Below are 144,179 nucleotides of genomic sequence, written 5' to 3'. Positions count from 1 at the left end.
ATTACGTTCAAAATGACAAGATTCCTAGTTTTCTTTTTTATGTGTATTATTTATAATTTTTCAAAATGCAGAGAGACATTAGAAATACTGCAGATAAAGGGCATCTCAAACCGCTGCAAGCTTGATGGAACCAGGTTCCATGTAGTAATACAGCCCCTGAACCAGGCTGTGTACAGAAATACAGCACCAGAATTAGCCTCTGTACATAAATATAGAAGCAGAACAGAGCTCTGTAAAGAAATATAGAAGCAGAACCACGTTCTGTACAGAAATACAGGAGCAGAAACAGGGGCTGTGCAAAAATACAGAAACCAGGATTTATACCAAAAAAATATTGAAGCAGAACAACAATACAGACAATACAATACAGTACAACAATACAGAAGCAGAAGCACGCTCTTTACATAAATACAGAAGCAGAACCCGGCTCTGTACAGAAATACAGAAGCAGAACCTGGCTCTGTACAGAAATACAGAAGCAGAACCCGGCTCTGTACAGAAATACAGAAGCAGAACCCGGCTCTGTACAGAAATACAGAAGCAGACAAAGGCTCTATACAAAAATACAGACGCAGAACCAGTCTCCTTATACAGAAGCAGAACCAGGCTCTGTACAAAATAAAGAAGCAGAACAAGGCTCTGTACAGAAATACAGAAGCAGAACTAGGCTCTGTACAGAAATAAAGAAGCAGAACCAGGCTCTATACTGAAATACAGAAGCAGACAAAGGCTCTGTACAAAAATAAAGACGCAGAACCAGGCTCCGTACAGAAAAGTAGAATCAGACCGAGGCTCTGTACAGACATACAGCACCAGAATCAGGCTATGTACAGAAATACAGAAACAGTACCAGGCTCTGCACAGATATAGATAAGCAAAACCAGGCTCTGTACAGAAATACAGAAGCAGACAAAGGCTCTGTACAAAAATAAAGAAGCAGAACCAGGCTCCATACAGAAAAGTAGAATTAGACGTAGGCTCTCTACAGAAATACAGCACCAGAATCAGGCTATGTACATAAATACAGAAGCAGAACCAGGCTCTGTACAGAAATACACAAGCAGACAAAGGCTCTGTACAAAAATACAGGAGAACCAGGCTCTGTACATAAATACAGAAGCAGAACCAGCTCCTTATAGAAAAGTAGAAGCAGACCTAGGCTCTGTACAGAGATATAGCACCAGAACCAATATTTTTACAGAAATACATTAACAGAACCAGGGTCCGTAATACAGGCTAGTAATACAGCCACTACACAGTGGTTTCCTCTTAATTTCCCACCCCCTCATATGTTTAGTGCCACATTTAAAAGGTGTAGTAACACTTTATATTTCATGGTGTCTACCCATTGTGCCTTTCTATTATCTCTTCACTCCACCCACTCATCACCTTACTGCCCCCTTACAATTTTATGCCTTGTTACACCGGTGGCTCTCTTACCTACTTGTAGAGTAGAAAATTAACAGTTGGACTTCATCCCTGGTATTAAAAGGGTTGTAGCAAGTCATAGGATATAACAATCTGATCAGTAAAGGTCTGACTGCTGGAACCCCACCAATCTAGAGAATGGACTCCCAGTAATCCTGAGAACTAATTGGTGGAGCTGCAGGTTGAACATTTGTCTTGGTGAGTTTCGGTGATGGCCAAATCTGGGTTGAGTGTTCTGCCTCCTGTGAGATGGACCATGCTTGCATCATGTGACCGTGATTGGAGTCCATTCTCAGGATTGGTGGCGTCTCCAAAAGTTGGACCCTCACAGATCGGCTTGTTATAACCCCTTTAAATAACTTTCTGCACCAGGTTACTAATGCACTAAAATGAGATATAACAGCGAACAATGCAAAAATACCACAGGCTTCATATATGTGTACACAACCGAAAAAGTCTGGAGTATCCTCTTAAAGTTTCCCTTCAGCCACTTCTAGTGGTATTGATTTCCTCTCTCACGGAAGAGGCAACTATCCATCAATAATGAGAGGGATACAGCGGGAGGAGAGGATCCACTATTTCTTTTCTGCTGAGCTGAAGTCTGTGAAAGTTGCTGGTGTCAGTGTCCGCTCCGAGAGACAGGAAACGGCAGCCGGCGAGAAGTGCACAGAGGTATCGATCGATAAGGAGTAAGTACTGATGCATCAGCAGCGGGGATCACCCAGCACAAACTGATGTGCCAAAATAATAAAAAATGTTTGAAACATTTCATTGAGTAAATCTCATAACGTAACATTTTATAGGGGCAATTTAATGAACTTAAAATGTCTGGGTCAGTTGTAAAAGGAAAAAAGGTGTTGTCTGGGATCTTAAATTCATTAATTAATGGCTGGGGGTGGCTATAAAACAATAAACACCTGGGGGGTCATTTGCATTGCCCAGGTTAGGGGTGGGCCCACCGCTATGCCGGGTCCACCAGGCACCGTCAAGGTGTCACCATGTGTTGCTGCTCTCCGGAAGGGAGGGTAAGGCGTGGTGCACCCCAATGGGAAATAAGTCCAGAGAATCGGGGTCTGTAGTGTACAGTTTCCTTCTCTACTGAAGAAATTCAGGTGCAAAACAATACAAGCAAATCAAAGGGCTGACTTCTCCACTCTCCTCCCTGGCAGAAGAAGGGTTAATGCGGAGGAAAGGCCTGGGGTCTCTGTCCCTCTTCTCAGAAGGCTGGTTACAGGCTAGGAGCCCAGGGTGTATGGTAAAGTTACTTGGTCTTTTCTGGTTGCTCAGTTAGACTGGTAGCCTTCTTCTTCAATCTCTGTTCCCTAACTGTAGACATATACACTTTCTACCAGGGGATGAGTGGTTACATTTTAGCACAAAAACTATGACAAGGCATTTTCCCATAGATTTACATTGAGTGCCTCATAATATTCTAGGGCAGCAGGGTTCTAATGTGTAAACAACTTTCCAGACAGCACCTGTCATTCTACTTGTCTGGTAAACAAGTCTGTAAAACAACTTCTGCTATAGCTGAAAAATTACTGACTTCTCTGGGAGATAGAGATACATAGTCAGAAATGCCTCTCAGTGTTCATTAACCCTTTTTACTAGTCTGTACAGATACAATAATAATAAACAGAATGTACATACATTTGTGAAAATACCCCAATACACCCAAAAAGTCACTAGAATACAATAAAAAAACATACACTAAGATAGATCTGCCCCCTTATAATCACATCCTCCAGTGCTCCAGTTCTCCCACAGCACTGGCCAATCACTACCAGCCTCTATTTGTATACAGAAGCCGGCGCTCCTTTCTCGACAAGGCATTTTCCCATAGATTTACATTGAGTGCCTCATAATATTCTAGGGCAGCAGGGTTCTAATGGGTAAACAACTTTCCAGACAGCACCTGTCATTCTAAAGGTCAGGCTATTTGCTTGTCTGGTAAACAAGTCTGTAAAACAACTTCTACTATAGCTGATAAATTATTGACTTCTCTGGGAGATAGAGATACATAGTCAGAAATGCCTCTCAGTGTTCATTAACCCTTTGTCTATACAGATACAATAATAATAAACAGAATGTACATACATTTGTGAAAATACCCCCAATACACCCAAAAAGTCACTAAAATGCAATAAAAAAACATACACTAAGATAGATCTGCCCCCTTATACTCACCCCCTCCTGCGCTCCAGTTCTCCCACAGCACTGGCCAATCACAGCCTCTTTTTGTATACAGAAGCCGGCGCTCCTTTCCTGACTACTTCCGTACACATTGAAACCGATGCAGTAGGAGGTACGCGGCCATGGTCAGGACAAGATCGCAGACATCCCCTTTAGTAAACTTTCAACAGTAACAGGATTTAGTTTAATGTTCACATTTTTATTTCTTGTTTTTTCTTATTTCGATGGGGGGGGGGCTTGTAGGCTCAAAATGAATGAGTTGACAGTGACGCAAATCCTAAGACAATAACACAAAGCAAGTACATAAGGTGTAATGTAACCAGTGTCAGACTGGGTTTCCTTAGGCCCACCAGAGAAAATCAATCTGGGGGCCCACTCTTCATTATCCCCCAGGAAATATACTCTAGCAGCCTACAAATTGTGTTATTTTCTGATGGACCTCTGGGGTTCAGTATTGGGTTGAGCCAGGGCCCACCGGAGGATCCTCTGGTACTCTGGTGGGCCAGTCCGACACTGAATGTAACAGAGAAACTCGGTAACATAGTATATAGAGACCATGGGAGCTGTTTCCTGACGTGTTTCACGTGGATCATCAGGGGTGTATTTATTAGAATAAAATTCAACACCTCTGATGTCCCGCATTGAACAACCCATCCTTTGTGCCCAGTAATATATTCAGTTTCATTGTATAATGTATCATCAACTAAACCAAAACCAGTGTATACATCACATTCCCAAGCTGACCTCCATCTCCAGGCCGCACATACTGTACATATATCCGATATATACACTGCACAATGTACAAACCACAAGAGGGAGGGGGAACATTTGAAGACAAGTCATTAGGAATTTAGGTTCCACGAGAAGGAAACTGATCCTGCAGATGACAGAAGGTGTTTTACATAGAGAAAAACATATGAGAGTTAAACCTGGGGCAGCGATCTTGCATAGGAGAGAAGTGGTGATGTATGTGATATATACGGAAAAAAAAAATTGCGGATGGATAAGTGATACAATCTTTACCATAAGTATCAAATTATGTCGTATAAACAATCACATTCTATAAATTAGAATTCACATTGTATCCAGTTTTGCATATCAGACTATAGTCGTAATGATGCGTGGGAGCAGGGGCGGATAAGACTGCCATGGGCCATGGGCTGTATGACTATTATAGCCCCTACCAGTCACTTCCTACATCTGGTACTAGAATCAGCTTCTTGGGGAATGGAGAATGTGTCCTTTCTGCTGCTTTCAATCTGAGGTTTAATAATAATAATTCCTTTATTTGTATAGCACACACAGATTACGCAGCGCTGCACAGAGCTTGTCACATCAGTCCCTGTCCCCATGGGGCTCACAATCTAATCCACCTACCAGTATGTTTTGGAGTGTGGGAGGAAACCGGAGGACCTGGAGGAAACCCACACAAACACAGAGAGAACATACAAACCCTTTACAGATTGGGAGTAAAAGAATAACTGGTAGTGGGGAATAATACTCGGCACAATCCAACTTCAATGGTCACAATTCAAACCAATAGCAGGGCGATGTTAGTCACCGTGACAGACTCCGGCAATGGAATCCTCTAGTCATAACACAGTTGGTGGTGCTCTGCTAGTACAGCATACAGTCCATTCAATATCCAGATAGAAAGAAAAGATAAGCGGCACTCACCATTTGCTGTGAAGTATCTTGGCTTGATGATGCGCCAGTAGGCGCGAAACGGCTCGTCGCCAGGTCCCGCTCCTCCCTGTACTATGCACTGGAAATAAAGATACTTCAAAGCAAATGGTGAGTGCCGCTTATCTTTTCTTTCTATCTGGAGATTGGGAGTAAACCTAGGTCCCCAGCGCTGCAAGGCTGTAATGCTAACCACTAAGCCACCATGCTGCCCATTTTAAAAGGTTTTAAAACCTTTTGACCCTTCAAAGGTCCTGAAATGGCTCTTGTGTACATGTGTATTGGGAGCAGGAACAGATTATTATTTGTACACTTTTGGGGTTCATGAAGCGATTGCAATGAATATATATTTTTTGTGTGATGAATGAAATGTATGTGTTCTTACTTTTTTTTTTTAGAGGGACATGTGTTTTTTGTGTGTTTGGTCATTTTATTTTTTTTATTAAATTTTTTATTGCTTTTTCTTTTACTTCACCCCGACTTAAGGGTGCCGCAGTCCATGTTTGACTGCAGTGTCTAAGGGGTTAAACACCAGGAATCAGAGCTTTTTTACAGCAGTGTTAATGTATAGTGCAGCAGTGTGTGTGCGCTTTATGGCAATTCTAAGGATTGGGAATCAATTAACAGAAATACCGGTATTTTTATGTTCTTAATTAATTTATTTGTATTATTACATCTCGCATAAATCAGATTATACAAAATAAAATGAAATTTGCCAGTTGGAGACAGATATATTGGGCACCGACTCCCTCTTCGTCTCCGATTCTTTCTCGAGGACTTTCAATATGACTAAAACTACGTTTGACTCAACTTGGCAATCGATCTGGAACCGGCTTTGCTTTTCTAATGACTAATTTGAGTTTTTGTGTTTGTTTTGGGCTGGAAATCATTTAAGACACAATCCAAAGAGATTTAATAAAGGGCAAGAACCAAAGGGACTTAAAATATCAAAGACTTTGACCAAGTTTTACTTGGAACCTTAATGACCGCAAAGTCTATCATTTATATTTCCACTATAAATATTGTTTATCGTTCATTAAATATCAGGAGAGTAGCAATGTATACATCCGCCGAGATTTTATATAATTCTTACCGGAATAAAAAGAATACACAATATTCTCCTGGAATAATGAATATTAGACTCAATTTCGACCAACTGGTTTGGACGTTTGATGACAATTATTTTTTCATATTATTTTTTGATGTCATTAGTTTTTATCATGTTTTGGATTTTAATTTTCATAAATTAAATATGAAATGTACATAACAATTTTTTGTGCCATCAACGTTAATAAGAATAAAGAGATTCATCCTGAATTCAATTTTCCATATAAAAGTCAATGATAATAGATTAAAGGATTTAAACATTTTCAGCTGCCTCAACTCCTTAAAGGAATTTTTTTAAAGTCACACTTTTAATGGCCCATTTTAAGCTTAGCAAACAAAATCAGGGCCACCTCTTGCCCCCCATGCTAATCTGGGGTTTGAACGGTCTGCAGTGGTCTTACATGAGCAGAAGTCTGTCTATGGCTACAATGGGACAATGATACATGAATGGCTGCTCATACTTGTAACCCTTGAAATATAAGTTATTATAAAGCATCTAGGATCTAGACCGCTTCTAGTGTTATCGTAGTCTAATGGTCTTTGGCAATAATGGCCCAGACGTAAGTGCTAGGCTAACACAGGACCCACTTCAGCCAATAAGTGGCCTCAAAGGTGCTGGTATGTCATTTCCTTTATGTCACAAGTAGACCAGGAGACCTTGAGACCATGGCAATGCTGGAACTTAGAGCCGGCGCAGGGTAGGTTCACTTTTTTTGTGTTACCTTCAGTCCTGACCCCGAAGGGGTTTTTCCCTTTAACTGGTAAAAAATCTTTCCTGTCTTGAGGTCTAGATCAGCTTTCCTCCACACTTGATAGACCCCCTTAAATGATGACATATCCAGATATATTTAACCACCATTGGGACAGCTTAAGGTTAGGATAACTCATAGGTCATCAATATCTGATTGATGAGTGCCCAACACCTTGCAAACCCACAGTTCAACTGTGGAAATGGCTAAAACACATAGGTATTTAAATCTAATGACCTGTCCATAGGATAAGAATAATGGATCCTGGAAAACCCCTTTAACTGTAGGTCTATGAGGAGCTTCTTATTTAAAGCTAAAATAAAGATGAATACAAAATATTTTTAAAAAATTAATATGCACAGGATGTTGACCTTCAAGGGGGATAGTTTAAAATGCATATTTCGCGACCTATTAGGGCAGTGATGGCGAACCTTTTAGGGACTGAGTGCCGAAACTACAAGCAAAAGCCACATATTTTTCACAAAGGGCCAAATGCCAATTTAAAGTAACAGTTTCCAACGTATTGGCACCCTGAGGACACCAATACAGGTGAAAGAAGCAGAAATTTGGAGTATTATTGAAGTTTCCCTCTAAAGTCCCCTTAACAGGATGAATCACAGGTCCAGAAAAAGGGCTACAATGATAATCAAGCTCTGTTCACACCTCCTTGATTCAGGACTTGAGTTCTGAATGGTGACTTTAGTGCTGGGTGATGGCCTGGGTGCCCAAAGAGAGGGCTCTGAGTGCCACCTCTGGCACCCGTGCCATAGGTTTGCCACCACTGGTATAGGGAATGTCTAGTTCTGGGGGGGGGGGGGCTACCTCTGCGACCCCCACTATTAGTAGAAGTGTGGATCCTCGTAATCTGCCTATAGGAATGAGGACTTCTAGGATCAGCTTGTCTTGTAAGCCATTCACTACGAAACTCAAAAATGGGGCTCCAGCCGAAAGCCACCGAGGTGACAGTAGACAACCTATATATTAAATTGTGTGCACTAAATTGTTGGAAATAATGTGGGTTAGAGAAAAATTTTTAATTGTGATGGAAACAACAACTGTTAAAGGAAACATTTGCCGTTGGTGAATGCGGTGAAGGTTCATCAGGGTTAAAAGGAGAACATTCATCTTAAACCACAAGAAATATTTAAATAAAAACAAGAGAAGGATGTATTCCTTAAAACGTTCCTATCTGTCAAATATCCTCTGCTGAATAAGTGTGAAATGTATGTGCCGAACAACCTCTATCCCTCTGTGTCCCCGTGACCCTTCTACAATGTTGTAACAAACATCCTACATTTCATTCCGGTTCTGTTCCGTCCCTGAAGAGTCTTTCTAGAAATGTCTCCCGTTTCACTCGGCCTCTAAACTGTAGAGGCCAAAAAGGTTGTGGCATTTGTTACCGATACATGAAACTTTAAAACGAGCTTTGCACAACATATTTACACAAAAATAATTGATGGCGTTTTTTGAGCCGCCTCGGAGAGACTCAGGAGTCATCAGGCGGTAATTAATCCCTGTACAACAGAGGGAATGAATCTCAGTAATTGCCCCTTAGATTACTATATAGACTTCATATAGCTATGAGCACGGGGTGAACAAATTCTCCAGGAATCCAAATTAATTAACATGCCAACAAGTCATGAACTGGCCAAAGAGTCTTTCATAGTTCATTCATCATGTCTCTGGCATAGAAAGAAAGACTTGGCTCAGTGATTAAGAGCACTGACTATAAAGTAGGAAGGGGAATTTCAAGCAACTATAGTTTTACCGCCAAAAATATTTTGACCTCCGACAACCTTGTAAAAAGCCAATTATAGCTTATATTAGTCAGTTGAATGTGACTGAAAGAATTGTTTACGTCTGATCACTACATGTTAAATATTCTCAAGAATTATTGAAAAAAAACAATGTTTATTAGACTAGCAATTATTAAGAATAATTTGGACTCTAATTTGATAAAAATAGTAAGAAAAATATAATAAAATATTTTAATCGTTTTAAAGAATGTAATAAAAAAGGAAAACTTTTTGAATTTTACTAAGGAAGTGTTCAAAATGGAACCCATAAAATAGATTCTGAACCTGTGAGCATGGATTCCTTCTCTACCCCTTGAGCTGATGGTAGGCACTACCAGGGGCCGTTAGGGTACCAGATGGATAAAGTCAGTACCAAAGCCAATAATGAGTACAAGAATGCCACACAGGGTTATGTTCACACTTGCAGTTTTTGCATGCAAGAAGTAGGTTGCACAAGTTATCATTCTTTTCCTAATGTTTTTAGCCCCTGGCTGCCAATGGACTTTATACATTTTAAGTTGCAATTTTTTGGTCCCCACCTTCAAAAATCCATGGGGGACATTAATTATAGTGGGACTCAGGTTCGCCTATTTTTGTGCCCGTTTTTTTTTATTTTTGGCTTGTGATTTATGATGGATCTAGTTCTGCCTTAGTAAATGCGTTATGGAATTGTCTCATGTCCGATTCATTTGCGCCTAAATTTGTGCCAAATTTGTCTCTAATTGTTAGATCTCATTTGTGACCAATAATGAAAGGAGACTGAGAAAAGGTGACAGAACGTTCAGGGCTTCATCTTTGCACATAAAGTCTCAGCTTGTACAATGTCCGGACCACATTGTGATGTAACTGCAGGGACTAAAAGTTACAGATGTGTAAAAAAAAATAAATAAATAAAAAACCTTGCTCCAATGAGTCTTTTCCTTTTTTATTATAATGTACAGTAAATGGAGTCTGATAATATTCTCAGATCTGTACAATAAGACAATAATCACTCACAGAGATGATCCCATAGACAATGGTGAAGTCGTTACTGGAGAAATTTTACATTTTAAAACTACTCCGAAGGATTTTCCATGTTGCATGCAGGGAATTTTTCATTTGAGAAGCGAAAATCTATGTTTTTAGTAATGAAAAGTGAAGTTTTTTGGAAGTGCACCTGCTCAGAATAGGTGCGTTTTTGCGCCTTTTTAGGCTCAAATTAGTGATAGATGCCGTGCAAACATCTGTATAGGAGGCTCTCATTATGTCAGATAAGGCGCAGGGACTCAGAACCACTACGTGCCGGACTTTGCTTTGCGCCAGAAAATGCGCTAAATTAACGAGATGCGCCAAAGTTTTGTGCAAAAAAACGCTCAAAACAGTCTATGATTAATAACTTTTTTAGTTTTCCGTGTACAGAGCTGAATAAAGGCTTGTTTACTATTAGAGATGAGCGAGCACTAAAATGCTCGGGTACTCGTTATTCGAGACAAACTTTTCCCGATGCTCGAGTGCTCGTCTCGAATAACGAACCCCATTGAAGTCAATGGGAGACTCGAGCATTTTTCAAGGGGACCAAGGGTCTGCACAGGGAAGCTTGGCCAAACACCTGGGAACCTCAGAAAAGGATGGAAACACCACGGAAATGGACAGGAAACAGCAGGGGCAGCATGCATGGATGCCTCTGAGGCTGCTTAATCGCACCATTATGCCAAAATTATAGGCAACAGCATGGCCATGACAGAGTGACAGAATGAAGCTAGATAGCATCTAAAACATCCAATAATTGACCCTGACACTATAGGGGACGGCATGCAGAGGCAGCGGCAGCAGTGGCAGGCTAGAGAGTCTCATGGCGACATACCCTAAATGGACTCAGGTTTCACCAAAGGAGGTGAGCAAGAAGCGCTGAAATGATTTCCTATGTGAACAAAAGGTTGACGGTATATTTAGTTGATAACACAGCATGGTGGCGACATAGTGACCAAGTTCCATAACGTATCTGGTGAAACACCCGAAAAATTAGCCTGACACAGCTCTTTTGATAAAGGGACGACATGGGGAGGCAGCCATGGAGACGACTTCCATGATTAAGAGCGACAGTATGGGGCATCCATATTGCTTCTATGATTGAAACTTCAGGTCTCCAGCATGGTGACAGATGGGCCAAGTTCCACTATATATCTGGTGAAACACCTGAAAATTCTGCCTGACACAGCTCGTTTGATAAGGGGATGATGTGCTGCATATCCTCTCGTGCTCCAGCGTCTGGGGTATAGACAGTTGAAAGTTGCACATGGAGACATTGGTGGACGCTGTGGAGGATCGTGGAGGCGAAATGGACAGGAAACAGCAGGGGCAGCATGCATGGATGCCTCTGAGGCTGCCTAATCTTGGGATGGAGCTGGCGGTCCGCTGCCAGGCGAGCTTTTGCCTGTCCAAGCCCCTGTCTCTCGGCTCCTCCCCACCCAGAAGCGTTTACTTTGAAAAAATTATAATTTTCAAAGCAGGCCGGGTCGTTTGAATATTTCACCTAGGAATAATGGAATAGCATAGTGGTTCTATTTTTAATTGTTTTTACGGAAATGGTTCCACGATTAAGAGCGACAGTATGGGGCATCCATATTGCGCTGCTATGATTGCAACTTCAGGTCTCCAGCATGGCGGCGACAGATGGGCCGCGTTCCACTATGTATCTGGTGAAACACCTGAAAATTCTGCCTGACACAGCTCGTTTGATAAGGGGACCATGTATGGAGGCAGTGAACTAGTAGTAGTTTAAAGGTGCTGCAGTTAAAACTATGTTAGTTGGATCTTGGGATGGAGCTGGCGCTCCGCTGCCAGGCGAGCTTTCACCAATCCAAGCCCCTGTCTCTAGGCTACTCCCCAAACAGCACTTCTAAGAACCTTTTGTATAAGATCAAGTGTAGTAGCGTTCTTATAAGTTTGGGATATGGCGGGTGAGGGGAATGTAAACAGATGCGCAAGAAGCGCTGAAATAATATCGGTAAATGATAAAAGTTTGCCAGTGTATTTTGTGGATTACACAGCAGGGTGGCGACAAAGTTAACAAGTTTGATGTGGAATCCATGAAAACAACCCAAAATTCTGCCTGACACAGTTCGTTTGATAAGGAAACAATGTATGGAGGCAGCCATATGGACGACTTTTGGAGGCAACTATGGCGATGACGTGGGGAGGTAGCAATGGAGACAACGTGTGGAGCCATCTGAAAAGACGACATGTGGAGGCTGCTAGGGAGACAATTTAATTTGGATAGTGCCTGTATGTGGCAGTCCAAAAAAGTTTTCAAACCAGAGGAGCAGGTAGGTGGTCCTCCAGAAAAATGAAATAGATTGAGTGCCTGTATGTGGCACTCCCAAAAATTGCTTAAAACAGAGGACCGGGTAGGTGGCCCTCCAGAAAAATTAAATACATAGAGTACTATAGCTAGAGCCAGTTGGCACTGGCAAAAAATAGCCAGTTTCCTATGCTTTAGTGTACAAAGAGGAGGAGAAGGAGGACAATGAGGAGGAGGAGTGCATACATTATTCAGGTTGAGCTTCTTTCACCTGGTGGAGAATGAAAATCCAGAGAAATCCAGGCTTTATTTATCTTGATAAGCGTCAGCCAGTCAGCGCTGTCAGTCGACAGGCGTGTACGCTTATCGGTGATGATGCCACCAGCTGCACTGAAAACCCGCTCGGACAACACGCTAGTGGCAGGGCAGGCAAGAACCTCCAAGGCGTACAGCGCCAGTTCGTGCCACATGTCCAGCTTTGAAACCCAGTAGTTGTAGGGAGCTGTGTGATCATTTAGGACGATGGTATGGTCAGCTACGTACTCCCTCACCATCTTTCTGTAAAGATCAGTCCTACTCTGCCGAGACTGGGGACAGGTGACAGTGTCTTGCTGGGGTGACATAAAACTGGCAAAGGCCTTGTAAAGCGTACCCCTGCCAGTGCTGGAAAAGCTGCCTGTTCGCCTACTCTCCCTCGCTACTTGTCCCGCAGAAGTACGCCCTCTGCCGTTAGCGCTGTCAGAAGGGAAATACTGTTTCAGCTTGTGCACCAGGGCCTGCTGGTATTCATGCATTCTCACACTCCTTTCCTCTCCAGGGATGAGAGTGGAAAGATTTTGCTTGTACCGTGGGTCCAGGAGAGTGAATACCCAGTAATCGGTGCTGGAATAAATTCTTTGAACGCGAGGGTCACGGGATAGGCAGCCTAGCATGAAATCTGCCATATGCGCCAGAGTCCCAACGCGCAAGAATTCACTCCCCTCACTGGCCTGACTGCCCATTTCCTCCTCCTCCAACTCCTCCAACTCCTCTTCTTCTGCCCATACACGCTGAACAGTGAAGGACTGAACAATGGTCCCCTCTTCTGTCTCGCCAACATTCTCCTCCTCTTCCTCCTCATCCTCCTCCACCTCCTCCGATATGCGCTGAGAAACAGACCTAAGGGTGCTTTGGCTATCAACAAGGGAATCTTCTTCCCCCCTCTTGTGACGAGCGCAAAGCTTCCGACTTCATGCTGACCAGAGAGTTTTTCAACAGGCCAAGCAGCGGGATGGTGAGGCTGATGATGGCGGCATTGCCACTGACCATCTGTGTTGACTCCTCGAAGTTACTCAGCACCTGACAGATATCAGACATCCACGTCCACTCCTCATTGTAGACTTGAGGAAGCTGACTGACCTGACTACCAGTTCTGGTGGAAGTTGACATCTGGCAGTCTACAATCGCTCTGCGCTGCTGGTAAACTCTGGATAACATGGTTAATGTTGAATTCCACCTCGTGGGCACGTCGCACAACAGTCGGTGAGCGGGCAGTTGGAGGCGGCGCTGCGCTGCCCAGAGAGTGGCAGCATCTGTGGTGGACTTCCTGAAATGCGCACAGATGCGGCGCACCTTCGTGAGCAAATCAGACAGATTGGGGTATGTCTTGAGGAAACGCTGAACTATGAGATTTAACACATGGGCCAGGCATGGCACATGTGTCAGTCTGCCGAGTTGCAGAGCCGCCACCAGGTTACGGCCGTTGTCACACACAACCATGCCTGGCTTCAGGTTCAGCGGTGCCAGCCACAGATCAGTCTGCGCCATGATGCCCTGTAATAGCTCTTGGGCGGTGTGCCTTTTATCGCCTAGGCTCAGCAGTTTGAGCACCGCCTGCTGTCGCTTAGCGATGGCACTGCTGCTGTGCCTAGAGCTACCGACCGATGGCGCCATGCCCACGGATGGTAATTCGGAGGAGGAGGAGGTGGAGGAGGGGTGGGAGGAGGAGGAGGCATAGTAGGCCTTTGAGACCTGGACCGAGGTAGGCCCCGCAATCCTCGGCGTCGGCAGTATGTGAGCAGCCCCAGGGTCAGACTCGGTCCCAGCCTCCACTAAGTTAACCCAATGTGCCGTCAGCGATATATAGTGGCCCTGCCCGGCAGCACTCGTCCACGTGTCCGTGGTCAGGTGGACCTTGTCAGAAACGGCGTTGGTCAGGGCACGGATGATGTTGTCTGACACGTGCTTGTGCAGGGCTGGGACGGCACATCGGGAAAAGTAGTGGCGGCTGGGGACCGAATACCGAGGGGCGGCCGCCGCGATGAGGTTTCGAAAGGCCTCGGTCTCTACCAGCCTATAGGGCAGCATCTCCAGGCTAAGCAACTTGGAGATGTGGACGTTGAGGGCTTGGGCGTGTGGGTGGGTTGCGCTATACTTCCTTTTGCGTTCCAGCGTCTGGGGTATGGAGAGCTGAACGCTGGTGGATGCTGTGGAGGATCGTGGAGGCGAAGATGGGGTTTTCGCACGGGAGGTGTTTGGGCCGTGGTCCTGGGCAGGGGGCTGACTAGCAGATGACACAGGGGAAGGAGCAGTGGTGTGCCCGGCCGGAGGTGAACGGGCTTGGCCCCATTGAGTGGGGTGTTTAGCATTCATATGCCTGCGCATACTGGTGGTAGTTAAGCTAGTAGTGGTGGAACCCCTGCTGATCTTGGTGTGGCACAGGTTGCACACCACAGTCCGTCGGTCATCTGGTGTTTCTTTAAAGAACCTCCAGACTTCTGAAAATCTAGCCCTCGCCACGGGAGCTTGACTACGGGCAACATTTGGCGCTGATGCACCAGCTCTGGCCCTGCCTCTCCGTCTGGCCCCACCACTGCCTCTTCCAACCTGTTCTGCTATAGGACTCGCCTCCGTCTCAGAAGCACTGTGTTCACCCGGCCTATGAAGCCAGCCTGGGTCTGTCACCTCATCATCCTCCGATCCCTCAGTCTGCTCCCCCCTCGGACTTCCTGCCCTGACAACAACTTCACCACTGTCTGACAACCGTGTCTCCTCATCGTCCGACACCTCTTTACACACTTCTTCCACTACGTCAATAATGTCATCATCACCCACAGACTGCGACTGGTGGAAAACCTGGGCATCGGAAAATTGCTCAGCAGCAACAGGACAAGTGGTTTGTGACTGTGGGAAGGGTCCAGAAAACAGTTCCTCAGAGTATGCCGGTTCAAATGCCAAATTTTGCTGGGAGGGGGAAGACTGGGGGGAAGGAGGCTGAGGTGGAGGAGCTGGAGGAGTGCTGATTTCGGTGACATGGGTGGACTGCGTGGAAGACTGACTGGTGGACAAATGGCTAGAAGCATTGTCCGCAATCCACGACATCACCTCTTCGCACTGTTCTGGCCTCAACAGTGCTCTACCACGAGTCCCAGTAACTTGAGACATGATGAACCTAGGGAGTGTAGCTCTGCGGCGTTCCCCTGCTCCCTCATCAGCAGGTGGTGTCTCACCCCGCCCAGGACCACGGCCTCTGACCCCTGCAGTAGTTGGACGCCCACATCCACGCCCTCGTCCTCTACCCCTAGCCCTCGGGTTAAACATTGTCCAAATTAAAGTGTAAACTTTTAATTTTTTTTTTTTGTGTTTATTTATTTATTTATTTTTTTTTTAACAAAACGATGCTATCCTATTGCTATGGCTAGTTTCTAACCTACACTGACAGCACACAACTGGATTTTGTGCTGTGCCTGATGACTTTGAGCTATAAAATGAAATAAAGGTAAAAAAAAAAATAAATCAGCAGACTCTGCCTAATTCTAATCAAACCCCTAATAAATTGTCCCACTTCGGTGTTTAAGGTGGATATGCATGTCACTAAGAGCTAAACACAATGGTCGCAGGTCTCCCAGCAAATTCCTAACAATATGGTACTAGCTGCACTACTAGTGCCAGCAAGCCCAGCCACAAGCAAACAAAAAAAAGGAAAATATAACGCTATTGTAGGCCTAAGTAAGCCGTTGGGGTTCTCCTATGGCTATTTTGTAGCCTACAATGAAAGCACACTGCTTTGCAAGATGAGTTTGAGCTATAAAATGAAATACAGCTAAAAAAAAAAAAAAAATCAGCAGACTCTGCCTAATTCTACTCAAACCCCTAATAAATTGTCACACTTCGGTGTTTGAGGTGGATATGCGTGTCACTAAGAGCTAAACACAACGGTAGCAAGTCCCCCTGCAAATTCCTCACAATATGGTACTAGCTGCACTACTAGTGCCAGCAAGCCCAGCCACAAGCAAATAAAAAAAAAAAAAGTATAACGTTATTGTAGCCCTAAGAAGGGCTGTTGGGGTCTTGTAGAATCACTCCTGCCTAACACTATTCTAATAGAACAGCCTAACGCTTTCCCTTACCAGCAGCAGCTCTCTCCCTAGCGGCATCCAGACAGAGAATGATCCGAGCAGCGCGGGCAGGGGCTAGTCTGTTCCAGGGTCACCTGATCAGGCCAGCCAACCACTGCTATCGACGTGTAAGGGTACCACGTCATGCTGGGTGGAGTGCAGAGTCTCCTGGCTTGTGATTGGCTCTGTTTCTGGCCGCCAAAAAGCAAAACGGCGGGAGATGCCATTTTCTCGAGCGGGCGAAGTATTCGTCCGAGCAACGAGCAGTTTCGAGTACTCTAATGCTCGAACGAGCATCGAGCTCGGACGAGTATGTTCGCTCATCTTTATTTACTATGTTTCCTGTGTACTGGTTAGTGGGAGAAAATTCCAAATCCGGTGAAATGTGCATGTGCGTCATATTCATGTAGGCTTCGGTTTTTTAGCTTTCACTGTGCACTCCAAATTATACATCTTACTTATTCTTTGGTTCGGTAGGATAACAAGAATACCAAATTTATATAGCTTCTATTCTGTTTAGATACATTTTAAAAAAAATTTAAAACCTTTTGGACAAAAAAAAAAATCCTTTAAAAATGTCTTCAAAATTCTCCATATATTAGCACTTACATAGGCTGACAGGCAGACTGCTCAAACTTGCCAGGGGCTAGATCGAGCAGGCAATGCCAAGGACAGTCACGGGGACCTTCATTAGGTCTTCGGCTTTCCATCAAAGAGGAGACTAAGACCCCCTTAGTGACTGACTTATGGGTGGTCGATGGGATTAATTATTTAAGGTTATGGCCACAAACTTAAGGGCCAAACTTTGTAGGGCCTGAAGGGAGGAGCTTGTCATAAACCTGAGGGCCAGTGTAGTTATACTGGATCTCTTGTATCATAGCTCATTTATTCAGGACCAGAGATGATTTCCATAATCTTGCAATTTTAATTCGCACAGTCGTGAATATATGGAATGTAAGAGCCCCATCAGCTTTTGGTAAGATCTCTAGTCCAAGAGCTAAGATGTCTACATAAGGCCCTCAGGGTGGTGGATATTTTAATACCTCTTTAAGCAGTGAATTAATTTTGCTCCAGAAAGGAGATATGACCACCACACATCAAGAAGTGAGCAAACTTCAGGGTGGCATCTCCAGCATAGCAGCGTAGATTAGAGGCTGTGGGGTACATTTCCGAAATTCGGTATGGAGTGCAGTAAATAAAATCTATGTTACAGCTTTCTCCTTGTTTCTAAGTGATTAATGCTCTGGTTAGAAGGGCTATTGCCATCGGTGATCCATAAAAGTTCTTCTTCCCATTTCTCCTTTACATCAGTGAGAATTGGGGAAGAGTTGTTAGTTAACGCAGAGTAGGCTACTGATATTCCCTTTTACATCTGCGAGGAGAGTAGAAGTGAGTTTTATGTGTGGACGTTTTAGGAGATGGTAGAGACTTATACTTGGACATGAGCTGTGGTAAAATTTCTTTGTTAAATCGGAGAATGTCAAGAGTTTAGGGAAGTTGGACCAGTGGTGACCCATTGTGAGAGGTCTACGTAGGGGATAATTAGGGAAACAGTTGAGAGAGGGAGATGTTTAATCATGGCCATGATTAAGAGTGTCGGATGACACTGGAAACGCGTTGGCCGGAGTAGGCTAACTTTTACACCTTGCAATTTTGCTGTGCTGTGACTACGACGGTGGTCATCATTTTACCCATAAAATAGCTGAGAGATAGAAGCCCAGTCAAGTTTTTCTTTATAGATAGCCAGAGTTTGTCTGGGTCTTCAAAAAACCATGACGGAATTTAGTCTGCAATTGCCGCATGGTAATAGGAGGTGACAATCGTGTGGCCCAAGCCTCCTTCAAGTTTGGGAGGGGTGAGGGTTTTAAGACTCTTGCTCTTTGCCCCTTCCACAGGAAGGATACTAGTAGAGCATGTAGGTTACTTAAAACATGTTTGGGAAGCAAAATAGGTAGGATGCGAAAATAATATAATATTTTTAGTAATGTTACCATTTTCAGGGTGGACAATCAACCTAGGCAAGATTTAGGGACTGGATAGTATTATTGTACTTCTTGAGATAGGGACTGCATTAGAGCGGAGTAGTTTTCTGAAACTAGACCACTAGATTGATAGGCAAGGGCCATACCCAGGTAAGGGTACCAAGGCCCATTTGAAGGGATAAGTGGCTTCCAAAGACTTGTGTATATCCTGTAGCACACCTGTGTCCAAAATAAAAGACTTGAGTTTAGAATAGCTGAGGCTGCAAAATTTCTTGATAATGTTTGTCACTTCTTCTAGGAATTGTGCTGGGTTTGTTAAAGGGCATCTACCACAAGGATGAAGGACTGTATGCAAATGAGTCTGAGGGGCTCCAGGCTCCATACGTGTTAATGGAGCATACAGTCTGCAAATAAGGACCACATCTGCAAATAAGGACCACGTCAAACATGCATGGGGTTAAATCATAAAGGCAATGATCATTGGGCAGAGGAGACAACCCTATTCCCATTTGTTATTTGTAATGAGAAAAAGAGTGTACCTGAGTTATAAACAGCAAGGAGTATAAAGCAAGCATTGGATCAAGGAAGGGGCTCTCTGATCCAAAGGCTTTTAGGGTAAATTAAACGCTTTCTCTGAATGCAGGGTGAGGAGCAGATAAGGCATTCGACGAGCTTCTACACACACACACATATATACATACAGTGCCTACAAGTAGTATTCAACCCCCTGCAGATTTAGCAGGTTTGATAAGAAGCAAATAAGTTAGAGCCTTCAAACTTCAAATAAGAGCAGGATTTATTAACAGATGCATAAATCTTACAAACCAAAAAGTTATATTGCTCAGTTATATTTTAAACATAAAAGTATGGGTCAACTATTATTCAACCCCTCAAACCACCAGAATTCTGTTTGGTTACCCTAAAGTATTAAGAAGTAGTTCAGGCACAAAGAACAATGAGTTTCACATGTTTGGATTAATTATCTGTTTTTCCAGTCTTTTCTGACTATTTAAGACCCTCCCCAAACTTGTGAACAGCACTCATACATGGTCAACATGGGAAAGACAAAGGAGCATTCCAAGGCCATTAGAGACAAGATGGTGGAGGGTCTCAAGGCTGGCAAGGGGTACTAAATACTTTCCAAGGAGTTGGGCCTACCTGCCTCCACTGTTGGGAGCATCATCCGGAAGTGGAAGGCTTATGGAACTGCTGTTAGCCTTCCACGGCCTGGACAGCCTTTGAAAGTTTTCTCCCGTGCCGAGGCCAGGCTTGTCCGAAAAGTCTAACCCAAGGACAACAAGGAAGGAGCTCCGGGAATATCTCATGGCAGTGGGGACATTGGTTTCAATCAATACCATAAGTAACGTACTCCACCGCAATGGTCTTCGCTCCTGACGAGCACGTAAGGTACCTTTTATTTTCAAAGCGTCATGTCAAGGCTCGTTTACAGTTTGCTCATGATCACTTGGAGGACTCTGAGACAGACTGGTTCAAGGTTCTCTGGTATGATGAGACCAAGATCGAGATCTTTGGTGCCAACACACACGTGACGTTTGGAGACTGGATGGCACTGCATACGACCCCAAGAATACCATCCCTACAGTCAAGCATGGTGGTGGCAACATCATGCTGTGGGGCTGCTTGTCTGGCAAGGGGCCTGGCCATCTGGTCCACATCCATGGGAAGATGGATAACACGGCCTACTTGGAGATTGTAGCCAAGAACCTCCGCTCCTCCATCAAGGATCTTAAGATGCGTCATCATTTCATCTTCCAACAAGACAACGACTCAAAGCACACAGCCAAGAAAACCAAGGCCTTGTTCAAGAGGGAAAAAATCAAGGTGTTGCAGTGGCCTAGTAAGTCTCCTGACCTTAACCCAATTGAAAACCTGTGGAAGGAGCTCAAGATTAAAGTCCACATGAGACACCCAAAGAACCTAGATAACTTGGAGAAGATCTGCATGGAGGAGTGGGCCAAGATAACTCCAGAGACCTGTGCCGGCCTGATCAGGTCTTATAAAAAACTATTATTAGCTGTAATTGCAAACAAGGGTTATTCAAACAAAATATTAAACCTAGGGGTTGAATAATAATTGACCCACACTTTTATGTTTAAAATTTATTAAAATATAACTAAGCAACATAACTTTTTGGTTTGTAAGATTTATGCATCTGTTAATAAATCCTGCTCTTGTTTGAAGTTTGAAGGCTCTAACTTATTTGCTTCTTATCAAACCTGCTAAATCTGCAGGGGGTTGAATACTACTTGTAGGCACATATATACACTCACCGGCCACTTTATTAGGTACACCTGTCCAACTGCTCGTTAACACTAAATTTCTAATCAGCCAATCACATGGCAGCAACTCAGTGCATTTAGGCATGTAGACATGGTCAAGACAATCTCCTGCAGTTCAAACCGAGCATCAGTATGGGGAAGAAAGGTGATTTGAGCGCCTTTGAACGTGGCATGGTTGTTGGTGCCAGAAGGGCTGGTCTGAGTATTTCAGAAACTGCTGATCTACTGGGATTTTCACGCACAACCATCTCTAGGGTTTACAGAGAATGGTCCGAAAAAGAAAAAACATCCAGTGAGCAGCAGTTCTGTGGGCGGAAATGCCTTGTTGATGCCAGAGGTCAGAGGAGAATGGGCGGACTGGTTCAATCTGATAGAAAGGCAACAGTGACTCAAATCGCCACCCGTTACAACCAAGGTAGGCAGAAGAGCATCTCTGAACGCGCAGTACGTCGAACTTTGAGGCAGATGGGCTACAGCAGCAGAAGACCACACTGGGTGCCACTCCTTTCAGCTGAGAACAGGAAACTGAGGCTACAATTTGCACAAGCTCATCGAAATTGGACAGTAGAAGATTGGAAAAACGTTGCCTGGTCTGATGAGTCTCGATTTCTGCTGTGACATTCGGATGGTAGGGTCAGAATTTGGCGTCAACAACATGAAAGCATGGATCCATCCTGCCTTGTATCAACGGTTCAGGCTGGTGGTGGTGGTGTCATGGTGTGGGGAATATTTTCTTGGCACTCTTTGGGCCCCTTGGTACCAATTGAGCATCGTTGCAACGCCACAGCCTACCTGAGTATTGTTGCTGACCATATCCATCCCTTTATGACCACAATGTACCCAACATCTGATGGCTACTTTCAGCAGTATAATGCGCCATGTCATAAAGCTGGAATCATCTCAGACTGGTTTCTTGAACATGACAATGAGGTCACTGTACTCAAATGGCCTCCACAGTCACCAGATCTCAATCCAATAGAGCATCTTTGGGATGTGGTGGAACGGAAGATTCGCATCATGGATGTGCAGCCGACAAATCTGCGGCAACTGTGTGATGCCATCATGTCAATATGGACCAAAATCTCTGAGGAATGCTTCCAGCACCTTGTTGAATCTATGCCACGAAGAATTGAGGGGGTCCAACCCGTTAGTAGCATGGTGTACCTAATAAAGTGGCCGGTGAGTGTATATATACATAATGTTGATGAATCTATTCGTACCATCCCTTATATAAAGCCCTCTTGGTCCAGGGCCACAACCTGTGGTGGTAAGTCTGGCAATCTCAAAGCTTATATTTTAGCATACAACTTTAGATGAGCTTTTAAAGGGATTTTCCCATGAAAGTTCTCTGGTGATGTTTACACAATAAAGATCTACCAGTTCTACCATCACCATAGACAGGGGCATCCTCTACACCTAGAGTAGAGGTGGTTCTACCATCACCATAGACAGGGGGCATCCTCTACACCTAGAGGAGAGGAGGTTCTACCATCACCATAGACAGGGGCTTCCTCTACACCTAGAGGAGAGGCGGTTCTACCATCACCATAGACAGGGGCATCCTCTACACCGAGAGGAGAGGAGGTTCTACCATCACCATAGACAGGGGGCATCCTCTATACCTAACCTAGAGGAGAGGCAGTTTTACCATCAGCATAGACAAGGGGCATCCTCAACACCTAGAGGAGAGGTGGGGCTACTATCAAAATATATAGGGGGCATCCTCTACACCTAGAGGAGAGGTGGTTCTACCATCACCATAGACAGGGGGCATCCTCTACATCTAGAGGAGAGGAGGTTCTACCATCACTATAGACAGGGGGCATCCTCTACACCTAGAGGAGAGGAGGTTCTACCATCACCATAGACAGAGGACATCCTCTACACCTAGAGGAGAGGAGGTTCTACCATCACCATAGACAGGGGGCATCCTCTAAACCTAGAGGAGAAGCGATTCGACTATCAACATAGACAGGGGGTATCCTCTAAACCTAGAGGAGAGGTGGGGCTACTATCACCATATATAGGGGGCATCCTCTACACCTAGAGGAGAGGCGGTTCCACCATCACTATATACAGGGGGCATCCTCTACACCTAGAGGAGAGGTGGTTCTACCATCCCCATAGACAGGGAGCATCCTCTACACCTAGAGGAGAGGAGGTTCTACCATCACCATAGACAGGGGGCATCCTCTACACCTAGAGGAGAGGAGGGTCTACCATCACCATAGACAGGGGGCATCCTCTACACCTAGAGGAGAGGAGGGTCTACCATCACCATAGACAGGGGGCATCCTCTACACCTAGAGGAGAGGTTGTTCTACCATCCCCATAGACATGGGACATCATCTACAATTCTTTACCCTAATGACCATGAGACTATGGAACTCTCTACCACAGGATGATCTTGTGGCTGACACTTAGTACATGATCAAGAGAGGTCTAGATGTCTTTCACAAAAGCAAAAATATCACCTTGTATCTTTTTCATATATGAAATTATAAATTAGTCAAGGTTGTCTAGTTTTTGCACCTATCACTGGCCTCATTGGTCCGCCAATAACTGCAAAACAGTTAAGAATCATTTTTTTATTTCTGGGTTTGCTTATATAATATGAAATATTTTTATTTTCTTATATACTCAGTTTAAACTATTCCACTAAGAGTTGGTACTCCCTGTTAGTACTGCCCAATGGTGTGGTCCATGGAGCAGACAGTCCTAGGTGACACATCCATGATATATCTGAATAGGACTAAACAGACTAGCGGCCACCATCTGATTTTTTTTGCTTCATTTTATTATTTTTTATCATTATTATTTTCATATTATATTCTTTATGTAATTACTTTCAACATTTTCCATAGAGTCTTCACTGTGCAGAAAACACTAACCAACGTACAGTATCAAACAAGTGGAGTGGGGGCCCTAATCACCACAGCTTCTAACCTCATAAAATCTGGGGGTGACAAAAGAGGTAATAGATGCTTCTGCAAAAAGGTAAAGACAAAGTAGTAAATATTACCGTACCTTCCATGAGAATTTCACAAGGCTATGGGGATACAAATGTAATGGTCACACTCACTTTCATAAAAGGTTCAAGATGTGTTTAATTCAAACTGAATAATTTTGCATGGCAGTGAAGGAATGTCTAGTGACGGGATGGAAAGAACAAGACACAAGCCTACATCCCCTTCCCACCTGTCCCTACCTAATTGCCCAGCCAATCCTAAGTAAAGTGGTGGTCAACAACTGGTAGATGTTCCCTTCCTGTGTCAAAGTACAAACATTGAGACAAAGACTGGACAGTACAATGTAGTCGACAAGAGGACAATGCAGTATAGAATTGATAGTCAAAACATTGGTCAGAAAACAGGCGAAGGGTCAACAAATCAAAATTAAAGAAATCAAGATAAACGCCAGCAAACTGCCAATAAGACTGCAAGATCAGGTGAAATGGCAGGGGAAACTTGTATGAGATGTCAGAGATTTGGTGCAGGAGTTGACCAAGATACAGTATGAAGCAAGTGGAGTAGGGCCATAGCAGAGAGCTTACATTCTCTGAAAATCTGGGGGTAACAACAGAGTTAATCCAGACAAGTAGGAGAGAAGTGTGAGTGGAGTAAGACTCTATCCTTCTCAGCTAAATCCAGGGAAGAATCCACAGGAGACAGACCGGTGTGGTTCAATTCAATGAAGTCAGCCAGGAATGTAATAAAGCAGTGTTCCGACTAGTAAGGACCTAATGTAACCTAAAAACAAATTTACACTCATGAGCAGATGCTCAGTTGTAATTTACAGACAGAGGAAGGCGCTTGAGTCCAAACTGACACAGATGTAACTTTGTATGACTTTTCTGATTGTAATACTGCTCATAAATTTCCTTCTTTGGTTCTTTTAGTTGTTTTCATGTAATAATATTAATGCTGTTATATAAAGTTAATTAATTATATATACAGTCCCCTACTTAAGAACACTCGACTTACATACGACCCCTAGTTACAAATGGACCACTGGATATTGGTAATTTATTGTACTTTAGTCCCAGGCTACAATAATCAGCTGTAACAGTTATCACAGGTGTCTGTAATGAAGCTTTAGTGTTAATCCTGGTTCTTATGACAACCCAACATTTTTAAAATCCAATTGTCACAGAGACCAAAAAAGTTCTGGCTGGGATTACAATGGTAAAGTATGCAGTTCCGACTTACATACAAATTCAACTTAAGAACAAACCTACAGACCCTATCTTGTATGTAACCCGAGGACTGCCTGTAATTGTTTTTTGTATAATTTTTGGTGGGGGCACGCACAGATTTGTATTTTGTCCCAAGAGCGTCAAGTTTTACTCAACTTCTACAAAAACATTCTAGTCTTTGAGATGACATCTAAGGTACTGTTTGGTAAAAAAAATTATATTTAAGTGGATTTTCTCTGTATTTGACAAAGCTCTAAGAAAATAATCCATAACCAGTGAAATACATGTTTTTCTGACCAAATGTAGTTCTGTAAAATCAAAATATTTTTTCTTTGTTCAGAAATGCAGAAATAAAAACCAAAGGAGGATTATGAAATAAAAGAGTATAACCGTGTCCTTTAACTTTCATTTTGGAAGGACAAGTCTTGTTGTGGGACTAAATTATACATTTTTTTGAAAAAAAATAAAAATTTCATAGCCATGTTGAATCCTGAAGACTAATTTGGAGCCATGTTTTGGTATTGTTGACTGCAAGAATTTTCCTTCAAAAGTAACAAAGATGTTACTGTGAACAGAGCTGGGAATGACCCGAAATGCGTTAACCTGAGATGTGAGTAATGCTGCTCTGTTTACGAGTGAAATATATTCAGCAATACTGTAATATCGGGAGACCCATGCAATTCAAGAAGAAGAATGCATAAGCTGCTTCTCCATGGACACTGATGACGGAGAAATGATTTAGTAACAATAATAGATATATTCTGCGCCTCTATAATGTATTCTGTGAGATCCATAGACAGTGTTACCCAGATGTTTACAGATCTGTGGTTGATCACATGACCGATACCATTGGAAGATGATTCCATAGGATGCATTCCTCTGGAGTAATATGCGAGTTATACTGCAGCGGTGTGATGAATATGACATGCAAGCTACATTTTAAATGCATATTACAATCTATTCTTTGATGTTATGCACCCGAGGCCCTTTAGGCTTGATTAACACCTATGGAGCCTAGAGCCCCTCAGATTTATATCCACACAGTCTTTCATCCTGGTGGTAGATGTCGTTTACGGGCACATGGGTTCCCTTTAAGAAAAAAAAAAGGGTCACCAGGAATGTAATTTTTAGCTGGTGTCCGGTTCTAATATCTGACACTATGCAGATTTTGAAAAATGCCTTTGTCATCATTCTGAATAATTTTAGTACTTTATAATAGTTTATTTTACATTACCTGGTTTCATGCCAGTAGCAAGTGGCGAGTCCCTGTGGAGGGGGTTGCTGCATCCTGTGTGTGCCTGTGTCTCAGTCTCCTGCTTGGAACAGGCTGTAGCTGCCCTTCCCATGGGAATCACCACATGCTGCTGACAGGGAGCCAGGTAATGTAAAATAATCTTTTATGAAGTACTGTCCTGATTCAGAATGCTGACAAAGGCATTTTTAAAATCAGCAAAGAATAGGCTATTGGAACCTGTCACCAGCTAAAAACGACATTCCGGGTGACAGGTTCACTTTAATTCACAAAATCTCAATTATTCAAGATTCTCTTCTCTGCAGATTCACCAAATTTTCATAACATTCTACTGGGGTCCGAACAGATTTTGTTTTAATTGTCATGGGTTTTCTTTAACTATAAAGATCCCATTGTGTTTAGATTTTCTATAAATCTTTTATCATGATACTAACAGATAAGAAAATAACAGAAACCAAAAAAAAAAAAACATTGAAATTACTGGACATTTTAACAGATCCATTATTATCCTATGCATAAGATTCAGATAATTACCTATAAATCAACTAATAGATTTGCTGGTTTTCACCTTTTAGCTGCTACATATGAATTGGATTCTGCAGTCACTTTTCACATTTACCGGGATTTAAACTCCATATGAAATCTGCAGATCTGTAACAAATCAGCGAGGTGTGAATTTGCCCTGAGGCTGCACAGCATAGAATATGGGATTAATTTTAAAATAACTTTTAATATTTGTCTCAGTGGTAACAACGGGGTTAATTTTCTAAAAGTAGAAAAAAAAAAAAGCAAAAAGAGTTTATTTTTATCCGGGGTTTTGGCCAGAGAAGGTGGTGTAATCCTCGCTCGCCACTTTTCTCCTCCGAATTATTAGCATTGGGGAGAAAACTGAACAGACTTGTCTGATATCCGGGGTCTCACTGCTGAACAAGCCCCTTTAATGTACAATCTGAATGTAAATCCTCACCGGATTTTCATCTTAAAAGAAATAAATTCTTAAGAAAAACCAGGACAAACTCGGAATAGGAGCATAATGTGACATAATGCAGCATGAGAAAAAGCCGGCGATCCTCCTGGGGCTTTCATCATCTTTACGGAATTACCATAACTTTTATATATTTTATGTAAGATGGGAGATGAAAAGCGGGGAAACTCTCAGCTTCTCTTATTCTTCTAAAGAAGAATTTAACAAAGTGCCTCCTCCAATAATCAGCTGCAAAAATCTACAACGGGGTGAACCAAAAATCGTGATATTGGAAGGGCATAGGCTCCACCTGCTGGCGATATGTAGGAATTGCAAATCAAGGCAAAATAACGTCAAACAAAAGAAAATCTACCACTAACTAGAAGATAAATTAAAGTGAACATACATGCAGTCCCCGGGTTACATAGGTAGGTTCTGTAGGTTTGTTCTTAAGTTGAATTTGTATGTAAGTCGGAACTGTATATTTTATAATTGTGACCCAAGTCAAAAATGTTTTAGTTTCTGTGACCATTCGATTTTTAAAATGTTGGGTTGTCATAAGAACCAAGATTAACATTAAAGCTTCATTGTAGACACCTCTGATAACTGTTATAACATTTTATAGTAGTCCAAGGCTAAAGGTAAGTAAATTACCGAAATTTGTAACTAGGAGTTGTCTGTAAGTCGGGTGTTCTTAAGTAGGGGACAGCCTGTACTCATCTGTAATCCTTCAAAGGCGCTTATCTTCTTTCAGCTTGAGATGGGAATTGCCTGAAAATACGACTTATAAAAAGCAGCCTGGAGAGCAGGGATGAGATGTCCGGCGCTCCAGGCTGTTAATTATTCATGCCTCTATTTTTCAGCGTGTCAAGAAAACCGCCGGGATCAAGATAAAGAGGACTATAGGGGAGTATGCTCACTTTAATTTTGCTTATAGTTAGTGGTAGATTTCCTTTAAGACCATCATAGTTTTAATTTTGAGTTTTAAAAGTTTTATTAGGACATGAGCTACTGAGGGCCTGGGTGCGAATTGATGAAGTGCATCCATTTAATCGAAAAGACCATTGATTGGAAAGCAATATGCAGAGCCCAGTAAGGGAAATCTACCATCAAAATCCATTATGATAAACCGGGGACACTTACTCATAGATCCCGGCACCATGACTGTGGTGGACATGGCCTCCTTCCTCCTAAAATCAACTTTTAAAATTATCCTAATGAGCCAGAAGGGGTCCAGAAGGGACCAGTTCCCGATCTTAGATCAGACCACAGGGCTGTCATAGCAATTATCGGCCCTCTCCGAAAATGCTTCTGGGGGCGCAGACCATGGCAATTAGCAGGTTAACACCCATGATCGTTGTTTACTCTGACCGCGGATGCCAGTGGTAAGCTACAGCCGACACCCCGATTGATTGTTCCAATGCCGATGATAAGCTGCATCTTCTCCATAATTACGTACTATTATGGTATGGAGCGCATAGTTACAGCGTTCTGTGCATTAATAGGACGCCAAATAGTGTGAAGAGGTTAAAGTATTGTTTATTGCTACCTTCCTATAGCAAGACACCCCCTAAAGCTCCTGGGCACCTCCTTGCAGAGTCTTTTCTGTTAATCATGTTAATCTCCTGCCAAAAAGTATCTTGGGCTCCAGAAGAACAAAGATCAGATAATGAGATGACTCTGCACATCCCATCCACATCTTTACAGTAAAGCACAAGTGTCAGCTGCTTGTGACCACTTTAGTGACCAATATGAAAGCTCCAATATTTCAAGTTTGTAAAAAAAAAAATAAAGTTGATCAAACTTTTTCTTTTTTTACATTATTTAAAGCAGTTTTCCATAGATATTTACCCAGCTGCAGCTCCAGGTTTGCTCCAGTACCTATACTGTTGGGCCCTAGAGGGGTTAAGGGATCATCTTCATCCAATGAGTGGCCTCCTCAGACCCGGAGTCAACACAGGAAAGTGAAGTCTAATGGAAAACAGAAGTGACATCCGGGGCCAAAGTCATTGGATGCCCCCAAAAACTTCCAGTTGGACACAGGGTCCGAAACCATATGTGCAATATGACACAGAAACGGAAGCAAGTATTTGTTGTGCTTTTTCTAAACCCTTTAAGCAGTGTATATACTTGAGTATAAACCGACCAAATATAAGCCGAGGTACCTAATCTTACCACAAAAAAAGGGAAAACGTATAGACTCGAGTATAAGCCTAGGGTGGGAAATGCAGTAACTACTCTTTAATGAAAAGTCCAGCAGCAGAGCCCCCCTTATATAATAAACTTAGTACTCACCTCCAGCATCCTCTTCCCAATGGTGCGCACACTATGAAGTAACCAGGCAGCAACACACGGCATCATAATGTGTGCAGGCAGAGAGCATAGATGTGCCCACACTGGAAGCTGGAGAGGACGAAGCCGGGGGGTAAGTACACAAGTTTATTTTTTTTCCGAGTTGGTTTTTTTCTGCACTTTTTTTTGTGCTGAAAAACTGGGCTTATACTTGAGTTTTTTAAAAATGTTTTAAATACATTAACTTTACTCATTAAAACAACGTCTATTCTACATAAATCTAGACCGTAATAATTTCATCTTTCCGGAAGGTTTCATTCTTCAAAAACTGTTCAGGAATAAACGCCATGTTTAACAGCAGCAAACACTCATAAAAAGGCAATATTTCACCCCATTGCAGCGGGTATGTGGTCTGTACACTGCCACCCATGGAACCGGCCTCTCCCCAGTAACAGCCACGTCTTTGTGTTTCCATCACATGAATTTCTGCCGCTGCCAATCTCTTCCGAGAAAATATTCCTGCAGTGCTCCTATTTCCCAGAAAATGGCGTTTACCAACTATAAAAATGTAAACGGTTAAACTTAAAAATAGTCAAGTATTTCCGTCCATGGAGGAGGAGATTTCATAAATTTTATTTTCGTCTAAAGGAAACTTGGGTACAAACCACCTGCTGTCATGTGTGAATAAAAAAAAAATATTCTCATACTGGTAATTGATACAAAATCCATCCTGATAAACCAGGGACATTACTCATAGATCCAGGCACCGTGACTGTCCTAATCTTTTTATATTTGTTATCCATGGCCTCCGTCCTTCTTAAATCAACTTGTATAATTATGCTAATGAGCCAGAAGGGCTCTGGGGACAGTTCACAGCCTGCTGTAATCTCACACATTTGAAAGGAGGAAATGGTCCTGCAAAGTATTGCAGCCTGTGAAGCAAGAGCACTGATGAGCCATTCCGGATCATTAGCATAATTTTTAAAGTAGATTTTAGAAGGAAGGAGGCCATGGATGCCAAATATAAGACTATTATCAGAGTCACGGTGCCTGGATCCATGAGTAATGTCCCTGGTTTATCATGATGGGTTTTGATGGTAGATTTCCTTTAAATCCTGAATCAACTCCAACACAATAAGGAATGCAAATGTTTAGGCAATTGTGGAAGAAGCCTGAAATGGGTGGAATTGCAGCAGCACATCCACTGTGGAAACTCTACATTGATCCTACACATTCTGTCCATGGCCATGAAGAGCTTTCCCACATCTTTTGGCAATGCCATATATTGCATTAAAGAGTTTTTTTTTTTAATAACAGATTATTCTCAAATGTTATTCCCTTTGTGATGTTTACACAATAAAGATAATTTTTAACCCCATTACTTTACAATTTTACTCAGTTTTATTGCCATCTTAGCTCCTATAACTCGGTGATGGTCAGTGTAATATTCCAGAGTGAAGGAGACACATTCCTTTGTGCTATGAGATGCTGTGTGCTGACAATGTGCTTATATTATCAAGGTACAGGTTTATACACACTTTCAAATAGCTTCTGAACATTCACTAGTACCTGCCACACATAAAAAGAGAGATTAGATGAGAGATCCGTGAGATGGATATAACACACACTGACATTCCAGCTCTGATAACTCACCTATAACACACATGGTCAGCTCTACTATGCCTCCTTCCCATGATGTTCCCCCGATGACTCAAATCTACACTTGGGAGTTGAGGCGAAATGGAAAACCTGTGAGGTTGCTTGAGGTTCTAGGTTTCATGTTGTGGGTAAAGCTACAAAAGGGAAAAAAAATTGCTCAAGGGCTTTGTCCCCACCATTTGTAAATGTTCCTGACCCCGTAGCAGATCACCTAAAATCAAAGGCTTTGCAAAACGTGTATCCTATATAGAACATGTTTTGCCAGTCCTGGTCCAAATAATCATAAGATCTGCAATTGTGCATGTTTTGGTGCCCCAGTGTATGAGCATAGGGTTGCCATGGGTCAAGGAGTTGAGTGGACCATGTGTAGGGTTGTCATTGACTATGAGGTCTAACTGAATCACAGAAGACTTTTTACCTCCTGGTCCTGAAGTTGATACCCTAAAAACACAGGCTTCACAAAAATGTGGATTGTGAACAGAAGAGGTTTTGCCAGTCCTGGTCTTGGGAATTTGAAGGCCTTCCTTAGAGAGAGTGCATCTGTTTTTGAGCTTCTGTGTATGAGGCGTAGAGGTTATTTGCGTCAATAACTTCGTAGGATGTGAATTGAGCTATGTTGCATTGTGGGTCATGGCCAACTTACTAGCTGAATGAAAGTGTAATTTCAAGCGGACATAGATAAACCCAGGGTTGGCCCCAGGCCTCAGTAGGCCCCTTAGCAGTGAACTCATATGGCGGCATTAAAAATACAGAAACTAAAACAGTCTCCTGTTACCTAAAATACTCCCTAGTTTATCATACCAAACAGTCCCCCCCCCCCAGCAGCTCCGGGTCCCGTCACTTGCCTTAGTTTGCCAAGTGCTGGCACCGGCCCTGGATGAAACCATTATAGTCCCACATAACATGCTATTTTTTCTTTTAAAAAGAGTAAATTTATTCGAGAAATAATGTGCTGATTTTCTAAAGTTAAAAAAAAAAAATCCTTCAATGAATCAAGAAACAGAATCGAACCCCACAAACCCGTCCATTAAGTACTGCTCAGCTCATCAAAAATAATCATCTATTCATACAGAAATGTACAATATCTTATTATTTTTGTGTGTTTTTTTTTTTGCAAACTGAGTAGCCATAAATAAAACTTTATTCTTTAATTTCATTTACAAGCTACCGGGCGCCTTATCCTGTAACGCGGCGCCAGATAATTAAAATGGCTGCTCTCAGATCGGAAACCCAGACTTAAGGGACAAAAAAAATAAAATAAAAATAAAGTCGGATGATAAAATTGTTTTTGTAGATAAAAGCAATGTAATACTGTCACAGGAAACGTGGCCAATGAAGCGGTCTTGTCATAAATATTTGGGGATAATTTGGTAGCGCCTTGCTTGGGTTATTTTAAATGGATGCTGAAGGCCATGCGTAACTCAGGTGTGTGGTTGCGTTCTGGCTAAAAGTCTATACACAGTCATTTTGTCTTGAGCGGTTTGTAACGTAAAAAATACAAGTTAAAAACTATAGCAGCAACAAAGCAAACCTTGTCACGAGAAGGCATGAGGTTAAAAACTAAAAGAACAAAAAAAAAAAAAAGGGGGGGGGGGGGGTCTATACAATGTGCGTAAGAAGGTGCATCGTTCATCTCCCGTCAGCCGGCGTACGACTAAGCGACAGCATAATTCGAGCAAACCGCTCGCACAGCTCGTGCGTGGAGAAAGTAGGAAGCTTTGGCGGGTCGTTGAAACCTTTGATTTCTGTCGAGCAATCCAGCAGTTTTGGCAGGAAGTCAGTCAGTTTTTCTTGCAGACAGGCTGGAGAGATGGAAACAGAGATAAGCATCTCAACGAGGACATGAAACAAACCCATCCATTATCCGGCTGGCGGCAAGGCATCACAGCCATGCCGCCTGCCAGATCACCCCTGATATCTGCCATGACAGGAAGATTGGATTGCAACCCGGTAGATGACGTGGCTACAGGCTGCTTGTCCTCATCTAGAAAATACTTTAAAGGTATATACTGTTTCTGGGTTAGACAGTTTCTGAGAAAACTATGGGTGCCTAGTGAGTAAAATATCCACTAACTACACTCATTGTCTATTCACAGGAAAAGGATAGGTGGCCGATGGTTGGTGGTCTGATCACTGGGAACCCAATTCACCAGCATTTCTCATTCAGCTCTGAGTGCTGTACTTGGTGCCAAGTTTGGCAAGAAGCTGGATCAGCTGTGGGCTAGACCTCCACTGATCACTAGAATGGGGGTCCAATTGATGGGAGTTGCAGATCAAGCATGCTCTACGTCCGCATGCTCTACGTCCACCACTCTCAGTTGGCTGTACTCGCCAAATTCCAGCACTCTCATAGTATTGAAGGGAGTGGAAAGATGCATGCTTGACCCGTCACTCTACCAATTATGAGAACAGAACACTTGTTTTTGAGATCGGAGGGAGGGGGGGCTAGGGGGTCTTATCTGGTGGTGGATATAGGATAGCAATCAAACCTGACATGAAATGTTTACTTCATGTTGCCCCAGTCAGGTTTCTAGTTAGACCATCAACTAATGTAAAAGAGGATGTACTGAGGAAACATCCTCTAACTTATAAAGCTGACCTAATCAATGCCAATGCCTGCAAGGTATGATAAAGTAATACACTACAAGGACTCACGTTCCATCTCTTGACCAAGGTATGAACACCAGCGATTCCTCATGTCTTCTACAGCAATAATGTCCTTTTCCTCCATTTCATCTGCCAATAACATGGGCAGACATGGCACAATGAGTTCATTCATTAGAGTCAGGCCGTTGTTGACCTCTTCTACCTCTCCGGACTCGAACATGATAGCCGCTTTCTCATTTAATTTCTTAAGGACAGAAGAAATAAGGGTTAATACAGCCCGACAGTCTACAAGCCCGACAGTCTACAAGCCCGACAGTCTACAAGCCCGACAGTCTACAAGCCCGACAGTCTACAAGCCCGACAGTCTACAAGCCCGACAGTCTACAAGCCCGACAGTCTACAAGCCCGACAGTCTACAAGCCCGACAGTCAGCCATTTACTTACTAGAAAACACTCTCTTCGGTAATGAGATATCAGCTCGTCATCGTGTCCTCTGTACGGGCCTCTTGATATTAGATCCTTGTTGTACTGGTGGCCATAAATGAGGTACAGCAATGCTTCAACGTAGCTAAAAGGCAGATACAAAATACAGATAAAGAGGCTTGAAAGACTAGGAACATCTCAATAAATAATCAAATGCTTAAGCACTGACATTCTGAATAACACAGCCCCATACCTCTTATTCTGAAACAATTCCAATCCAATGAGGATTAACATTGTTGTCTCCCGAAAGCTTCTGTATTCCTTGTGCCACCTCTATACAAGAACGAGTCACCAAAAACCAATATTAGACAAACACAATCTGTTAACGTAAGCCACTATTCATAGAGAATAACATATGTATAACCCATAGAAGCTCTGTGAAGGTTTATTCAATCACTTGAAGGATGCCTAGACTTGCCTTCTCCCCATGAAAAGTCCCATAACCATCTCTAGGAGATGACACCAGTGGAGGATTGGTAGGCTCCGACTGTTTAGACCTCATAAAGAGGTTTTCAACAAATTGTTTCTCTAGACACAGGGCCATTCCACTCCCATGTCTGGTTATGTGGCTCATACCCTGTACTAGAAATTTTACTTTTTCTCTAAATTATAATCTCATGCCTGATGGCCATCACAGAGAAGGTGATACTGCTGGGGAATGTCACCAGAATAGAGTGCTGTATGTGAGAATCCCATTCTACTGGACTTCTACCACATGGAACTCCACTTAACTTGTAGCTGAGATCACTGGGTGGCCACACCTTGTCTGGAAAAATCGGATGTTCTGGGGGTGCTGGGAGTAGGGGGAGACAATTTCTATGTATTATATGTAGTAAGCGGATGACAAATAGGTCTAAAAATTCTTATTTCTGCTGAAATTTTACTTTGAGTAGCAGTTTTATTCTCTACTATAACTGGGAGTGGGCACTATTATCGGCCGTTTTTCAATGTTTAGGGAACAGCCTTTTCTGTCCCTACTCGACCGCCTAATGTAGACGAGTTGACTATAGAAAGACTATAAAATGTACATAAAATACAATAAGAACTAGATAAAAAAAAAAAACTGAAAGAGAGCACAAAGGTTCCCTGAGTAAAGATCTAGATCCTCTTTTTTGAATATACAAGTTACTAAAACTCATTCACCAACCTTGTACTCCTCCATGTTAACTTCATCCGGCTTTATCAGTTCCAGCTTCGCTTGTGCCACTTTCATGATGTTCCGACAACTTAAAAAAATTAAAATGAAGAAAATCTGTTAAAAGAATTCTATAAAATTCTCCTATTGATTGAGGTCTTCAGAGATCATAGATATTTCAAAAAGTGCCTATATGCATCTCTATGCTCTCCTGATGATCGGCCCAAGTTATTTCCCTCCATGTTCCCAGGGTTTTACATTTGGAAAATAAGACAAATCTCACCAACATTTAGCTCCTTGGACATTGGAGCTGGAAGCTAAGCCCTCCAGCTCCTGGAAACTTATAGTTTTTGTTAACAGAGATAGGTGGGGCAACATGGAGGAGCATAAACAACTTCGTAAGAGGCAACAGTTGGGAGTATAGATAACATTTAGTAAACAGCTACGTGGCTTCAGCTCCGATACGTGTGGGATCACCCTTTTCCCGAATGACAGAGTTTGGGAAAAACACAATCAATTGTGTTATTCTTTTAAACAGAACATGTTTGGGACATTGACCAAATTATAGGTCCTTATAGACAATTTTTGCTGAAATTTTGGATAAACAAATACTTTACCCTCCTACCATTCGTTGTGAAACCATCCGGTAGGACCCCAGCCTAAAATAGTAGATCATTGTGGAACATTTTCTGTGTCTATATACACGCCCCCAGGAAGAAAAAAAATACACAAAAAGTTTGTTTACCGCTCGTCAAAACTCAGGTTCCGATCGGCAAATTGTTCCAGGAGGGTTCTCTCGATTATCTTCTTTGGTGCCTGGCTCTGGATGAAGAAGACTATGGCATGTTGTAAGCGGTAATCCGTCTCCGGAGGTGGATCCTCTTGCGCTAATTTTAATAGCCGTGCATATTCCGTTTTGATAGCCTTAGGACAGGAAACAGAAAGCCGCCAGTTATAGGGCAAAACAAAAAAGGACACAAACCTGGAAAGAAGAATTCATTGAAAACTCTGCCTACAAAATAACGGCTTCCACTATAACACCACAACCTACACATACGGATATTACATGTTATACAGCCATATTACATTATACATACTAAAACAGGGGACCCTAAACCCTGCACCCCATTTATCAGCAGTTTTTTTTCCAATGTTAGAATGAGCACTGTGGTTGCTATACCATTCATCAAGCACAGCGCCCTCCATTGCATAATGGTTGTGCTTGGTATTGCAACTGAGCCCCGTTCACTTGAATGGAATAGAACTCCAAACAGGTCATGTAACCAAAGGATGGGACTTCAATGGCAGCCTTAACTAGAGCACTAGGGTCGCTTAAACTTAGTTGGACCCCTGCTGCCATGATACCGATCACCTATCCGAACATTAAAATCCAGGAAAACCCCTTTAATCTAGTAGCCTTTGACCAGGTAAGTCCCATACATTCTATTCTTGTTGCATAATAACATATCTTTTAACATCTGTCACCTCTCCCAATATCTTTTTAAGAAATTTTTTGCCAATGCCCTTTACAACTTTTATATCTCTCTCGAAGGAAAGCATTGTTCTTTTGTGGTGGATTAAAAAATATTAAGGAGGATGACTGATCCGGTGTAAAACAAGAGTGCCGGTACTTGTGACCTATGTCCAGTGACTTTTGCAACTAGGTTGTTAGACAAAGCTATTGTAGGAGATTTATCAAAATGGGTGCAAAGGAAAAGTCATGTAGCTGCCCATAGGAACCAATGGTTCTCATACAGGACACTGTTACAACTGGAACTTATAGAAAAAATAGGAGTCCCATGTCCCCACCTTGTGTATTCCCAACTCTTACACTACAGTAGTCAAGAATGGAAATGGTCACTGAAGCTTTTATGGGAATGGTAGCAACCGATCGACAAAAGTGAATGGAGTGGCAGGGGTGAACCTAAACCATCTTTTTGGAACGCCATAGAAAATGTTCCTCTGCCCGATCCTGGAGTTATATATCAGGTTATTTTTTTAAGCAAGTGGGTTTTCTATGAAGTGTCTCACACCCATGATGATACAAGGTGCACAGAGATACTAATTTTAAGAGTCAGGTCTTGCTTTGTAGTAGGCAATTGCACCACTGATGCCTCCCCCATTTTGCTACAGGTGGTGCGGTTTGAGGTAAGAGGTTCCTAAAAATCAAATACTTTACCACTAAAGAGGATGTTTTTTTAAATGGCAAAAGCTCTAAAAAAAAAATAAATAAAAAATTTTTTTAAATATTGGAATGTGTGGCAATACATATCACAGACCATTGAAGGATGTAGTGCAGTTTTCCAGGGGGAGGGATTAGACTGATTAATTCACAAGTTTCATTTTTCATAAAAGTGGAGGTCAGGAAAATATTAGGCTACAAATTTTCTCACTACATATTCCTACGATGTGACATATCACTCTTTTTCCTCTTTTCAAGATTTTAGGCAGCCATCAATGTGGGAAGGAGCCATGTCCAGTAGTGGATTATAATATCAGTGATTTGGGCGGTAACCCGAGGCGCACGCCTTCTAGGGGGCCCATGGCCACCAATGGAGACCTCAACACACATGTGCACAAGAGACATTTCAGGACCTTTTGAATGTCCTCTAAAAGTCCTGAAACTGTAGATGATAAGCAGACAGAAGTGGTACATTCTCCATTCGCCAAGAAGCTGATTCTAGTCCCAGATGTAGGAAGTGATTCCAGACTTGTAGGAACTGTAATATTCATACAGCCCAGGCCCATGTGTTACGTTCATAAACTTTGCTTCCCCACAAGTTATGGTCAACTATCCCAAACATCCGGCCCACCCTAGGCATTATGTGTTTGAAGCATGGAGGGGGGGACTTTTGGGGTCTCAACCTCCAGACCCCAAGCGATCAAACCCTTATGGGGCGATTACAGAATAGGAGTCTGTAGTTGAACAATCCATTGTAGTCATAATTTAGTCTATAATAAAACCTATATACAGAGTCTGTCTGTCTCTATGGTTACAGACTACAAATAGACTTTTTGTAGACAGATTCTGTAGCCATTTTATATCAAAGTAAATTATTTCAAGGTTATTACAGGACGATCCTGGGGAGTGTCATCAATAACTCTAGGCTCTCTTCAAGGCTTATTAACACCGTGTTGTACACCAATGGTGGTTGTACTTGGTACTGGAGCACAAATTGCCCGAGATGGAGAATGACATGCTGTCATCATAGCCAAAACCAGTACAAATCCAGCTGATCAGTCTAATTCATAGCGACCAGGCTGCTTGCTGGGGACATGCTGCTAAAGTTGTCCGGCAGGACATCTGTAGCAAACAAAGTGTCCCACTCTATTGATATGATCAGCTGTAGGCTGAAGTACTGCATTTTGTTGACCCTCCAGTAGTTTGGATAATGTGATGGTGTTGCCAAAAAATTCACACTTGACTATGACTGTAAAAGCAGAAAATAGCAACATGAATATTCAAGACAGGAAAAAAACTGAAAGCCGACTGCAAATGAGAACAATAGGTTATAGTCTGTACCTTAAAGAACCCGGCTTCGGGTCCACACCTGTCATACACATTCCTGGATTTACCTATGGCCATGATAATGCCTTGCATGTTTGGGGTCATCATGACCTGCCACAGAGGATTCAAGTTTTATTGATCATCATATATTAGTGAAATAGATCAGAAGCATGCAAAAATAATAAAAAAAGTTGTAAGGTGTTCAAAGCAGGCGGCCGCATGCATCTATGGTGGATGGCTTGCTTGTAATACACCGAATTGTGTTAATGGGTGAGATGAATGGGAAGAGTGACCCAGGAAAACTCAGTGGTAACTGCAGCAGATGGACACATGCGGCACAGCGTCCTCAGAGCATTAACCTGTAAAACACAGGACATTACAATACAAGGTCTAAGCTACACGTGACACTATAGATGTGTTCTAGAAGTTGTCTACTTATACCTGACGCCCCCAGCCTCCCCTGCCTACTCTGCTGGAGCACACAGCGCCATAGCCATCGCTCCATTCTCTGTGTAATTGTGACATATTGGCATCCGGCTAAATTCAAGCACAGTAATTGAGATACTATATTGTGACCTGCTGATAAAGCCCCCGAAAGATTGCACAACAGTTAGTCATAGTACCTTAGTATATAAGGTTGGAAAAAGACGCAGGTCCATCAAGCATTACTTACAGGATTAAACAAAAATTATTTTTTTTTGCCGAACCCGTGAAATTTTTGTTCGCAAGAAAGCCAGACCTCTTCTGAACATGTACAAAGTATCCGCCATAACAACCTCCTGCTGCAGAGAGTTCCATAGTCTCACTGCTCTTACAGTAAAGAATCCCCCATCTATGGCGATAGAAAAACTGCTTTTCTCTAGGTGTAGAGGATGCCCCCTGTCTATGGTGATGGTAGAACCTCCTCTCCTCTAGGTGTAGAGGATGCCCCCTGTCTATGGTGATGGTAGAACCATCTCTCCTCTAGGTGTAGAGGATGCCCCCTGTCTATGGTGATGGTAGAACCTCCTCTCCTCTAGGTGTAGAGGATGCCCCTGTCTATGGTGATGGTAGAATCTCCTCTCCTCTAGGACTAGAGGATGCCCCCTGTCTATGGTAATGGTAGAACCTCCTCTCCTCTAGGTGTAGAGGATGCCCCCTGTCTATGGTAATGGTAGAACCTCCTCTCCTCTAGGTGTAGAGGATGCCCCCTGTCTATGGTGATGGTAGAACCACCTCTCCTCTAGGTGTAGAGGATGCCCCCTGTCTATGGTGATGGTAGAACCTCCTCTCCTCTAGGTGTAGAGGATGCCCCCTGTCTATGGTGATGGTAGAACCTCCTCTCCTCTAGGTGTAGAGGATGCCCCCTGTCTATGGTGATGGTAGAATCTCCTCTCCTCTAGGACTAGAGGATGCCCCATGTCTATGGTGATGGTAGAACCGTCTCTCCTCTAGGTGTAGAGGATGCCCCCTGTCTATGGTGATGGTAGAACCACCTCTCCTCTAGGTGTAGAGGATGCCCCCTGTCTATGGTGATGGTAGAACCTCCTCTCCTCTAGGTGTAGAGGATGCCCCCTGTCTATGGTGATGGTAGAATCTCCTCTCCTCTAGGACTAGAGGATGCCCCCTGTCTATGGTGATGGTAGACCCTCCTCTCCTCTAGGTGTAGAGGATGCCCCCTGTCTATGGTGATGGTAGACCCTCCTCTCCTCTAGGTGTAGAGGAAGCCGCTGTCTATGGTGATGGTAGAACCTCCTCTCCTCTAGGACTAGAGGATGCCCCATGTCTATGGTGATGGTAGAACCGTCTCTCCTCTAGGTGTAGAGGATGCCCCCTGTCTATAGTGATGGTAGAACCACCTCTCCTCTAGGTGTAGAGGATGCCCCCTGTCTATGGTGATGGTAGAACCGTCTCTCCTCTAGGTGTAGAGGATGCCCCCTGTCTATGGTGATGGTAGACCCTCCTCTCCTCTAGGTGTAGAGGATGCCCCCTGTCTATGGTGATGGTAGACCCTCCTCTCCTCTAGGTGTAGAGGATGCCCCCTGTCTATGGTGATGGTAGACCCTCCTCTCCTCTAGGTGTAGAGGATGCCCCCTGTCTATGGTGATGGTAGACCCTCCTCTCCTCTAGGTGTAGAGGATGCCCCCTGTCTATGGTAATGGTAGAACCTCCTCTCCTCTAGGTGTAGTGGATGCCCCCTGTCTATGGTGATGGTAGAACCTCCTCTCCTCTAGGTGTAGTGGATGCCCCCTGTCTATGATGGTAGAACTGCCTCTCCTGTAGGTGTAGAGGATGTCCCCTGTCTATGGTGATGGCAGAACCGCCTCTCCTGTAGGTGTAGAGGATGTCCCCTGTCTATGGTGATGGTAGAACTACCTCTCCTCTAGGTGTAGAGGATGTCCCCTGTCTATGGCGATGGTAGAACCACCTCTCCTCTAGGTGTAGAGGATTTCCCCTGTCTATGGTGATGGTAGAACTACCTCTCCTCTAGGTGTAGAGGAAGCCCCCTGTCTATGGTGATGGTAGACCCTCCTCTCCTCTAGGTGTAGAGGATGCCCCCTGTCTATGGTGATGGTAGACCCTCCTCTCCTCTAGCTGTAGAGGATGCCCCTGTCTATGGTGATGGTAGAACCTCCTCTCCTCTAGGACTAGAGGATGCCCCATGTCTATGGTGATGGTAGAACCGTCTCTCCTCTAGGTGTAGAGGATGCCCCCTGTCTATGGTGATGGTAGAACCACCTCTCCTCTCGGTGTAGAGGATGCCCCCTGTCTATGGTGATGGTAGAACCGTCTCTCCTCTAGGTGTAGAGGATGCCCCCTGTCTATGGTGATGGTAGACCCTCCTCTCCTCTAGGTGTAGAGGATGCCCCCTGTCTATGGTGATGGTAGACCCTCCTCTCCTCTAGGTGTAGAGGATGCCCCCTGTCTATGGTGATGGTAGACCCTCCTCTCCTCTAGGTGTAGAGGATGCCCCCTGTCTATGGTGATGGTAGACCCTCCTCTCCTCTAGGTGTAGAGGATGCCCCCTGTCTATGGTAATGGTAGAACCTCCTCTCCTCTAGGTGTAGTGGATGCCCCCTGTCTATGGTGATGGTAGAACCTCCTCTCCTCTAGGTGTAGTGGATGCCCCCTGTCTATGATGGTAGAACTGCCTCTCCTGTAGGTGTAGAGGATGTCCCCTGTCTATGGTGATGGCAGAACCGCCTCTCCTGTAGGTGTAGAGGATGTCCCCTGTCTATGGTGATGGTAGAACTACTTCTCCTCTAGGTGTAGAGGATGTCCCCTGTCTATGGCGATGGTAGAACCACCTCTCCTCTAGGTGTAGAGGATTTCCCCTGTCTATGGTGATGGTAGAACTACCTCTCCTCTAGGTGTAGAGGAAGCCCCCTGTCTATGGTGATGGTAGACCCTCCTCTCCTCTAGGTGTAGAGGATGCCCCCTGTCTATGGTGATGGTAGACCCTCCTCTCCTCTAGCTGTAGAGGATGCCCCTGTCTATGGTGATGGTAGAACCTCCTCTCCTCTAGGACTAGAGGATGCCCCATGTCTATGGTGATGGTAGAACCGTCTCTCCTCTAGGTGTAGAGGATGCCCCCTGTCTATGGTGATGGTAGACCCTCCTCTCCTCTAGGTGTAGAGGATGCCCCCTGTCTATGGTGATGGTAGACCCTCCTCTCCTCTAGGTGTAGAGGATGCCCCCTGTCTATGGTGATGGTAGACCCTCCTCTCCTCTAGGTGTAGAGGATGCCCCCTGTCTATGGTGATGGTAGACCCTCCTCTCCTCTAGGTGTAGAGGATGCCCCCTGTCTATGGTAATGGTAGAACCTCCTCTCCTCTAGGTGTAGTGGATGCCCCCTGTCTATGGTGATGGTAGAACCTCCTCTCCTCTAGGTGTAGTGGATGCCCCCTGTCTATGATGGTAGAACTGCCTCTCCTGTAGGTGTAGAGGATGTCCCCTGTCTATGGTGATGGCAGAACCGCCTCTCCTGTAGGTGTAGAGGATGTCCCCTGTCTATGGTGATGGTAGAACCTCCTCTCCTCTAGGTGTAGTGGATGCCCCCTGTCTATGGTGATGGTAGAACCTCCTCTCCTCTAGGTGTAGTGGATGCCCCCTGTCTATGATGGTAGAACTGCCTCTCCTGTAGGTGTAGAGGATGTCCCCTGTCTATGGTGATGGCAGAACCGCCTCTCCTGTAGGTGTAGAGGATGTCCCCTGTCTATGGTGATGGTAGAACTACCTCTCCTCTAGGTGTAGAGGATGTCCCCTGTCTATGGCGATGGTAGAACCACCTCTCCTCTAGGTGTAGAGGATTTCCCCTGTCTATGGTGATGGTAGAACTACCTCTCCTCTAGGTGTAGAGGATGTCCCCTGTCTATGGCGATGGTAGAACCACCTCTCCTCTAGGTGTAGAGGATTTCCCCTGTCTATGGTGATGGTAGAACTACCTCTCCTCTAGGTGTAGAGGATGCCCCCTGTCTATGGTGATGGTAGAACCACCTCTCCTCTAGGTGTAGAGGATGCCCCCTGTCTATGGCGATGGTAGAACCACCTCTCCTCTAGGTGCAGAGGATGTCCCCTGTCTATGGTGATGGTAGAACTGCCTCTCCTCTAGGTGTAGAAGATGACCCCTGTCTATGGTGATGGTAGAACCTCCTCTCCTCTAGGTGTAGAGGATACCCCATGTCTATGGTGATGGTAGAACCTCCTCTCCTCTAGGTGTAGAGGATACCCCATGTCTATGGTGATGGTAGAACCGCCTCTCCTCTAGGTGTAGAGGATTCCCCCTGTCTATGGTGATGGTAGAACCTCCTCTCCTCTAGGTGTAGAGGATGTCCCCTGTCTATGGTGATGGTAGAACCTCCTCTCCTCTAGGTGTAGAAAATGCCCCCTGTCTATGGTGATGGTAGAACCTCCTCTCCTGTAGGTGTAGAGGATGCCCCCTGTCTATGGTGATGGTAGAACCTCCTCTCCTCTAGGTGTAGAGGATACCCCCTGTCTATGGTGATGGTAGAACCGCCTCTCCTCTACGTGTAGAGGATGCCCCCTCGTCCTAGTCACAGGCCTAGGTATAAAAAGATCTTTGGGCAGTACAGACATTTTTCCATTGAGGTGTTTATGCATTGTAACGAGGTCTCGCTTTAGACGTCTTTTATCTAGTCATAGACACATGTAGCATATCACTATGTGACACAAGACTGCAAACTTGTGGCTCATTTCACAAATATACGGAGATGGCCTCCTAAGAGGAACGGTAAGGAAAGACGTTAAAGGCCCCATTTGACACTCGCCTCAAACTATACAAAATTAGTTTACAAATATTATAAAGTAATAATAGGGGGATTGTGCCATTATATTGCCCTTTCCAATAGCTACAAAATTGCCATGAGGTTCAGGTGTAAGGAAGGTACTCTTCTAATGGCAAACATCCCAAAATAGTAGCTAAATAATATCAAGCTATGTCTTTTCAAGAGCAGAATCCGGATAGGGTGTATTTAACCTTATTTCACCCCATCCCAATTGCTGCTTTCTAGCTGATAAACACAGCCAAAAAAACCTGCCTCGTTATGGCATGTACCATGCATGCGACACTGTTCCCAAAGTATTTATTGCAACATTGTGTCTCTTTTTATAATAGGTCACAATGTTAATTAACCCTTTCTCGATTTCACACAAAACAAACGAGTCGCCTTTGGGTGCACACCTCCAAAACACCAACAAAAATCTGTCAGATACTGTAGTTGCAAGCAGTTTTGGGGGAAAAAAATAAACACGTGAAATTAATATTTTTTTTCATGATGGATACAAGAAACATGGTAAATGCAGAAGAAGTGAAAGCTCCTCTATGAAGAGTTGTATTTGAACTTTTATACAAATTTCCTCCTAAGGAACCAGAGCCGATATTTATACACTATAAATGAAATGGTATGGAACAACTACGTCCATTTTTTAATTCCCCACTCCCATCCATAGTGGCAAAAGCTTTGCATGGTGCGAAGTATTCCTATGTCAGCAGCGGTCATCCTTACCATCCATACAATTCCCAAGTATCATTTATAGTACATATACACAAGTTCCCCTCCACACCTATCCAGATGGCAGCACCGCCCCAACCCCCAACAACCAACCCCACAGCTTTACTACATACACAGCACCCAGTCATGTATCCGAACTGGAGCATCAGATCGATCCCTCATAATAATGGACTACAGAATTCCTAGACGGACACTTGGATTTTTGCCATATGTAATGGGTTGTGTGGCCCATCCACATTGTCATTCACTGACATCCATCTGCTGTGTGATTATGGGAACCCCATGCACACAGAGGAATGCCATTGGATTTTCCAAGGATTTGGTGAATAATCCATGTTGCAGTTAGAACAAGTTAATGGAGCGGTATGGGGTTATTATTCTCTCTGGGGAACGCAAGGTAAAGAAAAAGAGAAATTTACAAATAAAAAGTGTAAATTCCAAACCATACAACACTTGATTTTCCTTAGCCTGGACGATAATTTAGTTTTCTTTGACAATTACATTTTTGAAAGCACAGGCCCACATACCAAATACATAACTGCACGATTTTCCATCCTACATGTGGAAATACAAGGAAAATACAAAGTTTCTTCGATAATGGGTGATAATGGCTGCAAATGGATATGTTAGTGGCCATCAGTTCTGCTCATCCCAGCTTCTGGTGGTCCAACACTGCCCCAGGGGCTCTACCTCGGTCTGTGTGCTCCTGGTGATGCACAGGCAATACTCTTGCCAATGAGGCATCGCCGGCAAGGGTTCTCTGCGACTCTACATACTGACCATTTCCTGTTCCTGTTGATCCCCCATATTGACCTTGCCTTTAATTTTGGATGGGGCTGCCTCCAGGACCTACGGTCCGAATATCGAGCTTTGGCTTGGCTCTTTAGTACCTTGTACCGGGCCCTAAGCTTACCACCACCACCTGAAGAGAGATGATGATCTCCAAGGACTCAAAAGTTAAAAACAAACAAGGTCACGGATACCAGGGCCCAAACGACAAACTAGTTACAACACAGTGGCCCCACAACCTGTGACTTATAGAAGCCCCCTTTAAAGATTTAGTGGGCGTCCCAGCAGCTACGATAAAGATCTTTTACAATGAGACGTTGCATAGAAAATCATGGGTTTCCTACATAGCATGTATAGCAACGTGATAGAATCAATCAATCATATAAACTGTATGTCAAAGTTTTAAAAGTGAACCTGTGAGGTTATTTTCACTGCCCTATCTAAGACAGGGACATGATAGAGGGAGATAAGCTGAACTCTGTGATATATAGTTTTATATGATTTGGAGAAGTCAGCAGGACTCCTGGGAAAACACTGGGAGTCCTCAGTACTCCTCCCACCTGCACTGATTGACAGGGTTGACTTGATTTGCCCCGCCCACACAGATTGACCGCTCTCCTAGTCCTGCTCCATATCATCCGATATCTGGCCTAACCTTGTGCACACACAAACTGGCTATTGCACTGTTGTTCTATTGCATAGATAGTAATGCAAAGAATATTAGAGAGTCACAGTCCCAAGCAGATTAAGGAGTCACTTTTTGGCATGAAGCATGCACACAAACCGATCCCTAGCACCCAGATGAGCAATGCCTGATGATTTGCTTATGGCAGAGCTATATTAGTTGAGATTTGGGTTGGCATGCCACAGAGGAACAGTGAGTCAGGCAGCAAAACAAAAAGCGCCAGGGGGAGGGAAGAAATGGCACAAAGGGGCGCTCAGCAGCCAAAATAAAAAAAAATGGTACCTCATCGTCATAACCCCCCTCCTCTGACTCAATAACAAAAGTCCCTATGTGAGGGATCGCCACCTCCACAACTCGCTGGCTGGGAGCTGTTGGCACTGGGGTGTTATCAGTGGGCTGCAGAGAGAGAGATTATGGGAATACAAGGTTAGCTACGTTCACATGTTAGAGTAACACCCATCCCGTACTAAACATACATGAACTATGCACGGCTATAATATTGGATACAAATGACAACGTTATGGTATATTTTACTATACACCTGAAACATTAAATATGTTGGAAAAGTCTTTTTCTAGTAACAGCGCCTCCCTTATCCATAGGCTGTGTCTGGCATTACACCTCTGCCAGAGCTGTGCTGCAATACCAAAGACATCCAATGGACAACGGTCATTCCAATCCCATCCTAAAATTATAACAGACCATCCAAAATAACATTGTTCTTTGATTAACCCTGTTATAACAAAGGGGTTCAGAGCTCCTTGCGATTCTACGACACAGTGACACTTCCAACCACTATGTACAGTACTGCAACGATACAACACATCGGCCAAAAGTGGCAATGGGCAAGAGTAAGGAAGGGGGCGTCTAAGTGCGCAGCACAAAAAATAAGGTTAAACCCCCTCTCTCATGAGCTAATTTTCACTTCTGGCAGCCATACAGGATCTCTTCATTTATGTGATTTGGTATTTTTTGCTTGGCAAATGGTCTTAGGGTCAGCTTATGTCTTGATAACATCTAAGCTTGCCCTCCTCCTCGGTGCAAATTGTAATGAGCCAATCAGCACGCACCCTTCGATGGTAGCCAATAGTATCCTCTCTCACCCTGATACAATGTATAACAATTTGAAGGTTCTGGGTGAACAGATCACTAGATGCCCGAACGTCATGGATACAGGATAGAAGTCCACTTGACGGCATTAAGAAACTCCACCGGTATAGAAGGTCAATAAACCTGCCACACCGTGACCATCAAAGGATCAAGTTTATTTCAAGGGGTATATCCATACATCAAAAAAAATCTAGAAAATTCCAGAAACACAGAACTGAAAAGGAATCGATGAGTGTTGTCTAACCATTTGCAGGACGGCCTCCGGACCTTTGTCTTCGGACTGGGTGACGGCCTGAGTGATTGCACTAGTGGTATCTTCTTTTATCTCTGTGGACAGCTCGGCTCTGGTGGGTTGCTCCATGTACTCTGGGTCTTTCAGTGGTGCTGGGTAGAGACACAAATTACAGAAATGGTAAATGATTATAGACAAAGAATGGAGGAGATTCTACATACATGCAGCGAGCCGGCCGAGGCAATACAGAAGCACTCTCCGTTGGGTCATCTGATATTATGGTGACCGCCTGCAATTTATGTGCCTTTCTGCTGATTCAAGGGGATCAATAGGTTTGGACAACAAGATGGGATACTATACTGTACAAAGGTATAAAGCAAACCACTATCACAACAACTGCTGTCACACAGTTATAATGTACTTTCATCATCTCTTAGATTTTAGGAAGTTAGAAATAGAAGGATAATCACCCTCTCCACCAAAGCAGGCAGATATTGTACTACCTCTATCTTCTCAGGAGATGCTGTGCTGAGGCATCATGGGGATTGACAACAGATACCACAGAGAAAGACAAGACTATAACAGTCAACATGGTGCTGGGTCATAAAATAGGCTGCAATGCTACATTCCCACCAAGTTATAGCCCACCGTTGTAAGAATATGTCGGGTGGATTCCGGACATGGTCCTTAAAACTGGGGGATAGGACTTATCCAACTTTAGGTAAATATAGTGGGATACGCAGTCCTGTTCCTCCCTTTACCCCCTGAAAGCGGGAGGAGGAGAAAACATCGGCACCAGACAATAATGGGCTTATATGAACTCTCCTCATGCAACGGAGAATGAATATAGATGCTACACTTTGCATCCGCCCCCCATAGGCTCTTATGGCCTCCACTGATCATATATCTCACTCAGCAGGATGGAAAGGCATGGTAATCTCTGGTGACTTTAGCCTAATATGTACATTCCAACTATGGGAGCCCAAAAACCATAATGGGTTTACTATACCGGGAACTGACGACGGAGCCGGCTTCAGGGTTTTCTGGGCGAGCAGCATCTTCTCCTGTTCAGCTTTCCGGAGCTGCTCCTTGTCCCACTCTTCCAGTTCCTTCTCAAACCTCCTGTTGTCCTCCTTAACAAATTCCTTTAAATCTGGTGGTAAGGTGTCCATCCCAGCAAGGACCTGACCCGTCTCCTTGTCGTACTCCTCTGGAATGACATAAAAAATTGAATCCATTTGCCATTTGGACATCGGTTTGGATCAAGTATTTTACATACAAGGCAAGTCCCATATATCACATGTGTATGTAAAAGGCACAGGGACAGCACGTGCCATCCTGCCCTAAAGATATGGCACCTTGACTGGCATCTGCCCGTCTCTGGCATTGGATCGCCCAGGACATGCTCTGTATCAATATAATTCTACTTGATATCTGCCCAAAGGAGGACATCCATCTCCCAGCGTCACACACAGAGGATCGCTGGCCTGTCAATTTGTGTTACGCTCTTATATTGTTACCCCCCTGGAGGGTCTCCGTCTGCGACAACATGAGAAATAGATTTACACTGGTCAGGGCTGAGCGAACAAACAACGGAGAGAGTTCTACATCGTTTGGAATATTCCTTAACCCCTCGCTCCCTGCCTCATGTAAAATCTATTCATTGCACCTTTATCTGAATGGACCTGGGTTTTGTTCCAAACTCATCTACTTTGATACCAAAGTTGCTTCTTCCGCATTCTGGCGCTTGCTTGGGATGCACATAATGATGATAGGATCAGGATTCAATATAGCAGAGAGGTGCTATCTGTGCCTGCGTGTAAGTGGAGCAGGCAAGGAAAGGCAGAATATTAAAGGCGATGTAGAAAATTCAATACTGATGACCAATCCCCAGTTGGAGAAGGTCAAACACCAACTAATATTTCCGGGAATCCTTAAATGCTGAATATCCTAGTGATGATCCATGCCCTATAGTTACCTTGTATCAGATGCTGCTCCCCATCATTGATGTACATCAAACAATAGGCACTGGCGTTCCGGTAACCTCCGAAAGAATCCCGCTCCAGCTCTTCCCATGATGATTTAGTCACGGAGATGTCATTATACTTCATCCATCGCTTTTCATTATGATCAAATATATAGGCCCAATAGTGACCTGCGTTTGCTTGACCTTCATGAACCAACACAGCATGTAACCGGTATGGGACCTGAACGAAAATGGATTGAATTTGCATCATTTGAGAAAGTTCTCATATTATAATCCCATATTAATGGTTACACAAAGTTTCTAACCCCCTTTTTATTGCCGTTTTAGTGTGGGCGGGGACTCTCTAAGCAGACATTTCATGATTCCTCTGTGCTATGAGATGTGTGCTGACAATGTGCTTGGATTATCAGGGTACAGGTTTATATACACTTTCATTTAGCTTCTGAACATTTTACCAGCATCCGACACAGAAAAATAGAGATGAGACAGATCAAAGATGAGAGATCCAAGAGATGGATATAAAACACAATGACACTCTCAGCTCTGCTACATCTCAGCTATAACGCACAGAGTCAGCTCTGCAAGATGCCTTCCACCCATGTAAAGACCTTCTCTGTCTGTAGCTTGTAGAGCAAATCTCTGATGAGAGGGAAAGCTGCCTAAAAATGGTTTAAAATCCTCACTATATGTGGCGCACACCATTCTAGGGAAAAATGGCAGATTCTGGTATAGACTGATATATACATCTCTCACATTTACTGTACAATTCTGCTCATAAAAGGATATAACAACTTACCTGTGTCATCAGCTTGTCCGAATACATCAGTTCTATTGTCCGATGTATTCTACCTATACTGTCCTGCAAGTCTGGAAGAACAAAAAGTGTTATTTATCAATCAACAAAGCCAGAATCATTTAAGAGGGGTTGTCCCAAGTTTTCATGTTATCCCAGGCCAGCTCCAGGTTTTAGTGGGCCCCTGGGCAATAGAGCCTCAGTGGGCCCCTTCATGGGCCGCCCCTCCAGTATCCACACTCGACCCCCTACCCCGCTCTGAAGCCAGCAAATGTGATCCGATGAAATCATCATGTGCGCTGGCTTCAGAGCCGAGGAAAGGTGAGATTCGGATTCTGCTTCTATGCTGTGCTCCTGACAAGTGCAGCATAGAGGCAGAAAACACCACCAGCCAGAAGGGAATCATTTGTACCAATGTCTTAAAGCAACACTGGTACAATTGATCCGGGGGCCCACGTGGACCCCTCCAGCACCCCAGGGCCCCGGCACTTGCACGGGTAAGCCGGGTGCTAGCACAGGCCTGACCTGGAGTCATGAGAATAGGACCCAATCCCAATATTGGGTGGAGCAGTAGGAGGTGCATGCACCTGACGCTCCATTCAGTATTAAGGGAGTGTCAGAATTGCTGCCCAATTGAAAGGTGAAAGGTTAACCATTAAAAAGGTATCACAATCTCCAGCAGGTTACTTTATTTGACCTATCAAAAGCAACAGAAATTGCTGAGCACAGCACTTAGCTATCTCTGGGACTCCCATTCACTGACTATGCATGGAAAAGGGATAACTTGAAAACTTGAGACAACCCTTATATAATGTATAATGAAAAGGAAATAAAAGAGCACATTAAGTGATGTTTGGTTGTTATTTTGTTATTTGTTTCAAATAGAGAAAAGTTTGAGAAAGTAAGTAGTTGCCGAGACAGGTTCTGTCCAATATGATCCCTGGCTATGGATCTGCATTTTTACTGTATTTGAACTCATGCATATCTGACATACAGTATAGACTGATAAGACTATAAACCCCTTCATGATTGAGGGTCATTGCTGTCTGGATGTAAAGGTCAATTTTTGCAGTTGCTGCTATGCGCTTCTTTGTATAAACACACAAACAATATCAAATATTTGCTGAAAGTGGACAACCCCTTTAAGTCTTTCCTGCAGCGCTTTCTGTAATCTGACTTCAGCTGACAGTCTGTAGGCTTGTATCTCCTGAACCCTGGCACCTAAAAACACAATTCTGGTGTCATATTAAACAGAAGAATCTGTTCTTTAATTTTAATTTGGATGTTTTATAAAAAATAACATTATCCCCTGTTAAAGTGACAGTTGGAAACATAAAGCTATATATAAAAAACTGTTTTTTTTTCTGCAACTATAAGAGTTGATATCTCCAGTTCTATGCAGCATCCATACACAGGCCTGATATTATATTGAATGATTAATATGAAACCACCTACATGTGGTTATAGGTGCCACGGCTCAGGAGATATAGCCATTTGAATTTGGCCACTGTCAAGACAATTATAAACTTGCTACATGCTCGTGGTATGTGAAAAAATATGACTTCTATAGATGTACGGCAGCCGTGAAGGGGTTAATGTAGAGGCCTCCGTACCTCTTGTATCAGTTTCCACTTCTGTCCTCCACCGATGCAAACAACCTTCTAATACTGTCAGTTCCTCGTCAGTTATGTTCCGCGGCGCCGGGTGCATAGGTAGGTCCGGAGGTATTCTGGACTGTGTGAATGGTTTGTGAATGACGCTACGCTGGCCGGCCTGTGTCTCACCGGTTGACGACGATCCCTGATGTTCCATTGTGCTGCAAGAAACCAAATGGTACATAACAGGTAATCACACGGTCTATTAGAGTTTACACCATCAAATACTCCCTTTCCATATGGCCTAAGACCTATCCATAGAAAAGGGGAGTGGTTCTCTATGTAGACTAGTCAGTACAATGTCAAGAAATGTGAAAAAGTACATGAAATTCCTGCATGAAATCCATCATTTCTGAAATTACCCTAGCAAATATCTCTAAAAAGTTGGTAAAAATGCAAAAAAGATAAGCAACACAAAACCTAATACAATGATATCCCTAAAAATTTGAAATGGATGTATTATATATACATATTTAAAAAAAAAAAAAAAAAAAAAAAAAAAAAAATGTTGATGCATAAGACTTACCTTTGCATGGGCTGTGTGACCACAGAACCACTAGGTGGGGCACTTGTATCAATATCCTCCACAGGGGAAGTGCAGACCGGTTTGCTGGATGCAAACTCTAGGGCGTACTGTAACACGTCGGCCAGAGGGAACCGTTTTGGCCCAGACCCATAGCTTAGATACCTGGAAATTGTATATTATACAGAAAACATCAAAGGGTGAACATAATACAAATACTATGCCCAGATTATAGGGTTCTGCCAAAAAAAAGAGATAAATTAAAAGCTTCCTATATATCTTGGTTACTTCTCTTTGGCAGGATCATCATGTGGACACCACGTGTGTTACAGATTTGTAAGCATAAGTACATGAAGAGTAGGATGTCCAATTCATGAAAAAAATGTAGCTACACAGCATCTGTCCATACAGGCAGTCCCCAGGTTACATACAAGATAGGGTCTGTAGGTTTGTTCTTAAGTTGACTTTGTATGCAAGTCAGAACTGTATATTTTATCATTGTAGCCCCAGCAAGAACTTTTTTGGTCTCTGTGACAACTGGATTTTAAAAATGTTGGATTCTCATAAGAACCAGGATTAACACTAAAGCTTCATTACAGACACATTTCATAACTGTTATAGCTGATTATTGTAACCTAGGACTAAAGTACAGTAATTACCAACATCCAGAGGTCCGTTTGTAACTAGGGGTCGTATGTTAGTTGAGTATTCAAGTAGAGGTGGTCCCCAAACTTAAGGACACCTGACCCCTAGTTACAGACTGTGACCTCTGGTGAAGCTCTCTGGATGTTACTATAGTCCCAGGCGGCAATGTCCACCTGTAAGGTATCTGTAATGAAGTTTTATTGATAATCCTTGTCCCCATGACAGCACAAAATCTATAAAAGAGAGGCAAAAAAAAAAAAATTATATCTGGAGTTACAAATATAAAATATATCAGTTCTGACTTCCAAAAAAAAATTCCAACCCAAAGAACCAATCTTGCACATAACTCCGGGACTGCCTGTACTTTGTCCAAAGAGAAGTTGTTGCCTCCTTCCTTTATGTTCTGCATTCTGAAACCAGCGGTATATAAAAGTTTTCGGTTTGCCAAGACGGTTTGCTACATTGTACCATTAAAGTAATTTATCCATCAACACAACTTATACTTTATATGGAGATCGGTGGTGGGCTGAGCACTGGGATCCCCACTCCTCTCAAAACTGAAGATCCTCTAAAAGGGTTGGTAAAGATGTAACCATAACCATGGCATAAATTTACCTCCGATGTGAGTCTCATCTTGAGTTGTAGTAAAAATGCTGATCCAATTGATCAAGAGAATGGGGGTCCTTTTGTTACTAATGGCTGTATAGGCAGGACAATGGATAGGGGATAACTCATTAAAGAGAACCTGTCAGCCAGAAATTCGGCACTAGGAGCACTTACTATAGTAAGCAGCTCCTAGTGCAAAAACAAATGCAGCAGTGTTACACCACTGCGGAGTACAATAGAAACGCTGGACCGCTCTCAAAGCGTTTGCCTCTTCCCCGGATTGCCCCACTTGCGCCATGGCTCAGCGGTGACTGCGCCCCTAATCCCGCCCACAATCCACCCCCTCATGAATATGCTGGACTGCTTTGAGAGCGGTCTGGCGTTTCTATTGTACTCCGCAGGGGTGTTGGATAGCGTTATCGGAGGTTTCCTATAACGCTATCATTGTAACACTGCTGCATTTGTTTTAGCACTAGGAGCTGCTTACTTTAGTGCCGAATTTCTGGGTGACAGGCCCTCTAACTTTAAGTCTCAATGAGTAAAGCTCAAGCTCTCCCTTAGGATGCTATGTGTACATTTATTGACTCCCGGTAACCGATTCCACAAGCGTGCACCTAGCGCCATGCAGCAGTACAGACCTACTACACCAGTCGCTGCCTTACTTCTCCAACCACTGATCCACTATCTACAGTTTTGTGCTTGATAAAGCCCAGGCTGGCCAAAACATCATGCAGTGGTGGACTTTGTTACCATGATTCAATAAATGTACACCTGGCATCCATAGGAGTGCTCAAGCTTTACTTTACCTACAATTTTCGGGGTGGGTACCCTAGCTCAACAGCACCCGCTGATAGATAAGTACACACTCTGAATGAAGCCACAATTGATCAGACGCATTGTACCCTATTCAGGAGACTCCATTCAACTCCATGGTGGGGGCCAAGCCTTCTACTGAGCCATTTCTGCCAGTCCTATAAAACTGAATGGCAGGGAATTTTCTCCATTCATATAGGGGAATGGAAACTAAAGAAAGAAGTAGGCCCGGTGCTCACATCACCACAGATCTAGAACTGATCCTGTGGATAGCGAACAAAGTACATGGATACCTTTCCAGCCGCTGCTGTAAAACTGTAAGGTGCTCTTTAAGCCGCTTGATTTCATCCCGTTTTAGCCTGGTAATTTCCCGGTTTTTGTGCATATACCTAACAAAAGACAAATTAAATATCTTTTTTTAAAATGTATCCAATATTGCAATATGTACCACATAGCAAACATTTATGTTGCATGATGCCGCTGTATAGAGTAGCAAAGCAGACTGCAGTATAACATAGAGCAAATGCAGGTGTACCATGCTTACCTGTCCATGTATAAACACGGAGGGAACTCCAGTTTGTTATGGATCTTCTCTGGTCTTCCTAAAGCTTGATTAAACTCAAACCTGGACAGTTCAAAGGTTAATACGGGCGGGAGCTCGGTAAACCAGTGCTGGAAGAAAGACAAAAACATTATAGGGAATGCAGGGGGAAGTTTATATTTCCTCAAAAAGTAACACCATTAAAAGTCCTCGTACGGAATTTTGATATAATGCAAGAACTCCCAAGGATTGGGCCGACATATGGCCCACGGACTGGATGCACTGGATGCACACGGTTGTCCGCAGGAGGCCTTAAACTGCAACATTGTCACAACTTTCTTCCAACATTCTACAGTTACTGTTACTTTAAAGGACATCTGTCATCAGGTCTCTTTCACTAGTCCTGTGACCACTACTTGTTGGAGCAGCTCACAAGGATCCCATCCCAGCCTTTATCTAGTCAATTTATACATTAATCATTATAAAATATTTTCTTTATTATGTAAATGAGGCTGGTCACATGGTCAGAGGCTGTCAATAATGTGTATAGGAGTATCTGATATATACACACACAGGCTGCAAGGGGCGCCAGCACCAGGAAGAACATGGAGGAGCCATTACACCTCACACGATTATACAGGCTGTCAGTCACGTGTAGGAGTATCTCGTACACAGGCTGCAGGAGGCGCCAGCACCAGGAAGCACATCATTATACAGCCTCACATCATTATACAGGCTGTCAGTCATGCACTGGGGGGTGTGGCTGTACCCCTACTCATGAATAAGCTGGACAATGTAGAGGGACAATGAAGGGATAGAGGCAATGCTTTCTAATGGCAGTTTATGAAAATATATTTAGTTTAGGGGGTTAATTTGCCCGACGGGTTCTCTTTAAGAAGAACTGAATGTCATTCCACACCAATCCTCTTGCCCTCTGCTATTCCAGGACACACAGTGATTTAATCACTGGTGACAGTCCAGGCTATAAATGATATGTCCTCTTGATACAACGGAGCAGACTGGATATGGCTGTAATGTACTTCTGTAGAAAATTGTCCAGCACAGAGGAATTAGTGTGAACAGAACACATTGGGGGTCATTTACTAAGGGCCCGATTCGCGTTTTCCCGACGTGTTACCCGAATATTTCCGATTTGCGCCGCTTGTACATGAATTGCCCCGGGTTTTTGGCGCACGCGATCGGATTGTGGCGCATCGGGGCCGGCATGCGCGCGACAGAAATCGGGGGGGCGTGGCCGAACGAAAACCCAACGTATTCGGAAAAACCGCCGCATTTAAAAACCGAAACTGTGTCGCTTGGGGAGCGCTCACCTTCACCTTCTATGGGATGGTGCATTCCGGGGCGTTAAGATTATTTTCGGCGCTGCAGCGCCACCTGGTGGACGGCGGAGGAACTACCATCTTAAATCCCAGCCGGACCCGAATCCTGTGCAGAGAACGCGCCGCTGGATCGCGAATGGGCCGGGTAAGTAAATGTGCCCCATTGTGTACCCCACAAGTGCAGATGTACTGAATGGTTACTACTAAGCCTTGCTGTGCAAACTGAAATGAAGACCATGTTCACATGTGCTTCAAAGCTACAGTACGTTAGGAAAATCTGTCAGTCTACAAAAAAAAAAAAAGTGTAAAAGAATAAACTTTGTTATTGTATTCAGTTATGCAAAACTCCATGGTAGTGTGTGTGATTTTAATCTCCCTGCGGTGCCTCTGCAGGAGAAGTGAGGCATTACAATGTGAATATGCCAGGTCCTCCACAGCAAGGATTAATGGCCATGATCTTTAGGATCTGAATATATTTTACACATGCACAATTTTTAACACCATATTCATCATGCGAATGATTCACATATTCCCCACCTCAGCAGACATGAGCGTGTCATGCTGCGGTGACGTTATCGTGCGCCCTCACCTCCTGACCAGACTTGCTGCAGTTCTCTGAATGTAATGACTCAATTTCTCCTTCGATCATCGCAGCCTCCAGGCACTCGTGTAAGTCTTTAAAGCCATTCACCTGGAGAGGGTACTGCCCAAACATCTCCGTGTTTTCAAATTTCTTTCCTTGGTGAGAAAAAGAGAAAGTTAACGCGGATAATAAACTTTTTTTTTAATTAAAGAGGGATTTTCCAGGAATTTTGAAAGGTCCCAAAGGGAATGGGGCAGGTGTGAGGAAAAAAAATAAAAAAGGATTCTTACACAGCTCTGGCTCACAGTTTAGCATCACTCCTCGTGCCTATTCACCGACACACATATGGGTCCCAAGGGTCGGTAGCCTTGGGACCCACTGTGACCAATCAATGGCCTCACCAGACCCCCGTTAATGTTAAATAAGTGACACAATCCCATGACCAATTACACAACCCAACCAGGAGTGTTGGTGTACAGATGGGAACTGAAGCAACCATGCGCCAAATACACTTCTGAGTGCCAAAGATATAGTTGGGAGGCATTACTATTACACCATTTCCATTAGTTCCAAACTTGAAGTTCAATCCACTCCATAATGACCGTTCCAGGGTACCGCAGTTTACTTAAAGGAACACTCTAGCCACAATGGATTCATTGAATTATACCTTATGCAGAGCCTGAAAAGGAGTTGTGCTCCTCCATGCCAGCACCGTACCATGATTTATTCAACAAATTGCCTCTGACTGGAGTGTTCCTTTAAACTGGAACAGAGGATCAGTTCCCTGTTATGGCCACTAAGCAGAGGATGGAGTCAAGTGCTTCAAGCTCCGTCCACTAAATAGTGGCTAAGATGCTGAGCGCCGAAACGCGGTGATCATAGCTGCACCATGTTATGCTTTGGAATAAAGAAATCTTAGTTTTAATGATCTGAAGATGTCCAGTGCTGTGTTATTTCTACTTTGTGCACTATATAGTTCTGCACCCGAGGCAGCAGAAAACACAAAGTGCTGGATCACCCCTGACAAGAACCCCCATAATTCACAAATAGACTTCAATCCAGTGAACTCTTACAACAATGTCCTGGTTACTGTTTTTTAAATTTTATTGTGCAAAGGAAATGTTGAGTTAACAGTGGTTGTTCTATGAAACACCATATTATTCCGAACAACTCTGAATTTCTGCTGAACCCCACAAAGTTATTAGAATGGATGAAAGAAAGACACGGATGCATAGAAGCAGAATTCTGCCCGAGAAACATTGAAAAACCAACCTTCGTGCACCCCCACTGCCAGGAAGCGTCCGTAGAACAGCTCCACCATTGGATTCTTTGGCTTTTCTCCATCTCTGACAAACAAAAAAGAAAAATATTTTGTAAATTGTCCAATTGTTATTTTTATTTTTTGTAGAAGGTTCACTAAAAAGTAAGGATCTGCCCTGTGTAATTGGGAGAGGCCAGCAATCTGTTCTCTAAGACCACCATGGTTTTATCATAAAGGACCGATTTGCCGTGGGACCTGTACATGGTACCATGCACACGACCATACTGGGGGCCCCCATAGCGGTCTATTACACCCGATCATGGTGCGGTAAATGACTGAGCGACTACACTGCAAAAGATATTGCCGGTCTTATTCCTCCACTGATTTCGGTGCATCTGCCTTGCTTTTTATGAGGAGGGGTAAGGAGCACTCCACCCCTTTCTTCTCTACTCGGCCATGTGCATTTCTAGGGTTTTGGCCCGGGTGAGAAACATGGTTGTGTGCACAAGGTCCAAGAGTCATCATAACCAAGGGCTTGTATTAGTATTGATTTGTTGGAGGGGTTACACAATTTGTGAGGAACGTGCCATAGTGTAGTATATTGTCGGACAGGGAATATGGAAATGGATTTCCTCTACACAAGATGTTTGTATTGTTTCCCTAATACAGAGGACAGTTCTGCCTTGAGTCCTATTCCAGTAATAGCTACGAGAAGGAATCTGCCATGTCAGTGGCTTCCGCCGTCCTGGAGGAATATGGAAGAGAATCTGCTCAGCAATTCTTCAGCAGTCAAGGCCCCGGCCTCAAGTCATCACATGGATACAAATTATTGACAATTATATGGACGCACATAATGAATATTTATGTAGACTTGATCTGTTTATAGGCCCTAATGGTTTAGGACAGTGGATCCCTTTAAAAAATAAGATCTGCCAATATTCTTAAATAAAGCCCTGAGACCATAAGCGTAGAGACTCGGAAGAAAGATACAAGATGAAATCATTCTGAAAAATCCCGATTCCTGGAGTTCTTGAATAACCTTCTCCGTGAGGAGCAGATGAAGGCTTTGACATGTCATGGCTGCTCTAGTCTGCCTCCAGTCTAATGTACATGTCGCTTAGCTCTTCAATTGTCAGGAAATCTTCGTAGCCCAAGGGCAGCACTGGGGAACTTGACTGAACAACTAAATGGCAAAAAAAGGCCAATTACAGGAACCAAAACCCATAGCTGGCTCCAGATACTCCCCACATCCACCATAAGAGGGGCACATACAAGTCACAGTACCGCGGCTAGGAATACGTGTTTTACATCGGTAATGATGCATAGCGTGATATTTCTGGGGAATGAGTATAGAGCACAGGGAGCAGTAACCAGCACATGGAAAGCAGCCTGCTGCTGATGTGTGAGCAACCTATATACCCAAGGACATATTCACATGAACTTCCATCCAGCAAAAATAAGACTATTAAATTATAAATTTGTGGCCGACTCTTAGATTTCTGTTATGGTTGTGAATTATAACACAGGGTGGATCTGCACGAGGATTAGTCATAGTCAATGGAGCTTATCCACAACGCTGGTGTTAAAACAATATATTTGGGACCCGGAAGCAGTGGCTTTACACAACAGTCCGTCCTTCGGTGACATGATCATGCGAGCAACGTACTGCATTGATGCTGCTGTACTGTAGAAATCTAGTTCCCTCAGTCACAGCTGGGGGTACAAAAGTGCCAAATCAGATGAATGGACATAAATGGCCTCAGAAATCTTCAGATGAGGTCAGTAGATCTTCAGTAGGCAGAGACTAGAGATTGACCGTGACGGGAGAGACTGAACGCGAGCAAAGGGGAGGTGAGAGGAAAGTCTAGGCATGAGTTATATTACATCAGCCCCCAATGTCTCCCAAAGAAAGGATAATCCCGGACAACCCCTTTAATCACCTTTCTTCCTCTGCTTTCATCTGGAAAGCGTCTTCCAACCAGTCCAACAGTTTGTGTGTGAATTCACTGACATCTTGCTGCAAGAAAAATGTTACACATCGATTAGAGGAATTGTCATAATTTTTTGCTTTACTTTATACATTGTAGAGAATTTATCATACAAATCTCTGGTTTCCAATAAACGTTGAGGGTGAACTAGATCACACACAAGCACATTAGCAACAGCAGCAGATAGAAACTGCTTTGCCCATAGCAACCAATCACATCACAGCTTTCATTTTCTAAGAGCAGGATAGAAACAGAAAGCTGTACACTGATTGGCTGTAGTGTTGTTGTGATGCAATGGTGCTAGGGACACCATATTAGCAAGAATTATTATTATTATTAATCAATGGGGTCCACCTGTTGTGAATAGGTGATGTGTCTGAATACTCTTTAAAGCGATTACCCATAAATAACATTAACACACTCCATAGGATAGGGGATGCAGGCCTGATCACATGCCACACTTAAAAGGTTCCTACACTTACCTGCTGGGAGTCATTCGATTTAAAGGCATCCTTTAAAATCTCCACTGCCCGGGAAGGATCCACATATTTCCTTTTAGAACTGACCAGTAGTGAGAAGAGATAGCGCAGCTCCCGCATGAAGGGCAGGTTCCTATATTCCTACGGCAAAGACGTAAAAGGCAATTACTTTTAGGCCTCATTAACAAGCTCATATTTTTATTCCCGTAGTATCTTTTAATAACTGACTGAAGCACCTTGAAAGCTTTAAAAATACCTGATCGGTGGGGTGCAAGGAGTCACCATTCGGAGTCGCACCATTACGATATTGGAAGCCCTATCCCAAGAATAGGTCACCAAAGGAAATATCCCCTTAAGTTTTATTGTTTGTAAATCTACACCATAGAATTTATAATACATTATATAGAGTCACCCTCTACCTTCAGGAACATAAAATGTAGTAAATATCTGTATTCCACCCAAAATAAGTCCAATAGATAAATGGGTGTGATCTGTAAGGGTACACTGTCCAAAAAGCACACCTCCAAGCCAAGCAAATGGTAGCTCCGGGTTGTCAATGTATTCATAAATGAAAAAAAGGATAAGCAACAATGGAAGACCCACAAAAAAAAAAATGTATAGAACATGTGATATAAGCGATAGACTGCTGCATTCTGCCCTTTTTCTAGAAATCTATGAATAAATTAACAATGGATACTGTCCAATCAGTGCTAGATTGTATAGGGACACACCCCTTTGGCAAAGAGAGTACGGTTACCACCCAGTTGTCTATTTATTAATAAACATACGAGAAAGATAACAGGAATGAAAAAGTTAAAAAGGTTAGAAAAATTAATATTTGCTAAACCACACACATCAGGGAAGTGGAAAGTTCGTCTTACATATGTGAATACTTTTACATTTTTAACATATGACATTTCCAGATGCTATTTTTTTGCTGGGGGCGTTTAAGTAGATCTGACGAAACCGCTTGATTCGCACCGGAAGAAAAGCCCACACACAGAATGAATGCATGCGCCCACCTTTTGGTTTCGTGGAACATCCTGAGCGCTGGCAGGGGGGCTGTAGTTTAAAACTAGCCTCCGAAATTCTAGCAGATTGAAGAGAGACTGAAAGAGAAAGAGGCAAGGGGATTAGCTAACAATTAACTTTCTTCTTATATATATTTTGGTTCTATCACAATGTATTAGAATGTATACAAACATGTAACAATTACATATAATAGGAAGTCCAAACAAATACAAAACAGAGAACCCGCGGGACCACCAGATAACTGCTGCTCATGACCTATAGTACAAGGGCAGGACAAATCTTAGTGCTCTGAGACCCGGCGCTCACTCCCATGTATTTATCATGCAGGTTTGCAACCTTTAGGTCTGATTTTGATGATATTTACAAAGGATACGCGGCCATACTTTTGTCGGACCTTCCGACGTTTTCGGGGATTGCACGGCTGTAACAGGTATTCAACAGGAGATTGTGTCATATGCGATCGGATTGTGGCAGTGCTGCGCCGGCTTTCATTTGACAGAAAATTGGGGGGGGGGGGGGCGTGCCATCGGATGATCCGACTCATTCGGACTGAGCGCAGGATTTAACATTCAAATTTTAGCAAGTGTAGCAAGTTTAAGCACTTACACTTTAGTTCTTGGGTTAACCCAAATATTTCCGTTTTGCGCCAAAATGCCCCGTGATTTCAGCGCACACAGTCGGATTTTGGCGCAGCGGCGCCGGCTTGCACGTGGGGAGTGGCCGTCTGACAACCCGACGAATTTGGACAAACCGCAGAATTTAAAAAAGGTTTTTGTGTCCCAAGATCAAGCACTCACATGCATCAGGAGGAAGCAGGTGAACTCCGGCGGACCTTGGCGCCGCAGCGACACAGGAAGCAACTCGGACGCACGATCTTAGCGAATCGCGCCGGATCCACGTTGCACACTGCGGGATCGCGACGGGACCGGGTAAGTAAATGTGCACCAATGTGTTTCAATATCAGACAATCTTGAATAGCTCTGCTTGCAGTCAGTGAATAAGGATGAATTATCTTCTCACAGAGGAGACTTGGTCAACAATGTTATATGGCAACTAATGTAGCAACATAAACTATACTTTTTATTTTTTTTTTTAAAATGTGTACAGGAGATGTCGTCACAACATTGAAAACTTCACACATCATGTCCCGACAAGTATTAAATAAGCTTTATTTTAGATATAGCATCACTAAATACTCATCTATCACCGGCTAATTTTCACACTTGTCAAAATAAAAGAAGTCGTCAGCCTTTGGCCACTTATCGGCTCATCTCTCCTCGCAGGAGGGTAGGGGTTGGCAGCGGGGCTGCGCCTCCATGGTCAGAGCCAGCGCTTTTAATAAACTTATTTACAAGGTGTATTCAGCGCCAAATGTGAGAAAGAACCAGCTGGTGTCTGTCCAGAAGATTCTAGGAAGCAGCACATGGCCCACGTCAATGGCAGACGTGTAGGTTATGCTTCAGGCTTGCCCAATCCCCTGTACAAGTTACATAGGTGCCAGTGATGTGCTCACATGTACAGTATTATATGGCTAGCAATGTAAAAATGAAACTAGGTCTGCGTATAAAAAAAAAAAAAGTTATAAAAGTTATACCAACTCAGTTATACTTAACCCAATGGAGGCCCCCTCAATCCAGCTATGGATATATTTAAAGGGATCTCTTCCATTAAACATATCTACCTGTGTCTGTCTCCTATGAGAGCTTCATCTTCTCCCTGTTCTCACCATGGTGCTCTCTGCATATATATCTCCACCTCTCTCTCACTGCTCCAGATCTCCAAATGTATCATGCTTTTCACTGACAGAAACAGGAAGAGGGGAATGGGAGGGAGTAGAGTAAGCTAACTCTCCTGCTTCAGCTCCTCCTATTCATCAGAGCTCAGATATGTAAACAAAGAATTACGAAGAGTCTGTACACGGCACAAATAATATGTAGCAGGAATGCTGAATCACTTGATTAACATTAAGGAATTATTATTAAGGCTGTAAAGGCCAGCCCCTTTAGTTTAATATGTGATATATATTTAACCTTGCTCTCTCGTTCCAGCTCCTGACTCTCCCCAGTGGCGTACCGATCGCAGTCGCAAGTGCATCCGGGCCCATCCAATGGGGGGCCTTAAAGGGGTATTCTCATCTGGGCACTCACATTCAGTTTCATTAATCTGCCATATGTAAACATTTCTTCAATTAGATGTTATTAAAAAAAAATGTTCCTGTGTGAAGATAATTTCTCATAAATGTAGTCATATGGTCCCTTGTGCTGGAGGGATTGCACAAAGAAAAAAAAAGGTTATTGTATATGTAATGTCCGGGAGTTACTGCATGCCCCATAGTCTTCCTGTGGTAATGATTGCTGAATCCTGGTGATCCGGCAGGACTCTATAGCGCAAGTCTGGCCACCGCTGCCAGAGAGTGACGTGGTCGTATCCAAGGAAGCTATCTGGTATCTAAGGGACAACATGACTACATTTATGAGAAATTATCTTCACACAGGAACATTTTTTTAATTAACATCCAATTGAAGAAATGTTTATATATGGCAAATGAATTAAATTAAATGTAAATGCCCAGATGGTAATACCCCTTTAACTCCGGCCGCCCGAACTCAGTGCGCCCCTTTTTTTCAGGGGAAGGGGAGCCCCATGCAGAAGTTTGTCATGGGGTCCAGCCTCTCCTAGTTACGCCACTGACTCTCGCATTTGGGTTTTTTGCTATGACATACAGTACAAGGCAATCATTGTCTTTAATGGAGGCCTCTAAACCTTGGAGAGGTCTCTGAACAACCACAGGATTTCTATAGGTCACTGCTGAGACCTGTGACACCTATGTCATAGCAGAACATCCCAAGAAGAGAGGTAACGGAAAGGAGGGCACACCACCAACTCCAACTCTTTAGACCCCACATTGCCAGAGCAAACATTACTGGCAAAGCACACGGCCAGGTGGAGAAGGGAGGGTGGTGGGCGCTCCTCATCCAAATCAGGTCAAAAATAGAACCTATATTTGATGGCAGAGCCACAATGTGGCAAGACACTGTGGGCTCACAGAACCGTGACCAGGTCTGATAGACCTCTATGGTTGCAGCAATTAGTGTGGCCAGATCATGGACCCCAATACAGTTGTGCCCATGTACCCTTATTTTTAGCATCAAATACGCCGATTAGGACCTCTACTGTCAGGCTGGCTGGAGCAGCAAGGGTTCAACTGCATAGGAATCAGTGAAGTGACAATATGAAAGGATGCAGAGAGTAGGATTGGCGTGAGTGGTAGAAGATCTTCACTAAGCTGCTTCACCTATGACCTTTGCAGAAGAAATTTTAAATATCAAATAAAATAAATAAGTTGAAGGATTTTGATCTCTTGGAAGGAATAGATAATACTTCCCCTTAGATGACAGCAAGCAGAGATCTAGTTACCAGAGATGACTTTATACACAATGTATATGTATACTTTGTCACTACTCCACAAATGACCTTTAATTTGTTGAACTCCAAAATATCCATCTACATATGTCAGATCTATCAGTAGAGGACATGGATTGAATTATGTTTATACAGTCCTATCCTATTTTTATAGATACATAGTTACTCTGGACACATGACTCCCAATCAGCAGATAACCTCTGCCCTTTGAACCTGACATTTAGACAGGGTTCCCCATATACTCTCTCTATTAGTTCATTCAGACTCCTTCATTCTCCAGTATGGAGGTAATGATCCGGCACACACAATATACAGGAATCCTTCAGCTGTGGTCTCCCGCGTACACATCAGTGACTGGAGGTAAACAAGCCGGGCTCCGCAGCTGACGGCTCGCCATCTGTTACAATCTGTCACGGGACCTGTGGCCACTGTTATTTCAGTGGAGTCCAATCATTTATTGTAAACAAAAAAAAAAAAAGTTGCAGATCAACAGAACGGAATAGACGCGAGCAGCGGTCCGTCGGGATGTCAGTCGCTGCCTTATCCGAATCTCAGACTCCACTTCAATTAGCGGTGACAGCGATGGTGAAGAAAGACGAGATAAATGGAGACAGTGACTTAATTGCTTCCGAGCTGACAATGAGCGGCTGCTGACAGATCCGTTTTAGCAGGATCCAACGACAGTAGTAGGCACTTTCTGGAACCATGGACAGACATCTGGGTCTGTCTTGGCCAATCAATAGGCTGTCTAGCAAAACAACTTATTAATCATCAAAAGTATCATTACTAAAAACAGTCCCTTTAAGTGTCTGCGGGGTCGTGCAGCCCCCCAGAGCCGGGGTCGTGCAGCCCCCCAGAGCTCAGACCTGGAGTTATTCACACATGCGCATGTATTGGTTTTAACATTACCTCCAGGTCAAAAGGTGGGATGATGTCTCTCTCTCACTTTATACATTGAACCGGTATACTCTCATTTTGGGGATTAGATCCAGGAATCATTAGGGAGCCCCACAGTTGATTCTTTGTACTTTGTAATCCCATGATACCTAACAGGGATATATTGGGAGTTATTGTGACCTTTTCCCACAATTGATTGTATTGGTGTCTTCATTAAATATTATCTATTCTGTTTGGGGAGACAGTCCCTAATCTGGGTTGTTTATGGACCTCTGTGACTGGCTCAGGACCATATGAATTATGATTAGTTTTTGACACGTTTTAAATGTTTTTATTACATCTGTTGTATGTCATCAATTTGTCTTTTTTTAAAATAACATTGTATATTTTTCTAGCCCATACACAGTGGCCTGGTCAAAAGCATCAATAAGACGGCGAGTAAACGGAGTTATAATATATTTAGCACATGCATTCAGAGAGAAGAACTGTGTGACAGTCCAAAAGACACTTCAGAATATGTTGATAGGTAACATATTATATAGATAGATTTCACCTATGTTCTGGCATTTACCTTCACCCGATGCACATGTACCAGCCATTGGGAACCACAGTACTGCCCAATACTGATGGGTCTCACCTGCTGGTACCTGAACTCCTGGAGATATGCATATTCCAGAGGTTGAGATCCAAATGCTTGGACATACTGAATGGGACTGGCTTGAAAGGGGTGATTTCTGATGCCCTCAATATGACAAAAACTATAGGTTTCATGAACATAAATGAACTTTAGGCCTGAAATGTATACGTTTACGAACCCCTCTTGCATTGACCCTTCAACATCCAAGAGATGGAGGTCTACAACTATACAATACAGGTAAGTTCCATTATATTGTGCAATGTCCATATGTGATCCCATAACTGTGCCCGCCAGCCACAAGCGCCCACCCATGACTGTGCCCGCCAGCCACAAGCGCCCACCCATGACTGTGCCCGCCAGCCACAAGCGCCCACCCATGACTGTGCCCGCCAGCCACAAGCGCCCACCCATGACTGTGCCCGCCAGCCACAAGCGCCCACCCATGACTGTGCCCGCCAGCCACAAGCGCCCACCCATGACTGTGCCCGCCAGCCACAAGCGCCCACCCATGACTGTGCCCGCCAGCCACAAGCGCCCACCCATGACTGTGCCCGCCAGCCACAAGCGCCCACCCATGACTGTGCCCGCCAGCCACAAGCGCCCACCCATGACTGTGCCCGCCAGCCACAAGCGCCCACCCATGACTGTGCCCGCCAGCCACAAGCGCCCACCCATGACTGTGCCCGCCAGCCATAAGCACCCACCCATAACTGTGCCCGCCAGCCACAAGCTCACTAGCTACAATTGCTCCCATAACAATGTCTGCAAGATACGAGTCCCCCCATAACAGCACCCCCAAGCCACAAATCAACCTATAATGGGGTGCACAGGTGTCTCTATTAATTAGTGTGCCAACCACATATTACTGTAGGATATTGCATGCCAGACACCGGCGAACCACATCAAGTGTTCCTTTTTCCAGAAGCCTCTGTAAGGAAAATATGACTAAGCAAATGTTTGGCTTAAAAGAGTAGAGAAACCCTGAATTACACGTGCCATCTGCAAGTGCCAGCCCATACCTGTCCATTCATTGCTCCATTGTGCCGCAGCCTACACACATACAATAGTAATATCACTACTACGTTGTGCCTATGACTACGAGGCATGGTCCAATAGTCCCGTACAATTGCTATACACAGTAATAGTTTTGCCAGTACAATGTGACCTGCACGTCTATGACACGCCGGGCATGACCATCATGCCGGATCTTACTTTTCTCACTTTTGATCAGATGAGCAAAAGTTAGTTGAAATGACAACAACAAATGTAAAGCTCAACAAAAAAAATAATCTGGCTGCAGACAGATTGCCAAGTACTGAAGATAACATGGCATGAAATATAAGCCGCAGTTTATGACCACGTACACACCGGACAGTTGGTAAACAAGAAATATGAAAGCTCTTCTCCTCCTCCCGGGAGTCCTGGCATCGGGTTACCACCCTGGCCGAGGATACATGAGATCAGCGACTTACAGAATATCTCTGAGGTCTCTATGACTCATCTTATTATTGGAGAACGCCATTCCTGACTCACATAGTATAACAAGGAGGACAGGGGAGCATAGAGCTACCTTCACATACAATCCAATCTACTCCAATGCCATGTGGCAGATGATCCAATGATTTTTGCAGTCAAAACAGCAAAAAAAATCTAAAAAGAGTAAGTTTTCCAAAATAAATGAAATTGGAAGAGGGATCAACTTAGAGATACATGTTCATTTACTGTTGCTCAAAGTTGGATGAATCTGTCCCCTCTCCATTCAGAATAGATGTTTGTTATCCTTAAAGGGGTTATCCAGGTGTTAAAAATTACTGAGGGCAGGGCTTGGGTGGGCTATTTAAAAATAATAAACATGTACTTACCTGCTCCGGCGCCGCCGATGTCCTGCACCGCGGTCCGTCTGATCCGTGCCCCTGTTTGTTTACAGGGGCACAGAACTTCTGGTCAGCAATAGGGACGGATGGCAGGAGCCGGCCACATCTATCAGCGTTGGAAGCGCTGGGAGATGGTGTCGGATGGGAGCTTCCGGGCGGCCCTGTGCACCCTTGTAATCAAACCGGTGCACAGATCAGATGGACCGCACGACATCAGCAGCGCCGGACGAGGTAAGTAGATGTTTATCATGTTTAAATAGTACACCCCAGCCCGGCCCTGAGTAAATTTTAACACCCGGATAACCCCTTTAAAGGGGTTTTCCAGGACAGGAAAGATGGTACTATGCACTGGCGTTTCGAGACATCACTTCGTTGCCACCAAGGCACGTCCTCCTGTTGAGTTGCTTCTGCCAAGTCGGGTAACTTGAAGCTGGTGGGCCCGAGTGCAAAGTCTGTGCCAGGCTATAGGAAAGTGACACATGATGGGCCCCCTCAGCCTCTTGAGCCCGGTGGTAATCGCAATCTCTGCACCCCTTCAAGTTACGCCCTGACTTCTACCAAAGACCAAGATGTCCCTACAATACAAGTCCTGAGCTGGACAAGGGGCTTCTTCCCAGCACTGACGGAAAACCCCTTTAACTGACAATGTAAGAGTATAAGAAAGTGGCCATCTGGAAGAGTTTTTAGTCATTGGGCCGCCCCCAATTGAAGTTGTCAAAAATTGCTGCATTCTGTGTCCTACTTCAGATTCTTGGTAACACGACCTTGCTCTGGACGATTATACCAAGTGACCAGGACCTTACTACCAACAACAAATAAAACACTCCTTACCTGGATGACCGCACTGAACCAGCAGGTGTTCCCCACGTTCTTCAATCCTACGGGACAATTGTCCTGGCGCTTCCTATCATACGGATTAGGTGAGTCGCTCCAAACTTCTGTGTGCGTCCTTTTCAAGCTAGCCTTGTTCTCCGCTATGCTGGCCTCCAACACCCTGTACATAGAAGAAACAAAGAGGGAAGGTCACTATTTGGTGCTCCTCAAAGGGCTTATTCAAGCCATTAAGGAGTTTTGATTTTTCATATTGGCATATCTGATTTATTATACGAATGATGCTGTACCTCATTTCAGCCTCCAGATGTCACAGTCTATATAAGGCATTGGTCGCAGTCTTTCCTTGCAGGAAAGTAAAAACAGCAGCACCTGTAGGTTATACACCCAAACGTTGCCTAAGCGAAACCTGTCAGCAAGATTGTCAGTTTTAGCTGGTGACAGGTTCAATTTTAAATATACCTTTGTCAGCATTCTGAATCCTTTCAGTACTTTATAGTATTTTATTTTACATTACCTGGCTTTCTGTCAGCAGCATGTGGAGAGTCCCAGGGGGACAGCAGCAGTCTGTGTCCCCTCTAGCATTCTTCCTATCCTCCACAACCCCCTACCCCCCTGCCTGCTCAATGCACAGAGGAGGAGACAGACACAGGTTGCAGCTGTCCCCTCCCTGGGGACTCACCATGTACTTCTGGCACGGAGCCAGGTAATGTAAAATACACTATTATAAACTACTGAAATCATTCAGAATGCTGACAAAGACATTTTAATAATCAGTACAGAATAGGCTACAGGAACCGGTCACCAGCTAAAAATGACATTCCTAATGACAGGAATGTAAGTTTCTTTGTGACCTTAAAACCTAACCTTTGAGATAATTTTTAATACTGTTTCGAGAGGGAGGCTGTGAACTTACTTTACTACAATTCTAAAAAGAAAATGGATGGAAAGTCTATCTTTAGTGACACATCATCTCTTTGATAAGGAGATATCACATACAGTCTGTATAGTGTGTGTCTATGCAGGATGAATACATTTTAGAGCTCCTCTTCCCAGGTTTGCTTATACAGCTATAACCATTGAGTTTTAACCCTTTCTGCTCTCTTCCTGGCGATAACATTCTATGGACACTATCTTCTAACAGAACAGTTTATCAGTCCCTGGCTGGCATGTCTTTTCTTACCTAGTTGGAAGTGAAAGTAAGAGATGTACACAGCAGTGACACGATAAGCTGTTCTGTTAGAAGATTGCTCTTATAGCATACTATAGCCAGGCAGACAGCAGAAAGCTGTATAAAACACAGGGAGAGGAGTTCTGTATTCAGCCTGCGCACCCGCACACTATACAGGCTTGAATACAAGATTTCCTGATTAACATATAGTTCATGTGTTAAGAGGAGCATTGCTGCCTGATTGTTCCTTAAGCAGAATCTCTTAATAAAGTATATTCCAAAAAATGTGCACAACCCACCACCGTACACCTTATTAAAATAGTCTGAAACAACTCATTTGGAAACTTGATAAAAAACAATCCTTAAAATCGTCCTCCATTTCAAAACACAAAAGCGTCCGCCATCTTGGCGGCTGAAACAGCCTCCCAATACTCAGCCTATAAACCCCCTAGAAATTCAGATACATGTAACAGAAGTTGAGCAATGAATCAGTGATCATCAGACCTGCTGATGGCTTGTTCCTCATCAGTAATTCCCGTCTCTCTGAACGTCCGGTTTGACTCCTCCAGACTCAGGGCGATGGCTCTCTGCAGGTCATCCTTATCATCCCCCGTTAGGTCAATCACATCTAAAAATAAAAAACACAAATACAGACGTTATATTATGTATTTGTCCCATTGTCACAGAATCTCCGACTTGAAATCTGGAGAAAAACATTTCCAAATGCGATGATAATGTAGAAAACACAAATTAGCGCCATATTCCTGTGGACAGTTTTTACAACTTTCACTGTGCGCTCAAAATGACCACTCGACTTTGTATCCCTGTGATTGTATCAGCCAATGGAATAAAATTTATATACCGTATACACTTGAGAAGAAGCCGACCCGAGTATAAGCCGAGACCCCTAATTTTACCACAAAAAACTGGGAAAACCTATTGACTCGAGTATAAGCTAAAGGTGGGGAATGCATTGGTCACAGCCTCCATGTAGTATGCAGCCACAGAGCCCCCGGTAGTATGCAGCCACAGAGCCCCCGGTAGTATGCAGCCACAGAGCCCCCGGTAGTATGCAGCCACAGAGCCCCCGGTAGTATGCAGCCACAGAGCCCCCGGTAGTATGCAGCCACAGAGCCCCCGGTAGTATGCAGCCACAGAGCCCCCGGTAGTATGCAGCCACAGAGCCCCCGGTAGTATGCAGCCAGAGAGCCCCCGGTAGTATGCAGCCAGAGAGCCCCCGGTAGTATGCAGCCAGAGAGCCCCCGGTAGTATGCAGCCAGAGAGCCCCCGGTAGTATGCAGCCAGAGAGCCCCCGGTAGTATGCAGCCAGAGAGCCCCCGGTAGTATGCAGCCAGAGAGCCCCCGGTAGTATGCAGCCAGAGAGCCCCCGGTAGTATGCAGCCAGAGAGCCCCCGGTAGTATGCAGCCAGAGAGCCCCCGGTAGTATGCAGCCAGAGAGCCCCCGGTAGTATGCAGCCAGAGAGCCCCCGGTAGTATGCAGCCAGAGAGCCCCCGGTAGTATGCAGCCAGAGAGCCCCCGGTAGTATGCAGCCAGAGAGCCCCCGGTAGTATGCAGCCAGAGAGCCCCCGGTAGTATGCAGCCAGAGAGCCCCCGGTAGTATGCAGCCAGAGAGCCCCCGGTAGTATGCAGCCAGAGAGCCCCCGGTAGTATGCAGCCAGAGAGCCCCCGGTAGTATGCAGCCAGAGAGCCCCCGGTAGTATGCAGCCAGAGAGCCCCCGGTAGTATGCAGCCAGAGAGCCCCCGGTAGTATGCAGCCAGAGAGCCCCCGGTAGTATGCAGCCAGAGAGCCCCCGGTAGTATGCAGCCAGAGAGCCCCCGGTAGTATGCAGCCAGAGAGCCCCCGGTAGTATGCAGCCAGAGAGCCCCCGGTAGTATACAGCCAGAGAGCCCCCGGTAGTATACAGCCAGAGAGCCCCCGGTAGTATACAGCCAGAGAGCCCCCAGGAGTATACAGCCAGCCAGCCCCCAGGAGTATACAGCCAGCCAGCCCCCAGGAGTATACAGCCAGCCAGCCCCCAGGAGTATACAGCCAGCCAGCCCCCAGGAGTATACTGCCAGCCAGCCCCCAGGAGTATACTGCCAGCCAGCCCCCAGGAGTATACTGCCAGAGAGCCCCCAGGAGTATACAGCCAGAGAGCCCCCTTTAATACATTGCCAGCCCACCATAGTATATAGCCAGCTAGCCTCCTCTTCTGTCTTCTTTGCGGCTCCTCTTCTGTCTGCTGTCACCTGTGCGCTAGCGTCGCCTTATGAACGCAACGCTAGCGGAATGTGTGACTGCGGCCTTACATTTGCTGGACCCCTGCTATGCTGGGTGTTCATAAGCACAACAGGTGGAAGAAGACTCTGAAATCAGTGATGTAAGGAAGCCCGATGAGAGAAGGAGGAATGTACAAAGCATTGTGGGACTTGTGCTACAACGGCCTCTCAGGGCTGTGCATGCACCTTCCTGGCCCCTCCCATGTTACTGTGCCATACAGAGTAGAAGCCAAACAAGCATCAGAATAACAAATAAAATGGTAATATAATCAGGGGCGGAACTACCACTGGTAGCAGTCCTAGCAGCTGCTATGGGGCCCAGAGTGTCAGGAGGGCCCCCGGCATCAGACCCAACACACTAAAGAATGGTGCGTGTGAAGTTGTTTATATTATACTTCTCATTGTACAGCATAATATATATATAACAATGCAAATCTTCCTTACTACACACCTGAGCCAACAGCCTCTATAAGAAATTCAGGGGAGGGGGAGAGGACAGCAGGACTAGTCATCTCTAATCTCTACTTCCCCCATGTATTCAGCATGTATTGAGCTGCATGAAATCATATCTGTGGCCTCCGACACCTTACTAGGATATGAAGACTGCCTGACAGTGAGTATATACTGTATGTGTGTTCATGGGGTGTATATGTGTATAGTGTGCATATACCGTGTGTATGTGTGATATGCTATATGTATATGCAGTACTGTAAATATACTGTGTATACACTAAGTGTTAGTAAATATGAGGACATACATATGTGCACGAGTGCATACACGTATGCGTGTACAAGAATATAAATGTGTATGTATGAATATACAAAGGTTTGTATATGAGTGTACACAAGTGTGTGATTGTGTAATGTGTGTACACAAATTCTTGTATACGGGGGTCCACATGCTATGGGGGCCTAGGCTCCCCTAGTTATGCACCTGAATGGAATGAATGGCATTTTCTAAATATATTTACACCTCTTTGGGAGTTTTGGTTTTTTTTGGTTAAAGAAAATTGGGTTGTGGCATAACCCCTTTAAGTCTGGCGCTTTATGCACTGGACTTAATGATGACCATCGCTACTACCACCACTCACCCCATAGGCGGTATAGTAAATTTGCTGCAAAAAGGTGCTCCCACACTCCATAATCCGCCCCACCACCACTTTTTATTTCTTAATTTTTTTTAAATTAAATAAGTCACAATTTCAGTGACATGTGACAGCCCTGTATTAAAAGACTCAGACTCATTTTGCACAACAACAAAACTAAATTTATTGAAACATGTAAAATAGAAGGGGACTCAGGCACGCCTCCTCTGCGCGGCATCCGGGACTCAGGCACGCCTCCTCTGCGCGGCATCCGGGACTCAGGCACGCCTCCTCTGCGCGGCATCCGGGACTCAGGCACGCCTCCTCTGCGCGGCATCCGGGACTCAGGCACGCCTCCTCTGCGCGGCATCCGGGACTCAGGCACGCCTCCTCTGCGCGGCATCCGGGACTCAGGCACGCCTCCTCTGCGCGGCATCCGGGACTCAGGCACGCCTCCTCTGCGCGGCATCCGGGACTCAGGCACGCCTCCTCTGCGCGGCATCCGGGACTCAGGCACGCCTCCTCTGCGCGGCATCCGGGACTCAGGCACGCCTCCTCTGCGCGGCATCCGGGACTCAGGCACGCCTCCTCTGCGCGGCATCCGGGACTCAGGCACGCCTCCTCTGCGCGGCATCCGGGACTCAGGCACGCCTCCTCTGCGCGGCATCCGGGACTCAGGCACGCCTCCTCTGCGCGGCATCCGGGACTCAGGCACGCCTCCTCTGCGCGGCATCCGGGACTCAGGCACGCCTCCTCTGCGCGGCATCCGGGACTCAGGCACGCCTCCTCTGCGCGGCATCCGGGACTCAGGCACGCCTCCTCTGCGCGGCATCCGGGACTCAGGCACGCCTCCTCTGCGCGGCATCCGGGACTCAGGCACGCCTCCTCTGCGCGGCATCCGGGACTCAGGCACGCCTCCTCTGCGCGGCATCCGGGACTCAGGCACGCCTCCTCTGCGCGGCATCCGGGACTCAGGCACGCCTCCTCTGCGCGGCATCCGGGACTCAGGCACGCCTCCTCTGCGCGGCATCCGGGACTCAGGCACGCCTCCTCTGCGCGGCATCCGGGACTCAGGCACGCCTCCTCTGCGCGGCAATTAGGGAGTCAGGCACGCCTCCACTGCGCGGCAATTAGGGAGTCAGGCACGCCTCCACTGCGCAGCAATTAGGGAGTTAGGCACGCCTCCACTGCGCAACATCCCAGGAGTCACGCAGGCCTCCACTGCGCAACATCCCAGGAGTCACGCAGGCCTCCACTGCGCAACATCCCAGGAGTCACGCAGGCCTCCACTGCGCAACATCCCAGGAGTCACGCAGGCCTCCACTGCGCAACATCCCAGGAGTCACGCAGGCCTCCACTGCGCAACATCCCAGGAGTCACGCAGGCCTCCACTGCGCAACATCCCAGGAGTCACGCAGGCCTCCACTGCGCAACATCCCAGGAGTCACGCAGGCCTCCACTGCGCAACATCCCAGGAGTCACGCAGGCCTCCACTGCGCAACATCCCAGGAGTCACGCAGGCCTCCACTGCGCAACATCCCAGGAGTCACGCAGGCCTCCACTGCGCAACATCCAAGGAGTCACGCAGGCCTCCACTGCGCAACATCCCAGGAGTCACTCAGGCCTCCACTGCGCAACATTCCAGGAGTCACTCAGGCCTCCACTGTGCAACATCCCGGGAGTCACTCAGGCCTCCACTGCGCAACATTCCGGGAGTCACTCAGGCCTCCACTGCGCAACATCCCGGGAGTCACGCAGGCCTCCACTGCGCAACATCCCGGGAGTCACGCAGGCCTCCACTGCGCAACATCCCGGAATCAAGCACGCCTCCCCGTCCAGACATTCGGGATTCCAGGATCCAGGTCCACCATCTCTACATCGGCTTTGAAGAATTTCTCATCGATTTCCATGGGCGTCGGATTCACAGCGCTCCAGTTCTTCCTGTGAACATGCAGCACTGTCTTCATCTGCGGTCGCTGCAGAACTGTCTTTATCCGTCGAGGCATCTTGAGAGCAAGACTGAGCAAGAGCAAGAGCAAGACTAAGACTAAGACTGAACTCCGGGTCGTGGTGTGAGCAGTAGTTACAGGATCCCTTCATTATTACATCACAATATTCTGGATAATGAGGTGTAACCTGACACAGCCATGACATCACAATGTAGGCTGATGACAGCACAGAGATGGACAGATTGTGACATCACGGAACGTTCCACCTGATGCCCCATCAGGCCTCATTCATGTTCTAGCCTCTGCCGTGTACAGATCAATACATATAGAAAGATATAGACAGACTATAATGTTGCTTACAGAATAAAGGGGGTGTTTTTGTTAGGTGGATGTGCTTTTTTTTTGTTTTTTTATCCACCATTTTCATGCGCATTAGTACTTGGAATCCTGTTTTATGCCTTATTTACCTTTCAATTTTGCCCGCTTCTAATGTTGGCAACTTTTTGATTATTCTTTTTTTTTTGCCCAATTCAATAGCAAAAAAGAACCCCCAGTCCCCACCGGGTGCAGGAAACAGATTGGTTTGGGTTGTGCAAAAATGTGCGCTCATAAAAAAAAAAAAAAATTGTGACAAAAAAACTATTGCAAAAAGTAAGATTCATCTAAATGGAGCAGAAAACCTGGAGCACTATTCCCACCTAAAGATAAATGACCCTCAAAGACCCAAGTGAGTACATGTCTGAGGATTGCCTCTTGTAACTGGAGGTTCTGTCATGTAGATGTATTAATAGATGCCCCATCACAAGACACATTATACAATGCTGTTTGTCTCCCTGTGTTAGAGACCCACATCCATTCTCTGTGCAGTAGATTATAATCCCCATTACACTAGTTATAAGAGGGGGCGGGGGTCTCTTGTTTCTGACCAGATTTAGGTAAAACAAACGAAGCCATGAAAATATAGAAAAACTGTGTTCTGTATAGATAGATGGATAGAGCCAGGAGATGATAGGTTGCCTAGCAACCATGTCATAAAGACGTCATGCATTGTAATTAGTGTTCTAGAACATCAGAAAAATGTTCTAAAACATGTATTTCATAAAACTACAGAAAAAAGGTTAATTTTGTGTCCACTATATATACACAGTGCTTATGGATATCCATCACTAAATAAGTGGTAGGTTTACTTTAACCCTGTCCCTGCCAGGTGTCGCTGGAAATTTTGTGGATTTATGAGCAATTTCAACAATTTTGATGTGTACAAATAGACGAAAATTACAGATCCATGGCATTAAGGAGTTTATTAACATAGGAACCTTCATTGGGGAGGGGGAGGGGGGGTGCTGTTTGCTAGAGGAGGAGCTATGCCAGGAATATGTGACGGATTTCCCCACCCCCTTCTACACCACTTGGGTGGGGTGAGGGCATCCCAGAATGTGGAGCCGGTCTGTGGGGGGCAGGGACACAGCGTCTGCACACTTCTATAGCTTGTACCAAGCGCAGGAGCAATATATCATGAGAGCAGAGATTTTAAACAGATCGGGTGCAGACGAAGAGCCAACATCAATCGCCGACTCATGGGGACACATTTATTAGGGCTTGTGCAACAATATGTTAGAAATAGCACCCATTTCCCCTCTTATGCCACCTCCACACCAAATGGGCCTGAACCTGCACACTGCCCATGAGGCTGGACATGGCCAAGAGGAGCAATGATGACACAATTAGCGCCAAGCGTGTGATAAATGTGCCCCAATTCCTGCCTTTTTATGACTGTATGAGGGGATTTATTTCAGTTGGATGAAGGTCTTTTTGGTTTAGTGACTCATTAGGCGCACTGGGTTATCTGCAAAATTTTTGTGAGTTTTTCCAGCAGATAAATGAGCTCCTATATCTGTGGTTGTGAAAGAGGAGGGGGGCGATTCACCAAATATTGTGATTATTACCCCCTCAATACCACCTCCACATCATGTGGGTGTAAGGGGCATAAAGGGGGGAGTGGGCAGCAGCAGAGTGGGCCGGTGTGGGGCAGGAACAAGCCTGCACCCATTAAAAAGGGAGCTTTCCCCACCTCACCGATGAATGCACCGTTATGTAGGGTTTCAAAAATTCGGGACCATTTTGAATTTTCTTTCTAGCCCCCACAGTTTCTAAGATATCAGTCTTGGTATCTGACCATTGTAATTCTCTCTACTGTCTTGGAGGAGAAGCTGGAGGAAGGAGGTGTTTGCCTCCGTGTCAGAGAAGATTAGCCCACTCCCCCTGCTCTGCCCCAATACCTCCTCTCTGACAGTAGTGAGGATTATAATGTTCAGATACTGGGACTGATATTTCCATAACCCTGTGATGTAAAAAGAAAATGAAGCAGCTGAAACATTGTATGATGATCTCCACATGTGTGAGGTAGTGAAAGGTTCTCTTTTAGGCCTGAACGCTTGCTGGCAATAGAGCAATTCCTCGAAATGTACACCAGCGTTGCCAGCCACCAGATACACCCAGAGGCGGGAGCATTATGCGCCAGCAGATGGAGGGTCTTTGAGTCGGAGTACTCCAATAAATATGAAATCTGACATCTGTAAGAAGACTCTGTGGAATTACCTCCAATGGCAAGAAAAAAAAACAATACATTTTGCAATTTGAAGACGTTATGGCTGGTGAACTGCTGGGAGATAAGTTATGTTAACAAGCGTGCCCTATAGATGTGCCATAACTATGACGTATAGATCCTAACAACATGTAGGAGCTAGTTGTGGCATAACTGGTTCTAGGGTTCTTAATTATAGAGCGCAGCGGCCCGACTCGCATAATTCATTGACATAAACATGTAAGTGAGCGCACGTTGCAGCCTGTCAAATCTCTGCTTATGGCAGAAGTCAATGATACGGCCTATACTAGAACAAGAGCGGGATGTACTGCAAGGCTGACACATTATCTCCTACACAGAGGTTCCCAAGCCTTGTAGCTGTAAACATCCTGGATAAGGACCAATCAAGAGGGGTATTTATAGTCTAATTAGGGACATAAGTAGCGGGACGAAATTACTTCTAAACAGATAGCAAGGCCAAGAGATAATAAAGAAACTCAAAGGGTCTTAAGTTGCCACCAACTTAAAAATATCCTACTTTTATATATATGTTGGGTGCCTCTGAGTTAGAGTAGAGAGCCAAAATAGTATATGGAGGCGAAACAGATGGCACGGGTTGCTCAGGAAGGGTGGGGGGCTAGAGATAAAGTTAAACTGTGCTGAAATCAGTGGAGTAAAGAATTAAGAGTAGATAAGAATAGATCTCCCCTTTGAAGGGAACCCGTCATCAGCGACTGACCTATTAAAACCACTACCAGTATATTGTCAAGTACCCTGACACCTTCTAGTTTTTGTTTCTTTCACGGACTTTTGTGGAGGCATCATCCAGAAAATCCACTCTGGAGTGAGCTGTAACTTGAGTGTATAAAGTCAGGGAGGTGGAGAATTTAACACTAAAGTCCAGGTGGAGAGCTCTGAAAACCTCCTCCTCTGTGACTGACATCATGCATCGGAGCTCAGCAGATCTGCTTAGTGAGGTCTCTGGATGCAGGATCATAAATTACAGTAAAAGGGGGCTTTCTGAAGGAAAAATAGCTTGACCTTAATGTCAAAATCTCCATACAACAAATTTACATCTCACTTCAAAGTTAATTTTTGGCATGATGTCACCACACTGGGTCATGAAAGAAACTCGATCTGGAAGGTGTTCCCACTGCTTAATAACATACTGGAAGTGGTTTATTAGGCGAATTTCTGCGTAAATAGAAGAAACTAGGAACTGACTTCATTGGGCTCCATTGTTGTCTGTTACCATGGAGAGGCTATTGGAAGATTGAAAAAAAACTGTAGGAAATTTGTAATTAAGACAATAAGCAAAGACGTTTATTTCAGCTTTCGAGATGCAAGTTTTATCGGGTGTGGCCTAAGTTAGACACCACTGCTGCGCAGAGAAAGGCCTTATCACGCGGTAATAGGAGCCACCTACTTGTGTCTGCCTGGCTGCCCACGCTGATGTATCGGTCATTGTTGGGGATGGCGGTCTGATAGTAGCTTGCTTCTTCCGGCTGAGGGAGCTTGGCATTGTTTGCAGTAAGAAATGCAACAGCTAACTCCAGATTTCCATTGCTATCCTGGAAAATAATAGGGCACCATATTAACAGAATGAAATGAAAAGGCACATAAAACCTTGTACGGTACATGAGCAGGACTCCCACATAGATCCTTTTTTAGATGTACTTTATGTCTATATCGCATAGACAGTGATTCAGGTTCATCTGCTTAAAAACAAACACAAACCTCAGACCATCGTAATATGAAAATATGAAACACTACACAAGCAGCTCTCCTCTATCTTAAAGGGGTGTTCCCACAAATTCAAGTTAGTTCGGACCCCTTGTTTCCGTGATTTGTGGGGGTCTCATCAATGAGACCACCACCGATCAGCAATTTAGGCCCTACCAGTGGATAGGGCCTAACTTGACTTGATGGGAAAAGCCCTTTAAGTTCCCTTTCAGGTCACACAAAAAACTTGCTGCCAGGTTAAAGGGGTTATATATTACAATAAAAACCACATAAAATCTGCAGGACTGTTAAAATTAACTGTTAATTAGCAAAAGGTTTCATTACCACTGCTCCTGCTCCCTGCTGCTCTGCACTTTCTGGGCGTCTCCCAATGCAACAGGAAGCACTAGGTCACTCGGCCAATCACGCCACTACTTAAAGGGGTTCTTCCGAGACTAATAAAACATGGCTGCCTTCTTCCAAAAATGGCGACACACCCAACCATGGTCTGTGCAGGTATTGCAGCTCAGCTGGATAGAAATAAATGGAGTTTCGCTTAGGTGTGGCGATGTTTAAGGAAGTAAACAGTCATGTTTTTCAACCTCGGGGGAACCCATTTAACCTAGTATTTCTTTGTAGGGTCCGGAGACATCCAGGAAGTTGAGTGAAGGTGAAATGTTTTATCATATTTGCCCCCTTTTGAGTTCCCCAATGTATAACCACTGGAATACTGCCCTTCTCCCGTGCACACCCTACTGACCAATCCCACTTCCCGCTTCTCACTCTCCCGATCACTGCTCGAAGTAGTATCCTGTGTCAGCCACTGGATAGTCAAACGGAGTCTTCTACCCTGGCTTCAAGGGCGCGAGGAATGGGGAGCAGTAGCAATATAGTAGTAGGGGAGCAAGGATCACAAAGTTAAACTTTTAGTGGCCCCCCTGTAGAGCCCCGTAAAGGGAACCTGTCATCAGACATTGACCTTATAGACCACTACCAGTTTGTTATGTAGGGGCTGAGCACCTTCTAGATCAGGTTTCTTTCATGGCTCATTGTGGTGGTATCATCCAGAAAATCAACTTTGAAGTGAGATGTACATTGGTTGTATAAAGTCAAGGAGGCGGAGAGTTTAAAACTGTCAAGTTCTCTCAGTCTCTGAATACCTCTTCCCCTGTGATTGACATCATCCATCAGACTTCAGCAGATCTGGATAGTGATGTCTTTGGGTGCAGGACCATCAAATACAGTGAAGGCAGCATTCTGAGTTCGAGAGAAAATGACTTTAGTGTTAAACTCTCCACCTCCTTGACTTTATACAACCAATTTATAGCTCACTTTAAAGTAGATTTTCTGGATGATGCCACCGCACTGAGCCATGAAAGAAACATCATCTAGAAGCTTCTAAGCTGCTTGACAACATACTGGTAGTGGTCTATAAGGTCAATGTCTGATGACAGGTTTCCTTTAACATATAATTTTATGGTACTAGAATAGCTACAACTAGGAATTTTTAAAAAAATGACCCTAGCATTATAGCCTTTATCAGACTATCCTCTTCTCACTACTTCAATTCCAAGTTAAACCTGAAATTGTTATTTTTCCACGTTTTCCTGCCCAAAATAATCCCTGCTGCCGGCGTCCTGATCTCTGTGGTGTATCACGCTATCTGCCCATTGCCCTCCTAGCAGTAAAAACAGCAAAAAGCATTCAACTTAAAAACAAGCCGACATCTCTCACATTATGTAGCGGAAATAATAGTCTCTGCTTTCCACATTCCGCACATTCTGCCCATTATCAATGCTGAACGCCATCCACACAACAATATTCAATGTTAACCAATGCTTGTTTAAGGCGATGTTCACATCAGACACTAGTTAGTTTTCACAGATAGTGATCCTATACTCGGGACAGAAGCTGGACATAGGTTTACTGCGTCCTGCAACATGACGGAAGCCCTATAGACTCAATTATAGTCCCCAACATTTAAAACATTTGATACCTTCATATTAGGTACCAGGCAACAGTATGTCCAGAACCTAAAGAGCTGCGTTTTGGGTGCAATCTCCGATTCCTCGGCAGGAACATTAAGGAAAAAAAATCTACCATCATTTTACTGATGGTAGATGTGTCCTAATAAAAAGTTGAGGAACGATGTTTCTCAGAGCTTCTTTAATTATAAGTTTATATGGAAATAGAGAGTTATAAAAGTTTTGCTACTTACCCTGTGGCGCTCAGGCCGCGTCACCGGAGCGCCTCAGGGAGCCTCGGTGTTTTAATTTATGCACTCCCCCCATAGCCATAGTGGTTCCTCCCGCCCATAGGCCACAACATGGTCCTAGCATTTGGCTGACTGGTAACAAAAAGGGGCGAGTGCTCCTCACCCCTCCCCTCTCCACAGGGAGCCGAGCAGCTGGGCTGTACATACGGTAAACGAGAGCACGGTTTGTCCTTTCTTCGGAGATGACACAGTACAGTGACACGTGGTCACTATGTATTTCTATGGCTTATACTAGATACCCTTCATGCGTAAAAAAAAAAAATCCAACCCGACAACCGCAGTTTAAAAAAAACAAAAAAAAAAACACATTTATTTGAGTATTTGTCGGCCATAATGGTGATTGCAGCCACCAGTTTTCTAAATGCGCAGGATCATCAATGGTAATCCTGCTCTGTCCACACCTCCAGCCATCCCAGGATATGTGCTTGGAAATAGAATGGAGCACGGCACGTCCTAGGCTTCCTTGGAGTGCAAGAGGAGGGCACGAGTCCTGTCTGCTGAACTCTGTGCAGGGGTTATGGCCTGGGTGCCTGCAGAAAGGGCACCAAGAACCACCTCAAGGAACTCGTGCCATAGGTTGTCCACCAAGAGTATACAATATAGATTACATAATATTTAGAAAATATTTTTTAAAAATGCTCAGAGCGCCCCCCCCCTTCCTTTATGTGAATACAGCAGCATTGCTACTATTTCCCTTGAAGCGTTCGTACCATTCCGGAAGACCCAAAGAGCTAAAGATGGTGGTGGTCGGGTATACACAGCACATGGTGTAATGTATAATGCAACAAAGCAAAGCAATCTGCCCCCTGCAGCGCCTCTAAAGGCAAAACAAGTCATTACAAAGCGCCCATTGAAATAATTCAGATGCCTGGAGGACCATGCTTGAGATTTTTTCTGTAACCACTTTACATTTTGCCAAATAGAAAAGATTCCTGAACCAAAGCTAGAGTCCAATTTTTTTTCTACAGTCAATTACCTTAAAAGGTTACAACATACAACAAGCCTCTTAAAAGGGAATGTATTGACATGTTTCTTTTTGCCTCATTAAATCTTGCTTGTCCCAAAATATTATCACCATTGAGCAGTCCACCTCAACAATAGCAAATTTGTAACGTCGCCTGATTTACAAGAATAAACCACTCAGAATTTAAAGAGAACCTGTCACCAGGAATGTGATTTTTAACTGCTGACAGGTTCCCATAGCCTATGCTATGCTGATTTTAAAAACGGTTTTGCAAGCAGTTTGAATCATTTCAGTACTTTATGGAAGTTTAATTCACATTACCCTGCCCGCAGCATGTGGTGATTCCATGGGGAAAGGCAGCTGCAGCCCATGTGCCTGTGTCTCCTCATGCGTTCTTCCTCTACTTCACACAATCCCACTCCTGCCTGCTCAATGAACACAACCTAAATTGAGGAGGGGTGAAGGAGTTGGATGAGTGTTGAGGAGAGGAGACAGACTGCTGGCAGGAAGCCAGGTAATGTGAATTAAACTTCTGTAAAATACTGAAATGATTGAGAATGCTAACAAAGGCAATTTTAAAATCAGCATAGCATAGGCTATGGGAACCTGTCACCAGCTGAAAATCACATTCCTGGGGACAGGTTCCCTTTAAGTAAAGGCTAAGCCTCCGACGACCGATTTACATGGATTCGTAGGAGATGCAGATAGAAATCTGACATGTATCATACTGTCCCTCCACACCCTGCATTGTTCACCACATATCTAATACAAGGTATTACTGCCAAGTCGTAGGAACGGCCGCGGCCTCCTCCCTGCACTCTGCAGCCGCGTTATACAACTATTACTACAGTTCCATCAGACTTCCAGGAACTCCATCAGCCGTACATCACACAAGCAGATCAATAGCACAATCTATACAGCAAATACAATGTATAGAAGGATTAGAAGGAGGAAACTTTAAAGGGACTGTCCAAGCTTTAACCGTATCATCAACTATTCATTTAAGAAGGGCAACATGTTATAGTGTCGGATCATAGGGTTGCTGTTCTGCGGGAAACAGAACAGAAATAAGAAGTCATCTAGGACTCATAGATCTGCTTTTACTGAATATGGGGGTATATGTTGTGTTGGAGGTATATAGTTTGGAGTTTAAAATCCTTAAAATCAGCTGTTTTCACTCCAATGCAGTCGCTGCTTCGAGCCATCCAGGTGAGTAGTTGTCTAGGTCCCCAGGAGGGGCTCTCCAATCTGGATCATGGAGAGGGTCCTCCGTGGGAACAGGGGCTGTCGTCTGCCCCCTCTACATTTAGTGAAGATGATGTCAGTAGACCTCTCTGTACTGCACACTGGGGACCAAAGGAGTCTCGAGCCACCAGACAAGACAACCTTTACCACTGTGAATCTGCAGAATACTGTCATCCACACAGTTAAAGGGGTTGTACCAACCATTAAAGTTATCCTTATCCACAGGATAGGCAATACGAAGCTAAACCGTGAAGGTCCAACTGCTGGGAAGCCCACTTAACAGTAGAACCCCGGACGCCAGTATTCAGGACAATGTCGTTTCAGTCCTCACCTATTGGTGGATGGGCAGTAATGAGCCCTGCCACACCATTCAATGGTAACACATCCTTGTACTGTCGAGAACGGGTTTTGTGATTGCTGGGAGTCCTGTTCTTGTGATCGGCAGAGGTCCCTGCAAATGGACCCCTACCAAACAGCTTATTATTCTGTATATGGGAGATAACCTAAAGGTAGTCTACCATCAGACTCAAGCAGGGATAAACTTATTGGGGCACTGACTCGTAGATCCAGGCACCGTGACTGTGGTAATCTTCTCATGTGTGTTATCTATGGTCTCCTTCCTTCTAAAATCAACTTTTAAGATTATGCTGATGAACCTGGCTGAGCTTTACTGACTGTTACACTGTGCAGTAGAAAGTCTCAACCCTCCTTCTCCCTGCTGTAATCTCAGGGCAGCAGAGAGTTTTAGCACACAGTGGGAGGGGGTAGTGGTACTGCTGTAGCACAGGGGGCCTCTGATAGAGCCCTCCAGCTCTCTAGCAGAACATTAAAAGTCGAAGTGCCTGGATGTATGAGTGCTTCTGGTTTATTACGCTTAATTTTAATGATTGATTTCCTTTAAGTAGTTGGTACAACACATTTAAGATATAAAAGGTTTTTTTTTCTTAAAGGGTTTGCCCACAAAAGAAACTTCTCAAATTTTATTCCCCTGGTCTTATTTACACAATAAAAATCATTTTTAACCCCTTACTTTACAATGTCAGTGTAAGATGATGGTCAGTGTAAGATTCCAGAGTGTGGATGGGCACTATCTATGCAGACACTTTCTTATTCCTCTGTGCTATGAGATGCTGTGTGCTGAGAATGTGCTTAGATTATCAGGATACAGGTTTGTATACACTATCTTTTAGCGTCTGTACATTCTACTAGTATCTGACACATAGAAAGAGATGAGACAGAAGAGATGAGAAAGGGTTTTCTGCAGTGTTTCCTGAGTTAATCGCCTGAATCCAGATGTTAAAGTTGCAACTTTTTTAAAAAGTCGCTCATTTTGGCTGCCCCTGACCAGGTGTAGAAATAAGCTTAGAACTGATTGCGAACTTTTGGAAACTTTTTGCAACTTTTGTTTTAAAAGGTCATAAATCCACTAAAGACCAAAATGCCACTTGTATCAATAAGGAAAGACGACAAAGATACATCCCACTAGCAGAAAAGCCAACAAAAGCCCCAAAAAACAGATCTCTGATCCCTCACCTAATCAATTAGACACAGAGTCAGCACTGCTATGTCACCCCCTCCCCTTGGATACAGAGCTTATCTTGTTCGTAGAGCTTCTGATATCACCTCTCCACCCAGTCTGTAGTGTGCGCTCTGCCTCCAACCCCGCCCCCTTCTCCTGCAAAACAAGAGAAACTAAAGGAATCTGCCGACCATAGTCGACATAGAACATTTACGGTCGGATCCTGGGACAGCCAAATTGTAAACACCAGTACGGATAGAGACATGTTGGAATTATATCTGTAAAATGTTGTAGTTTTGTTAATAAAGTTGAATTAGAGAATGTGTTTAATTTTTTAATGTTGTTCATTTTACATACATTCTACTCATGTCACAAAAGTTTTGTGCAAGAAATCTAGAACATTTTTCCAGTAATTTCAATTTATTGGCTGGAACCCTTAAATTTGGGGAATGCGGATACTCACTTTGAGCGCCTGCTGTAGTACTTGTAGATCATTAATTCCGGTGATCTCCCTCAGCTGATTTATAAAGGTCTGCTGGTGCTGGAAGACAAAACAATACAGGAAGACATGTTAATAAATGATACCTAGAAATGGTTACAAAGAAGCAGCACAGCAGTCAGAAAGTGAGACCAGCGCCTGCTGTGCTGACATCTAGTGGTCGGTATGCTACCTGCAGTCATCATTTACTTTTTTAATCCCATGCAATTGCACATATTCTTAAATATTGTTAATTGCATGTTTCTTTAAAGGGATTTTCCATGAATTCTGGCTCACAGGACCCACTTTAACCTATTTGTGGCCGCCTCAAAAGGTACCGAGGAGTTAGAGTCATGGGACCTACTTCGGCCAGTCCAAGGCCTCCTTGGACCATGGCATGCTACTTGTGACCATGGACCATGGTGAAAGCAGGGCCCATTACCACCCGGCACAGCTGGCTGGGTGTAGGTACACCTAGCTTGGAATATGCACACTTTAGGTACACTTCTGGTTAGGGGTATGCACACTTTGGAGAATATTTAACAGAGGTGTCTAAGAGCAGGGCTGTTATAGTTGCTCATGGCCACAAATCAATTTTATAAACTGCTGTGGAAATGAAAGCTGGGCTCTGATTGGTCGTTATAGGAAATCAGAACAGTTCTGCTCTCAGTCTTCTGATAAAACACCCTTTTAGTTTTTTTTTGTTTTTTTGCCATCCCCACTAAAGACCCCAATGGGTTTCACATAATTCCTGGTAAACCCCTTTATAGGAGACCTGTCACCAGGTTTTACCCCACTAAAATTACCACCCTCCTCAGGTACGGTATGAAATGTCCTTTCTATATTTCCCTCTTAATGTACAATGTCACCCATTTACCTATGGTATAAAAAAAGAAAAAAACACTCCCCTGAAGTTTGGCAAATATGACTCTTTTCACATGAGATGAGTCAAGTTTAGTGGTTGCAGGGGTAGTGCCACTCAAGCAGCCACTGTCTACTGTTCTATAAGCATCTAGTAACCTTGCAAGCTGCAGATACAAAAAATAGGCAGTAACTGGACCTTTAACTGCCTAACTTCTTATCTTTAATATGACACAAACACATGGTTATAGGTGCTATAGAACAGAACACAGGGGGCTTCTAAAGTGACACTCTCCCTCCAACCAGCAACCTTGACCCATCTCATGTGAAGAATGTGTAACTTGCCTGACTTTGGAGGAGATTTTTTTTTTTAGGTAAATAAAGAGGGAATTCTATACATTTTATACCCTACAAGAGGAGGAGGAGTTTAGTAGGGTAAAGCCTGGTGACTGGTTCTCTGAGTTTTTTGACTCTATATTTACAAACTGTCAAAAAAAAGAACAAATCCTTGTCAGCACTATAAAATACAAAAATATCTATTACTGAAATACAATTAAAAGGTCCAAACGAAGGGGGAGCTTTATCAGAACGGTCTGAGAGCAGAACTGTTCTACTTGTCCATGACAACCAATCAGAGCTCAGCTTTCATTTCCCCAAAGCTGTTTATGAAATGAAAGCTGATCTCTGACTGGTTTCCATGGGCAACTAGAACACTTTTACCTCAGAAACTTCTGATAAATCTCCCTCATTGTGTTTGTATAAGTCTGATTTAAAATAAGAGACAGCAACATTACCATATTTTTCGGACAATAAGGTGCACCACATTTTAAGGCTCAATAAATGCCTGCTAAAATGTCTAGGATCATATAAGGCGCATTGTATCATAAGGCTCACGGGATTATAAGGATGAATGACCAGCAGGTGGCAGACCTGTGCACAGTACAAGGCAGCTGTTCTGTAAGTGCAGTTCATATATAAGGTGCACTGGACTATAAGGCCCACTTATAGTCCGATAAATATGGAGAGAAAAAAAATCACCCTAAATACAGCCAGTTGATATAAATAACGGGTGGGATTATAAAGACCGAGAACTAAATTGCTAGATGATCAATGGGGTCACAATCAATATGGTCCAAACTGCTACTGACAGGTGAGAACGTAATATTCTCTTTAAGGGAATGTCCATAAATGCTGCTGGGCAGGTTTCTGTGAAGCTCAGCAGGTCTTCCACTTGTCCTAACCTCTGCATTACAAAAAGTTAAAGTCACATGGAAAAAAAAAAAAAGAATAAACTCTTCATAATCTGACACACTGCTGCTTGAGTTTCTGCTTTTGGATAAAATTTGGGAACCTTTTGGTCCTTTATTATTTCACCAAGTGAAATCTCATGATAGAGGACCCCTCTAAACTGGAGCCACCAAGGTGTCAGCACCGCTATGGACCAACAGAAGGCGTTTCCAGGGCCTATACTGCGGCAATAAGTGAATAAGCATTCCCTTTAAATTCCTGACATATAATCAGCATCCCTTTAATATTAATGCCCTACCCGAAAACCAGCGGATATCTGCAGCCGTGACCAAAACAAAACACAGCGTATAATGCAGGAAGCAGACAGAGCCGTTCACTGCGGGAGCCAAAATATGCTTAACCCTTTGTGGCCACTACATGGATCAGAGCCAAAATACTCTTATCCCATTGTGGCCACTACACGGATCGGTGCCAAAATACTCTTATCCCATTGTGGCCACTACACGGATCGGTGTCCAAAATACTCTTAACCCTTTGTGGCTACTACATGGATCGGTGCCATGGCTCTGTACAGGTGCAGTCTATGCCCTAGATCTGATAGTGATAACATAGCCTAAGGAAGCCCCAAATAACAGGGTATGAATACAGATTCCTGGAGGTGTGTACAGCCGTCTATCCTGTGTTTGGTTCTGGCCCGATTCCATAGCTGATGGCGGTTACCTTCCTCGCCGGAGGATTTGTTGATTCTCAGTCTCATTGTTTTGGTAACGTGGACACTTACACAATGACGACATCTTTAAAACTTCCTTCCTGAAGCTGAATGAAGGATTTGGCCAATTTTATGGCTTTAGCTTTCGTTTCTTTTATTTGTTTGTTTTGCTTTACTGGTAGTATTCTAGCAGCACCTCTGCTTGCAGTCACTGACCGTAACCCTCTTGTTTATAGAAATCGGTTGAAAGGATTTAATCAATGTATCAGAGCCGTCCACTATAAAGCCAAGCACCTGTTTTCTTCTCCATTCATGCGTAAAGCTCCATTCACAATTCTTCTGGGTTACATTGACAGATAATAGTGACGGTTACTGAGCCGGTCAGATGCAAGATAAAAATACATTTCTGTCTTTCTACAGGCGCTAGTAATATTTCTATAAAAGTCCTACATATGATGTGAGAAAGGCCATGAAATAACTCAAAATCAGCTGATCTTTCAGGACGCGATCACACGTGGCGTTTGCAAAAGGAATGCAATAACGTTTTACCGTGCGTTTGACTGGCTTGAAAGAGTTTTTCTTATTGCTAAAAGTGGAAGCAACTGTGTTTATATTTTCACAGCTGCTTACACTTCCTGTAATTAGAAAAAAAGGCTTTCAAGATAGTCAAACACATGGAAATATGTAAAAACGCATTCGTATTTGCAAACGCCATGTGTGACCGTACCGTGAACCTTTTCACTTACACATAATTTTTGATTAGTAACAAGGAGTCATCTGATGTTTAAAAGGAATTGTCCACTTTCTGCAAATAATTGATATTGCTTGTATGATTAAAAGTTATACAATTTTTAATATAGATTCCTCACCCTTTTCTCGATCTCTGCTTACTCTCATTCAACAGGAAACTTCATAATGGATAAAATACGGCCCCTGGTCATGTGATGTCACCCAAGTGCACGGCTAGTTACATCCCGGGTCATGTGATGTCACACAGGTACACGACTCGTTACATCCCGGGTCATGTGATGTCACACAGGTGCACGGCTCGTTACATCCCGGGTCATGTGATGTCACACAGGTACACGACTCGTTACATCCCGGGTCATGTGATGTCACACAGGTGCACGGCTCGTTACATCCCGGGTCATGTGATGTCACACAGGTGCACGGCTCGTTGCATCCCAGGTCATGTGATGTCACACAGGTGCACAGCTCGCTACATCCCGGGTCATGTAAAGTCACACAGGTACACGACTCGTTACATCCTGGGTCATGTGATGTCACACAGGTGCACGGCTCGTTCCATCTTGGGTCATGTGATGTCACACAAGTGCACGGCTCGTTCCATCTTGGGTCATGTGATGTCACACAGGTGCACGGCTTGTTACATCTTGGGTCATGTGATGTCACACAGGTGCACAGCTTGTTACATCTTGGGTCATGTGATGTCACACAGGTGCACAGCTCGTTACATCCTGGGTCATGTAATGTCACACAGGTGCAGAGCTTGTTATATCACACAGGTCTTTTTACTATCTACAATATAACTTGCTGTGCACCTGTGTGACATCACATGACCATGTACCAGTTTATATCCAGAAATCTAGAAGTTAAACAATGAAGCTTCCTATACAATGACATCGAGCAGAGAGATAGGAAACTGAGGAATTGATACAGAAAGTATATGGGAAAATTCTATAACTTTTCTCTATGCAAACAATATCAAATTATTTGCTGAAAGTGGACAACCCCTTTATTCTTAGGCCACTTGCCCATGATCGAGTGCAGTCCGTGAAAGACACTCTGAGTGCTGAAGAGATCTTCCGAGCTGAACCTCTGATGACTGGAAGGAGCATCTGATAATATCGCGAGGTTATTCCAGTCATCGGAAGTTCCAGTCCGGAGATCCCTCACTGAGCGATTTTCACTGACTACACTCGATCATAAGGAAGTGGCCCCAGTGACATTCAAAAGTCAGAGGGGAGGGGGAATTGTGAAAATTCGACAAACACTTCTGGTATCTTCCTCTTGAGGTTGCTAGAGGCCATACAGAGAATAGACGGGACAACACCATCTGTGATTGGAGAGAAGCGATGACATGAAGAAAGGTTCCTGGATTCCCTTTTCCTGTCTGCAGTCACTTAATGAAGTTGCTGATGACTCATGTAGAATATTGCACTTAGCTGGTGACATGGTATTCAACACCAATTACCTCTCTTATGTGATCTGTGGTCAGTCCGACTACTGGGCCCAACACTGATCAGATCCAACGGCTGTCTCTAGGTGCTAGAAGCAGTAGAAGACTCCATGTATTGTATGTTGTTGGTGCTGGAAAGCTACACCTAAGCTCCAATGCATTTTAATAAGAGAGGTTGCAGTACCTCAGAGCTGCCACTTTACAATGGTAGGAGCCTTATGATCCACTTTCCCAAAGAACAGAGAAGTGTCAGTCCCACAACAAACATATTAAAGGACAGTCCTCACCAAAAGGAACTAACAGCAATCTAATTCACTAATTCCCCCCAGCAGTCCGGAGACTACAGTAACTGGGCAGGGACTGAGGAATGTTTGCTTCTTCTCGCCGCACCAGCGTCCGCTTCCAGATCTACACACCCACTAAAAACATCCTTAGTAAACAGAGGGTAATCCTGCCGCAGCTGTAGAGCGCCTCGACAGAGTCCCCCCGCAGCAGGTGTAGAGCGCCTCGACAGAGTCCCCCCGCCGCAGCTGTAGAGCGCCCAGACAGAGTCCCCCCGCCGCAGCTGTAGAGCGCCCAGACAGAGTCCCCCCGCCGCAGCTGTAGAGCGCCCAGACAGAGTCCCCCCGCCGCAGCTGTAGAGCGCCCAGACAGAGTCCCCCCGCCGCAGCTGTAGAGCGCCCAGACAGAGTCCCCCCGCCGCAGCTGTAGAGCGCCCAGACAGAGTCCCCCCGCCGCAGCTGTAGAGCGCCCAGACAGAGTCACCCCGCCGCAGCTGTAGAGCGCCCAGACAGAGTCACCCCGCCGCAGCTGTAGAGCGCCCAGACAGAGTCACCCCGCCGCAGCTGTAGAGCGCCCAGACAGAGTCACCCCGCCGCAGCTGTAGAGCGCCTCGACAGAGTCCCCCCCCGCAGCTGTAGAGCCCCTCGACAGAGTCCCCCCCCCCGCAGCTGTAGAGCGCCCAGACAGAGTCCCCCCGCCGCAGCTGTAGAGCCCCTCGACAGAGTCCCCCCGCCGCAGCTGTAGAGCCCCTCGACAGAGTCACACACTGCAGCAGAATGCAATAGTTTCCCATCCATAACTATTATATACAAACCCTAAAAGAACATGGTCCCCAAGATCACACGACTCGAAGTCTAAACAATTTAAAGGAAATCTACCATTTGCTTTTATGCATTGTGAACAAAACATACCTTTAGAATGCAGAAACATATCTTGTTTAATTCCTGAACCAAGTGGTTTTGCAAATATAAAATTAAGGACCTTGGGAAAGCTGGGTGCCGTGACCGCCGTACATAAACACATTACTTCCACATACACAGGAGCTGCCAGAACTGTCCAGACAGGACTAATCACCCTGAGCCGGATGATTCATACACAACAGCTGGGGAATGGTGCAGCGATTGATTACTTTGCCTGTCAGGCACAGCATAGCGATTAAGCATTCTCAGCTTATGCTGGGCAGGAAAAGGCTGGAGCTGTGCATGATTAGGGTGAGCAGAGCGGGGATCAGACCTCCGCTATCTAACATTTATCACCCATCTTTATGCTCATTGGAGACTTGTGCAACACCCTCGCCGATGCAATGGCGAAGGAGTGCTTGCGAATAAGCCCCACAGCATGTCATCACATCACACAGGGGACATTGCAGTGGTGAATCCTGCCTGGCAAGGCAGAAGTTAATCTGTGTATGATGTAAGAGTCTAGTATCCAATGATCTGTGTTACATCCTGTCTCTGTGAGCTGAGAGGTAATTGGAGGAGCAGCCACCACCTGACCAAGGGGAGATAATAAAACCCCTTTCCAAGAATATTCTAGAGAGCAGTTAGCTGAGCAGTAGCTCAGAAGCAGACTGGAGTCTCTCCAGTACAGACTCTTCGGAGTCTGTACAGCTAGCACACCAGACCAGAGCAGGAAGAGCCTAGCCCCTGCCTGAAGTGGAGATAGTAGCTAGGTAGTGAGGAAAGGGGTATCATCCTACCTTTAAAGGGAACCTACCACCACAAATCTACCTATAAAGGTAGATTGGGTGGTAGGTGGATCATTGGGACGTGAGGATAGCCCTTTTAAGGGCTAATCCTCACGTCCCTGCACTTTTTTGAGAACTTTAATTGGATATTTATTCAAATTTACTTATGTGGCTACCGGGGCGTGGAGTAGCCGCTTATGAGATTACACGAGGCGGCTACTCCACGCCCCGGTAGCCACTTTACCCCTCCTACTCACCCATCTTCGGCGCGCAGCTCCGCGTAGCTGCGCGCCCTCGTCCGGGGAGCCTGCCGTCTGCGCATGCGCAGAAGAGCAGGCCCGCGCCTGTTTCGGAGTTGTGACCGCGCAGGCGCGGGCCTGCTCTTCTGCGCATGCGCAGACGGCAGGCTCGCCGGACGAGGGCGCGCAGCTACGCGGAGCTGCGCGCCGAAGATGGGTGAGTAGGAGGGGTAAAGTGGCTACCGGGGCGTGGAGTAGCCGCCTCGTGTAATCTCATAAGCGGCTACTCCACGCCCCGGTAGCCATATAAGTAAATTTGAATAAATATCAAATTAAAGTTCTCAAAAAAGTGCAGGGACGTGAGGATTAGCCCTTAAAAGGGCTATCCTCACGTCCCAATGATCCACCTACCACCCAATCTACCTTTATAGGTAGATTTGTGGTGGTAGGTGCCCTTTAAGGGTGATACCTGAAGAGATCCAGGATCAAGCTGAAGCATCCTATTAGGAAGATACAACACACAGTGGAGTTCCTCTTTATGTTATGGTCTAGGACAGGAGACTCTCCGATTCTCCTGAAAAATCGCATTCAATGAACAATGTCCAAAAATTGACCATACAAAACGAATATTCTTTCACAAAATGTTGCTTTTACTTTGTAAATTCATAGCCATACAATATTTATCAGTATTTCTTCCATAATTATACATAGAAATCAGTACATTCTTGTTGGTATTTGCTTGCAAAACCTATAGATATCTTGAGGTCTAATGAGTCTATTCATATTGCAAAACTTCACCTTTCAATTTGCTTGCAAGACCTATAGATATCTTGGGGTCTAGTGAGTCAATTCACATTACAAAACTTCACCTTTCATTAGGTCCGGTATGCGGTACATGAATTATGCGGTAGTAGAAAAGACTCACATAAATACGATCCCTAGGGCAGAGACTCTACCTCACTTGCACGCCAAGCAGATAAACTCCATGTTGGTATGTGACGTTTCGAGGGACACGCCCTCTTCCGTGTCCGCGCCTGAAGATTTTACCTCAGAAACTGTGGCGCAGCAAGTAATTCCAGCCCGCCAAAACCTTCACTGGCGGGAAACCCAGACGACACACCAAGCTCCACCCACGCGCGAAGGGCGCGAACCCCGCCTTCTGTGGCGCAGGAAAAATTAGAGCCCGCCACAGCTCTTGGCGGGAAGGACTTGGACTCCTCCCTCTGGCGCGAAGCGGACTTCCTGCCCCGTCTCAACGAAACGCCAGAACTCATGCGGATCTTGGACAGTGAGGTCAGCACCATGTGGGGTCCTTCGCCATTCCCTTCCGTGGAGCGTCCCGAGTTCTTTGAAGTCTTGGAGACCATGGTGGTGGTCTCTGCGCAGCCGGTCCGGAGGCCCTTTGCTGGGCACCGGCTGCATCGAGGACTGACCCGAGCCTTCGTCACCAGGAGGTATGTCCAGACGGTGACGGAGTACCAATTACCACCCGGGCTGTTCCTCGTACCTCTCCCGGTTACCATGCCGGTACCGCGGGCCCACGTGGAGGCGCCACCTTAGGAGGCCCCGACTCCTGTTGAGCCAGCGCCTGGGCCTACTGCTGCCGTGCCACCTGCTCCGAGGCCTACTGTCCATGCTGTGACGGTTCCTGATCCTCCGGCTGCTCCTGCTCCTGTTCCGGCACCTGCCCGACCACCACGGAGAGCCGAGCCTGCACCGGAGCCACAAGCCCCAGCACCGGCACCTCCGCAGCCTCGAGGCCGAGGTGAGGCCGTCCGCCAGAGACTCCGAGACGCTGTCTCGGAGCAGCGACGCCGCGAGAAGGAGGCCGAACGCTACATGGCCGGCCTGCAGCTGGAGCCTGGGTGGAAAAGAACCGCACCACCGGCATGGTCCGGTTCTTCGATAAACAACGTGGCTATGGCTTCGCCACTCAAGACTACACCGGACGGGAGGTATTTATTCCCCGCCGGTCTGTCAAGAGGCCTGATCTGCCAGAGAGCCAGCACAACCTGAAACCAGGCGAATGCATTGAGTTCTCCCTGCAGGAGGGGCCCCGAGGACCCTGGGCGGCTGGTGTGATCCGGATCCCGGACTCCGATGAGGACCGCTATCCACCGTATGACGACTGGTATGAGGACGACGAGTGGCCGGAATCCCCGAACACCTCTTCTTCCTCGGCTGCGAGTCCCCGGGCGGTGACCCACGTGAATGCCCCATCCACGGTAATCGTGAGTATGGGTCCCATTGCCATCCATGGGCCGGGCATGATTCAGGGCACCACCCCCACCGATTCCCCTGCCGGGAGCATTGTCAGGTCCCGCGGCTCTTCTGTAGGAGAAGACACCCCGGCTAGCGAGTCTTGTCCGGAGGCTCCATCTAGGCCCACATCTCCCCTTGCCGGTTACCAGTGGGGTGATGACCCGGCCCCAGAAGAACCGGAACTGGAAGGAGCCGCGGCGCTGCCGCGGGTTCCTATTTATGTCTTGTTGGACCCCTCCGTGGTCCCTGGCTCAGTTGAGCCCCCGGCTGGAACAGCCGACACCCCGGGCGACAGCGCTCCTCCCCCTGAAGGTCAGGAGGATGTTGCTGCACCTGCAGTACCCGCTACTGCCACCGGGTGTCCCCAGCCGGCATCTACTCCCGCTGAGGATGCACAGGATTCCCTACTGACTTTGGATCCTGTCCCTGCTGAACACAGCAAAGGTGCATCTGACTAACCCCTGAAGGGCTGTAGCCCTCTCCAGGTACTTTGTCCATTGTAAATATTTATTTCTGTCCTTACCCCAAAGAGCCAGAAACTGTCCTGAGACTCTTACCCTTATTTATCTCAGTCAAGAGATTTTCCACTGTCATGTGCTATAATAGCACCTCTTCCTCTGCCACAGCAGAGATTCCTTCAAAGGACTCTGTCCCTCTACATATAGAGGAGACCCTTTGCTTTTTTATGGCACTTTTCCCCACATCAAGGGCTGTACCCAGAAGATGGACTTTGTCATTAAAGACCTTCTGTGAGACTTTTGGCCAATTCCAAGGAAAAGTTGCTATTGCTATTGACTATTATCTTGCACTTAATGCCTTCCTTTTAGGTATGGACATTATGCCTGCACTTTTATGCCTTTTCCTTTCCAGGTAAAGAGACATTCTATTCTGCTACCCTGAGTAGCCTACCTATGTAACGTTTGTAACGTTTAAGATGTGTACCCATTGAGCTCCTAAGTCAATGTGAGTTTACAAAATGTTTGCACACTGTCAATTATGTCAGTAGTTTGCACTAACCCTTTCATAGGCTTTATAGGTTGTAGTGTGGCTGTGTCGGACCGTCTATTTGTAAAACACTGACCGCTACCTTATCCCTCAAACCGAGGTTTGCAAGTGGGGGTAGTCCGTAAACTGCGGGTCTTTAGTGGACCGGGGGTGTTACAGAGATAGCACCTGGATGCCACTCATACAAGGGTAAGGATGTCAGTCAGGAGGTACTCGTGTCGCATATGCTAACGCAATGCAGATATACACACTATATAATTGTCGCCAGGGAAGAAGTGTTTACATAACAAATATACAGGCCTTGGTGCAAGGAGTGGATTACAGGACATGACACCACACCTTTCCTACTGTACAGTTCGGTTTAATGGCGTCAGCGACCAACTGTCAAGCACTTACATGTTTTTGTCTTAGTCCGACACCAACCCAGGTACCTGTCTCCAGGACCATGGGCGGTTTGTCCCTACACCTCACATAGCCTGCACTTCCCCGAAGTGCCCGTATCCACCTCTGCGCCCCCCAACCATCTGTAGTCGAGCCGAGGGCGGCTCTTTCAATTGCCCCGGGGGTATGCAACACCCTCGCCGATGCAATGGCGAAGGAGTGCTTGCGAATAAGCCCCACAGCATGTCATCACATCACACAGGGGACATTGCAGTGGTGAATCCTGCCTGGCAAGGCAGAAGTTAATCTGTGTATGATGTAAGAGTCTAGTATCCAATGATCTGTGTTACATCCTGTCTCTGTGAGCTGAGAGGTAATTGGAGGAGCAGCCACCACCTGACCAAGGGGAGATAATAAAACCCCTGTCCAAGAATATTCTAGAGAGCAGTTAGCTGAGCAGTAGCTCAGAAGCAGACTGGAGTCTCTCCAGTACAGACTCTTCGGAGTCTGTACAGCTAGCACACCAGACCAGAGCAGGAAGAGCCTAGCCCCTGCCTGAAGTGGAGCTAATAGCTAGGTAGTGAGGAAAGGGGTATCATCCTACCTTTAAGGGTGATACCTGAAGAGATCCAGGATCAAGCTGAAGCATCCTATTAGGACACAGCTATCTCCCAGCCTGCCCTCTGCATCCAGGCTGGTGATCTACATCCTGTGGCTCCCTCCAAATACCTCTCCAGTACTCCACCATCTTGTTAAAGGCACGTTGCTGATGTTCCTGTCGGTTCCAATAAAGAACTGTAAGTTGTTTCTGTTCAACCTCTGCCTCCGTCTGGTCCCTGTTACTACAGCTGCCCTCACCACAGGCACCCTGTCCACCACACAGAGACTCATACTCTAGAGACCAAAGGGTTGCCCCAGGGAGATCCGCTATAGCAGCCTCTCCCTCATCATTTCTTGCCAACACCACCCTGCTGGAGACCTGCCAGGCTGTAGGACAGCCCTCCAGTCCCCCATACCAAGCACCGTGACACTAGCGTGCCTAGGCCGCAACCGCCAGCCACTCAGGTACTGCGGGCCCCGGCTGACTCCAGGCCCCGAGAAAAAGGCTAGGCCCCGGTGGGGGATGTTGCACTTGGTCCCTATGACAAAGATGATAAGAAGTCAAGACAGGAAGTGTTGTCATGGGATCACAGTACAGTGGCCTCAGATGCCTCTAGAACAGAAAATTCTTTCTCATTTCCTTATATACAGTAAAGGGAGAGTCATTTATCCTATTAAATAAAATTGGACACAATCACACACAGGAAATACATAATACCGCCATAGAGCTACAGCCTTCATGTTTCCCCATTGAGCACAATATGCAACACACAGTGTCTTCATCAGCAATATAGTAATCATTATTTATATAGCGCCATCATATTCCATAGCGCTTTACAAATCATAGGGGACATACACAAATATAATACATTACAGAGTACAAACCGTCATATGGACATACTTATCACGGACATACAGCTACTACTAATATACAGTTACATCTGGGCGCAGCTTACACCAGAAACTTATCACATCAGAGAACACGAGGCGGAACATAAACCTCAAAGTAGTAGAAACAAAATAAAATGGGTGGATTTCTTGTCACAAAAACGACAAAAATGATAAACATCCGTTCAGCTCTGGTGACATCCTATCCATTTAAGAATTTAGTGGCCCAAAGGCCCTACTGAAACAGAATAAAGGTCACAATATATAGCGCCATAGGGATCTAAGAGAGGACACAATATATAGCGCCATAGGGATCTAAGAGAGGACACAATATATAGCGCCATAGGGATCTAAGAGAGGACACAATATATAGCGCCATAGGGATCTAAGAGAGGACACAATATATAGCGCCATAGGGATCTAAGAGAGGACACAATATATAGCGCCATAGGGATCTAAGAGAGGACACAATATATAGCGCCATAGGGATCTAAGAGAGGACACAATATATAGCGCCATAGGGATCTAAGAGAGGACACAATATATAGCGCCATAGGGATCTAAGAGAGGTGACAATATATAGCTCCATAGGGATCTAAGAGAGGTGACAATATATAGCGCCATAGGGATCTAAGAGAGGACACAATATATAGCGCCATAGGGATCTAAGAGAAGTGACAATATATAGCGCCATAGGGATCTAAGAGAGGACACAATATATAGCGCCATAGGGATCTAAGAGAGGACACAATATATAGCGCCATAGGGATCTAAGAGAAGTGACAATATATAGCGCCATAGGGATCTAAGAGAGGACACAATATATAGCGCCATAGGGATCTAAGAGAGGACACAATATATAGCGCCATAGGGATCTAAGAGAGGACACAATATATAGCGCCATAGGGATCTAAGAGAGGACACAATATATAGCGCCATAGGGATCTAAGAGAAGTGACAATATATAGCGCCATAGGGATCTAAGAGAGGACACAATATATAGCGCCATAGGGATCTAAGAGAGGACACAATATATAGCGCCATAGGGATCTAAGAGAGGTGACAATATACACTCACCGGCCACTTTATTAGGTACACCTGTCCAACTGCTCGTTAACACTTAATTTTTAATCAGCCAATCACATGGCGGCATTTAGGCATGTAGACATGGTGTAATGGAAAACCAAAATGGAGTCGAAGATACAACATGGCTGCTCTTGAGATAAAAGACAGTTCATGTAACCTTATTTCAATTGTGAATGAACCCAAATCAACATATTTGGATCCTCATTATATTTGACATTTTTATTCTCATTAAGTTTGACATATTCTTATCCTTATTTGGCACTCTGTTAGGCATTACACACCTGCTGGGATGCGCCTATCTTTCGGGATGCGCCTATCTCCTGGGATGGTTTCCAATGAAAACTGGCCACTTTCATGGGAAACTATACCATTAGGAGAATAATGAGAAAAGACATGTGCATACATATGGTTTTTTTTCCATATAGCTTGGTGACGCACAGACATGGGGTATAAAACTTCCGTACTATCACCTGGTGGTAGGGATTTTGAGAGAATTGAGAGCTAGCTACTGACTGCTGCTATACTTCTTGGGTACTTGTGGGACGCCTCAAGACCTGATGCTACCTGTCAATACCTGTCATTCTACTGCTTGGTGATAGTCCGTGAAGACCCCGACCTGCCGGAAGGTCATCAATGATGCTGGGCAGAGTTGTAAGTTGATAAGCCCGTGAAGATTTTGTGTGCCGGAGCTCATCAATGAAAGTTGACAGTGTTGTGAGTATAATCTTTTGATATTTACCTCTTTATATACTTTTGTATTACAATAAACCTTTTAAATATTGTTGACTGTGTAATTTTTCTTATTCTATAACACGAAATCCAAAGAATCTGTTTCTCTTTGCAACACACATGGTCAAGACAATCTCCTGCAGTTCAAACCGAGCATCAGTATGGGGAAGAAAGGTGATTTGAGGCCTTTGAACGTGGCATGGTTGTTGGTGCCAGAAGGGCTGGTCTGAGTATTTCAGAAACTGCTGATCTACTGGGATTTTCACGCACAACCATCTCTAGGGTTTACAGAGAATGGTCCGAAAAAGAAAAAACATCCAGTGAGCGGCAGTTCTGTGGGTGGAAATGCCTTGTTGATGCCAGAGGTCAGAGGAGAATGGGCAGACTGGTTCGAGCTGATAGAAAGGCAACAGTGACTCAAATAGCCACCTGTTACAACCAAGGTAGGCAGAAGAGCATCTCGAACTTTGAGGCAGATGGGCTACAGCAGCAGAAGACCCCACCGGGTGCCACTCCTTTCAGCTAAGAACAGGAAACTGAGGCTACAATTTGCACAAGCTCATCGAAATTGGACAGTAGAAGATTGGAAAACGTTGCCTGGTCTGATGAGTCTCGATTTCTGCTGCGACATTCGGATGGTAGGGTCAGATTTTGGCGTCAACAACATGAAAGCATGGATCCATCCTGCCTTGTATCAACGGTTCAGGCTGGTGGTGGTGGTGTCATGATGTGGGGAATATTATTTTGCCACTCTTTGGGCCCCTTGGTACAACGCCACAGCCTACCTGAGTATTGTTGCTGACCATGTCCATCCCTTTATGAGCACAATGTACCCTGTAACATCTGATGGCTACTTTCAGCAGGATAATGCGCCATGTCATAAAGCTGGAATCATCTCAGACTGGTTTCTTGAACATGACAATGAGGTCACTGGACACAAATGGCCTCCACAGTCGCCAGATCTCAATCCAATAGAGCATCTTTGGGATGTGGTGGAACGGGAGATTCGCATCATGGATGTGCAGCCGACAAATCTGCGGCAACTGTGTGATGCCATCATGTCAATATGGACCAAAATCTCTGAGGAGCTTCCAGCACCTTGTTGTATCTATGCCATGAAGAATTGAGGCAGTTCTGAAGGCAAAAGGGGGTCCAACCCGTTACTAGCATGGGGTAGCTAATAATGTGGCCGGTGAGTGTATAGCGCCATAGGGATCTAAGAGACGTGACAATATATAGCGCCATAGGGATCTGAGAGACGTGACAATATATAGCGCCATAGGGATCTGAGAGAGGTGACAATATATAGCGCCATAGGGATCTGAGAGAGGTGACAATATATAGCGCCATAGGGATCTGAGAGAGGTGACAATATATAGCGCCATAGGGATCTAAGAGACGTGACAATATATAGCGCCATAGGGATCTGAGAGACGTGACAATATATAGCGCCATAGGGATCTGAGAGAGGTGACAATATATAGCGCCATAGGGATCTGAGAGAGGTGACAATATATAGCGCCATAGGGATCTGAGAGAGGTGACAATATATAGCGCCATAGGGTTCTAAGAGACGTGACAATATATAGCGCCATAGGGATCTGAGAGACGTGACAATATATAGCGCCATAGGGATCTGAGAGAGGTGACAATATATAGCGACATAGGGATCTGAAAGAGGTCACAATATATAGCGCCATAGGGATCTGAGAGAGGTGACAATATATAGCAACATAGGGATCCAAGAGAGGTGACAATATATAGCGCCATAGGGATCTGAGAGAGGTGACAATATATAGCGCCATAGGGATCTGAGAGAGGTGACAATATATAGCGCCATAGGGATCTAAGAGAGGACACAATATATAGCGCCATAGGGATCTGAGAGAGGTGACAATATATAGCGCCATAGGGATCTGAGAGACGTGACAATATATAGCGCCATAGGGATCTGAGAGAGGTGACAATATATAGCGCCATAGGGATCTGAGAGAGGTGACAATATATAGCGCCATAGGAATCTGAGAGAGGTGACAATATATAGCGCCATAGGGATCTGAGAGAGGTCACAATATATAGCGCCATAGGGATCTGAGAGAGGTGACAATATATAGCGCCATAGGGATCTGAGAGAGGTGACAATATATAGCGCCATAGGGATCTGAGAGAGGTGACAATATATAGCGCCATAGGGATCTGAGAGAGGTGACAATATATAGCCCCATAGGGATCTGAGAGAGGTGACAATATATAGCGCCATAGGGATCTAAGAGACGTGACAATATATAGCGCCATAGGGATCTGAGAGAGGTCACAATATATAGCGCCATAGGGATCTGAGAGAGGTGACAATATATAGCGCCATAGGGATCTGAGAGAGGTGACAATACATAGCAACATAGGGATCTAAGAGAGGTGACAATATATAGCGCCATAGGGATCTGAGAGAGGTCACAATATATAGCGCCATAGGGATCTAAGAGAGGTCACAATATATAGAGCCATAGGGATCTAAGAGAGGTCACAATATATAGCGCCATAGGGATCTGAGAGAGGCGACAATATATAGCCCCATAGGGATCTGAGAGAGGCGACAATATATAGCCCCATAGGGATCTGAGAGAGGCGACAATATATAGCGCCATAGGGATCTGAGAGAGGTCACAATATATAGCGCCATAGGGATCTGAGAGAGGTGACAATATATAGCAACATAGGGATCTAAGAGAGGTGACAATATATAGCGCCATAGGGATCTAAGAGAGGTCACAATATATAGCGCCATAGGGATCTAAGAGAGGTCACAATACATAGTGCCATAGGGATCTAAGAGAGGTCACAATATATAGAGCCATAGGGATCTAAGAGACGTGACAATATAGAGCGCCATAGGGATCTGAGAGAGGTGACAATATATAGCACCATAGGGATCTAAGAGACGTGACAATATATAGCGCCATTGGGATCTAAGAGAGGTCACAATATATAGCGCCATAGGGATCTGAGAGAGGTGACAATATATAGCGCCATAGGGATCTGAGAGAGGTGACAATATATAGCGCCATAGGGATCTAAGAGACGTCACAATATATAGCGCCATAGGGATCTGAGAGAGGTCACAATATATAGCGCCATAGGGATCTGAGAGAGGTGACAATATATAGCGCCATAGGGATCTGAGAGAGGTGACAATATATAGCGCCATAGGGATCTGAGAGAGGTGACAATATATAGCAACATAGGGATCTAAGAGAGGTGACAATATATAGCGCCATAGGGATCTAAGAGAGGTCACAATATATAGCGCCATAGGGATCTAAGAGAGGTCACAATACATAGTGCCATAGGGATCTAAGAGAGGTCACAATATATAGAGCCATAGGGATCTAAGAGACGTGACAATATATAGCGCCATAGGGATCTGAGAGAGGTGACAATATATAGCACCATAGGGATCTAAGAGACGTGACAATATATAGCGCCATTGGGATCTAAGAGAGGTCACAATATATAGCGCCATAGGGATCTAAGAGACGTGACAATATATAGCGCCATAGGGATCTGAGAGAGGTGACAATATATAGCACCATAGGGATCTAAGAGACGTAACAATATATAGCGCCATTGGGATCTAAGAGAGGTCACAATATATAGCGCCATAGGGATCTAAGAGACTTGACAATATATAGCGCCATAGGGATCTGAGAGAGGTGACAATATATAGCAACATAGGGATCTAAGAGAGGTGACAATATATAGCGCCATAGAGATCTGAGAGAGGTGACAATATGTAGCGCCATAGGGATCTGAGAGAGGTGACAATATATAGCACCATAGGGATCTGAGAGAGGTGACAATATATAGCACCATAGGGATCTAAGAGAGGTCACAATATATGGCGCCATAGGGATCTAAGAGAGGTCACCATATAGAGTGCCATAGGGATCTAAGAAAGGTCACCATATATAGCGCCATAGAGTACTAGCTTATTTTTATTGAAAGTTTTTTTGTGTTTCACTTGACAAAGAGAAGATCTGTTCTAGTTGCCCATGGCAACCAATCAGAGCTCAGCTTTCTTTTTCCCACAACGGTTTATAAAATTAAAGCTAAGGACATTTCATACCCTATCTGGGGGGCTGGTAATCTAATGGGGTAAAATCTGGGCTCCCTTTAAGGAAGGGGCTCATGTATATGGATATTTGGGTTTGGGAACCTGCTATCAGTATTTGTGAGGGATAATCAGGTGCAGGTAGTAATACTATTCCTACAATATGACTAATGTGGCAGTATCGCACTTCCCTGTGGTGCACTTATTACACATGTGACCGGCCGCAGCATTTTTATATCCTCACGTTATAGATTCAATTTCGGTTTTAACTTATTTCCTGGCTGGGAGACCTCTGCCAAATCCTATGTGCATAGTCTGACCTGGCATGGCTCAGGATCCCATGACCGCCACCTGTTCTTCCTCACTGCACTTTACATTATAAGGTTTCACTGCCACGTCTGCCGCGCTCTGTGCCAGGTCATCAATGTGACGCTGGTTTAACCTTTCATGGGGGGGGGGGGTGCCTTCCAGATCCAACAGAACATCCAGTGGCCCAAACACCAGAGAAAGACAGGCACAGAGGGCCATGATCTCCCCCCTCCCTCATCATATATAGACAGTCCCCGGGTTACGTACAAGATAGATTCCATAGGTTTGCTCTTAAGTTGAATTTGCATGTAAGTCGTAACTGTATATTTTATAAAATTGTAGATCCAGACAAAAAAATTTTTGCCCCAGTGACAATTGTAGCTTAGAAATTTTTTGTTGCAATTAGACCAAGGATTATCAATAAATCTTCATTACAGACACTTTACAGGTAATCATTGCAGCCTGAGACTATAGTAACATCCAGAGAGGTCACCAGAGGTCACAGGGAGCAGAGGGGTCCGTCTGTAACTAGAGGTCGTCTGTAAGTCGGGTGTTCTTAAGTAGGAGGACTGCCAGTACATCATTCTGGTGGATGTAGACTTTTACCACTGCCCAAAACTTGTGTACAAAATTTGTTGCATATCCTAAAGCGATCAGATGTGGAATCCACATGAAAATCCGCATCCAACACGCACGGTTTTTATGTAGATTTATCTATTTAGAGTGGTGATGTTGTGCGGTTTTTAAGCAGGATTTTTCCACATCCCCACCCCAATCCTTTTAGGAAGATTTGTTGCACGTTGCAGATTCTGTGCAGGAAATCCACAGCGTAATACAGTCGCATTAAAATGAATTTGATTTGAAGAAAACTAATGAAGACGCTGCCTTTTTCCGGGCTGAAATTGTAACTCAGTGCAAAAAATCAATGATGAGAATATTACTATACTTATGCATCCTCGTAAATTTATCCGTGCGTTTTTTTTTTTACATTGAAGTCTATGGGAGAGTGCAAATCTGCATCATGAAGCAGGTAAAAAAAATACATATGCAGAAAATCTGCATAAAAAAAAAAACACATGTAAAAACTGTGCTTATCGAATGCAGATTTTCATGTGGAATTTCCTCGTGACAATACGCAACGTGTGCCGAGGGAATTCTGCATGGAAATCGCACTTTGATGCAGATTTTCACCTTATAATCTTGGCTTTGTAACTCTTCCCTGTCACATCTGTGCGCCAAAATATCAGATTCCAAAGATCCTTATTCAGAGTCACATGGTTCAGGGGAATACAGTGAGAATTCCACTTTAACCTCAGCCGGTGTCTCTTATAACTTATCCTCTGCCAATCCGGTGGTCCCCATCAGTGATGACGTCACATACATTATTCACATGCCCAATGGTTCCTATTACTGGGGGCAGGGGTCATGTTTCGTGCATGTAAGCACCACTGCTTAGGTCACAAGGCCCTGAGCCAATATCACCGCTTCAGGTCTAATGGGCAAAGTATCGGTTGATTCGTTATAGAATACCATTCATTGGTCAGTTTTCTTTCATTCCTGAAAAAACATAAGGGTTTTATTATTTATCACCTGTCCATGTAGCAATGTGACACGGACAGGGGAATAACACCTTAGACCCATTCAAAGTTCGAAGCACGAAGTACAGTGCTATACATCTTATAGTGGCGATATCAGGTATTACAGCACAGCCAAACGCACAAGAGCTGCAAACTAATCATCAGAGAAGGAGATGACCTCCACTGGATCTCAGCTGAGGCTTTAAAGCTGTGCTCAGAAACCCTTGACCATCAATACTAAGGAGAGGTGAGCAATTTAAAACACAAAATCTTGGAGTTCCCCTTTAAGATTTAGCTTGGGAACAGACCCATGCACAGGGAATGAGACAGGAATATGACAGTCACATCAGACTCGTGAATGAGGTTTGGAGAGGAGCCACTGCCCTTTAATGATAGAAACGGAGCTCACAGGCAGGGGGGTTACCACCGCACGGAACCTCACAGGCAATTTCTAGAAGTTTCTAGAGTATTTCTTTCCCATCCTGTAGCTCAGAGTGGAGGACCAGGTACATGAGCAGGATGACACCCATTTACGGGAGGATACAACATTTGTATACAGTATATCACTGATTATTGCTACAAGGCGATGGAAAAAGGGTTTATGGCTTCATGTAAATTCGCTGAAGTGATGCATGCAACATTTATATCATTTCCTCATTTTTAAGAGCTCCGTTTGCTGGCAGTGAACTGAAATGTTTTTGTTTATATCTGTGCAGTTCAAGTAAATCTACCATCAAAATCCATCATGAGAAGACGGGAGCACTTACTCATACATCCAGGCATCGTGATTCAGGTAATATTCTTATATGTTTTATCCATGACCTCCTTACTTCTAAAATCAACTTGTAAAACTATGCCAGTGGTGCATTAACAGACTCCCTCCATGCTGCAGCTTCACAGCCCGTTACACTTCCCCACCCACTGTGTGATTGCATAAGACAGAGGGAGGGTGAGACTGTGTAACAGCCTGTGAGAATACAGGTAATGCCCCTCAGGAGCCCTTCTGGCTCATTATCATAATTATAAGAGCTGATTTTATAGGGAAGGAGGCCATGGATAACAAATATAAGAAGATTACTACAGTCCCAGTGCCTGGATCTATGAGTAATGTCCCTGGTTTATCATGATGGGTTTTGAAGGAAGATTTCCTTCAAGGCTACCTGTGCACAAACTTGGCCGCAAATGTAGTATGTGTATGTGCTCCATAAGTCATCAGTGTGTCCATGCATCATCCATGTATCCAGAAGACTGGCAAATGGTGTCACTAGCTTGTCCCAAACCCTTGAGGCATCATGTGATTGTGTTCTGGTCTGCAAACATGGACGAAACGCAGATGACACCTGTAGCATCTGTATTTTTTGTTCCAACAGACTTGTATGGGAAGGCACGGGTAGGAATAGGAACGGAAATCAATGTTTACAATCCTGAGACGTGGCGGGCTTCAGGGCTCATGTGTCACTGACATAAGGCTGCAGGGGGTGAGTGCAGTGCAGGTGACGCCACCGCTATATCCTCTATATACCCAGAGACCTGAGGTAAGGAGAAGTTATTTTCCATTCCTGTAAAGCAGCTGCTCCAACTAGTTAAAGGGATTGTCTAGAATGATTTACGTTTTAAACTCTGCTTCATCTGTAGCACAAATGCTCCCTAACACCACCAACTACAACGTCTTGAAAGTTTGCTACAGAGGGGGAGATTTATCAGAAGTGTCTAAGGTAAAACTGTTAGATGCCTATGGAATCCAATCAGAATTCAGATTTCATTTCATAAACAGCTGTGGGAAAATGAAAGCCGAGCAATGATTGGTTGTCATGGGAAACGAGAACAGCTCGGATAAATCTCCCCCTATGCATCTGCCTGGGGTCCAGGCTCACACAGCTTTATACAGACCTGATACATTGTAGCAAGTTGTGGGAAAGCCTTGACAAATATTCATATTGACAGAAAGCAGAGATCTTGAAAATGTGGAGGAATTTCACCAAATATCCTAGAAAGCTGCAAAACTAAATAAAAACTGAAATTTGGTTTTTACATAAACTTTACGATCATCTATAAAACACCATAAATATGTAAAACAATCTAATACTGATTGTATACATAGCACTGAACCCAATTACATGGGGTGACCCCCCCCCCCACAGGCTGAGGAGGTTTCCAAAAATATCAAATGATCTGATGCCAAACGGGAAACAGGCATGTGCCGTCCGCGGATTTACAAGTAAAGCAGATCTATAGATTTATACAGGTTGGAAGGATGTCACCCATCTTTCCAAGTCCCCTGAATGGCAACTTTGCATACTTCACTTATCCATAGACATAAATAGGACAGCATAGCCATCACCCAGCTCTCCTAAGATCAGACAAGGGTCACATCTCCCCGTTATGTGGAGGCCATGCAGAGCAGGAGTGACAGCCGCCCCACCCCCTGAGCTCCAGGGCCAGGCTCCAGACCACGAGCTCGAGTAATCAGAGCAGCCGCCTCAGCAGTCACCTCCCCCGGCCTCCAGCACGGCTGCAGCCCCCCCCCCCCCCCCCCCCCCCCGGGCCTGTCCACTGCATTATACCGGAGCAGCCCCATGTAAATCCCTGGGCAGGCCTGCTACTAGGAGAGACAGCTACACTGTGTATACAGAGAGAGAAAGAGACAGCTACACTGTGTATACAGAGAGAGAAAGAGACAGCTACACTGTGTATACAGAGAGAGAAAGAGACAGCTACACTGTGTATACAGAGAGAGAAAGAGACAGCTACACTGTGTATACAGAGAGAGAAAGAGACAGCTACACTGTGTATACAGAGAGAGAAAGAGACAGCTACACTGTGTATACAGAGAGAGAAAGAGACAGCTACACTGTGTATACAGAGAGAGAAAGAGACAGCTACACTGTGTATACAGAGAGAGAAAGAAACAGCTACACTGTGTATACAGAGAGAGAAAGAAACAGCTACACTGTGTATACAGAGAGAGAAAGAAACAGCTACACTGTGTATACAGAGAGAGAAAGAAACAGCTACACTGTGTATACAGAGAGAGAAAGAAACAGCTACACTGTGTATACAGAGAGAGAAAGAAACAGCTACACTGTGTATACAGAGAGAGAAAGAGACAGCTACACTGTGTATACAGAGAGAGAAAGAGACAGCTACACTGTGTATATAGAGAAAGAGACAGCTACACTGTATACACAGAGAAAGAGACAGCTACACTGTATACACAGAGAAAGAGACAGCTACACTGTATACACAGAGAAAGAGACAGCTACACTGTATATAGAGAAAGAGACAGCTACACTGTGTATATAGAGAAAGAGACAGCTACACTGTGTATACAGAGAAAGAAAGAGACAGCTACACTGTATACACAGAGAGAGACAGCTACACTGTATATAGAGAAATAGACAGCTACACCGTGTATATAGAGAAAGAGACAGCTACACTGTGTATATAGAGAAAGAGACAGCTACACTGAATACACAGAAATAGACAGCTACACTGTATACACAGAGAGACAGCTACACTGTATACATAGAGAAAGAGGCAGCTACACTGTATACATAGAGAAAGAGACAGCTACACTGTATACATAGAGAAAGAGACAGCTACACTGTATACATAGAGAAAGAGACAGCTACACTGTGTATATAGAGAAAGAGACAGCTACACTGTGTATATAGAGAAAGAGACAGCTACACTGTGTATATAGAGAAAGAGACAGCTACACTGTGTATATAGAGAAAGAGACAGCTACACTGTGTATATAGAGAAAGAGACAGCTACACTGTGTATATAGAGAAAGAGACAGCTACACTGAATACACAGAAATAGACAGCTACACTGTATACACAGAGAGACAGCTACACTGTATACATAGAGAAACAGGCAGCTACACTGTATACATAGAGAAAGAGACAGCTACACTGTGTATATAGAGAAAGAGACAGCTACACTGTGTATATAGAGAAAGAGACAGCTACACTGTATACATAGAGAAAGAGACAGCTACACTGTATACATAGAGAAAGAGACAGCTACACTGTATACATAGAGAAAGAGACAGCTACACTGTATACATAGAGAAAGAGACAGCTACACTGTATACATAGAGAAAGAGACAGCTACACTGTATACATAGAGAAAGAGACAGCTACACTGTATACATAGAGAGAGAGCTTCAGTGCATAAGGAGAGATTACTACAATGTATCCACAGAGACACCGCTACAATGTATCCCTGGCCGTCACGTGACGCTATGGAATCCATACAGGAGCCGGTGACATGTGACACATCCCCTCTAGAGTGTAAGCTCTGTGGCGCAGTGTACAGCACGGCACAGTACGTGGGCGCCATCGGGTGCACTTGGGTGGTGGGTGCCCGCATTTCCTACCTTCTGGGAGTTCTGCTGCAGGACATTTTGCTCCACGGTCATGGCCCAGCTCCTCCTCCCCTCCTCCTCCCGCTTCTGGTGCTGAGATCCGGAGCGCGGGGCCGCGGCTGCAGGGTGAGCGGGTGTCAGGACGGCCGGACGTGCACATGGGCCATGCACTGCGGGGCATCCACAAGCCGGGAGTACACAGCCACAACCCGACTGCAACTGCTGCTCCTCACACCGACACCGCCCGAGACTCCCCAGCGGCGGCTACACCACTCCCACTCCTCACATGGCCACCAGGGGGCGGCCGCTCCCCGCAAAAACATCCCGCGCCTGCCCGGCAGGGGGCGAACGTCATGTGTCCGCGCTCTGCTCCAATATAGTACTACAACTACACATACTACTACAACTACACATACTACTACTAATACTACTATACACAAATACTACTACTACTAATATATACTACTACAACTACACATACTACTACTACTACTATACACAAATACTACTACTATATACTACTACAACTACACATACTACTACTAATACTACTATACACAAATACTACTACTACTAATATATACTACTACAACTACACATACTACTACTACTATACACAAATACTACTACTATATACTACTACAACTACACATACTACTACTAATACTACTATACACAAATACTACTACTACTAATATATACTACTACAACTACACATACTACTACTACTATACACAAATACTACTACTATATACTACTACAACTACACATACTACTAATACTACTATACACAAATACTACTACTACTAATATATACTACTACAACTACACATACTACTACTACTATACACAAATACTACTACTATATACTACTACAACTACACATACTACTACTAATACTACTATACACAAATACTACTACTAATATATACTACTACAACTACACATACTACTACTACTATACACAAATACTACTACTATATACTACTACAACTACACATACTACTAATACTACTATACACAAATACTACTACTACTAATATATACTACTACAACTACACATACTACTACTAAACACAAATACTACTACTATATACTACTACAACTACACATACTAATACTACTACTACTATATACTACTACAACGACACATACTACTACTATATACTACTACTATATACTACTACAACTACACATACTAATACTACTATATACTACAACTACACATACTACTACTATATACTACTACAACTACACATACTACTACTAATACTACTATACACAAATACTACTACTACTAATATATACTACTACAACTACACATACTAATACTACTACTACTATATACTACTACAACTACACATACTAATACTATATACTACTACTATATACTACTACAACTACCTACACATACTAATACTACTACTACTACTATATACTACTACAACTACCTACACATACTAATACTACTACTACTATATACTACTACAACTACACATACTACTACTACTATATACTACTACAACTACACATACTACTACTAATACTACTATACACAAATACTACTACTACTATATACTACTACAACTACACATACTACTACTAATACTACTATACACAAATACTACTACAACTACACATACTACTACTATACACAAATACTACTACAACTACACATACTACTACTAATATTACTACTACTATATACTGCTACAACTACACATACTACTACTACTACACACAAATACAACTACACATACTACTACATATACTACTATACACAAATACTACTACTACTACTACTATATACTACTACAGCTACACATACTCTACTTATACTACTTTATACTACTACAACTACACATACTACTACTAATATTACTACTACTATATACTGCTACTATATACTACTACAACTACACTTACTACTACTTATACTACTATATACTACTACAACTACATATACTACTACTAATATTACTACTACTATATACAACTACAACTATACATACTACTACTTATACTATTATATACTACTACAACTACACATACTACTACTAATATTACTACTACTATATACAACTACACATACTACTACTTTTACTATTATATACTACTACAACTACACATACTACAACTACTATGCACAAATACTACTACAAATACTACTACTACCACATACTACTACAGCTACACATACTACTACTTATACTACTATATACTACTACTACTACACATACTACTACTAATATTACTACTACTATATACTACTACAACTACACATACTACTACTATTACTACTATATACTGCTACTATATACTACTACAATTACACAAAATACTATTTATACTACTATACACAAATACTACTAATACTACTATACACTACTACTACTATATACTACTAATAGTACTACTACTTTATACTGCTACTATATACTACTACAACTACACATACTACTACTACTACTATACACAAATACTACTACTAATACTACTATATATTACTACAACTACACATACTACTACTAATAATAATACTACTATATACTGCTACTACTATATACTATTACAACTACACATAATACTACTAATATTACTATACACAAATACCACTACAAATCCTACTACTACAACTACACATACTACTATATACTACTGCTACTATATACTACTATAACTACACATACTACTACTAATAATACTATACACAAATACCACTACAAATACTACTACTACCATATACTTCTACTACTACACATAATACTACTATATACAAATACTAATATATACTTCTACTACTATATACAAATGCTACTCTATACTGCTACAACTACACATACTACTACTACTATACACAAACTAATACTACTACTACTATATACTACTACTATATACTACTACTAATACTACTATACACAAATACTACTACTAATATATACTACTACAACTATACATACTACTACTATACACAAATGCTACTACTATATACTACTACAACTACACATACTACTACTACTACTATATACTGCTACTACTGAATACTGCTACTACTATATACTGCTACTACTATATACTGCTACAACTACACAAAATACTACTAATATTACTATACACAAATACCACTACTAATACTACTACTATATACAAATACTACTACTACTATATACTACTACTACTATATACTGCTACTACTATATACTGCTACTATATACAAATACTGCTACATACTACTACAACTACACATACTACTACTAATATTACTATACGCAAATACTACTACTACTATATACTGCTACCACTATATACTACTATAGACAAATACTACTGTATACTGCTACTACTATATACTAGAGCAACTACACATACTACTATACACAAATACTACTAATACTATTATATACTTTTACTACTATACACAAATACTGCTACTACTATATACTGCTACTACTATATATTGCTGCTACTACTACATAGAATTAATACTAAATACTGCTACTACTAATATTAGATACTACTACAACTACACATACTACTACAACTACAAATACTACAATATACAAATACTACTGCTATATACTGCTACTACTATATACTTCTACAACTACACATACTACTACTAATACTGCTATCCACAAATACTACTACTATATACATATACTACTCTATACTGCTGCTACTATATACTACTACAACTACACATGCTACTTTACTATTATACACAAATACTACTACTATACTGCTACTACTGCATACAATTACTACTATATACTGCTACTACTAATACTATATACTGCTACTACATACAATTACTACTATACACTGTTAATACTGTTCACTGCTGCTGCTACTAATACTACTCAGTATTGTGTGTGGCCTCTACGTGCCTGAATGACCTCCCTACAACACCTGAGCATGCTCATGATGAGGCTCAGTATTGTGTGCGGCCTCCTCGTGCCTGTATGATCTCCCTACAACACCTCGGCATGCTCATGATGAGGCTCAGTATTGTGTGTAGCCTCCACGTGCCTGTATGACCTCCCTACAACACCTCGGCATGCTCATGATGAGGCTCAGTATTGTGTGTAGCCTCCACGTGCCTGTATGACCTCCCTATAACACCTCGGCATGCTCATGATGAGGCTCAGTATTGTGTGTGGCCTCCTCGTGCCTTTATGACCTCCCTATAATACCTCGGCATGCTCATGATGAGGCTTAGTATTGTGTGCGGCCTCCTCGTGCCTGTATGACCTCCCTACAACACCTCGGTATGCTCATGATGAGGCTCAGTATTGTGTGTAGCCTCCACGTGCCTGTATGACCTCCCTACAACACCTCGGCATGCTCATGATGAGGCTCAGTATTGTGTGTAGCCTCCACGTGCCTGTATGACCTCCCTACAACACCTCGGCATGCTCATGATGAGGCTCAGTATTGTGTGTAGCCTCCACGTGCCTGTATGACCTCCCTACAACACCTCGGTATGCTCATGATGAGGCTCAGTATTGTGTGTAGCCTCCACGTGCCTGTATGACCTCCCTACAACACCTCGGTATGCTCATGATGAGGCTCAGTATTGTGTGTAGCCTCCACGTGCCTGTATGACCTCCCTACAACACCTCGGCATGCTCATGATGAGGCTCAGTATTGTGTGTAGCCTCCACGTGCCTGTATGACCTCCCTATAATACCTTGGCATGCTCATGATGAGGCTCAGTATTGTGTGTGGCCTCCTCGTGCCTGTATGACCTCCCTATAATACCTCGGCATGCTCATGATGAGGCTCAGTATTGTGTGTGGCCTCCACGTGCCTGTATGACCTCCCTACAACACCTCGGTAGGCTCCTGATGAGGCTCAGTATGGTGTGTGGCCTCCACGTGCCTGGACGCCTTTGGTTGTGACTTACCTTATACTTATTGGGGCGAGTGTTGCACCTTTAGCACACCACGCGTCTGACACTGGTGAACCTAAGGTTCGCTTCAGAGTCAGTGTAGACCATACTGGAGGGTAGATTCACTATGATTATTATCTTTCAATACTGTACTGACCCGTTAATGCTGTAGTTTTTATGTAATAAGACTGTGTAGTCGGTCTTTTTTGTCACCATTTCGCTGCATACAGCTACACCCCTATGACAGCATGGTCTGCCCTCACTCCGCAATCTCACTCTGAGACTGCGCGTGCACGAAATACTGTTCCCGGTCATGCGCAGTCCATAGTAAGAGACGCGGTTCTTATATACTGAATACACATTGAGACAGCAGATACCGATTATATATACATGCACCAGCTAAGTCATGGGACACTGTGGCACATTTACTTACTTGTCCCGTCGCAATCCCCAAGGTGCATTGTCCGGTGAGGATTCGGAGCTGCCGAGATTCACTAAGATCATGAGTCCAGTTTCCTGCATGTGTCGCTTCCCCGCTCAGATCCGCTGGAGTTCACCTTCTTCTTCCCGGTGCATGTAAGTGCTTGGCTTGCGACACAATTTTGAATGTTACATCCCACGGTTAGTCCGAATCAGTCGGATCGTCCAACGACCCCGCCCCCGACTTCTGCATGAACTTGTGTTGCCAAAATCCGATCAAAACGGAAAAATGAGGAAACCCGATGAAAATGTGGTCCGCGGACCCTTTGTAAATTTGCTCCTTTTGTGTTTTATAATTGTATATTGGCTTTCAGCGAATCCTTTTTGTATTATGTAGCACTTTATATTTACTTGGCACAGATTATGAAGTAATTGTATAAATTGTAGTTTCTAATAGCTTTTAAAATGCCTATATATGGCTCAAACTTGTAAAAAAAATCTCTGAACACCCGGACTTTTGAGACCAATTAAGAATGTATCTGTCACACCATACAGTCAAAAACCTTTATAAAAACTACCCACGGTTACAAACTTGTTTTATTATCTTATCAACCATTTTTATGGTAGAAGTGTGCACTTGGGCACTTTAGTGCCACTCTGCCCTTTTAGCCCACCCTGCGATCTAAAGAGATGTTATATATATTAATATGTCTACATTATGCTTTTAACTGTTATTAACATGTTATATCAGTTATTAGATGTGTAATTCATTTAGTATATATTTATTTGTTTGTATATCCCATTCGATGTGTTAAGTAATAAATATATTTAATATTAGCATTCACTTCGGATTTACAGTGTAAGGCTACATTCACACTGCCGCAAGGGGGGCGTACATACGGCCGACGTATATACGGCCGATATATGTCCCGTACCGCTCCGTACCCGGGAAAAAGATAGGACATGTCCTATCTTTTCCCGTATTACGGCGTCGTGCACCATACATCCCTATAGAGAGGGGTGAGGGTGAGCAGCGCCTCTCCTCCTCCTCTCCCCGCGCGCTGCTGTGTGCCCGCCGTGCCACGGTAGGTCGGGCAACGGCAGTGTGAATGTAGCAGGGCCGGATTAAGGTTGGTGGGGGCCCCTGGGCGCAAAACATGGTGGAGGCCCCCATTGAATGTAGTCCAGACAGGGAACAGCAATTGCTATATACCGACCCCCAGCAATAACTATATACAGCCTCCCCAGTAATCACTGTATACAGCTCCCCCAGCAACCACTGTATACAGCTCCCCCAGCAACCACTGTATACAGCTCCCCCAGCAACCACTGTATACAGCTCCCCCAGCAATCACTATATACAGCTCCCCCAGCAACCACTGTATACATCCCCCCCAGCAATCACTGTATACAGCTCCCCCAGCAATCACTATATACAGCTTCCCCAGCAACCACTGTATACAGCTCCCCCAGCAATCACTGTATACAGCTCCCCCAGCAATCACTATATACAGCTTCCCCAACAACCACTGTATACAGCTCCCCCAGCAATCACTGTATACAGCTCCCCCAGCAATTACTATATACAGCTCCCCCAGCAACCACTATATACAGCTCCCCCAGCAATCACCATATACAGCTCCCCCAGCAATCACTATATACAGCTCCCCCAGCAACCACTATATACAGCTCCCCCAGCAACCACTGTATACATCCCCCCCAGCAACCACTGTATACAGCTCCCCCAGCAACCACTATATACAGCTCCCCCAGCAACCACTGTATACAGCTCCCCCAACAACCACTGTATACAGCTCCCCCAGCAACCACTGTATACAGCTCCCCCAGCAACCACTATATACAGCTCCCCCAGTAATCACTATATACAGCTCCCCCAGTAATCACTATATACAGCTCCCCCAGTAATCACTATATACAGCTCCCCCAGTAATCACTATATACAGCTCCCCCAGCAACCATTGCATACAGCTCCCCCAGCAACCACTGTATACAGCTCCCCCAGCAATCACTGTATACAGCTCCCCCAGCAACCACTGTATACAGCTCCCCCAGCAATCACTATATACAGCTCCCCCAGCAACCACTGTATACAGCTCCCCCAGCAACCACTGTATACAGCTCCCCCAGCAACCACTGTATACAGCTCCCCCAGCAATCACTATATACAGCTCCCCCAGCAATCACTATATACAGCTCCCCCAGTAATCACTGTATACAGCTCCCCCAGTAATCACTATATACAGCTCCCCCAGCAACCACTGTATACATCCCCCGCAGCAACCACTGTATACAGCTCCCCCAGCAACCACTGTATACAGCTCCCCCAGCAACCACTGTATACAGCTCCCCCAGCAACCACTGTATACAGCTCCCCCAGCAATCACTATATACAGCTCCCCCAGCAACTACTATATACAGCTCCCCCAGCAATCACTGTATACAGCTCCCCCAGCAATCACTGTATACAGCTCCCCCAGCAACCACTGTATACAGCTCCCCCAGCAATCACTATATACAGCTCCCCCAGCAACCACTGTATACAGCTCCCCCAGCAACCACTGTATACAGCTCCCCCAGCTATCACTGTATACAGCTCCCCCAGCAATCACTATATACAGCTCCCCCAGCAACCACTGTATACAGCTCCCCCAGCAACCACTGTATACAGCTCCCCCAGCAATCACTATATACAGCTCCCCCAGCAACCACTGTATACAGCTCCCCCAGCAACCACTGTATACAGCTCCCCCAGCAACCACTATATACAGTTCCCCCAGCAACCACTGTATACAGCTCCCCCAGCAATCACTGTATACAGCTCCCCCAGCAATCACTATATACAGCTTCCCCAGCAACCACTGTATACAGCTCCCCCAGCAATCACTGTATACAGCTCCCCCAGCAATCACTATATACAGCTTCCCCAGCAACCACTGTATACAGCTCCCCCAGCAACCACTGTATACAGCTCCCCCAGCAACCACTGTATACATCCCCCCCCAGCAACCACTGTATACAGCTCCCCCAGCAACCACTATATACAGCTCCCCCAGCAACCACTGTATACAGCTCCCCCAACAACCACTGTATACAGCTCCCCCAGCAACCACTGTATACAGCTCCCCCAGCAATCACTATATACAGCTCCCCAGCAATCACTATATACAGCTCCCCCAGTAATCACTGTATACAGCTCCCCCAGCAACCACTGTATACAGCTCCCCCAGCAACCACTATATACAGCTCCCCCAGTAATCACTATATACAGCTCCCCCAGTAATCACTATATACAGCTCCCCCAGTAATCACTATATACAGCTCCCCAAGCAACCACTGCATACAGCTCCCCCAGCAACCACTATATACAGCTCCCCCCAGCAATCACTGTATACAGCTCCCCCAGCAATCACTGTATACAGCTCCCCCAGCAATCACTGTATACAGCTCCCCCAGCAATCACTGTATACAGCTCCCCCAGCAATCACTGTATACAGCATCCAGCAATCACTGTATACAGCTCCCCCAGCAACCACTGCATACAGCTCCCCCAGCAACCACTGTATACAGCTCCCCCAGCAACCACTGTATACAGCTCCCCCAGGAATCACTGTATACAGCTCCCCCAGCAACCACTGTATACAGCTCCCCCAGCAATCACTATATACAGCTCCCCCAGCAATCACTATATACAGCTCCCCCAGTAATCACTATATACAGCTCCCCCAGTAATCACTATATACAGCTCCCCCAGCAACCACTGTATACATCCCCCCCAGCAACCACTGTATACAGCTCCCCCAGCAACCACTGTATACAGCTCCCCCAGCAACCACTGTATACAGCTCCCCCAGCAACCACTGTATACAGCTCCCCAGCAATCACTATATACAGCTCCCCCAGCAACTACTATATACAGCTCCCCCAGCAATCACTGTATACAGCTCCCCCAGCAATCACTGTATACAGCTCCCCCAGCAACCAATGTATACAGCTCCCCCAGCAATCACTATATACAGCTCCCCCAGCAACCACTGTATACAGCTCCCCCAGCAACCACTGTATACAGCTCCCCCAGCTATCACTGTATACAGCTCCCCCAGCAAACATTATATACAGCTCCCCCAGCAATCACTATATACAGCTCCCCCAGCAATCACTGTATACAGCCTCCAGCAATCACTGTATACAGCTCCCCCAGCAATCACTATATACAGCTCCCCCAGCAATCACTATATACAGCTCCCCCAGCAATCACTGTATACAGCCTCCAGCAATCACTGTATACAGCTCCCCCAGCAATCACTATATACAGCTCCCCCAGTAATCACTATATACAGCTCCCCCAGAAATCACTATATACAGCTCCCCCAGTAATCACTATATACAGCTCCCCAAGCAACCACTGCATACAGCTCCCCCAGCAACCACTGTATACAGCTCCCCCAGCAACCACTGTATACAGCTCCCCCAGCAATCACTGTATACAGCTCCCCCAGCAACCACTGTATACAGCTCCCCCAGCAACCACTGTATACAGCTCCCCCAGCAACCACTGTATACAGCTCCCCCAGCAACCACTGTATACAGCTCCCCCAGCAATCACTATATACAGCTCCCCCAGCAATCACTATATACAGCTCCCCCAGTAATCACTATATACAGCTCCCCCAGTAATCACTATATACAGCTCCCCCAGCAACCACTGTATACATCCCCCCCCAGCAACCACTGTATACAGCTCCCCCAGCAACCACTGTATACAGCTCCCCCAGCAACCACTGTATACAGCTCCCCCAGCAACCACTGTATACAGCTCCCCAGCAATCACTATATACAGCTCCCCCAGCAACTACTATATACAGCTCCCCCAGCAATCACTGTATACAGCTCCCCCAGCAATCACTGTATACAGCTCCCCCAGCAACCACTGTATACAGCTCCCCCAGCAATCACTATATACAGCTCCCCCAGCAACCACTGTATACAGCTCCCCCAGCAACCACTGTATACAGCTCCCCCAGCTATCACTGTATACAGCTCCCCCAGCAAACATTATATACAGCTCCCCCAGCAATCACTATATACAGTTCCCCTAGCAATCACTGTATACAGCTCCCCCGGCAATCACTATATACAGCTCCCCCAGCAATCACTGTATACAGCTCCCCCAGCAATCACTATATACAGCTCCCCCAGCAATCACTATTTACAGCTCCCCCAGCAATCACTGTATACAGCCTCCAGCAATCACTGTATACAGCATCCAGCAATCACTGTATACAGCTCCCCCAGCAACCACTGCATACAGCTCCCCCAGCAACCACTGTATACAGCTCCCCCAGCAACCACTGTATACAGCTCCCCCAGCAATCACTATATACAGCTCCCCCAGCAACCACTGTATACAGCTTCCCCAGCAACCACTGTATACAGCTTCCCCAGCAACCACTGTATACAGCTTCCCCAGCAACCACTGTATACATCCCCCCCCAGCAATCACTATATACAGCTCCCCCAGCAATCACTATATACATTCCCCCTATAATAACTATATGCACCCCTATAATAACTATATACACCCCCCTATAACAACTAAATACAGTGCCCCTATAATAACTATATACACCCCCTATAACAACTATATACAGTGCCCCTATGATAACTAAATACACCCCCCTATAATAACTATACACACCCCCCTATAATAACTATTTACAGTTCCCTGTAATAACTATATACAGACCCCTATGATAACTATGTACACCCTATAATAACTATATACACCCCCCTATAACAACTATATACACCCCCCTATAATAACTATATACACCCCCCTATAATAACTATATACAGTATCCCTATAATAACTATATACAGTTCCCTGTAATAACTATATACAGACCCCTATGATAACTATGTACACCCCTATAATAACTATATAAACCCCCTATAACTATACACAGTGCCCCTATAATAACTATATACACCCCCTATAACAGCTATATACAGTGCCCCTATAATAACTATATATATCCCCTTAATAACTATATACAGTGCCCCTATAATAACTATATACACCCCCTATAATAACTATATACACCCCTATAATAAATATATACAATCCCCCTATAACAACTTTATACAGATTCCTATTATTGCTATACACCCCCCCACACATAATAAATATATACAAACCCCCCCCCCCCCAATAATAACCATATACAGTTCTAGATATAATACTAAAATTGTACTCACCCTCCATCGTTCCCACGATGCGCGCTGTCTTCATCCTCCCTCGCGTTGTTAGGGTGGAGATCGGATGTAAACAAAGATGGCGGCGCCCTGCTACAGCCCGCGTCACACTCGGCGCCGTGACCCAGCGGCAGGGCGCCGCCATCTTCATTTACATTGGATCGTCTATGGCAGACTAGACCATAGACTAAAGGCAGAAACATCGGCGGGATGCGGCCCGGGTAGCCCGGCGCCGAATATATTGCTGGCGATTCGGGCGGTCGCATGTGGCGATTCGGGCGGTCGCCCCAATTTGGTGGGGGCCCCTCTTAAAGGCGAAGTGGTGGGGGCCCCGGGGCTCGCGCCCCGCGAGCCCCCCCTATGATCCGGCTCTGGAATGTAGCCTCAATTGGTGCTTAGTGCGATTTTCTTTTTTTCTTTTTAGCTTACTACAGATTGGCACCTGTATATCACCATTAGCACACCCACTGTCAGTTTATCCCAATATCGGCACAGGTATTTTAGAAGTGTCTGCGCCCCATTTGTGTTGCACACAAATTAGGGGGCGTTCCAGTGCTCAGTGGGACCGCGCCCCAGATTTAACATGCAAAGTCCGACAGAAGTGTGTTGCACGCCCCATGTTAAAGGTGCACCAAAAAAAAATGTGGTGCACTCTGTCGGGGCAGTGCGGGGGGCGCCAGATTAATGAAGAACGGGCGCCACAAATCATGAATCTGGCGCCCTCTGCACACTACACAGGCAAACTGCACACAGTACAGACTGCACTGTTGTTAGTAAATGTGCCCCATTGTGTTGTACAATGTGCAACATAATTACATTGGTGTACATGCTCCATTCTTTAGTGTGTCATGTAGAGTGATGGGGCCCCCCTGACACTATGGGCCCCATAGCAGCTGCTATGGCTGTTAGCCCGGTAGTTCCGCCCCTGCAATGATTGCTGAAACTTTTGAGTGCACTCTCTGCAATGTTTTAAAGTATTTTGTGCACATAAACAGTGCAGTACAATGTATGTTCCCTTCTACTGGACAATCACTGTCTGTTGCATCGCGTCTTATGTACCAGAGCTGGAAAGTACAGCCCTTTAGCCAAATGTGATGTCTATAGCCGGCTGGAAAGGTCACTGTCACAGACATATTTCCTTACTCAGAGAAATTTCTAGCGTTTGTGGCATATTGTGACAGGCTGCCCAGCCACGCCGTCCTGTAATGCTACAAGCAACATTCTTCTACTTGAAATAACATTATAGGAAGCGACAAAGGGGCAGCTAAGTCGTCTACTTAGGTGAGTCCTGACAAAACTGTTCCATGAGAAGCAGCGTCATCTGTGAGGATACTGCACCAACATATGGCACATGTGAACACGCGCGAGAGAGTAGGAGACTTGTATCAGTTCCTGTCAATTTCTGACTGGAGATCTTGATCTTCTCTTTCTCTATTTTATTTTTTAGGGGGGGATTTCACACTTTGATACTCCAAGGCCCCTTTCACGCTTGGGTTTTACATGCGCGTGTGCTGTTGTAATACATGTCTTTATTTCTTTCTTTGTCTCTGATTTGCGACTTTTTAAAATTTTTTGCAACTTTTCGGTGCACTAATAGCACTAAGCATGAAGTCAGTTGTACTTCGCTTTGCTCCCAGAAAGTCTCTCATTTGCACCTAAAAAGTTGCAAAACAAAGAAAACATCTGTCTTGGAAAGATACTTTCAACCGACACACCCACCTGATAACTTCTTAAGAAATAAGTCGCAAAAATGCACCTAAAAAGTCCCAAAAATATAGATACATGTCCCGCTAAGACAGGCATTTGCATCATAAATATTTGGTGGCGAATATGAGACTGCAACTGGGTATCTTCTCAGGGTAGAGAGCAGGTAGCTCTTCAGGATGAAACACTTCTACAAGTAGCACTTGCAGAGCTGCAGCCTTGATGAAAGTCACTTTTCACAGTTCTGATTTTGCTTACTACATACAAGAAATATATTCCCCTAAGGGTGCGTCGACACATTCAGTTTTTCAGATGCAGTTTTTGATGCCCAAACCAGTAATGGATTGCAAATAAAGAAGGAGTAGCACCTCTTAATGATAAGTCCTCGTCCATTATCATCCACACCTGCCTTTGACTTCAAAAACTGCATCTGAAAAACTGAATGTGTGAACACGCCCTAAAGGTGCACTCACACTTGGCGTTAGCGCATGCATTTTCAAATGCATTGCGACAGCTGAAAGAGACTGCACTATATCTGAGCCGTCACAAATTTCTACACTAAAGGGGCATTCCGGTGCTCAGTCGGACAGTGCGCCACGTTTACCATGCAGAGTCCGGCAGAAATGTGTTGACCGCCCCATATTAAAGGTGCACCAAAAAAAGTGTTGCATTCTGTCGTGCTGCAATTTGCGCCGAATTGCCCTGGGATTTTTTGAGCACGCGATCGGATTGTGGCACATCGGCGCTGGCTTTCACGCGACAGAAATCGGGGGGCGTGGCCGTCGGAAAACCTGACGGATTTGGAACAGCCGCGGAATAAAAAAAAAAAGTTAGTGTCGCAAAAATAGCACGCACATACACCGAGACGGAGGAGGTGAATTCCAGCCGACTTCAGCACAACAGCGACACCTAGTGGACATCGGGTGCACGACCTTAGTGAATCCCGGCAGAACCCGAATCAGCATCGGAGAACGCAGCGCTGGATCGCAACTGGACCGGGTAAGTAAATCTGCCCCATTGTCCCATATTTATAACAAACTGTGTAGTGTGCAGAGGGCACCAGATTCAGTATTTCGGGCACATGTTTTTCATGAATCTGGTGCCCCCTGCACTGCTCCGACAGAATGCAACACTTTTTTTGGTGCACCTTTAATATGGGGCAGTCAACACATTTCTGTCGGACTCTGTATGGTAAATGTGGCGCACTGTCCGACTGAGCACCGGAACGCCCCTTTAGTGTAGAAATTTGTGACGGGTCAGATATAGTGCAGTCTCCTCACTTCTTAAGAACATGTGCAAGCAGTTTGCATTGAAAAGAATGTGCAAAGTCCGTCAAAAAACTGGTGTAGAGGCTTTAAAAAATGTATATCACTTCCTCTGCAATGACCCAAACTATACAACTGTCACAATAGATAATTCCAACACATATGTTCCCTGGAATGGTGCTGTTAAAGGAAACCTACCATTTGATTTCATGCATTATGAAGCAAACATACCTTGAGAATGCTGTAGCTACACTGATGCAGGATCATATCTTGGTTTATCCCTGAGCTGAGTGGCTTTGCTGAAAAAAAAAACAATTACAACATTCAGGACCTTGGGAAAGCTGGGTCAGGCTGGCTGCCTACATGAATACATTACACACAGAGCTTGGCATTAGACATAGAGGTTAGTCAAGATTAATTAACATGAGTTGGATCACTCATACACAGCAGCTGGGGGAGGGTTCAGCAATTGATTTTTCTGCCTTCAGACACAACCCAGGGATTAAATTATCCTGTCCTGCAGAGAAAAACTCACAGGCTAGGAGAAGCGCTGAACCAGCCATAGAAGGGACAGAGCTTCATTATCATAATGTTACAGTCATGGCCATAAGTTTTGAGAATGAAACATATGTTAATTTTTACAAAGTCTACTGCATCAGGTTTTATAATGGCAATTTGCATAAACTCCAAAATGTTATACAGAGTGATCTGCTTAAAAGCAATTAATTGCAAAGTCAATATAAACCTAGAAAATTAACTTTTTCCCCAAAAACACTTTTCAACTTCATTGCAGGCGCCTTAAAAGGAGCAGCTAAGATAGTTTCAGTGATTGCTCCAGTAATCAAGAGACGGGTGGACAAACAAAAACCAACAAAAAGTGACAAAATGCAAGCATTGATTGTGCAGGAATGGACGGCTATCAGTCAGGATTTGGTCCAGAAGGTGACTGAGAGCTGCCAGGGAGAATTGCAGAGGTCCTGAAGAAGAAGGGACAACACTGCAGATACTGACTTGCTGCAGTAACTAATTCTAACTGACAATAAAAGCTTTTGTTCCTCATAATATGATTGCACTTGTATTTCTGTATGTGATAAAAACACCTGACAAACCAGAGGACAACAGATCATGTGAAAATATAAGATTTGTGTCATTCTCAAAACGTATGGCCCTGACTGTTATATCTGTTTTATCAGCAAAACAACTCAGCTCAGGGATTAACCAAGATATGATCCTGCATCAGTGTCGCTACGGCATTCTCAAGGTATGTTTGCTTCATACTGCATCAAATCAAATGGAAGCTTTCCTTTAAAAAAAAAAAAACTACTTGTCCTGCAAAAAAACTAGTCATGATATAGTTACATTGTCATAAAAATTAAAAAGTTAGGGCTTAGTATCCATTGACGCCAATGCTCAAAATTGGACAGCCCCTTACTGAGCTACAACAGTCTGCTCAAGTGGATAATAAAAAAACTAATTTAAAAAAATAAACATTTTGAATACTGGAATAAGCTTAGATAGTTAAAAACTAAAATATTTGAAATATACGCAACATTTAGCTCAGAACGTAGATTATTATGCAAGACAGATCAGAAAAGATAATTTTAGAGTTAATGTTAAGGGAATTAACTCTATAATGGACATAACACTGATATGCCTTGATTAGAGGCAGATCTGTCTTATCAGTTATAATTAGGTAAGAAGTACATCGCCCTCTGCTGGTGTAAGAGATATTGCAGTGTTACTTTGTGAAGTGCTTGATATTTAGGAAAGTATGACATGTACAGTCTGACAGAGGGATAATATGCTGATACCGCCTTGACAGGTGTAGAAATGTGTGTAAGGTACAGAGAAGTACAAGGTCCCTTATAAGGAAAGTATATGATCATAATAAGTGTGTATAGAAACCTAGGACAAAAGATGAGTATGGAGCACCTATAGCCCACTAAGCCAAAGAAACAATCCACAGCTCTCAATATAAATATCAATAAACCCAAAAAAGAGAGAAAATTGTGGTTCCAATTAATACCAATACTTTATGAAGTATACATATTAAAAAGCATAAAAATCACAAAATCAGGGAGAGTAGCACAAAAAAGGACAATCTAGGCAGCGCGTCCGAACAAGAATAAAAAAGACTCACTGCAAGAGTAAATGCATCTATGTCATATAACAATTGGGCAGCACGGTGGCTTAGTGGTTAGCAGGCCCGGCGCCAGCACCCGGCCAACCCAGGCAAGTGCCGGAGCCCGGGGGCGCTGGAGAGGCCAAGTTGGGCCCCCGGATCAATTGTACCAGTGTCAGTGTGTTCTCAGGGGATAGGGGGGAGGGAGGGGGTCAGTGTGTTCACAGGGGGAGGGGGGAGAGAGGGGGTCAGTGTGTCCACAGGGGGAGGGAGGTGGTCAGTGTGTTCACAAGGGGAGGGGGGAGAGAGGGGGTCAGTGTGTCCACAGGGGAGGGGGGAGAGAGGGGGTCAGTGTGTCCACAGGGGAGGGGGGAGGGATGGGGTCAGTGTGTCCGCAGGGGGGTCAGTGTGTCTGCAGTGGGAGGGAGGATGGAGGGGGTCAGTGTGTCCGCGGGGGGGGGGTCAGTGTGCCCCTGCAGGGGGAGGGGGGTTCAGTGTGTCCGCAGGGGGATGGGGGGCAGTGTGACCACTGGGGGGCGGCCCACAAAGGGGCCCGCTAAGGCTCTGTCGCCCAGGGGCCCACTATAACCTGGAGCCGGCCCTGGGGTCCTGGGTTCAAGTCCCAGGGTCAACATCTGCAAGGAGTTTGTATGTTCTCTCTGTGTTTGTGTGGGTTTCTTCCGGGTCTTCCAGTTTCCTCCCACACTCCAATATATACTGGTAGGTTGATTAGATTGTTAGACCCATTGGGGACAGGGACGGATCTGGCAAACTCTGTGCAGCGCTGTGTAATCTGTGTGTAATGTATAAATAAAGGAATTATTACTATACAAACAATCCAAACAGGGGTGCCCATTGCAGAGAGAGCTATTAATATGACATAAGCTAAGGTGCAGTTACCATACCATATACATTAGAGGAACATATGTCTACATCTTATAATCACAACATTGTCTAGAGGACAAATGTATACGTACACGCTGAGAAAATACAGCCCGTGGACCCGCTGCCTGGCGTCCACCCCGACATGCCTTTCAACTACACAGGTCTTTGTCAAGGGGTGACGCCAGACAGCACATCAATGCATTAAGTAGTAGTGGTTTAGCCAATAGGATGAAAAAACATCCACCTCACCTGTGTATCAGGTGCATGCATGATACACAGGTGAGCTAGGAGAGAGTGACCTCAACGCGGGCGGTAATATGTCCGACCATGGTAAAGCCAGTCTGTCCGGCCTGCCCCAAGTACCCGCGGTATTCCGCGCATGTGCACTTCAGTGTGGATATTGTGCTAAAATTGGAGGGAAACTGAGACTTGAATACTGGGTCACATGAGCGCTGGTAAATGGAGCTTATAATAAGTCTTACAGCTTAAAACTGAGGTAAGTATCGTTAAAGGGGTTGTCCACTTTCTGCAAATAATTGATACAGTAGGTACGGAAAGTATTCAGACCCCTTTACATTTTTCACTCTTTGTGTCATTGCAGCTAATTGGTATTTGGTAAAAAGTTCTTTTTTTGCTCATTAACGCTCAATCTGCCCCCATCTTGACAGAAAGAAACATAAATCTAGATGTTTTTGTTAATTTTGTTATTTTTTTTAAAAATAAAGGTTATAAGTATTCAGCCCCTTTGCTCAGTGTTGAGTAGAAGCCGCTTTGGAGCTGGTGCAGCCAGGAGTCTTCTTGGGAAGATGCAACAAGTATTTACACCTGATTTGGGGATCCTCTGCCTCTTCTTTGCAGATCCTCTCCACTTCCCTCAGGTTGGATGGTGAACGTTGGTGGAATCCATTTTCAGGTCTCCCCAGAGATGCTCAATTGGGTTTAGGTCAGCAAGTAGAGATCTAGAAACCCATGAAAAATTGATACAGAAAGTTTATTGGAAAATTGTATAACGTTTCATTACACAAACAATATCAATTATTTGCTGAAAGTGGACAACCCTCTTTGCTAAGTGCAATCTACGGGGCAGTCTGACGATGCGTGACCGGTTGCTCCAGTTATCTTGGGAATAGACAAGAGGTCTGACTGGGAAAACCCTTTAAAAGGTGGAGAAATTAAAATAATAAATAAAGCAGCACTTACCTCTCCTCTCCTGATTCTCCATGAAGTCATGTTGGTGCTACGTGACTTCTACCTTCTGCTGGCCCATATAGTATTTGCAGACCTGCACACAAACTTGTGCTCTCCATGATTCGAAACCAGTGGTCCAGTGGTCCGTTGTTTGCTGCACTTGTGTCATAGGTGTGAGAGGTCCATTAACACAAAGATGACAATAGAAAAAGATAAACAGGACAGGACCTGCTCTATAGTTTGTGGCTCGGGCAGTTGGGTCATGAACAGGGTTAAAGCAACTATGCCCATGTGTATGAGCCCATAGAAATACATGGGGCAGAATATTCAGGCTTGGATTCATCTGCTTTATGCTCTCCCTTGAGTCAGTGTGCAAACACACCTTAATATCTCTGAATCCTTTCCCTTAGAATGAGGTGCCCCTTGTCCCCTCTTTTATTCATTTTTGCCATTGAACCACTAGCATTAGCTATTTGGAAGTGTACTCTGATTAAAGGCATTGATAGGGGCTCCATCTCTGAAGTGTCAGCTGACGAAATCCTAGTGTACCCTGCTGACGATGGTCCCTCCCAATCTTCTCTTTTGGAACTGATTGAGATGTTTGGGTATTTTTCTGGGTTATGGGATAATTGGCCTAAATATGTATTGTTCCCCTTGTCCCCGGGTTATGTCTCGGATATAGCTCTCCCTGTTTCACTATAAGTATTCTGTATAGGTGTCAGCCCTCCTGTATGGTGGCCAGGGTTTGGAAGCTTGCGCATGTGATTCTGGCTCAGGGACAGGTTCCTGCACACTCTCCTCGAGCTCCTCTTTGGGCTAGTCCCCACTTTACACACTTGCAATCTCTTCCTTGTGCTAGTATGTGGGAAAGAGCTGATTCTTGGGTCAATTATGCGTAGCTGACTCTGGTATGTTGTCCCTGTCTGATCTTGGTAAGTATCAAGAATGCTGAATCACTTGATGAACATTGAGGGGTTATTATTAAGGTATTAAAGGCACCTTGGTCGCCAATCCCTATAACACCCTTTCCATATGCCTAGTCATGTGCATGTTGTATATGGCTCCCCTTGAGCTGTTACTTTGGGGAACCCCATTCTCTCATGTATTATATGTCTGGTTATTTATTTCAACAATTGCATATAAAATGACATTTCTGGAGTAGTAACCGCTGTAGATGGAGTGAAGTGAATAACACTGAGCTGCAGTACTCTGCAGTACCAGAGAGAACCTATAGACAAGTGTGGCACTGTTTTTGGCAGAATTTTGTGTAATCCTGGGGGTCCCAAATGTTGGACCCCCCACAGATCTGTTATAAATGATCTATGCCATGGATAGATGATCAATGTGATGATCCTGGAGGCTTGGCCTGTAACATTCTGGCTGATGTGATAGAACAGACGCTTGCATTTATCGATCTCTCCTGCTGTTGCTTCTTTGCTGATGCTTTGATCTTCAATTCCCATTTTTATTGTGTTGTTCCCTGAAGCAGTTCTGCTTCTGCTCCCCTGCAAAACACTTGGAATTAAAACCTTCTTCTGTATTATTCCGGATACTTGCTCCAATAGATTCTTCTGATTGTATTTCTGTGTGACAGCAGCCAGAGGGGACGATGCCTCTGTCATTACAGCAGAAAGACTAGTTCAATCTTAAAGGGGGTGTTACCATTTCAGCAAACAATTGTTATTGGTTGTATAATGAAATGTTATCCCATTTTCCAAAATACTTTCTTGATCAATTCCTCACAGTTTTCTAGATCTCTGCTTGCTGTCATTCTATAGGAAGCTTCTATTTTGCGAATAGAAAGCTGCCTATGGTCATGTGATGTCACACAGGTGCACGGCTCGTTATATCCCTGGTCATGTGATGTCACACAGGTGCAAGGCTCTTTATATCCCTGGTCATGTGATGTCACACAGGTGCAAGGCTCTTTATATACCTGGTCATGTGATGTCACACAGGTGCACGACTGGTTATATCCCTGGTCATGTGATGTCACAAAGGTGCAAGGCTCTTTATATACCTGGTCATGTGATGTCACACAGGTGCACGACTGGTTATATCCCTGGTCATGTGATGTCACACAGGTGCAAGGCTCTTTATATCCCTGGTTATGTGATGTCACACAGGTGCAAAGCTCTTTATATCCCTGGTCATGTGATGTCACACAGGTGCATGGCTCGTTGTATCCCTGGTCATGTGATGTCACACAGGTGCAAGCCTCTTTATATACCTGGTAATGTGATGTCACACAGGTGCAAGGCTCTTTATATCCCTGGTCATGTGATGTCACACAGGTGCCCGGCTTGTTATATCTTTGGTAATGTGATATTACACAGGTGCAGCACTCAATATATCCCTGGTCATGTGATGTCACACAGGTGCCCGGCTTGTTATATCTTTGGTAATGTGATATTACACAGGTGCACGGCTCATTAAATCCCTGGTCATGTGATATCACACAGGTGCACGGCTTGTTATATCCCTGGTCAATGTGACGTCACACAGGTGCATTACTTTCTGTGATCTAACGAGCTGTGTACCTTTGTGACATTGCATGATGATGGTCATATTTCTATGACAGCAAGCAGATATCTAGTAAACTGTGAGGAGCTGATACAGCAATGACAATGTACAATTGTATAACTTTCCATTGTATAAACAATAACATTTATTTGCTGAAATGAGAACACAGCTTTAAAGTGTGTAGAATAGGGCGCAAGACCGCAGCCTGCAAAGCCTCAAGTAGTGGCCCGCACCATGCTGCCGAGTATACACCAATAGCCAGGTCCTACCGCTCCGTGTCCTGGCACTGGTGGTATCCGGAGTATAGAGGCGCGCAGAGCAGGAGAGGACCCGACAGCAGTGAGTAATTGCCAGCTGTACTCACCTCTCCTGAGTCCTCTACTACTCCATACAATTATATACTATACATACCATATTATATGCTCACCACCATTTTTGTTTTTTTTTTTTAAATAGTGACATCTGTGTATATTTTTATATAATAAAATTGAGATTTTTGGATTGATATCATGTGTTGATCCATTTATTTGCACGACTTGTAATAGTAGCATAGCCCTGGTTATAGGTATATATGGCTTTCTTATGTGAGCTTTATGCATTATATTTCAGTTCTAATTTGTAGGTATGTACCGGTAATTTAACTGTATGAGCCTTGTAGCTTTATTTGTTCACATTTGAAGTTGTTCATAAAGCTTTTTCATCACATTCAATATCATTTTTTGTCTTGCGGGATAAATACTATTATACATTTTTAGCCTGGATTGGAATGAGTGTGAAAGTGCAAAACATGTGTGAGTTTATATTTTTACTTTAAAAAGGGAGCAGGTGATTTTTGTGTGTTGGTGAACTTTTTTTATTTACTTTTTTTTTAAATAAACTTTATTTTATTTACTTATTTTTTTTTGTAGTACTTTGCCTCACAAGGGGGCACTGACAAGAGATCTTTTGAATGTACTTATTATCCTGTCAGCTACTGACAGGCTTTGTTTTAGGCCATACCTCTGGCACGGTTTATAGAAAGCTACTACAGGCAGCCCAGTGGGTCCCTCAGAGGACCCTCGGGCTGCCTGTGAAGTCATCAGAACCCCATGATCACTGCTGTGGGACACCAATGTTTGACCGTAGTGACTAAAGGGATAAACACCCCTCAGAGTTTTTCCGATCCTGGCTGTTAGGCCTGTGGCTGGGCTGTGTCCCGTAATCTTTCTCTGATAGGGAACCATAGAAAGACGTGGCATCAGGATGACCCTTAATGACCAACGTAGAATCCTGATACGGTGGTCTTTAAGAGATTGACAACTTTTCTTTTAGAATAGGTGATCAATATTAGACAAGGCCCACACTAATCAGCTAATTTGAGGAGCTATAGCATTAAATATATACTGTGAACAGAGTCAGAAGCAGAGAGCTCCATTCACTGTATAGTGGCCAGCCCAGGGTACTGCAGCTAAGCTATTTTTCACGTTAAATAAAGTTAAATCTATAAAAATTCAAACATAAAAACAATATTCATAGAAAGACGACATAATATAAGCTTAATAGTCTTCTAGCGTTCCATATAATACTCCGCACTTGCTGGTTAAGGAATATGTCTGTTTGCTGTAGGTATACTTTAGTCTGGTTTAAATCCCACCCAGGTCAACACCTGCAAAGCGTTAGTATGTCCTCTCCGTGTTTGCGTTGGTTTCCTCCGGGTCCTCCAGTTTCCTCCCACACTCCAAAACATACTGGTAGGTTGATTAGATTGTGAGCCCCATTGGAACAGGGACCGATTTGGCTTTGTGCAGCGCTGCGTAATCTGTGTGCGCTATATAAATAAAGAATTATTATTATTAAGTCAGTGTAAAATAAAAAGATAAAAGGATTCAAGTCTAAAAGTTCAGTTTTCTCTGCGTAGAATAACCCCAAATATTTCCGCCTGTCTATTGGAAGGACGTTCAGGTATCTTTAAAAAAAAAAAAAAAAAAAAATCCTCAGCGTTTATGATTCACTTTCTCTAATTTTAATTGATTTTCTGTAGGAAACATACCATAAATTTGAAATATCACCTCACTTCTTGCATGACCTTGCCTGAGAGTTTCGAGTTTTCTCTATAACTTGACTTTTGGCACTGAGTTGGAGCAGCTACAATGCCATATGCCATATATTGGGAAAAATGGATTTCTGTAATGCTTTCAAAACTTTTTTTTTTTTTTTTTTAATGACCTTGTCAAAGAAGATGTATGTATAAAATTACAGGCACCTCCACTGCCCACAAAATGTCATCATTAAACACTCGCAGCCGCGCTTGTTTTTTATGGTTCAGATTAGTTGTGTTGCATTCTCCACTTAAAGCTGATTCATATATTATTCGCTATGCGCCGCTGCAAATCATCCGCAATCCGATTATATCAGAGGACCGGCTCTGCTGAACAGGTAGTATACGGCTATGTACAATTAAAGGGGCAGTGTTATTCAGGTTGTGTTCTATGAAATGGAATATATCTCTTAGAGCAGAACTGTTCTAGTTGCCAACCAATCAGAGCTCAGCTTTCATTTTCCCACAGATGTTTATCAAATTAAAGCTGAGCTGTGATTGGTTTCTATGGGCAACTAGAACAGTTTTACCTCAGAAACTATATATATATATATATATATATAGGAAAGTGTATGTATGTACAGTATGTATATGTGTCTGCACCAACGTTTGCACAGCCGCTCTCTGTGACTCAGGGAATGTTCCAGACTCGGTTTTGAGTTGAAATTTTCACCCTGCCTTTCTAAAATCTACTTATTAACCCCAATATACAGGAGCCATTGTATACTGCTGCTGTTAGCATCCAGTCACAGCTCAGCTTCTATTTTGTCCCAGAGCTCTGAGCTTTGATTGGTTGTTATTATTATGGGCAATGAGTATCAGACAGCTTATGTGTGAGGTAATATGTAAGGTAATATGCAAGGTCATATGTGAGGTGATATGAGGTAATACGCGAGGTAATGTGAGGTTATGTGTGGGGTGATATGTAAAATAATCTGTGAGGTAATATGATAAAATATGTGAGCAATAATGATGTTTATATCATCTGTGATACTCTGGTCACATCCAGAGCTTCAATCATGTATCTATCAATCATTTCAGCTCTGGCTGTGACTGGAGTATCAATCTTCCGTTATCATTCTCAGTATAAGGCAGTTCATGTGGTAGGTAATATGTTTTCAATTGTGCCACTTAAATCATATGTGATACTCCAGTCACATCTGGAGCTGCAGTCTGATCCACAGCTTCTGGCTGTGACTGGAGTATCAATCTTCCATTATCATTCTTAGTATAAGGCAGTTTATGTGGTAGGTAATATGTTTTCAATGTTTCAGTTTATGCCTTATGTGAGGTGTGAGGAACGCCAGAGGATACAGCTAGTATATATATAAAACCTAACTTACCGACCCCACCGGTACAATTCTGTGGAATTAATTTATCATTGACTGATCTTAACAATAGGTCATCAATATATTGTTTGCAGTGTGACATCCAGAAACACCACCAATTACCCATTCTCAGAAGTTATAACACAGAGACTTACAGGAAACTGCTTCGTTCTCTGTGTTGTGGCCAAGACAGATCCCTTTTATTTGAATGAGTGCGGATAATACACAAAGTGATGTCACAGTACAGGGATAATACACACAGTGATGTCACTGTACAGGGATAATGCACACAGTGATGTCACAGTACAGGGATAATACACACAGTGATGTCACAGTACAGGGATAATACACACAGTGATGTCACAGTACAGGGTAATACACACAGTGATGTCACAGTACAGGGATAATACACACAGTGATGTCACAGTACAGGGATAATACACACAGTGATGTCACAGTACAGGGATAATACACACAGTGACGTCACAGTACAGGGATAATACACACAGTGACGTCACAGTACAGGGATGATACACACAGTGACATCACAGTACAGGGATGATACACACAGTGACATCACAGTACAGGGATACTACACACAGTGATGTCACAGTACAGGGATGATACACACAGTGATGTCACAGTACAAGGATAATACACACAGTGATGTCACAGTACAGGGATGATACACACAGTGATTTCACAGTACAGGGATGATACACACAGTGACGTCACAGTACAGGGATAATACACACAGTGATGTCACAGTACAGGGATAATACACACAGTGATGTCACAGTGCAGGGATAATACACACAGTGATGTCACAGTACAGGGATAATACACAGTGATTTCACAGTACATGGATACAACACTCAGTGATGTCACAGTACAGGGGTAATACACACAGTGATGTCACAGTATGGGGATAATACACACAGTGACGTCACAGTACAGGGATACAACAATCAGTGATGTCACAGTACAGGGGTAATACACACAGTGATGTCACAGTATGGGGATAATACACACAGTGATGACACAGTACAGGGATAATACACACAGTGACGTCACAGTACAGGGATACAACACTCAGTGATGTCACAGTACAGGGGTAATACACACATTGATGTCACAGTATGGGGATAATACACACAGTGATGTCACAGTACAGGGATAATACACACAGTGATGTCACAGTACAGGGATAATACACACAGTGACGTCACAGTACAGGGATGATACATACAGTGACATCACAGTACAGGGATGATACACACAGTGACATCACAGTACAGGGATACTACACACAGTGATGTCACAGTACAGGGATGATACACACAGTGATGTCACAGTACAGGGATGATACACACAGTGATTTCACAGTACAGGGATGATACACACAGTGACGTCACAGTACAGGGATAATACACACAGTGATGTCACAGTACAGGGATAATACACACAGTGATGTCACAGTGCAGGGATAATACACACAGTGATGTCACAGTACAGGGATAATACACAGTGATTTCACAGTACATGGATACAACACTCAGTGATGTCACAGTACAGGGGTAATACACACAGTGATGTCACAGTATGGGGATAATACACACAGTGACGTCACAGTACAGGGATACAACAATCAGTGATGTCACAGTACAGGGGTAATACACACAGTGATGTCACAGTATGGGGATAATACACACAGTGATGACACAGTACAGGGATAATACACACAGTGACGTCACAGTACAGGGATACAACACTCAGTGATGTCACAGTACAGGGGTAATACACACATTGATGTCACAGTATGGGGATAATACACACAGTGATGTCACAGTACAGGGATAATACACACAGTGATGTCACAGTACAGGGATAATACACACAGTGACGTCACAGTACAGGGATGATACACACAGTGACATCACAGTACAGGGATGATACACACAGTGACATCACAGTACAGGGATACTACACACAGTGATGTCACAGTACAGGGATGATACACACAGTGATGTCACAGTACAGGGATGATACACACAGTGATTTCACAGTACAGGGATGATACACACAGTGACGTCACAGTACAGGGATAATACACACAGTGATGTCACAGTACAGGGATAATACACACAGTGATGTCACAGTGCAGGGATAATACACACAGTGATGTCACAGTACAGGGATAATACACAGTGATTTCACAGTACATGGATACAACACACAGTGATGTCACAGTATGGGGATAATACACACAGTGACGTCACAGTACAGGGATACAACACTCAGTGATGTAACAGTACAGGGGTAATACACACAGTGATGTCACAGTATGGGGATAATACACACAGTGATGTCACAGTACAGGGATAATACACACAGTGACGTCACAGTACAGGGATACAACACTCAGTGATGTCACAGTACAGGGGTAATACACACAGTGATGTCACAGTATGGGGATAATACACACAGTGATGTCACAGTACAGGGATACTACACACAGTGATGTCACAGTACAGGGATGATACACACAGTGATGTCACAGTACAGGGATGATACACACAGTGATTTCACAGTACAGGGATGATACACACAGTGACGTCACAGTACAGGGATAATACACACAGTGATGTCACAGTACAGGGATAATACACACAGTGATGTCACAGTGCAGGGATAATACACACAGTGATGTCACAGTACAGGGATAATACACAGTGATTTCACAGTACATGGATACAACACTCAGTGATGTCACAGTACAGGGGTAATACACACAGTGATGTCACAGTATGGGGATAATACACACAGTGACGTCACAGTACAGGGATACAACACTCAGTGATGTAACAGTACAGGGGTAATACACACAGTGATGTCACAGTATGGGGATAATACACACAGTGATGTCACAGTACAGGGATAATACACACAGTGACGTCACAGTACAGGGATACAACACTCAGTGATGTCACAGTACAGGGGTAATACACACAGTGATGTCACAGTATGGGGATAATACACACAGTGATGTCACAGTACAGGGATAATACACACAGTGATGTCACAGTACAGGGATAATACACACAGTGATGTCACAGTACAGGGATAATACATAGTGATGTCAAAGTACAGGGATAATACACACAGTGATGTCACAGTACAGGGATAATACACACAGTGATGTCACAGTACAGAGATAATGCACACAGTGATGTCACAGTACAGGGATAATACACACAGTGATGTCACAGTACAGGGATAATACACACAGTAATGTCACAGTACAGGGATAATGCACACAGCGATGTCACAGTACAGGGATATTACACACGGTGATGTCACAGTACAGGGATAATACACACAGTGATGTCACACTACAGGGATAATACACACAGTGATGTCACAGTACAGGGATAATACACACAGCGATGTCACAGTACAGAGATAATACACACAGTGATGTCACAGTACAGAGATAATACACACAGTGATGTCACAGTACAGAGATAATACACACAGTGATGTCACAGTGAAATCTTAGTAATGGTACAGCAGAAGAATTATACAGAAAACCACACCACAAGGATACTTCAAAATAAAAATATTAATGCTGCCGTGAAGAGATGATTGATGCACACAGCTCCATAGTAAAGTTAGCAGAGATAAGTTACATTTTGTATTCTATCTTCCACTATCATCGCTGACTGCTTCCTGTGAGTAGCTGTTATAGCAGCTGTGCATCCATGAGACCAAAGCTTCTTTCCTCATCCGTGCTGACACAAACTGTGCATCCTGGGGGGAAAAAAAGAGACCAAAAAATATCACATTTTAAAAAGGATAAAATTAAATTAAATTAGCCATTTTTATTTCCAATAAAGACCCCAATGTTATTTGAATGCATCATTGTGTTCCAAACTGTATGTTCAAAGATAAGTGTGGTCATAAATTTAGCTGGCATGAACATGTAAAAAATAACCCCCCCCCCCCCCCCCGCACACACACGCAACAATAATTTTCATATAAGTATATAACAACTTATTTGTTAAAAAAATACTATATTTTGTAAAAGCTGCAGCAGTGACATGGAGCCCATGCTATGTTTGTGTCTGCATACTGCTGAAATCATATTCAGGAAGATACTCAAATAAGTTTTCCAGGACGGGATAAGGAAATCCACTCCTCTTTTCCTACCTTGTAAGGCAGCCCCCTTACCATCAAGCATGACTTTCAGGAAGCCTAATGACATGATGTGGGATTAAAGCCAAACCAGTATATCTATTCCAGAGGGAACAGACTCCCAACTGTAGACAGCACTGTTTTGACCTGGTTGTATCTCTTCAGTACAGTGTAGGGAACTGGTTTACCTGGGGCTTTTGACCAGGGTCAGTAAGTAAGAGTTCTCCTTACGGAGACTTTGCCAATTAAGGCCGCCATATAGGCATGTGGAGAATTATAGCTATTAGTTTGGTTTTAATACCACATCATGTCATTAGGCTTCCTTAAAAGTCATGCTTCATGTTAAAGAGGCTGTGAAAAGAGACATTGGGGCTTATTTACTAAGGTACCACGGCCACATTAACGTTGGGAAACGAGGATTGCGCCGGGGATTGCATCACACACGATCAGATTGTGACGCAATCGCGCCGGCTGTCACGCGACACAAATCGGGGGCGGGCCAAAGGACAATCCGACGGATTCGGACAACGCGAAGGATTTAACTAATCAATTTGTGTCGCATCCAATGCACTTACATGCACCGGGAGGAAGATGGTGAACTCCGGCGGACCTGATCGGGGAAGCGGCACATGCAGGAAATTGGGCTCACAATCTTCATGAATCGCGGCAGATGGGAATTCTGGCGGACAACGCACCTCGGGGATTGCGCAGGGACCAGGTAAGTAAATGTGCCCCATTGTTTTCCTAGTCCCATCCTGGAAAACTTATTTGCATATCTCCCAGAATCGCCTAGTGGAGCACTAATGGCTATAAGTCTCCAAACCCCTACAAGGAGACCTAAGTTGCCAAAGTCTCCATAAGGCGAACTCTTACTTTCCAACCCGATTTCATGACCGAAGGGAAATACAATATTTCTATCTTATTATATGTAAGCACCACAGCTATGGACATTGCACGTTGCTTTCATGGGATGGGGTGCTGAACCATTTCGTTTCTAGGACTTACTACTACTGTTTTTCTAAAGCAGCAGCATTGTCCATACCAAATAAAATTTGATTTATCGATCTAAAAATCATATAGTGCATTCTGTAATTTGTCCACAGGAGGGCACTCTCATACCTGAAATAAATGATGTTACTGACACAAAAGCAAAATGTTATTGCAATAGGAATTAAAACAATCTTTTTTGCTTATATTTTTTTAGATATTACTGCATTGGTGTAGATTTAAACTAACTCTTTGAACAGAAAGTTCCGCACATCTTTACATTGTACATCACTTCTTAGCAGTGTCCTGCTATTTAAATAAAATACAGGCGGTCCCCGACTTAAAAACACCCGACTTAAACATGACCCCTAGTTACACACGGACCTCTGGTAATTGGTAATTTCCTGTACTTTAGTCCTAGGCTACAATAAACAGCTGTAACAGTTATCACAGGTGTCTGTAATGAAGATTTAGTGTTAATCCTGGTTCTTATGACAACCCAGGAGTTTTAAAATCCAATTTTTATATATCTTGTATGACCATATCTTATGACCAAAAAAAGTTGGCTTGAGTTACAATTATAAAATATACAGTTCCGACTTACATACAAATTCAACTTAAGGACAAACCTAAAGAACCTATCCTGTACATAACTTGGGGACTGCCTGAATAAATGAATAAAAACTGTAGTTTAAATAGAGTCCAACAAGACAACGCAACATGAAAATTGGTGCAATCCCTTTTTTTCTATTTAAACTGATTTACTCCAATATGTGTTATCATATGGTCACATATAAGATTTATTAGATTACATTCCCTTATAGGATACATTTATTACAACTTTTATTTGTAATTTATAAGATGTTGTAACATTGGGGCAGATTTCCTTACCCGGTCCATTCGAGATCCAGCGGCGCATTCTCTGCGCTGGATTCGGGTCCAGCCGGGATTTATTAAGGTAGTTCCTCCGCCGTCCACCAGCGCTGAAAAGCATCGGAACGTGCTGGAGTTCACCGGCTCGGGCTGAGTGAAGGTAAGTGCAAGCTCCGCGACAGATTTTTTGTTTTAAATGCGGCGGTTTTTCCGATTATATGTCGGGTTTTCGTTCGGCCACGCCCCATGATTTCCGTTGCGTGCATGCCAGCGCCGATGCGCCACAATCCAATCGCGTGCGCCAAAATCCCGGGGCAATTCAGGGGAAATCGTCGCAAATCGTAAATATTCGGGTAACACGTCGGGAAAACGCGAATCGGGCCCTTAGTAAATGACCCCCATTAAGTTTGTATTTGAAAATTTGGATGCATGCTGTATTGACACATAGGGGCTTATTTACTAAGGGTCACACTTTAGTCGGATTTTACGACATTTTAGGGTATTGCGCCGCTGGGACAGGTATTTAAGAGGCGATTTTGTTGCACGCGATCGGATTGTGACGCAGCTGTGCTGGTTTTCATGCAATAGAAATCGGGGGTGGGCCGTAGGATGATCCGACTGATTTGCAAAACAAAGCACTTACATGCACCGGGAAGAAGAAGGTGAACTCCGGCGGACCTGAGCGGGAAAGCGACACATGCAGGATCTCGGGCGCATGATATAATCGCGGCAGAGTGCATTATCGTCAGACAATGTACTTTCTGTGAACTCCGGTGACCCTGTAAGTAAATGTGCCCCGTAAATTTCATCAGAATATTCATAATTAGCAATGTAATTACATTCATTAAAAAAAATTTATATAATTATGTATACATCTATTTTTAAGAATTGATTCACTAAGCAAATTATCGTTGCTTTTTTAATTAAGTTTTGTGGGCTAAATCAAGGTGTGAATAAGCAGGAATAAGAGGTATTAGTCTTTCCTCGATTTTTCTTATTCCTAGTTAACTCTCTGTGGGTCATGGCTCTGAAAAACGAGAACTGTATGCAGTAGTGGATTTTAATATAGGAGGATTGGGCAGCTGCCCAGGGCCCACGGCGTCTAGGGGGTTCATGACCCCCTGAACCAATCACCTAGTATGATAATGCCACATAGAGATAGAGATAAAGAGAAGGACTTCCAGCCTTGAAATCCTCAAAATCTCAACATAAATGTATACTAGGTCCTCCTAAGACCCTGAAATGGAGAATAAAAGTGGACAGAAGGGGCACTATTTCCTAAATTATTAATTTGGTTTGCCCTTTCTAGGACTCCATGGGGGATATTTATCAGGGCTTTTGTGCCTGAGGGAAGCCCTGAAATTATCGGAAATGTTAACTTATTTCTAGCACTTGCGATTATTCTCCCCAATCCGCCATCATCATGTCAGTGGGGTGTGAAGGGCCTGAAGGGGCCAGCCGGGAGTGGGCCGCCGCAGGGCGTCACTGTCCCTGCGCCTGCGCACTCACTGCAGCCATCGACTTTTCACATGTGACATGTCGCCGGCTGCGTATATTTCTACTCCAGGCAGGATATTGCGCAGGACCGTGCCCAGCGTCAGGGCTATCATACATAACTTATGATAAATATCCCCATATGTCCTCTTGTTTTGGGGCTTCACTTTGTCACAGTTCGTGAGGGAAGAACTGTCAGAGTCTCTTTGGGAAGAGACTGTGGACAGTCTGGACCACCGCGAGGGTTGGTATGAGACCTGCAGTGGCAGCCAAGGTAACAAATGCAGGAGACAGTCACAGCCTGAGATGACAGCCGGAACGCAGAGGAACACTGGTAATGCAGGTACGGACTGGAGACACTGGTGGGCTGGAACCCTGGATGGCACCGCAGGAGCACAGTAGTACGGGAACGGACC

At 44.3% G+C, this 144,179-nt stretch overlaps 1 protein-coding gene across 2 annotated transcripts; it reads right to left on the bottom strand.

Moving 5' to 3' along the window:
• Nucleotides 1-32,304: 32,304 nt before the first annotated feature.
• Nucleotides 32,305-111,811, bottom strand: USP25 (ubiquitin specific peptidase 25). 2 transcript variants are annotated; one of them, XM_072138574.1, is made up of 26 exons: nucleotides 111,552-111,811; nucleotides 86,982-87,059; nucleotides 80,220-80,364; nucleotides 71,400-71,523; nucleotides 69,725-69,887; nucleotides 62,053-62,139; nucleotides 61,034-61,171; nucleotides 60,504-60,580; nucleotides 58,575-58,648; nucleotides 57,309-57,457; nucleotides 55,383-55,510; nucleotides 55,132-55,227; nucleotides 52,778-52,939; nucleotides 52,210-52,412; nucleotides 50,600-50,670; nucleotides 49,795-50,023; nucleotides 48,826-49,026; nucleotides 47,829-47,968; nucleotides 46,757-46,870; nucleotides 39,005-39,100; nucleotides 36,227-36,405; nucleotides 35,494-35,572; nucleotides 34,540-34,619; nucleotides 34,308-34,431; nucleotides 33,912-34,107; nucleotides 32,305-33,058 (listed from the first exon to the last, which is right to left on the bottom strand). In XM_072138574.1, the coding sequence occupies exons 1-26, from the start codon at nucleotides 111,591-111,593 to the stop codon at nucleotides 32,886-32,888; spliced, it is 3,348 nt and encodes a 1,115-aa protein (XP_071994675.1). In that variant the 5' UTR covers nucleotides 111,594-111,811; the 3' UTR covers nucleotides 32,305-32,885. The 2 variants fall into 2 exon arrangements, with proteins under 2 accessions (XP_071994675.1, XP_071994676.1); XM_072138575.1 differs by lacking the exons at nucleotides 39,005-39,100; nucleotides 46,757-46,870.
• Between the last annotated feature and the right edge of the window lie 32,368 nt (nucleotides 111,812-144,179).

Source organism: Engystomops pustulosus, chromosome 2, assembly GCF_040894005.1.
Source record: "Engystomops pustulosus chromosome 2, aEngPut4.maternal, whole genome shotgun sequence".
In the NCBI taxonomy this organism is placed as follows: domain Eukaryota; kingdom Metazoa; phylum Chordata; class Amphibia; order Anura; family Leptodactylidae; genus Engystomops; species Engystomops pustulosus.
This window is presented reverse-complemented; position numbering and strand designations above follow the sequence as displayed.

What these genes read in the sequence shown, in the direction of transcription:
- USP25 (XM_072138574.1), bottom strand. Translation starts at nt 111,593, where the DNA reads ATGACCGTGGAGCAAAATGTCCTGCAGCAGAACTCCCAGAAG. An exon ending in ATGAAAGCAGAGGAAGAAAG is followed by an intron (nt 58,649 to 60,503) that starts GTGATTAAAGGG and finishes TTTGTTTGTCAG; the next exon opens with AGATGGAGAAAAGCCAAAGA. An exon ending in CCTTGGTCAAGAGATGGAAC is followed by an intron (nt 33,059 to 33,911) that starts GTGAGTCCTTGT and finishes CCATCTCTCCAG; the next exon opens with CCTGTCTGCAAGAAAAACTG.